At 33.3% G+C, this 144,179-nt stretch overlaps 3 long non-coding RNA genes across 4 annotated transcripts; 1 reads left to right on the top strand and 2 right to left on the bottom strand.

Annotated features, from left to right (window-relative positions):
- Nucleotides 1-73,832: 73,832 nt before the first annotated feature.
- LOC143059086 (uncharacterized) lies at nucleotides 73,833-78,626 on the bottom strand. The gene is made up of 2 exons (XR_012973380.1): nucleotides 78,497-78,626; nucleotides 73,833-74,376 (listed from the first exon to the last, which is right to left on the bottom strand). It is a non-coding gene; the product is annotated as an uncharacterized LOC143059086 (long non-coding RNA).
- Nucleotides 78,627-91,949: 13,323 nt separating this feature from the next.
- On the bottom strand, nucleotides 91,950-114,784 carry LOC143058320 (uncharacterized). 2 transcript variants are annotated; one of them, XR_012973002.1, is made up of 4 exons: nucleotides 114,657-114,784; nucleotides 108,985-109,110; nucleotides 107,891-107,968; nucleotides 91,950-92,357 (listed from the first exon to the last, which is right to left on the bottom strand). It is a non-coding gene; the product is annotated as an uncharacterized LOC143058320 (long non-coding RNA). The 2 variants fall into 2 exon arrangements; XR_012973003.1 differs by having other exon boundaries at nucleotides 91,975-92,357; nucleotides 114,587-114,784.
- Nucleotides 114,785-115,280: 496 nt separating this feature from the next.
- On the top strand, nucleotides 115,281-119,208 carry LOC143059742 (uncharacterized). The gene is made up of 3 exons (XR_012973588.1): nucleotides 115,281-116,122; nucleotides 117,825-117,893; nucleotides 118,639-119,208. It is a non-coding gene; the product is annotated as an uncharacterized LOC143059742 (long non-coding RNA).
- Nucleotides 119,209-144,179: the final 24,971 nt, after the last annotated feature.

Here is a 144,179-nt window from a genome sequence, read left to right as displayed (position 1 = left end):
CTAGTCATACGCAATCAACTATACAATACATACAGACATCATATCTTTGTAATAATTGTTCTATTGTATCTATCACACCTACATATATAATGACTACATCTAACACCCCAGTCATGCCCTCCTAGCACCCTAATCAGGCATTTGGGACATCCTAGTCATACGCAATTAACTATACAATATATACAGACATCATATCTTTGTAATAATTGTTCTATTGTATCTATCACACCTTCATTTATAATGTCTTCATCCAACACCCCAGTCATGCCCTTGTAACACCCTAGTCAGGCATTTGTGACATCCTAGTCATACACAATTAACTTTATAATACATACAGACATCATATCTTTGTAATAATTGTTCTATTGTATCTATCACACCTTCATTTATAATGTCTTCATCTAACACCCCAGTCATGCCCTTGTAACACCCTAGTCAGGCATTTGTGACATCATAGTCGTACACAATCAACTATATAATACATACAGACATCATATCTTTGTAATAATTGTTCTATTGTATCTATCACACCTACATATATAAGGTCTACATCTAACACCACAGTTATGTCTTCATAGCACCCTAGTCAGGCATTTGGGACATCCTAGTCATACGCATTCAACTATACAATACATAGAGACAGCATATCTTTGTTATAATTGTTCTATTGTATCTATCAAACCTTCATTTTTAATGTCTTCATCTAACACCCCAGTCATGCCCTTGTAACATGCTAGTCTGGCATTTGTGACATCCTAGTCGTACACAATCAACTTTATAATACATACAGACATCATATCTTTGTAATAATTGTTTTATTACATCTATCACACCTACATATATAAGGTCTACATCTAACACCCCAGTCATGCCCTCATAGCACCCTAGTCAGGCTATTGGGACATCCCAGTCATACACAATCAACTATGTAATACAAACAGACATCATATCTTTGTAATAATTGTTTTATTGTATCTATCACACCTTCATTTATAATGTCTTCAACTTACACCCCAGTCATGCCCTCATAGCACCCTAGTCAGGCTATTGGGACATCCTAGTCATACGCAATCAACTATACAAAACATACAGACATCATATCTTTGTAATAATTGTTCTATTGTATCTATCACACCTTCATTTATAATGTCTTCTTTTAACATCCCAGTCATGCCCTTGTAACACCCTAGTCAGGCATTTGGGACATCCTAGTCATACACAATCAACTATACAATACATACAGACATTATGTATTTGTAATAATTGTTCTATTGTATCTATCACACCTTTATCTATAATGTCTTCATCTACCACCCCAGTCATGCCCTTGTAACACCCTAGTCAGGCATTTGTGACATCATAGTCGTACACAATCAACTATATAATACACACAGACATCATATCTTTGTAATAATTGTTCTATTGTATCTATCACACCTACATATATAAGGTCTACATCTAACACCACAGTTATGTCCTCATAGCACCCTAGTCAGGCATTTGGGACATCCTAGTCATACGCATTCAACTATACAATACATAGAGACATCATATCTTTGTTATAATTGTTCTATTGTATCGATCACACCTTCATTTATAATGTCTTCATCTAACACCCCAGTCATGCCGTTGTAACATGCTAGTCTGGCATTTGTGACATCCTAGTCGTACACAATCAACTTTATAATACATACAGACATCATATCTTTGTAATAATTGTTCTATTGTATCTATCACACCTACATATATAAGTTCTACATCTAACACCCCAGTCATGCCCTCATAGCACCCTAGTCAGGCTATTGGGACATCCCAGTCATACACAATCAACTATATAATACAAACAGACATCATATCTTTGTAATAATTGTTTTATTGTATCTATCACACCTTCATTTATAATGTCTTCATCTTACACCCCAGTCTTGCCCTCATAGCACCCTAGTCAGGCTATTGGGACATCCTAGTCATACGCAATCAACTATACAATACATACAGACATCATATCTTTGTAATAATTGTTCTATTGTATCTATCACACCTTCATTTATAATGTCTTCATTTAACATCCCAGTCATGCCCTTGTAACACCCTAGTCAGGCATTTGTGACATCCTAGTCATACACAATCAACTATACAATACATACAGACATTATATATTTGTAATAATTGTTCTATTGTATCTATCACACCTTTATCTATAATGTCTTCATCTAACACCCCAGTCATGCCCTTGTAACACCCTAGTCAGGCATTTGTGACATCCAAGTCATACACAATCATCTATATAATACATACAGACATCATATCTTTGTAATAATTGTTCTATTGTATCTATCACACCTTCATTTTATTGTCTTCATCTAACACCCCAGTCATGCCCTTGTAACACCCTAGTCAGGCATTTGTGACATCCTAGTCATACACAATCAACTATACAATACATACAGACATTATATATTTGTAATAATTGTTCTATTGTATCTATCACACCTTTATCTATAATGTCTTCATCTAACACCCCAGTCATGCCCTTGTAACACCCTAGTCAGGCATTTGTGACATCCAAGTCATACACAATCATCTATATAATACATACAGACATCATATCTTTGTAATAATTGTTCTATTGTATCTATCACACCTTCATTTATAATGTCTTAATCTAACACCCCAGTCATGCCCTTGTAACACCCTAGTCAGGCATTTGTGACATCATAGTCGTACACAATCAACTATATAATACATACAGACATCATATCTTTGTAATAATTTTTCTTTTGTATCTATCACACCTACATATATAAGGTCTACATCTAACACCACAGTTATGTCCTCATAGCACCCTAGTCAGGCATTTGGGACATCCTAGTCATACGCATTCAACTATACAATACATAGAGACATCATATCTTTGTTATAATTGTTCTATTGTATCTATCAAACCTTCATTTATAATGTCTTCATCTAACACCCCAGTCATGCCCTTGTAACATGCTAGTCTGGCATTTGTGACATCCTAGTCGTACACAATCAACTTTATAATACATACAGACATCATATCTTTGTAATAATTGTTCTATTGTATCTATCACACCTACATATATAAGGTCTACATCTAACACCCCAGTCATGCCCTCATAGCACCCTAGTCAGGCTATTGGGACATCCCAGTCATACACAATCAACTATATAATACAAACAGACATCATATCTTTGTAATAATTGTTTTATTGTATCTATCACACCTTCATTTATAATGTCTTCATCTTACACCCCAGTCATGCCCTCATAGCACCCTAGTCAGGCTATTGGGACATCCTAGTCATACGCAATCAACTATACAATACATACAGACATCATATCTTTGTAATAATTGTTCTATTGTATCTATCACACCTACATATATAATGACTACATCTAACACCCCAGTCATGCCCTCGTAGCACCCTAATCAGGCATTTGGGACATCCTAGTCATACGCAATTAACTATACAATATATACAGACATCATATCTTTGTAATAATTGTTCTATTGTATCTATCACACCTTCATTTATAATGTCTTCATCCAACACCCCAGTCATGCCCTTGTAACACCCTAGTCAGGCATTTGTGACATCCTAGTCATACACAATTAACTTTATAATACATACAGACATCATATCTTTGTAATAATTGTTCTATTGTATCTATCACACCTACATATATAAGGTCTACATCTAACATCACAGTTATGTCTTCATAGCACCCTAGTCAGGCATTTGGGACATCCTAGTCATACGCATTCAACTATACAATACATAGAGACAGCATATCTTTGTTATAATTGTTCTATTGTATCTATCACACCTTCATTTATAATGTCTTCATCTAACACCCCAGTCATGCCCTTGTAACATGCTAGTCTGGCATTTGTGACATCCTAGTCGTACACAATCAACTTTATAATACATACAGACATCATATCTTTGTAATAATTGTTCTATTACATCTATCACACCTACATATATAAGGTCTACATCTAACACCCCAGTCATGCCCTCATAGCACCCTAGTCAGGCTATTGGGACATCCCAGTCATACACAATCAACTATATAATACAAACAGACATCATATCTTTGTAATAATTGTTTTATTGTATCTATCACACCTTCATTTATAATGTCTTCAACTTACACCCCAGTCATGCCCTCATAGCACCCTAGTCAGGCTATTGGGACATCCTAGTCATACGCAATCAACTATACAAAACATACAGACATCATATCTTTGTAATAATTGTTCTATTGTATCTATCACACCTTCATTTATAATGTCTTCTTTTAACATCCCAGTCATGCCCTTGTAACACTCTAGTCAGGCATTTGGGACATCCTAGTCATACACAATCAACTATACAATACATACAGACATTATGTATTTGTAATAATTGTTCTATTGTATCTATCACACCTTTATCTATAATGTCTTCATCTACCACCCCAGTCATGCCCTTGTAACACCCTAGTCAGGCATTTGTGACATCCAAGTCATACACAATCATCTATATAATACATACAGACATCATATCTTTGTAATAATTGTTCTATTGTATCTATCATACCTTCATTTATAATGTCTTCATCTAACACCCCAGTCATGCCCTTGTAACACCCTAGTCAGGCATTTGTGACATCATAGTCGTACACAATCAACTATATAATACACACAGACATCATATCTTTGTAATAATTGTTCTATTGTATCTATCACACCTACATATATAAGGTCTACATCTAACACCACAGTTATGTCCTCATAGCACCCTAGTCAGGCATTTGGGACATCCTAGTCATACGCATTCAACTATACAATACATAGAGACATCATATCTTTGTTATAATTGTTCTATTGTATCTATCACACCTTCATTTATAATGTCTCCATCTAACACCCCAGTCATGCCGTTGTAACATGCTAGTCTGGCATTTGTGACATCCTAGTCGTACACAATCAACTTTATAATACATACAGACATCATATCTTTGTAATAATTGTTCTATTGTATCTATCACACCTACATATATAAGTTCTACATCTAACACCCCAGTCATGCCCTCATAGCACCCTAGTCAGGCTATTGGGACATCCCAGTCATACACAATCAACTATATAATACAAACAGACATCATATCTTTGTAATAATTGTTTTATTGTATCTATCACACCTTCATTTATAATGTCTTCATCTTACACCCCAGTCTTGCCCTCATAGCACCCTAGTCAGGCTATTGGGACATCCTAGTCATACGCAATCAACTATACAATACATACAGACATCATATCTTTGTAATAATTGTTCTATTGTATCTATCACACCTTCATTTATAATGTCTTCATTTAACATCCCAGTCATGCCCTTGTAACACCCTAGTCAGGCATTTGTGACATCCTAGTCATACACAATCAACTATACAATACATACAGACATTATATATTTGTAATAATTGTTCTATTGTATCTATCACACCTTTATCTATAATGTCTTCATCTAACACCCCAGTCATGTCCTTGTAACACCCTAGTCAGGCATTTGTGACATCCAAGTCATACACAATCATCTATATAATTCATACAGACATCATATCTTTGTAATAATTGTTCTATTGTATCTATCACACCTTCATTTTATTGTCTTCATCTAACACCCCAGTCATGCCCTTGTAACACCCTAGTCAGGCATTTGTGACATCCTAGTCATACACAATCAACTATACAATACATACAGACATTATATATTTGTAATAATTGTTCTATTGTATCTATCACACCTTTATCTATAATGTCTTCATCTAACACCCCAGTCATGCCCTTGTAACACCCTAGTCAGGCATTTGTGACATCCAAGTCATACACAATCATCTATATAATACATACAGACATCATATCTTTGTAATAATTGTTCTATTGTATCTATCACACCTTCATTTATAATGTCTTAATCTAACACCCCAGTCATGCCCTTGTAACACCCTAATCAGGCATTTGTGACATCATAGTCGTACACAATCAACTATATAATACATACAGACATCATATCTTTGTAATAATTTTTCTTTTGTATCTATCACACCTACATATATAAGGTCTACATCTAACACCACAGTTATGTCCTCATAGCACCCTAGTCAGGCATTTGGGACATCCTAGTCATACTTTGTTATAATTGTTCTATTGTATCTATCAAACCTTCATTTATAATGTCTTCATCTAATACCCCAGTCATGCCCTTGTAACATGCTAGTCTGGCATTTGTGACATCCTAGTCGTACACAATCAACTTTATAATACATACAGACATCATATCTTTGTAATAATTGTTCTATTACATCTATCACACCTACATATATAAGGTCTACATCTAACACCCCAGTCATGCCCTCATAGCACCCTAGTCAGGCTATTGGGACATCCCAGTCATACACAATCAACTATATAATACAAACAGACATCATATCTTTGTAATAATTGTTTTATTGTATCTATCACACCTTCATTTATAATGTCTTCATCTTACACCCCAGTCATGCCCTCATAGCACCCTAGTCAGGCTATTGGGACATCCTAGTCATACGCAATCAACTATACAATACATACAGACATCATATCTTTGTAATAATTGTTCTATTATATCTATCACACCTTCATTTATAATGTCTACATTTAACATTCCAGTCATGCCCTTGTAACACCCTAGTCAGGCATTTGTGACATCCTAGTCATACACAATCAACTATACAATACATACAGACATTATATATTTGTAATAATTGTTCTATTGTATCTATCACACCTTTATCTATAATGTCTTCATCTAACACCCCAGTCATGCCCTTGTAACACCCTAGTCAGGCATTTGTGACATCCAAGTCATACACAATCATCTATATAATACATACAGACATCATATCTTTGTAATAATTGTTCTATTGTATCTATCACACCTTCATTTATAATGTCTTCATCTAACACCCAACTCATGCCCTTGTAACACCCTAGTGTGGCATTTGTGACATCCTAACCATAGACAATCAACTTTATAATACATGCAGACATCATATCTTTGTAATAATTGTTCTATTGTATCTATCACACCTACATGTATAAGGTCTACATCTAACACCCCAGTCATGCCCTCATAGCACCCTAGTTAGGCATTTGGGACATCTTAGTCATAGGCATTCAACTATTTAATACATAAAGAGACATCATATCTTTCTAATAATTGTTCTATTGTATCTATCACACCTTCATTTATAATGTCTTCATCTAACACCCCAGTCATGCCCTCATAGCACCCTAGTCAGACATTTGGGACATCCCAGTCATACACAATCAACTATATAATACATACAGACATCATATCTTTGTAATAATTGTTCTATTGTATCTATCACACCTTCATTTATAATGTCTTCATCCAACACCCCAGTCATGCCCTTATAACACCCTAATCAGGCATTTGTGATATCCTAATCATACACAATCAACTATACAATACATACAGACATCATATCTTTGTAATAATTGTTCTATTGTATCTATCACACCTTCATTTATAATGTCTTCATCCAACACCCCAGTCATGCCCTTGTAACACCCTAGTCAGGCATTTGTGACATCCTAATCATACACAATCAACTATATAATACATGCAGACATCATATCTTTTTTATAATTGTTCTATTGTATCTATCACACCTTCATTTATAATGTCTTCATCTAACACCCCAGTCATGCCCTCATAGCACCATAGTCAGGCATTTGGGACATCCCAGTCATACACAATCAACTATATAATACATACAGACATCATATCTTTGTTATAATTGTTCTATTGTATCTATCACACCTTCATTTATAATGTCTTCATCTAACACCCCAGTCATGCCCTTGTAACACCCTAGTCAGGCATTTGTGACATCCTAGTCGTACACAATCAACTTTATAATACATACAGACATCATATCTTTGTAAAAATTGTTATATTGTATCTATCACACCTACATATATAAGGTCTACATCTAACACATCATATCTTTGTAATAATTGTTCTATTGTATCTATCACACCTTCATTTATAATGTCTTCATCTAACACCCCAGTCATGCCCTTGTAACACCCTAGTCTGGCATTTGTGACATCCTAGTCATACACAATCAACTTTATAATACGTACAGACATGATATCTTGTAAAAATTGTTCTATTGTATCAATCACACCTTCATTTATAATGTCTTCATCTAACACCCCAGTCATGCCCTCATAGCACCCTAGTCAGGCATATGGGACATCCCAGTCATACACAATCAACTATATAATACATACAGACATCATATCTTTGTTATAATTGTTCTATTGTATCTATCACACCTTCATTTATAATGTCTTCATCCAACACCCCAGTCATGCCCTTATAACACCCTAATCAGGCATTTGTGACATCCTAATCATACACAATCAACTATATAATACATACAGACATCATATCTTTTTTATAATTGTTCTATTGTATCTATCACACCTTCATTTATAATGTCTTCATCTAACACCCCAGTCATGCCCTCATAGCACCCTAGTCAGGCATTTGGGACATCCCAGTCATACACAATCAACTATATAATACATACAGACATCATATCTTTGTTATAATTGTTCTATTGTATCTATCACACCTTCATTTATAATGTCTTCATCTAACACCCCAGTCATGCCCTTGTAACACCCTAGTCAGACATTTGTGACATCCTAGTCGTACACAATCAACTTTATAATACATACAGACATCATATCTTTGTAATAATTGTTCTATTGTATCTATCACACCTACATATATAAGGTCTACATCTAACACATCATATCTTTGTTATAATTGTTCTATTGTATCTATCACACCTTCATTTATAATGTCTTCATCTAACACCCCAGTCATGCCCTTGTAACACCCTAGTCTGGCATTTGTGACATCCTAGTCATACACAATCAACTTTATAATACGTACAGACATGATATCTTGTAATAATTGTTCTATTGTATCAATCACACCTTCATTTATAATGTCTTCATCTAACACCCCAGTCATGCCCTCATAGCTACCTAGTCAGGCATTTGGGACATCCCAGTCATACACAATCAACTTTATAATACGTACAGACATCATATCTTTGTTATAATTGTTCTATTGTATCTATCACACCTTCATTTATAATGTCTTCATCTAACACCCCAGTCATGCCCTTGTAACACCCTAGTCAGGCATTTGTGACATCCTAGTCGTACACAATCAACTTTATAATACATACAGACATCATATCTTTGTAAAAATTGTTATATTGTATCTATCACACCTACATATATAAGGTCTACATCTAACACATCATATCTTTGTAATAATTGTTCTATTGTATCTATCACACCTTCATTTATAATGTCTTCATCTAACACCCCAGTCATGCCCTTGTAACACCCTAGTCTGGCATTTGTGACATCCTAGTCATACACAATCAACTTTATAATACGTACAGACATGATATCTTGTAAAAATTGTTCTATTGTATCAATCACACCTTCATTTATAATGTCTTCATCTAACACCCCAGTCATGCCCTCATAGCACCCTAGTCAGGCATATGGGACATCCCAGTCATACACAATCAACTATATAATACATACAGACATCATATCTTTGTTATAATTGTTCTATTGTATCTATCACATCTTCATTTATAATGTCTTCATCCAACACCCCAGTCATGCCCTTATAACACCCTAATCAGGCATTTGTGACATCCTAATCATACACAATCAACTATATAATATATACAGACATCATATCTTTTTTATAATTGTTCTATTGTATCTATCACACCTTCATTTATAATGTCTTCATCTAACACCCCAGTCATGCCCTCATAGCACCCTAGTCAGGCATTAGGGACATCCCAGTCATACACAATCAACTATATAATACATACAGACATCATATCTTTGTAATAATTGTTCTATTGTATCTATCACACCTTCATTTATAATGTCTTCATCTAACACCCCAGTCATGCCCTTGTAACACCCTAGTCAGACATTTGTGACATCCTAGTCGTACACAATCAACTTTATAATACATACAGACATCATATCTTTGTAATAATTGTTCTATTGTATCTATCACACCTACATATATAAGGTCTACATCTAACACATCATATCTTTGTTATAATTGTTCTATTGTATCTATCACACCTTCATTTATAATGTCTTCATCTAACACCCCAGTCATGCCCTTGTAACACCCTAGTCTGGCATTTGTGACATCCTAGTGATACACAATCAACTTTATAATACGTACAGACATGATATCTTGTAATAATTGTTCTATTGTATCAATCACACCTTCATTTATAATGTCTTCATCTAACACCCCAGTCATGCCCTCATAGCACCCTAGTCAGGCATTTGGGACATCCCAGTCATACAGAATCAAGTATATAATACAAACAGACATCATATCTTTGTAATAATTGTTTTATTGTATCTATCACACCTTCATTTGTAATGTCTTCATCTTACACCCCAGTCATGCCCTCATAGCACCCTTGTCAGGCTATTGGGACATCCTAGTCATACGCAATCAACTATACAATACATACAGACATCATATCTTTGTAACAATTGTCATATTGTATCTATCACACCTTCATTTATAATGTCTTCATCTAACACCCCAGTCATGCCCTTGTAACACCCTAGTCTGGCATTTGTGACATCCTAGTCATACACAATCAACTTTATAATACGTACAGACATGATATCTTGTAATAATTCTTCTATTGTATCAATCACACCTTCATTTATAATGTCTTCATCTAACACCCCAGTCATGCCCTCATAGCACCCTAGTCAGGCATTTGGGACATCCCAGTCATACACAATCAACTATATAATACATACAGACATCATATCTTTGTTATAATTGTTCTATTGTATCTATCACACCTTCATTTATAATGTCTTCATCCAACACCCCAGTCATGCCCTTATAACACCCTAATCAGGCATTTGTGACATCCTAATCATACACAATCAACTATATAATACATACAGACATCATATCTTTTTGATAATTGTTCTATTGTATATAGCACACCTTCATTTATAATGTCTTCATCTAACACCCCAGTCATGCCCTCATAGCACCCTAGTCAGGCATTTGGGACATCCCAGTCATACACAATCAACTATATAATACATACAGACATCATATCTTTGTTATAATTGTTCTATTGTATCTATCACACCTTCATTTATAATGTCTTCATCTAACACCCCAGTCATGCCCTTGTAACACCCTAGTCAGGCATTTGTGACATCCTAGTCGTACACAATCAACTTTATAATACATACAGACATCATATCTTTGTAATAATTGTTCTATTGTATCTATCACACCTACATATATAAGGTCTACATCTAACACATCATATCTTTGTAATAATTGTTCTATTGTATCTATCACACCTTCATTTATAATGTCTTCATCTAACACCCCAGTCATGCCGTTGTAACACCCTAGTCTGGCATTTGTGACATCCTAGTCATACACAATCAACTTTATAATAGTACAGACATGATATCTTGTAATAATTGTTCTATTGTATCAATCACACCTTCATTTATAATGTCTTCATCTAACACCCCAGTCATGCCCTCATAGCACCCTAGTCAGGCATTTGGGACATCCCAGTCATACACAATCAACTATATAATACAAACATACATCATATATTTGTAATAATTGTTTTATTGTATCTATCACACCTTCATTTATAATGTCTTCATCTTACACCCCAGTCATGCCCTCATAGCACCCTAGTCAGGCTATTGGGACATCCTAGTCATACGCAATCAACTATACAATACATACAGACATCATATCTTTGTAATAATTGTTCTATTGTATCTATCACACCTTCATTTATACTGTCTTCATTTAACATCCCAGTCATGCCCTTGTAACACCCTAGTCAGGCATTTGTGACATCCTAGTCATACACAATCAACTATACAATACATACAGACATCATATCTTTGTAATAATTGTCATATTGTATCTATCACACCTTCATTTATAATGTCTTCATCTAACACCCCAGTCATGCCCTTGTAACACCCTAGTCAGGCATTTGTGACATCCTAGTTGTACACAATCAACTTTATAATACATACAGACATCATATCTTTGTAATAATTGTTGTATTGTATCTATCACACCTACATATATAATGTCTACATCTAACACATCATATCTTTGTAATAAATGCTCTATTGTATCTATCACACCTTTATATAATGTCCTATCTAACACCCATGTCATGCCCTTGTAACACCCTAGTCAGGAATTTATGACATCCTAGTCAAACACAATCAACTATATAATACATACAGACAACATATCTTTGTAATAATTGTTCTACTGTATCTATCAAACCTACATGTATAAGGTCTACATCTAACACCCCAATCATGCCCTCATAGCACCCTAGTCAGGCATTTGGGATATCCTAGTCATACACAATCAACTATACAATACATACAGACATCATATCTTTGTAATAATTGTTCTATTGTATCTATCACACCTTCATTTATAATTTTTCATCTAAAACCCCAGTCATGCCCTTGTAACATCCTAGTCTAGCATTTGTGACATTCTAGTCATACACAATCAACTTTATAATACATACAGACATCATATCTTTGTAATAATTGTAGACATAGACATAGTGTCAGAATCAATCTATCACAGTCAGATGATTTATCCTGTAACAATAATGATACTGTGACCTATAGACATGGCGTCAGAGTCAATATATCACAGTCATATGATTTATCATGTAACAATAATGATACTGTCACCTATAGACATGATGTCAGAGACAATCTATCACAGTCATATGATTTATCCTGTAACAATAATTATACTGTGACCTATAGACATAGTGTCAGAATCAATCTATCACAGTCCGATGATTTATCCGGTAACAATAATGATACCTTGACCAATAGAAATGGTGTCAGAGTAAATCTATCACAGTCAGATGATTTATCTTGTACCAATAATGGTACTTTGGCCAATTTACATAGTGTGAGAGTCAATCTATCACAGTCAGATGATTTATCCTGTAACAATAATGATACTGTGACCTATAGACATACTGTCAGAGTCAATCTATCACAGTCAGATGATTTATCCTGTAACAAAAATGGTGCTGTGGCCTATAGACTTTGTGTCAGAGTCAATCTATCACAGTCAGATGATTTATCCCGTAATAATAATGATACTGTGACCTATAGAAATGGTGTCAGAGTCAATCTATCACAGTCAGATGATTTATCCTGTAACAATAATGATACTGTGACCTATAGACAAAGTGTCAGAATCAATCTATTACAGTCCGATGATTTATCCTGTAACAATAATGATACCTTGACCAATAGAAATGGTGTCAGAGTAAATCTATCACAGTCAGATGATTTATCTTGTACCAATAATGGTACTTTGGCCAATATACATAGTGTGAGAGTCAATCTATCACAGTCAGATGATTTATCCTGTAACAATAATGATACTGTGACCTATAGACATACTGTCATAGTCAATATATCACAGTCAGATGATTTATCCTGTAACAATAAGGATACCGTGAGCTATAGACATAGTGTCAGAGTCAATCTATCACAGTCAGATGATTTATCCTGTAACAATAATGATACCTTGAACAAAAGAAAAGGCGTCAGAGTAAATATATCACAGTCAAATGATTTATCCTGTAACACCAGTGGTACTGTGGCCAATAGACATAGTGTCAGAGTCAATCTATTACAGTCAGATGATATCTCCTGTAACAATAATGATAATGTGACCTATAGACATGATGTCAGAGTTAATCTATCACAGTCATGTGATTTATCCTGTAACAATAATGATACTCTCACCTATAGACATGATGTCAGAGACAATCTATCACAGTCAGATGATTTATCCTGTAACAATAATGATACTATGACCAATAGAAATGGTGTCAGAGTAAATCTATCACAGTCAGATGATTTATCTTGTACCAATAATGGTACTTTGGCCAATATACATAGTGTCACAGTCAATCTATCACTGTCAGATGATTTATCCTGTAATAATAATGATACTGTGACCTATAGACATACCGTCAGAGTCAATCTGTCACAGTCAAATGATTTATCCTATAACAATAATGATACTTTGACATAAAGACATAGTGTCAGAAGCAATCTATCACAGTCAGATGATTTTTCCTGTAATAATAAGGATACTGTGGCCTAAAGACATAGTGTCAGAGTCAATGTATAACAGTCAGATGATTTATCCTGTAACAATAAGGATACTGTGACCTATAGACATAGTGTCAGAGTCAATCTATCACAGTCAGATGATTTATCCTGTAACAAAAATGGTACTGTGGCCTATAGACGTGGTGTCAGTGTCAATCTATCACAGTCAGATGATTTATCCCGTAATAATAATGATACTTTGACCTATAGACATAGTTTCAGAATCAATCTATCACAGTCAGATGATTTCTCTTGTAACAATAATGATACTGTGACCTATAGACATAGTGTCAGAGTCAATCTATCACAGTCCGATGATTTATCCTATAACAATAATGATACTGTGACCTATAGACATAGTGTCAGAATCAATCTATCACAGTCAGATGATTTATCTTGTAACAATAATGATACTGTGACCTATAGACATAGTGTCAGAGTCAATCTATCACAGTCCGATGATTTATCCTGTAACAATAAGGATACTGTGACCTATAGACATAGTGTCAGAGTCAATCTATCACAGTCAGATGATTTATCCCGTAATAATAATGATACTGTGACCTATAGACATGGTGTCAGAATCAATCTATCACAGTCCGATGATTTATCCTGTAACAATAATGATACCTTTACCAATAGAAATGGTGTCAGAGTAAATCTATCACAGTCAGATGATTTATCCTGTAACAAAAATGGTACTGTGGCCTATAGACGTAGTGTCAGAGTCAATCTATCACAGTCAGATGATTTATCCTGTAACAAAAATGGTGCTGTGGCCTATAGACGTGGTGTCAGTGTCAATCTATCACAGTCAGATGATTTATCCCGTAATAATAATGATACTTTGACCTATTGACATAGTGTCAGAATCAATCTATCACAGTCAGATGATTTTTCCTGTAACAATAATGATACTGTTACCTATAGGCATGGTGTCAGAGTCAATCTATCACAGTCAGATGATTTATCCTGTAACAATAATGATACCTTGACCAATAGAAATGGCGTCAGAGTAAATCTATCACAGTCAGATGATTTATCCTGTACCACTAATGGTACTGTGGCCAATAGACATTGTTTCAGAGTCAATCTATCACAGTCAGATGATTTATCCTGTAACAATAATGATACTGTCACCTATAGACATGATGTCAGAGTCAATCTATTACAGTCAGATGATTTATCCTGTAACAATAATGATACTGTGACCTATAGACATAGTGTCAGAATCAATCTATCACAGTCAGATGATTTATCTTGTAACAATAATGATACTGTGACCTATAGACATAGTGTCAGAGTCAATCTATCACAGTCCGATGATTTATCCTATAACAATAATGATACTGTGACCTATAGACATGGTGTCAGAGTCAATCTATCACAGTCAGATGATTTATCCTGTAACAATAATGATACCTTGACCAAAAGAAATGGCGTCAGAGTAAATATATCACAGTCAGATGATTTATCCCGTACCACTAGTGGTACTGTGGCCAATAGACATAGTGTCAGAGTCAATCTATCACAGTCAAATGATTTATCCTATAACAATAATGATACTTTGACATAAAGACATAGTGTCAGAAGCAATCTATCACAGTCAGATGATTTTTCCTGTAATAATAAGGATACTGTGGCCTAAAGACATAGTGTCAGAGTCAATGTATAACAGTCAGATGATTTATCCTGTAACAATAAGGATACTGTGACCTATAGACATAGTGTCAGAGTCAATCTATCACAGTCAGATGATTTATCCTGTAACAAAAATGGTACTGTGGCCTATAGACGTGATGTCAGTGTCAATCTATCACAGTCAGATGATTTATCCTGTAACAATAATGATACTGTGACCTATAAACATGGTGTCAGAGTTAATCTATCACAGTCAGATGATTGATCATGTAACAATAATGATACTGTCACCTACACACATGATGTCAGAGACAATCTATCACAGTCAGATGATTTATCATATAACATTAGTGATACTGTCATCTATAGACATAGTGTCAGAATCAATCTATCACAGTCCGATGATTTATCCTGTATCAATAATGATACCTTGACCAATAGAAATGATGTCAGAGTCAATCTATCACAGTCAGATGATTTATCCCGTAATAATAATGATACTGTGACCTATAGATATGCTGTCAGAGTCAATCTATCACAGTCAGATTATTTATCCCGTAACAATAATGATACTGTGACCTATATACATGGTGTCAGAGTCAATCTATCACAGTCAGATGATTTATCCTATAACAATAATGATACCTTGACCAAAAGAAATGGCGTCAGAGTAAATCTGTCACAGTCAGATGATTTATCCTGTACCACTAGTGGTACTGTGGCCAATAGACATAGTGTCAGAGTCAATCTATCACAGTCAGATGATTTATCCTGTAACGGTAATAATACTGTCACCTATAGACATGATGTCAGAGTCAATCTATCACATTCAGACGATTTATCCTGTAACAATGATGATAATGTGACCCATAGACATAGTGTCAGAATCAATCTATCACAGTCAGATGATTTATCCTGTAACAATAATGATACTTTGACCTATAGACATAGTGTCAGAGTCAATCTATCACATTCAGAGGATTTATCCTGTAACAAAAATGGTACTGTGGCCTATAGATATGGTGTCATAGTCAATCCATCACAATCAGATGATTTATCCTGTACCAAAAATGGCACTGTGGGCTATAGACGTGGTGTCAGAGTCAATCTATCACAGTCAGGTGATTTATCCTGTAGCAATAATAGTACTGTGGCCTATAGACATAGTGTCAGAGTCAATTTATCACAGTCAGTTGATTTATCCCGTAATAATAATGAAACTGTGACCTATAGACATGGGGTAAGAGTCAATCTATCACAGTCCGATGATTTATCCCGTAACAATAAGGATACTGTGACCTATAGACATGGTGTCAGAGTCAAACTATCACAGTCTGATGATTAATCCTGTAACAATAATGATACATTGAACAAAAGAAAAGGCGTCAGAGTAAATATATCACAGTCAGATGATTTATCCTGTACCACTAGTGGTACTGTGGCCAATAGACATAGTGTCAGAGTCAATCTACCACAGTCAGATGATATATCATGTAACAATAATGATACTGTGACCTATAGACATGGCGTCAGAGTCATTCTATCACACTCATATGATTTATCCTGTAACAAAAATGATACTGTGACCTATAGACATAGTGTCAGAATCAATCTATCACAGTCCGATAATTTATCCTGTAACAATAATGATACCTTGACCAATAGAAATGGTGTCAGAGTAAATCTGTTACAGTCAGATGATTGATTTTGTACCAATGATGGTACTTTGGCCAATATACATAGTGTCAGAGTCAATCTATCACAGTCAGATGATTTATCCTGTAGCATTAATGATACTGTGACCTATAGACATACTGTCAGAGTCAATCTATCACAGTCAGATGATTTCTCCTGTAACAATAAGGATACTGTGACCTATAGACATAGTGTCAGAATCAATCTATCAAAGTCAGATAACAAAAATGGTACTGTGGCCTTTAGACGTGGTGTCAGAGTCAATCTATCACAGTCAGATGATTTATCCCGTAATAATAATGATACTGTGACCTATAGACATGGTGTCAGAATCAATCTATCACAGTCCGATGAGTTATCCTGTAACAATAATGATACCTTGACCAATAGAAATGGTGTCAGAGTAAATCTATCACAGTCAGATGATTTATCCTGTAACAATAATGATACTGTGACCTATAGACATACTGTCATAGTCAATCTATCACAGTCAGATAATTTATCCTGTAACAATAATGATAATGTCACCTATAGACATAGGGTCAGAATCAATTTATCACAGTCAAATGATTTATCTTGTAACAATAATGATACTGTGACCTATAGACATAGTGTCAGAGTCAATCTATCACAGTCCGATGATTTATCCTATAACAATAATGATACTGTGACCTATAGACATGGTGTCAGAGTCAATCTATCACAGTCAGATGATTTATCCTGTAACAATAATGATACCTTGACCAAAGGAAATGGCGTCAGAGTAAATATATCACAGTCAGATGATTTATCCTGTACCACTAGTGGTACAGCGGCCAATAGACATAGTGTCAGAGTCAATCTATCACAGTCAGATGATATATCCTGTAACTAATAATGATACTGTGACCTATAGACATGGTGTCAGAGTTAATCTATCACAGTCAGATGATTTATCATGTAACAATAATGATACTGTCACCTACACACATGATGTCAGAGACAATCTATCACAGTCAGATGATTTATCCTATAACACTAATGATACTTTGACCAATAGAAATGGTGTCAGAGTCAATCTATCACAGTCAGATGATTTATCCCGTAATAATAATGATACTGTGACCTATAGACATGGTGTCAGAGTCAATCTATCACAGTCAGATTATTAATCCCGTAACAATAATGATACTGTGACCTATGTACATGGTGTCAGAGTCAATCTATCACAGTCAGATGATTTATCCTATAACAATAATGATACCTTGACCAATAAAAATGGCGTCAGAGTAAATCTGTCACAGTCAGATGATTTATCCTGTACCACTAGTGCTTCTGTGGCCAATAAACATAGTGTCAGAGTCAATCTATCACAGTCAGATGATTTATCTTGTAACGGTAATGATACTGTGACCTATAGACATGGTGTCATGGTCAATCTATCACAGTCAGATGATTTATCCTGTAACGGTAATGATACTGTCACCTATAGACATGATGTCAGAGTCAATCTATCACAGTCAGACGACTTATCCTGTAACAATGATGATAATGTGACCCATAGACATAGTGTCAGAATCAATCTATCACAGTCAGATGATTTATCCTGTAACAATAATGATACTTTGACCTATAGACATAGTATCAGAGTCAATCTATCACAGTCAGATGATTTATCCTGTAACAAAAATGGTACTGTGGCCTATAGATATGGTGTCATAGTCAATCCATCACAATCAAATGATTTATTCCGTAACAAAAATGGCACTGTGGCCTATAGACGTGGTGTCATAGTCAATCTATCACAGTCAGGTGATTTATCCTGTTGCAATAATGGTACTGTGGCCTATAGACATAGTGTCAAAGTCAATTTATCACATTCAGATGATTTATCCCGTAATAATAATGAAACTGTGACCTATAGACATGGTGTAAGAGTCAATCTATCACAGTCCGATGATTAATCCCGTAACAATAATGATACTGTGACCTATAGACATGGTGTCAGAGTCAATCTATCACAGTCAGATGATTTATCCTGTAACAATAATGATACCTTGACCAAAAGAAAAGGCGTCAGAGTAAATATATGACAGTCAGATGATTTATCCTGTACCACTAGTGGTACTGTGGCCAATAGACATAGTGTCAGAGTCAATCTATCACAGTCAGATGATATATCCTGTAACAATAATGATACTGTGACCTATAGACATGGCGTCAGAGTCAATCTATCACAATCATATGATTTATCCTGTAACAATAATGATACTGTCACCTATAGACATGATGTCAGAGACAATCCATCACAGTCAGATGATTTGTCCTGTAACAATAATGATACTGTGACCTATAGACATAGTGTCAGAATCAATCTATCACAGTCCGATGATTTATCCTGTAACAATAATGATACCTTGACCAATAGAAATGGTGTCAGAGTAAATCTATCACAGTCAGATGATTTATCCTGTAACAATAATGATACTGTGACCTATAGACATACTGTCATAGTCAATCTATCACAGTCAGATAATTTATCCTGTAACAATAATGATACTGTCACCTATAGACATAGGGTCAGAATCAATTTATCACAGTCAGATGATTTATCTTGTAACAATAATGATACTGTGACCTATAGACATGGTGTCAGAGTCAATCTATCACAGTCAGATGATTTATCCTGTAACAATAATTATACCTTGACAAAAGGAAATGGCGTCAGAGTAAATATATCACAGTCAGATGATTTATCCTGTACCACTAGTGGTACAGCGGCCAATAGACATAGTATCAGAGTCAATCTATCACAGTCAGATGATATATCCTGTAACAATAATGATACTGTGACCTATAGACATGGTGTCAGAGTTAATCTATCACAGTCAGATTATTTATCCTGTAACAATAATGATACTGTCACCTACACACATGATGTCAGAGACAATCTATCACAGTCAGATGATTTATCCTATAACACTAATGATACTTTGACCAATAGAAATGGTGTCAGAGTCAATCTATCACAGTCAGATGATTTATCCCGTAATAATAATGATACTGTGACCTATAGACATGGTGTCAGAGTCAATCTATCACTGTCAGATTATTAATCCCGTAACAATAATGATACTGTGACCTATATACATGGTGTCAGAGTCAATCTATCACAGTCAGATGATTTATCCTATAACAATAATGAAACCTTGACCAATACAAATGGCGTCAGAGTACATCTGTCACAGTCAGATGATTTATCCTGTACCACTAGTGCTTCTGTGGCCAATAAACATAGTGTCAGAGTCAATCTATCACAGTCAGATGATTTATCTTGTAACGGTAATGATACTGTGACCTATAGACATGGTGTCATGGTCAATCTATCACAGTGAGATGATTTATCCTGTAACGGTAATGATACTGTCACCTATAGACATGATGTCAGAGTCAATCTATCACAGTCAGACGATTTATCCTGTAACAATGATGATAATGTGAGCCATAGACATAGTGTCAGAATCAATCTATCACAGTCAGATGATTTATCCTGTAACAATAATGATACTTTGACCTATAGACATAGTATCAGAGTCAATCTATCACAGTCAGATGATTTATCCTGTAACAAAAATGGTACTGTGGCCTATAGATATGGTGTCATAGTCAATCCATCACAATCAAATGATTTATCCTGTTGCAATAATGGTACTGTGGCCTATAGACATAGTGTCAAAGTCAATCTATCACAGTCAGATGATTAATCCCGTAACAATAATGATACTGTGACCTATAGACATGGTGTCAGAGTCAATCTATCACAGTCAGATGATTTATCCTGTAACAAAAATGGTACTGTGGCCTATAGATATGGTGTCATAGTCAATCCATCACAATCAAATGATTTATTCCGTAACAAAAATGGCACTGTGGCCTATAGACGTGGTGTCATAGTCAATCTATCACAGTCAGGTGATTTATCCTGTTGCAATAATGGTACTGTGGCCTATAGACATAGTGTCAAAGTCAATTTATCACATTCAGATGATTTATCCCGTAATAATAATGAAACTGTGACCTATAGACATGGTGTAAGAGTCAATCTATCACAGTCCGATGATTAATCCCGTAACAATAATGATACTGTGACCTATAGACATGGTGTCAGAGTCAATCTATCACAGTCAGATGATTTATCCTGTAACAATAATGATACCTTGACCAAAAGAAAAGGCGTCAGAGTAAATATATCACAGTCAGATGATTTATCCTGTACCACTAGTGGTACTGTGGCCAATAGACATAGTGTCAGAGTCAATCTATCACAGTCAGATGATATATCCTGTAACAATAATGATACTGTGACCTATAGACATGGCGTCAGAGTCAATCTATCACAATCATATGATTTATCCTGTAACAATAATGATACTGTCACCTATAGACATGATGTCAGAGACAATCCATCACAGTCCGATGATTTATCCTGTAACAATAATGATACTGTGACCTATATACATGGTGTCAGAGTCAATCTATCACAGTCAGATGATTTATCCTGTAACAATAATGATACTGTGACCTATAGACATACTGTCATAGTCAATCTATCACAGTCAGATAATTTATCCTGTAACAATAATGATACTGTCACCTATAGACATAGGGTCAGAATCAATTTATCACAGTCAGATGATTTATCTTGTAACAATAATTATACTGTGACCTATAGACATGGTGTCAGAGTCAATCTATCACAGTCAGATGATTTATCCTGTAACAATAATTATACCTTGACCAAAGGAAATGGCGTCAGAGTAAATATATCACAGTCAGATGATTTATCCTGTACCACTAGTGGTACAGCGGCCAATAGACATAGTGTCAGAGTCAATCTATCACAGTCAGATGATATATCCTGTAACAATAATGATACTGTGACCTATAGACATGGTGTCAGAGTTAATCTATCACAGTCAGATGATTTATCCTGTAACAATAATGATACTGTCACCTACACACATGATGTCAGAGACAATCTATCACAGTCAGATGATTTATCCTATAACACTAATGATACTTTGACCAATAGAAATGGTGTCAGAGTCAATCTATCACAGTCAGATGATTTATCCCGTAATAATAATGATACTGTGACCTATAGACATGGTGTCAGAGTCAATCTATCACAGTCAGATTATTAATCCCGTAACAATAATGATACTGTGACCTATATACATGGTGTCAGAGTCAATCTATCACAGTCAGATGATTTATCCTATAACAATAACGATACCTTGACCAATACAAATGGCGTCAGAGTAAATCTGTCACAGTCAGATGATTTATCCTGTACCACTAGTGCTTCTGTGGCCAATAAACATAGTGTCAGAGTCAATCTACCACAGTCAGATGATTTATCTTGTAACGGTAATGATACTGTGACCTATAGACATGGTGTCATGGTCAATCTATCACAGTGAGATGATTTATCCTGTAACGGTAATGATACTGTCACCTATAGACATGATGTCAGAGTCAATCTATCACAGTCAGACGATTTATCCTGTAACAATGATGATAATGTGAGCCATAGACATAGTGTCAGAATCAATCTATCACAGTCAGATGATTTATCCTGTAACAATAATGATACTTTGACCTATAGACATAGTATCAGAGTCAATCTATCACAGTCAGATGATTTATCCTGTAACAAAAATGGTACTGTGGCCTATAGATATGGTGTCATAGTCAATCCATCACAATCAAATGATTTATCCTGTTGCAATAATGGTACTGTGGCCTATAGACATAGTGTCAAAGTCAATCTATCACAGTCAGATGATTAATCCCGTAACAATAATGATACTGTGACCTATAGACATGGTGTCAGAGTCAATCTATCACAGTCAGATGATTTAACCTGTAACAATAATGATACCTTGACCAAAAGAAAAGGCGTCAGAGTAAATATATCACAGTCAGATGATTTATCCTGTACCACTAGTGGTACTGTGGCCAATAGACAAAGTGTCAGAGTCAATCTATCACAGTCAGATGATATATCCTGTAACAATAATGATACTGTGACCTATAGACATGGCGTCACAGTCAATCTATCACAATCATATGATTTATCCTGTAACAATAATGATACTGTCACCTATAGACATGATGTCAGAGACAATCCATCACAGTCAGATGATTTGTCCTGTAACAATAATGATACTGTGACCTATAGACATAGTGTCAGAATCAATCTATCACAGTACTATGATTTATCCTGTTACAATAATGATACCTTGACCAATAGAAATGGTGGCAGAGTAAATCTATCACAGTCAGATGATTTATCTTGTACCAATAATGGTACTTTGGCCAATATACATAGTGTCAGAGTCAATGTATCACAGTCAGATGATTTATCCTGTAGCAATAATGAGACTGTGACCTATAGACATACTGTCAGAGTCAATCTATCACAGTCAGATGATTTATCCTGTACTAATAATGATACTGTGACCTAAAGACATAGTATCAGAATCAATTTATCACAGTCAGATGATTTACCCTGTAACAATAAGAATACTGTGACCTATAGACATAGTGTCAGAGTCAATCTATAACAGTCAGATGATTTATCTTGTAACAATAAGATACTTTGACCTATAGACATAGTGTCAGAAACCATCTATCACAGTCTGGTGATTTATCCTGTAGCAATAATGCTACTGTCGCCTATAGACATAGTGTCACAGTCAATTTATCACAGTCAGATGATTTATCGTGTATTAATAATGATACTGTGACCTATAAACATGGAGTAAGAGTCAATCTATCAGAGTCAGATGATTTATCCCGTAACAATAATGATACTGTGACATATAGAAATGGTGTCAGAATCAATCTATCACCGTCAGATTATTCATCCTGTAACAATAATGATACTTTGACTAATAGAAATGGTGTCAAAGTAAATCTATCACAGTCAGATGATTTATCTTGTACCAATAATGGTACTTTGGCCAATATACATAGTGTCAGAGTCAATCTATCACAGTCAGATGATTTATCCTGTAACAATAATGATACTGTGACCTATAGACATAGTGTCAAAATCAATCTATCACAGTCAGATTATTTATCCCGTAACAATAATAATACTGTGACCTATAGACATGGTGTCAGAGTCTATCACAGTCAGATGATTTATCCTGTAACAATAATGATACCTTGACCAATAGAAATGGCGTCAGAGTAAATCTGTCACAGTCAGATGATTTATCCTGTACCACTAGTGATACTGTGGCCAATAGACATAGTGTCAGAGTCAATCTATCACAGTCATATGATTTATCATGTAACAATAATGATACTGTCACCTATAGACATGATGTCAGAGACAATCTATCACAGTCATATGATTTATCCTGTAACAATAATTATACTGTGACCTATAGACATAGTGTCAGAATCAATCTATCACAGTCCGATGATTTATCCTGTAACAATAATGATACCTTGACCAATAGAAATGGTGTCAGAGTAAATCTATCACAGTCAGATGATTTATCTTGTACCAATAATGGTACTTTGGCCAATATACATAGTGTGAGAGTCAATCTATCACAGTCAGATGATTTATCCTGTAACAATAATGATACTGTGACCTATAGACATACTGTCAGAGTCAATATATCACAGTCAGATGATTTATCCTGTAACAATAAGGATACTGTGACCTATAGACATACTGTCAGAGTCAATCTATCACAGTCAGATGATTTATCCTGTAACAAAAATGGTACTGTGGCCTATAGACTTTGTGTCAGAGTCAATCTATCATAGTCAGATGATTTATCCCGTAATAATAATGATACTGTGACCTATAGAAATGGTGTCAGAGTCAATCTATCACAGTCAGATGATTTATCCTGTAACAATAATGATACTGTGACCTATAGACAAAGTGTCAGAATCAATCTATCACAGTCCGATGATTTATCCTGTAACAATAATGATACCTTGACCAATAGAAATGGTGTCAGAGTAAATCTATCACAGTCAGATGATTTATCTTGTACCAATAATGGTACTTTGGCAAATATACATAGTGTGAGAGTCAATCTATCACAGTCAGATGATTTATCCTGTAACAATAATGATACTGTGACCTATAGACATACTGTCATAGTCAATATATCACAGTCAGATGATTTATCCTGTAACAATAAGGATACCGTGACCTATAGACATAGTGTCAGAGTCAATCTATCACAGTCAGATGATTTATCCTGTAACAATAATGATACCTTGAACAAAAGAAAAGGCGTCAGAGTAAATATATCACAGTCAGATGATTTATCCTGTAACACCAGTGGTACTGTGGCCAATAGACATAGTGTCAGAGTCAATCTATTACAGTCAGATGATATCTCCTGTAACAATAATGATAATGTGACCTATAGACATGATGTCAGAGTTAATCTATCACAGTCATGTGATTTATCCTGTAACAATAATGATACTCTCACCTATAGACATGATGTCAGAGACAATCTATCACAGTCAGATGATTTATCCTGTAACAATAATGATACTATGACCAATAGAAATGGTGTCAGAGTAAATCTATCACAGTCAGATGATTTATCTTGTACCAATAATGGTACTTTGGCCAATATACATAGTGTCAGAGTCAATCTATCACTGTCAGATGATTTATCCTGTAATAATAATGATACTGTGACCTATAGACATACCGTCAGAGTCAATCTATCACAGTCAAATGATTTATCCTATAACAATAATGATACTTTGACATAAAGACATAGTGTCAGAAGCAATCTATCACAGTCAGATGATTTTTCCTGTAATAATAAGGATACTGTGGCCTAAAGACATAGTGTCAGAGTCAATGTATAACAGTCAGATGATTTATCCTGTAACAATAAGGATACTGTGACCTATAAACATAGTGTCAGAGTCAATCTATCACAGTCAGATGATTTATCCTGTAACAAAAATGGTACTGTGGCCTATAGACGTGGTGTCAGTGTCAATTTATCACAGTCAGATGATTTATCCCGTAATAATAATGATACTTTGACCTATAGACATAGTTTCAGAATCAATCTATCACAGTCAGATGATTTATCTTGTAACAATAATGATACAGTGACCTATAGACATAGTGTCAGAGTCAATCTATCACAGTCCGATGATTTATCCTATAACAATAATGATACTGTGACCTATAGACATAGTGTCAGAATCAATCTATCACAGTCAGATGATTTATCTTGTACCAATAATGATACTGTGACCTATAGACATAGTGTCAGAGTCAATCTATCACAGTCCGATGATTTATCCTGTAACAATAATGATACTTTGACCTATAGACATAGTGTCAGAGTCAATCTATCACAGTCAGATGATTTATCCTGTAACAAAAATGGTGCTGTGGCCTATAGACGTGGTGTCAGTGTCAATCTATCACAGTCAGATGATTTATCCCGTAATAATAATGATACTTTGACCTATTGACATAGTGTCAGAAACAATCTATCACAGTCAGATGATTTTTCCTGTATCAATAATGATACTGTTACCTATAGGCATGGTGTCAGAGTCAATCTATCACAGTCAGATGATTTATCCTGTAACAATAATGATACCTTGACCAATAGAAATGGCGTCAGAGTAAATCTATCACAGTCAGATGATTTATCCTGTACCACTAATGGTACTGTGGCCAATAGACATTGTGTCAGAGTCAATCTATCACAGTCAGATGATTTATCCTGTAACAATAATGATACTGTCACCTATAGACATGATGTCAGAGTCAATCTATTACAGTCAGATGATTTATCCTGTAACAATAATGATACTGTGACCTATAGATATAGTGTCAGAATCAATCTATCACAGTCAGATGATTTATCTTGTAACAATAATGATACTGTGACCTATAGACATAGTGTCAGAGTCAATCTATCACAGTCCGATGATTTATCCTATAACAATAATGATACTGTGACCTATAGACATGGTGTCAGAGTCAATCTATCACAGTCAGATGATTTATCCTGTAACAATAATGATACCTTGACCAAAAGAAATGGCGTCAGAGTAAATATATCACAGTCAGAAGATTTATCCTGTACCACTAGTGGTACTGTGGCCAATAGACATAGTGTCAGAGTCAATCTATCACAGTCAGATGATATATCCTGTAACAATAATGATACTGTGACCTATAAACATGGTGTCAGAGTTAATCTATCACAGTCAGATGATTTATCATGTAACAATAATGATACTGTCACCTACACACATGATGTCAGAGACAATCTATCACAGTCAGATGATTTATCATATAACATTAATGATACTGTCATCTATAGACATAGTGTCAGAATCAATCTATCACAGTCCGATGATTTATCCTGTAACAATAATGATACCTTGACCAATAGAAATGATGTCAGAGTCAATCTATCACAGTCAGATGATTTATCCCGTAATAATAATGATACTGTGACCTATAGATATGCTGTCAGAGTCAATCTATCACAGTCAGATTATTTATCCCGTAACAATAATGATACTGTGACCTATATACATGGTGTCAGAGTCAATCTATCACAGTCAGATGATTTATCCTATAACAATAATGATACCTTGACCAAAAGAAATGGCGTCAGAGTAAATCTGTCACAGTCAGATGATTTATCCTGTACCACTAGTGGTACTGTGGCCAATAGACATAGTGTCAGAGTCAATCTATCACAGTCAGATGATTTATCCTGTAACGGTAATAATACTGTCACCTATAGACATGATGTCAGAGTCAATCTATCACATTCAGACGATTTATCCTGTAACAATGATGATAATGTGACCCATAGACATAGTGTCAGAATCAGTCTATCACAGTCAGATGATTTATCCTGTAACAATAATGATACTTTGACCTATAGACATAGTGTCAGAGTCAATCTATCACATTCAGATGATTTATCCTGTAACAAAAATGGTACTGTGGCCTATAGATATGGTGTCATAGTCAATCCATCACAATCAGATGATTTATCCTGTACCAAAAATGGCACTGTGGGCTATAGACGTGGTGTCAGAGTCAATCTATCACAGTCAGGTGATTTATCCTGTAGCAATAATGGTACTGTGGCCTATAGACATAGTGTCAGAGTCAATTTATCACAGTCAGTTGATTTATCCCGTAATAATAATGAAACTGTGACCTATAGACATGGTGTAAGCGTCAATCTATCACAGTCCGATGATTTATCCCGTAACAATAAGGATACTGTGACCTATAGACATGGTGTCAGAGTCAAACTATCACAGTCTGATGATTAATCCTGTAACAATAATGATACATTGAACAAAAGAAAAGGCGTCAGAGTAAATATATCACAGTCAGATGATTTATCCTGTACCACTAGTGGTACTGTGGCCAATAGACATAGTGTCAGAGTCAATCTACCACAGTCAGATGATATATCATGTAACAATAATGATACTGTGACCTATAGACATGGCGTCAGAGTCATTCTATCACACTCATATGATTTATCCTGTAACAAAAATGATACTGTGACCTATAGACATAGTGTCAGAATCAATCTATCACAGTCCGATAATTTATCCTGTAACAATAATGATACCTTGACCAATAGAAATGGTGTCAGAGTACATCTGTTACAGTCAGATGATTGATTTTGTACCAATAATGGTACTTTGGCCAATATACATAGTGTCAGAGTCAATCTATCACAGTCAGATGATTTATCCTGTAACATTAATGATACTGTGACCTATAGACATACTGTCAGAGTCAATCTATCACAGTCAGATGATTTCTCCTGTAACAATAAGGATACTGTGACCTATAGACATAGTGTCAGAGTCAATCTATCAAAGTCAGATAACAAAAATGGTACTGTGGCCTTTAGACGTGGTGTCAGAGTCAATCTATCACAGTCAGATGATTTATCCCGTAATAATAATGATACTGTGACCTATAGACATGGTGTCAGATTCAATCTATCACAGTCCGATGATTTATCCTGTAACAATAATGATACCTTGACCAATAGAAATGGTGTCAGAGTAAATCTATCACAGTCAGATGATTTATCCTGTAACAAAAATGGTACTGTGGCCTATAGACGTAGTGTCAGAGTCAATCTATCACAGTCAGATGATTTATCCTGTAACAAAAATGGTGCTGTGGCCTATAGACGTGGTGTCAGTGTCAATCTATCACAGTCAGATGATTTATCCCGTAATAATAATGATACTTTGACCTATAGGCATGGTGTCAGAGTCAATCTATCACAGTCAGATGATTTATCCTGTAACAATAATGATACCTTGACCAATAGACATAGTGTCAGAGTCAATCTACCACAGTCAGATGATATATCATGTAACAATAATGATACTGTGACCTATAGACATGGCGTCAGAGTCATTCTATCACACTCATATGATTTATCCTGTAACAAAAATGATACTGTGACCTATAGACATGGTGTCAGAGTCAAACTATCACAGTCTGATGATTAATCCTGTAACAATAATGATACATTGAACAAAAGAAAAGGCGTCAGAGTAAATATATCACAGTCAGATGATTTATCCTGTACCACTAGTGGTACTGTGGCCAATAGACATAGTGTCAGAGTCAATCTACCACAGTCAGATGATATATCATGTAACAATAATGATACTGTGACCTATAGACATGGCGTCAGAGTCATTCTATCACACTCATATGATTTATCCTGTAACAAAAATGATACTGTGACCTATAGACATAGTGTCAGAATCAATCTATCACAGTCCGATAATTTATCCTGTAACAATAATGATACCTTGACCAATAGAAATGGTGTCAGAGTACATCTGTTACAGTCAGATGATTGATTTTGTACCAATAATGGTACTTTGGCCAATATACATAGTGTCAGAGTCAATCTATCACAGTCAGATGATTTATCCTGTAACATTAATGATACTGTGACCTATAGACATACTGTCAGAGTCAATCTATCACAGTCAGATGATTTCTCCTGTAACAATAAGGATACTGTGACCTATAGACATAGTGTCAGAGTCAATCTATCAAAGTAAGATAACAAAAATGGTACTGTGGCCTTTAGACGTGGTGTCAGAGTCAATCTATCACAGTCAGATGATTTATCCCGTAATAATAATGATACTGTGACCTATAGACATGGTGTCAGATTCAATCTATCACAGTCCGATGATTTATCCTGTAACAATAATGATACCTTGACCAATAGAAATGGTGTCAGAGTAAATCTATCACAGTCAGATGATTTATCCTGTAACAAAAATGGTACTGTGGCCTATAGACGTAGTGTCAGAGTCAATCTATCACAGTCAGATGATTTATCCTGTAACAAAAATGGTGCTGTGGCCTATAGACGTGGTGTCAGTGTCAATCTATCACAGTCAGATGATTTATCCCGTAATAATAATGATACTTTGACCTATTGACATAGTGTCAGAATCAATCTATCACAGTCAGATGATTTTTCCTGTAACAATAATGATACTGTTACCTATAGGCATGGTGTCAGAGTCAATCTATCACAGTCAGATGATTTATCCTGTAACAATAATGATACCTTGACCAATAGAAATGGCGTCAGAGTAAATCTATCACAGTCAGATGATTTATCCTGTACCACTAATGGTACTGTGGCCAATAGACATTGTGTCAGAGTCAATCTATCACAGTCAGATGATTTATCCTGTAACAATAATGATACTGTCACCTATAGACATGATGTCAGAGTCAATCTATTACAGTCAGATGATTTATCCTGTAACAATAATGATACTGTGACCTATAGACATAGTGTCAGAATCAATCTATCACAGTCAGATGATTTATCTTGTAACAATAATGATACTGTGACCTATAGACATAGTGTCAGAGTCAATCTATCACAGTCTGATGATTTATCCTATAACAATAATGATACTGTGACCTATAGACATGGTGTCAGAGTCAATCTATCACAGTCAGATGATTTATCCTGTAACAATAATGATACCTTGACCAAAAGAAATGGCGTCAGAGTAAATATATCACAGTCAGATGATTTATCCTGTACCACTAGTGGTACTGTGGCCAATAGACATAGTGTCAGAGTCAATCTATCACAGTCAGATGATATATCCTGTAACAATAATGATACTGTGACCTATAAACATGGTGTCAGAGTTAATCTATCACAGTCAGATGATTTATCATGTAACAATAATGATACTGTCACCTACACACATGATGTCAGAGACAATCTATCACAGTCAGATGATTTATTATATAACATTAATGATACTGTCATCTATAGACATAGTGTCAGAATCAATCTATCACAGTCCGATGATTTATCCTGTAACAATAATGATACCTTGACCAATAGAAATGATGTCAGAGTCAATCTATCACAGTCAGATGATTTATCCCGTAATAATAATGATACTGTGACCTATAGATATGCTATCAGAGTCAATCTATCACAGTCAGATTATTTATCCCGTAACAATAATGATACTGTGACCTATATACATGGTGTCAGAGTCAATCTATCACAATCAGATGATTTATCCTATAACAATAATGATACCTTGACCAAAAGAAATGGCGTCAGAGTAAATCTGTCACAGTCAGATGATTTATCCTGTACCACTAGTGGTACTGTGGCCAATAGACATAGTGTCAGAGTCAATCTATCACAGTCAGATGATTTATCCTGTAACGGTAATAATACTGTCACCTATAGACATGATGTCAGAGTCAATCTATCACATTCAGACGATTTATCCTGTAACAATGATGATAATGTGACCCATAGACATAGTGTCAGAATCAATCTATCACAGTCAGATGATTTATCCTGTAACAATAATGATACTTTGACCTATAGACATAGTGTCAGAGTCAATCTATCACATTCAGATGATTTATCCTGTAACAAAAATGGTACTGTGGCCTATAGATATGGTGTCATAGTCAATCCATCACAATCAGATGATTTATCCTGTACCAAAAATGGCACTGTGGGCTATAGACGTGGTGTCAGAGTCAATCTATCACAGTCAGGTGATTTATCCTGTAGCAATAATGGTACTGTGGCCTATAGACATAGTCAGAGTCAATTTATCACAGTCAGTTGATTTATCCCGTAATAATAATGAAACTGTGACCTATAGACATGGTGTAAGAGTCAATCTATCACAGTCCGATGATTGATCCCGTAACAATAAGGATACTGTGACCTATAGACATGGTGTCAGAGTCAAACTATCACAGTCTGATGATTAATCCTGTAACAATAATGATACATTGAACAAAAGAAAAGGCGTCAGAGTAAATATATCACAGTCAGATGATTTATCCTGTACTACTAGTGGTACTGTGGCCAATAGACATAGTGTCAGAGTCAATCTACCACAGTCAGATGATATATCATGTAACAATAATGATACTTTGACCTATAGACATGGCGTCAGAGTCATTCTATCACACTCATATGATTTATCCTGTAACAAAAATGATACTGTGACCTATAGACATAGTGTCAGAATCAATCTATCACAGTCCGATAATTTATCCTGTAACAATAATGATACCTTGACCAATAGAAATGGTGTCAGAGTAAATCTGTTACAGTCAGATGATTGATTTTGTACCAATAATGGTACTTTGGCCAATATACATAGTGTCAGAGTCAATCTATCACAGTCAGATGATTTATCCTGTAACATTAATGATACTGTGACCTATAGACATACTGTCAGAGTCAATCTATCACAGTCAGATGATTTATCCTGTAACAATAATGATACCTTGACCAAAAGAAATGGCGTCAGAGTAAATATATCACAGTCAGATGATTTATCCTGTACCACTAGTGGTACTGTGGCCAATAGACATAGTGTCAGAGTCAATCTATCACAGTCAGATGATATATCCTGTAACAATAATGATACTGTGACCTATAAACATGGTGTCAGAGTTAATCTATCACAGTCAGATGATTTATCATGTAACAATAATGATACTGTCACCTACACACATGATGTCAGAGACAATCTATCACAGTCAGATGATTTATCATATAACATTAATGATACTGTCATCTATAGACATAGTGTCAGAATCAATCTATCACAGTCCGATGATTTATCCTGTAACAATAATGATACCTTGACCAATAGAAATGATGTCAGAGTCAATCTATCACAGTCAGATGATTTATCTTGTAATAATAATGATACTGTGACCTATAGATATGCTGTCAGAGTCAATCTATCACAGTCAGATTATTTATCCCGTAACAATAATGATACTGTGACCTATATACATGGTGTCAGAGTCAATCTATCACAGTCAGATGATTTATCCTATAACAATAATGATACCTTGACCAAAAGAAATGGCGTCAGAGTAAATCTGTCACAGTCAGATGATTTATCATGTACCACTAGTGGTACTGTGGCCAATAGACATAGTGTCAGAGTCAATCTATCACAGTCAGATGATTTATCCTGTAACGGTAATAATACTGTCACCTATAGACATGATGTCAGAGTCAATCTATCACATTCAGACGATTTATCCTGTAACAATGATGATAATGTGACCCATAGACATAGTGTCAGAATCAATCTATCACAGTCAGATGATTTATCCTGTAACAATAATGATACTTTGACCTATAGACATAGTGTCAGAGTCAATCTATCACATTCAGATGATTTATCCTGTAACAAAAATGGTACTGTGGCCTATAGATATGGTGTCATAGTCAATCCATCACAATCAGATGATTTATCCTGTACCAAAAATGGCACTGTGGGCTATAGACGTGGTGTCAGAGTCAATCTATCACAGTCAGGTGATTTATCCTGTAGCAATAATAGTACTGTGGCCTATAGACATGGTGTAAGAGTCAATCTATCACAGTCCGATGATTTATCCCGTAACAATAAGGATACTGTGACCTATAGACATGGTGTCAGAGTCAAACTATCACAGTCTGATGATTAATCCTGTAACAATAATGATACATTGAACAAAAGAAAAGGCGTCAGAGTAAATATATCACAGTCAGATGATTTATCCTGTACCACTAGTGGTACTGTGGCCAATAGACATAGTGTCAGAGTCAATCTACCACAGTCAGATGATATATCATGTAACAATAATGATACTTTGACCTATAGACATGGCGTCAGAGTCATTCTATCACACTCATATGATTTATCCTGTAACAAAAATGATACTGTGACCTATAGACATAGTGTCAGAATCAATCTATGACAGTCCGATAATTTATTCTGTAACAATAATGATACCTTGACCAATAGAAATGGTGTCAGAGTAAATCTGTTACAGTCAGATGATTGATTTTGTACCAATAATGGTACTTTGGCCAATATACATAGTGTCAGAGTCAATCTATCACAGTCAGATGATTTATCCTGTAATATTAATGATACTGTGACCTATAGACATACTGTCAGAGTCAATCTATCACAGTCATATGATTTCTCCTGTAACAATAAGGATACTGTGACCTATAGACATAGTGTCAGAATCAATCTATCAAAGTCAGATAACAAAAATGGTACTGTGGCCTTTAGACGTGGTGTCAGAGTCAATCTATCACAGTCAGATGATTTATCCCGTAATAATAATGATACTGTGACCTATAGACATGGTGTCAGAATCAATCTATCACAGTCCGATGAGTTATCCTGTAACAATAATGATACCTTGACCAATAGAAATGGTGTCAGAGTAAATCTATCACAGTCTGATGATTTATCCTGTAACAATAATGATACTGTGACCTATAGACATACTGTCATAGTCAATCTATCACAGTCAGATAATTTATCCTGTAACAATAATGATACTGTCACCTATAGACATAGGGTCAGAATCAATTTATCACAGTCAGATGATTTATCTTGTAACAATAATGATACTGTGACCTATAGACATAGTGTCAGAGTCAATCTATCACAGTCCGATGATTTATCCTATAACAATAATGATACTGTGACCTATAGACATACTGTCATAGTCAATCTATCACAGTCAGATAATTTATCCTGTAACAATAATGATACTGTCACCTATAGACATAGGGTCAGAATCAATTTATCACAGTCAGATGATTTATCTTGTAACAATAATGATACTGTGACCTATAGACATAGTGTCAGAGTCAATCTATCACAGTCAGATGATTTATCCTGTAACAATAATGATACCTTGACCAAAGGAAATGGCGTCAGAGTAAATATATCACAGTCAGATGATTTATCCTGTACCACTAGTGGTACAGCGGCCAATAGACATAGTGTCAGAGTCAATCTATCACAGTCAGATGATATATCCTGTAACAATAATGATACTGTGAGCTATAGACATGGTGTCAGAGTTAATCTATCACAGTCAGATGATTTATCCTGTAATAATAATGATACTGTCACCTACACACATGATGTCAGAGACAATCTATCACAGTCAGATGATTTATCCTATAACACTAATGATACTTTGACCAATAGAAATGATGTCACAGTCAATCTATCACAGTCAGATGATTTATCCCGTAATAATAATGATACTGTGACCGATAGACATGGTGTCAGAGTCAATCTATCACAGTCAGATTATTAATCCCGTAACAATAATGATACTGTGACCTATATACATGGTGTCAGAGTCAATCTATCACAGTCAGATGATTTATCCTATAACAATAATGATACCTTGACCAATACAAATGGCGTCAGAGTAAATCTGTCACAGTCAGATGATTTATCCTGTACCACTAGTGCTTCTGTGGCCAATAAACATAGTGTCAGAGTCAATCTATCACAGTCAGATGATTTATCTTGTAACGGTAATGATACTGTGACCTATAGACATAATGTCATGATCAATCTATCACAGTCAGATGATTTATCCTGTAACGGTAATGGTACTGTGGCCTTTAGACGTGGTGTCAGAGTCAATCTATCACAGTCAGATGATTTATCCCGTAATAATAATGATACTGTGACCTATAGACATGGTGTCAGAATCAATCTATCACAGTCCGATGAGTTATCCTGTAACAATAATGATACCTTGACCAATAGAAATGGTGTCAGAGTAAATCTATCACAGTCAGATGATTTATCCTGTAACAATAATGATACTGTGACCTATAGACATACTGTCATAGTCAATCTATCACAGTCAGATAATTTATCCTGTAACAATAATGATACTGTCACCTATAGACATAGGGTCAGAATCAATTTATCACAGTCAGATGATTTATCTTGTAACAATAATGATACTGTGACCTATAGACATAGTGTCAGAGTCAATCTATCACAGTCCGATGATTTATCCTATAACAATAATGATACTGTGACCTATAGACATGGTGTCAGAGTCAATCTATCACAGTCAGATGATTTATCCTGTAACAATAATGATACCTTGACCAAAGGAAATGGCGTCAGAGTAAATATATCACAGTCAGATGATTTATCCTGTACCACTAGTGGTACAGCGGCCAATAGACATAGTGTCAGAGTCAATCTATCACAGTCAGATGATATATCCTGTAACAATAATGATACTGTGACCTATAGACATGGTGTCAGAGTTAATCTATCACAGTCAGATGATTTATCCTGTAACAATAATGATGCTGTCACCTACACACATGATGTCAGAGACAATCTATCACAGTCAGATGATTTATCCTATAACACTAATGATACTTTGACCAATAGAAATGGTGTCAGTGTCAATCTATCACAGTCAGATGATTTATCCCGTAATAATAATGATACTGTGACCTATAGACATGGTGTCAGAGTCAATCTATTACAGTCAGATTATTAATCCCGTAACAATAATGATACTGTGACCTATATACATGGTGTCAGAGTCAATCTATCACAGTCAGATGATTTTTTCCTATAACAATAATGATACCTTGACCAATACAAATGGCGTCAGAGTAAATCTGTCACAGTCAGATGATTTATCCTGTACCACTAGTGCTTCTGTGGCCAATAAACATAGTGTCAGAGTCAATCTATCACAGTCAGATAATTTATCTTGTAACGGTAATGATACTGTGACCTATAGACATGGTGTCATGGTCAATCTATCACAGTCAGATGATTTATCCTGTAACGGTAATGATACTGTCACCTATAGACATGATGTCAGAGTCAATCTATCACAGTCAGACGATTTATCCTGTAACAATGATGATAATGTGACCCATAGACATAGTGTCAGAATCAATCTATCACAGTCAGATGATTTATCCTGTAACAATAATGATACTTTGACCTATAGACATAGTATCAGAGTCAATCTATCACAGTCAGATGATTTATCCTGTAACAAAAATGGTACTGTGGCCTATAGATATGGTGTCATAGTCAATCCATCACAATCAAATGATTTATTCTGTAACAAAAATGGCACTGTGGCCTATAGACGTGGTGTCATAGTCAATCTATCACAGTCAGGTGATTTATCCTGTTGCAATAATGGTACTGTGGCCTATAGACATAGTGTCAAAGTCAATCTATCACATTCAGATGATTTATCCCGTAATAATAATGAAACTGTGACCTATAGACATGGTGTAAGAGTCAATCTATCACAGTCCGATGATTAATCCCGTAACAATAATGATACTGTGACCTATAGACATGGTGTCAGAGTCAATCTATCACAGTCAGATGATTTATCCTGTAACAATAATGATACCTTGACCAAAAGAATAGGCGTCAGAGTAAATATATCACAGTCAGATGATTTATCCTGTACCACTAGTGGTACTGTGGCCAATAGACATAGTGTCAGAGTCAATCTATCACAGTCAGATGATATATCCTGTAACAATAATGATACTGTGACCTATAGACATGGCGTCAGAGTCAATCTATCACAATCATATGATTTATCCTGTAACAATAATGATACTGTCACCTATAGACATGATGTCAGAGACAATCCATCACAGTCAGATGATTTGTCCTGTAACAATAATGATACTGTGACCTATAGACATAGTGTCAGAATCAATCTATCACAGTCCGATGATTTATCCTGTAACAATAATGATACCTTGACCAATAGAAATGGTGGCAGAGTAAATCTATCACAGTCAGATGATTTATCTTGTACCAATAATGATACTGTGACCTATAAACATGGAGTAAGAGTCAATCTATCACAGTCAGATGATTTATTATATAACATTAATGATACTGTCATCTATAGACATAGTGTCAGAATCAATCTATCACAGTCCGATGATTTATCCTGTAACAATAATGATACCTTGACCAATAGAAATGATGTCAGAGTCAATCCATCACAGTCAGATGATTTATCCCGTAATAATAATGATACTGTGACCTATAGATATGCTATCAGAGTCAATCTATCACAGTCAGATTATTTATCCCGTAACAATAATGATACTGTGACCTATATACATGGTGTCAGAGTCAATCTATCACAGTCAGATGATTTATCCTATAACAATAATGATACCTTGACCAAAAGAAATGGCGTCAGAGTAAATCTGTCACAGTCAGATGATTTATCCTGTACCACTAGTGGTACTGTGGCCAATAGACATAGTGTCAGAGTCAATCTATCACAGTCAGATGATTTATCCTGTAACGGTAATAATACTGTCACCTATAGACATGATGTCAGAGTCAATCTATCACATTCAGACGATTTATCCTGTAACAATGATGATAATGTGACCCATAGACATAGTGTCAGAATCAATCTATCACAGTCAGATGATTTATCCTGTAACAATAATGATACTTTGACCTATAGACATAGTGTCAGAGTCAATCTATCACAGTCCGATGATTTATCCTATAACAATAATGATACTGTGACCTTTAGACGTGGTGTCAGAGTCAATCTATCACAGTCAGATGATTTATCCCGTAATAATAATGATACTGTGACCTATAGACATGGTGTCAGATTCAATCTATCACAGTCTGATGATTTATCCTGTAACAATAATGATACCTTGACCAATAGAAATGGTGTCAGAGTAAATCTATCACAGTCAGATGATTTATCCTGTAACAAAAATGGCACTGTGGGCTATAGACGTGGTGTCAGAGTCAATCTATGACAGTCAGGTGATTTATCCTGTAGCAATAATGGTACTGTGGCCTATAGACATAGTCAGAGTCAATTTATCACAGTCAGTTGATTTATCCCGTAATAATAATGAAACTGTGACCTATAGACATGGTGTAAGAGTCAATCTATCACAGTCCGATGATTTATCCCGTAACAATAAGGATACTGTGACCTATAGACATGGTGTCAGAGTCAAACTATCACAGTCTGATGATTAATCCTGTAACAATAATGATACCTTGACCAATAGAAATGGTGTCAGAGTAAATCTATCACAGTCAGATGATTTATCCTGTAACAAAAATGGTACTGTGGCCTATAGACGTAGTGTCAGAGTCAATCTATCACAGTCAGATGATTTATCCTGTAACAAAAATGGTGCTGTGGCCTATAGACGTGGTGTCAGTGTCAATCTATCACAGTCAGATGATTTATCCCGTAATAATAATGATACTTTGACCTATTGACATAGTGTCAGAATCAATCTATCACAGTCAGATGATTTTTCCTGTAACAATAATGATACTGTTACCTATAGGCATGGTGTCAGAGTCAATCTATCACAGTCAGATGATTTATCCTGTAACAATAATGATACCTTGACCAATAGAAATGGCGTCAGAGTAAATCTATCACAGTCAGATGATTTATCCTGTACCACTAATGGTACTGTCGCCAATAGACATTGTGTCAGAGTCAATCTATCACAGTCAGATGATTTATCCTGTTACAATAATGATACTGTCACCTATAGACATGATGTCAGAGTCAATCTATTACAGTCAGATGATTTATCCTGTAACAATAATGATACTGTGACCTATAGACATAGTGTCAGAATCAATCTATCACAGTCAGATGATTTATCTTGTAACAATAATGATACTGTGACCTATAGACATAGTGTCAGAGTCAATCTATCACAGTCCGATGATTTATCCTATAACAATAATGATACTGTGACCTATAGACATGGTGTCAGAGTCAATCTATCACAGTCAGATGATTTATCCTGTAACAATAATGATACCTTGACCAAAAGAAATGGCGTCAGAGTAAATATATCACAGTCAGATGATTTATCCTGTACCACTAGTGGTACTGTGGCCAATAGACATAGTGTCAGAGTCAATCTATCACAGTCAGATGATATATCCTGTAACAATAATGATACTGTGACCTATAAACATGGTGTCAGAGTTAATCTATCACAGTCAGATGATTTATCATGTAACAATAATGATACTGTCACCTACACACATGATGTCAGAGACAATCTATCACAGTCAGATGAGTTATTATATAACATTAATGATACTGTCATCTATAGACATAGTGTCAGAATCAATCTATCACAGTCCGATGATTTATCCTGTAACAATAATGATACCTTGACCAATAGAAATGATGTCAGAGTCAATCTATCACAGTCAGATGATTTATCCCGTAATAATAATGATACTGTGACCTATAGATATGCTATCAGAGTCAATCTATCACAGTCAGATTATTTATCCCGTAACAATAATGATACTGTGACCTATATACATGGTGTCAGAGTCAATCTATCACAGTCAGATGATTTATCCTATAACAATAATGATACCTTGACCAAAAGAAATGGCGTCAGAGTAAATCTGTCACAGTCAGATGATTTATCCTGTACCACTAGTGGTACTGTGGCCAATAGACATAGTGTCAGAGTCAATCTATCACAGTCAGATGATTTATCCTGTAACGGTAATAATACTGTCACCTATAGACATGATGTCAGAGTCAATCTATCACATTCAGACGATTTATCCTGTAACAATGATGATAATGTGACCCATAGACATAGTGTCAGAATCAATCTATCACAGTCAGATGATTTATCCTGTAACAATAATGATACTTTGACCTATAGACATAGTGTCAGAGTCAATCTATCACATTCAGATGATTTATCCTGTAACAAAAATGGTACTGTGGCCTATAGATATGGTGTCATAGTCAATCCATCACAATCAGATGATTTATCCTGTACCAAAAATGGCACTGTGGGCTATAGACGTGGTGTCAGAGTCAATCTATCACAGTCAGGTGATTTATCCTGTAGCAATAATGGTACTGTGGCCTATAGACATAGTCAGAGTCAATTTATCACAGTCAGTTGATTTATCCCGTAATAATAATGAAACTGTGACCTATAGACATGGTGTAAGAGTCAATCTATCACAGTCCGATGATTTATCCCGTAACAATAAGGATACTGTGACCTATAGACATGGTGTCAGAGTCAAACTATCACAGTCTGATGATTAATCCTGTAACAATAATGATACATTGAACAAAAGAAAAGGCGTCAGAGTAAATATATCACAGTCAGATGATTTATCCTGTACTACTAGTGGTACTGTGGCCAATAGACATAGTGTCAGAGTCAATCTACCACAGTCAGATGATATATCATGTAACAATAATGATACTTTGACCTATAGACATGGCGTCAGAGTCATTCTATCACACTCATATGATTTATCCTGTAACAAAAATGATACTGTGACCTATAGACATAGTGTCAGAATCAATCTATCACAGTCCGATAATTTATCCTGTAACAATAATGATACCTTGACCAATAGAAATGGTGTCAGAGTAAATCTGTTACAGTCAGATGATTGATTTTGTACCAATAATGGTACTTTGGCCAATATACATAGTGTCAGAGTCAATCTATCACAGTCAGATGATTTATCCTGTAACATTAATGATACTGTGACCTATAGACATACTGTCAGAGTCAATCTATCACAGTCAGATGATTTATCCTGTAACAATAATGATACCTTGACCAAAAGAAATGGCGTCAGAGTAAATATATCACAGTCAGATGATTTATCCTGTACCACTAGTGGTACTGTGGCCAATAGACATAGTGTCAGAGTCAATCTATCACAGTCAGATGATATATCCTGTAACAATAATGATACTGTGACCTATAAACATGGTGTCAGAGTTAATCTATCACAGTCAGATGATTTATCATGTAACAATAATGATACTGTCACCTACACACATGATGTCAGAGACAATCTATCACAGTCAGATGATTTATCATATAACATTAATGATACTGTCATCTATAGACATAGTGTCAGAATCAATCTATCACAGTCCGATGATTTATCCTGTAACAATAATGATACCTTGACCAATAGAAATGATGTCAGAGTCAATCTATCACAGTCAGATGATTTATCCCGTAATAATAATGATACTGTGACCTATAGATATGCTGTCAGAGTCAATCTATCACAGTCAGATTATTTATCCCGTAACAATAATGATACTGTGACCTATATACATGGTGTCAGAGTCAATCTATCACAGTCAGATGATTTATCCTATAACAATAATGATACCTTGACCAAAAGAAATGGCGTCAGAGTAAATCTGTCACAGTCAGATGATTTATCATGTACCATTAGTGGTACTGTGGCCAATAGACATAGTGTCAGAGTCAATCTATCACAGTCAGATGATTTATCCTGTAACGGTAATAATACTGTCACCTATAGACATGATGTCAGAGTCAATCTATCACATTCAGACGATTTATCCTGTAACAATGATGATAATGTGACCCATAGACATAGTGTCAGAATCAATCTATCACAGTCAGATGATTTATCCTGTAACAATAATGATACTTTGACCTATAGACATAGTGTCAGAGTCAATCTATCACATTCAGATGATTTATCCTGTAACAAAAATGGTACTGTGGCCTATAGATATGGTGTCATAGTCAATCCATCACAATCAGATGATTAATCCTGTACCAAAAATGGCACTGTGGGCTATAGACGTGGTGTCAGAGTCAATCTATCACAGTCAGGTGATTTATCCTGTAGCAATAATGGTACTTTGGCCTATAGACATGGTGTAAGAGTCAATCACAGTCCGATGATTTATCCCGTAACAATAAGGATACTGTGACCTATAGACATGGTGTCAGAGTCAAACTATCACAGTCTGATGATTAATCCTGTAACAATAATGATACATTGAACAAAAGAAAAGGCGTCAGAGTAAATATATCACAGTCAGATGATTTATCCTGTACCACTAGTGGTACTGTGGCCAATAGACATAGTGTCGGAGTCAATCTACCACAGTCAGATGATATATCATGTAACAATAATGATACTTTGACCTATAGACATGGCGTCAGAGTCATTCTATCACACTCATATGATTTATCCTGTAACAAAAATGATACTGTGACCTATAGACATAGTGTCAGAATCAATCTATCACAGTCCGATAATTTATCCTGTAACAATAATGATACCTTGACCAATAGAAATGGTGTCAGAGTAAATCTGTTACAGTCAGATGATTTATCCTGTAACATTAATGATACTGTGACCTATAGACATACTGTCAGAGTCAATCTATCACAGTCATATGATTTCTCCTGTAACAATAAGGATACTGTGACCTATAGACATAGTGTCAGAATCAATCTATCAAAGTCAGATAACAAAAATGGTACTGTGGCCTTTAGACGTGGTGTCAGAGTCAATCTATCACAGTCAGATGATTTATCCCGTAATAATAATGATACTGTGACCTATAGACATGGTGTCAGAATCAATCTATCACAGTCCGATAAGTTATCCTGTAACAATAATGATACCTTGACCAATAGAAATGGTGTCAGAGTAAATCTATCACAGTCTGATGATTTATCCTGTAACAATAATGATACTGTGACCTATAGACATACTGTCATAGTCAATCTATCACAGTCAGATAATTTATCCTGTAACAATAATGATACTGTCACCTATAGACATAGGGTCAGAATCAATTTATCACAGTCAGATGATTTATCTTGTAACAATAATGATACTGTGACCTATAGACATAGTGTCAGAGTCAATCTATCACAGTCCGATGATTTATCCTATAACAATAATGATACTGTGACCTATAGACATGGTGTCAGAGTCAATCTATCACAGTCAGATGATTTATCCTGTAACAATAATGATACCTTGACCAAAGGAAATGGCGTCAGAGTAAATATATCACAGTCAGATGATTTATTCTGTACCACTAGTGGTACAGCGGCCAATAGACATAGTGTCAGAGTCAATCTATCACAGTCAAATGATATATCCTGTAACAATAATGATACTGTGAGCTATAGACATGGTGTCAGAGTTAATCTATCACAGTCAGATGATTTATCCTGTAATAATAATGATACTGTCACCTACACACATGATGTCAGAGACAATCTATCACAGTCAGATGATTTATCCTATAACACTAATGATACTTTGACCAATAGAAATGATGTCAGAGTCAATCTATCACAGTCAGATGATTTATCCCGTAATAATAATGATACTGTGACCGATAGACATGGTGTCAGAGTCAATCTATCACAGTCAGATTATTAATCCCGTAACAATAATGATACTGTGACCTATATACATGGTGTCAGAGTCAATCTATCACAGTCAGATGATTTATCCTATAACAATAATGATACCTTGACCAATACAAATGGCGTCAGAGTAAATCTGTCACAGTCAGATGATTTATCCTGTACCACTAGTGCTTCTGTGGCCAATAAACATAGTGTCAGAGTCAATCTATCACAGTCAGATGATTTATCTTGTAACGGTAATGATACTGTGACCTATAGACATGGTGTCATGGTCAATCTATCACAGTCAGATGATTTATCCTGTAACGGTAATGGTACAGTGGCCTTTAGACGTGGTGTCAGAGTCAATCTATCACAGTCAGATGATTTATCCCGTAATAATAATGATACTGTGACCTATAGACATGGTGTCAGAATCAATCTATCACAGTCCGATGAGTTATCCTGTAACAATAATGATACCTTGACAAATAGAAATGGTGTCAGAGTAAATCTATCACAGTCAGATGATTTATCCTGTAACAATAATGATACTGTGACCTATAGACATACTGTCATAGTCAATCTATCACAGTCAGATAATTTATCCTGTAACAATAATGATACTGTCACCTATAGACATAGGGTCAGAATCAATTTATCACAGTCAGATGATTTATCTTGTAACAATAATGATACTGTGACCTATAGACATAGTGTCAGAGTCAATCTATCACAGTCCGATGATTTATCCTATAACAATAATGATACTGTGACCTATAGACATGGTGTCAGAGTCAATCTATCACAGTCAGATGATTTATCCTGTAACAATAATGATACCTTGACCAAAGGAAATGGCTTCAGAGTAAATATATCACAGTCAGATGATTTATCCTGTACCACTAGTGGTACAGCGGCCAATAGACATAGTGTCAGAGTCAATCTATCACAGTCAGATGATATATCCTGTAACAATAATGATACTGTGACCTATAGACATGGTGTCAGAGTTAATCTATCACAGTCAGATGATTTATCCTGTAACAATAATGATACTGTCACCTACACACATGATGTCAGAGACAATCTATCACAGTCAGATGATTTATCCTATAACACTAATGATACTTTGACCAATAGAAATGGTGTCAGAGTCAATCTATCACAGTCAGATGATTTATCCCGTAATAATAATGATACTGTGACCTATAGACATGGTGTCAGAGTCAATCTATCACAGTCAGATTATCAATCCCGTAACAATAATGATACTGTGACCTATATACATGGTGTCAGAGTCAATCTATCACAGTCAGATGATTTTTTCCTATAACAATAATGATACCTTGACCAATACAAATGGCGTCAGAGTAAATCTGTCACAGTCAGATGATTTATCCTGTACCATTAGTGCTTCTGTGGCCAATAAACATAGTGTCAGAGTCAATCTATCACAGTCAGATAATTTATCTTGTAACGGTAATGATACTGTGACCTATAGACATGGTGTCATGGTCAATCTATCACAGTCAGATGATTTATCCTGTAACGGTAATGATACTGTCACCTATAGACATGATGTCAGAGTCAATCTATCACAGTCAGACGATTTATCCTGTAACAATGATGATAATGTGACCCATAGACATAGTGTCAGAATCAATCTATCACAGTCAGATGATTTATCCTGTAACAATAATGATACTTTGACCTATAGACATAGTATCAGAGTCAATCTATCACAGTCAGATGATTTATCCTGTAACAAAAATGGTACTGTGGCCTATAGATATGGTGTCATAGTCAATCCATCACAATCAAATGATTTATTCTGTAACAAAAATGGCACTGTGGCCTATAGACGTGGTGTCATAGTCAATCTATCACAGTCAGGTGATTTATCCTGTTGCAATAATGGTACTGTGGCCTATAGACATAGTGTCAAAGTCAATTTATCACATTCAGATGATTTATCCCGTAATAATAATGAAACTGTGACCTATAGACATGGTGTAAGAGTCAATCTATCACAGTCCGATGATTAATCCCGTAACAATAATGATACTGTGACCTATAGACATGGTGTCAGAGTCAATCTATCACAGTCAGATGATTTATCCTGTAACAATAATGATACCTTCACCAAAAGAAAAGGCGTCAGAGTAAATATATCACAGTCAGATGATTTATCCTGTACCACTAGTGGTACTGTGGCCAATAGACATAGTGTCAGAGTCAATCTATCACAGTCAGATGATATATCCTGTAACAATAATGATACTGTGACCTATAGACATGGCGTCAGAGTCAATCTATCACAATCATATGATTTATCCTGTAACAATAATGATACTGTCACCTATAGACATGATGTCAGAGACAATCCATCACAGTCAGATGATTTGTCCTGTAACAATAATGATACTGTGACCTATAGACATAGTGTCAGAATCAATCTATCACAGTCAGATGATTTATCTTGTAACAATAATGATACTGTGACCTATAGACATAGTGTCAGAATCAATCTATCACAGTCCGATGATTTATCCTAGAACAATAATGATACTGTGACCTATATACATGGTGTCAGAGTCAATCTATCACAGTCAGATGATTTATCCTGTTACAATAATGATACTCTGACCTATAGACATGATGTCAGAGTTAATCTATCACAGTGATATGATTTATCCCGTAACAATAATGATACCTTGACCAATAGAAATGGCGTCAGACTAAATCTATCACAGTCAGATGATTTATCCTGTAACAATAATGATACCTTGACCAATAGAAATGGTGGCAGAGTAAATCTATCACAGTCAGATGATTTATCTTGTACCAATAATGATACTGTGACCTATAAACATGGAGTAAGAGTCAATGTATCACAGTCAGATGATTTATCCCGTAACAATAATGATACTGTGACATATAGACATGGTGTCAGAATCAATCTATCACCGTCAGATTATTTATCCTGTAACAATAATGGTACTGTGACCTATAGAGATGGCGTCAGAGTCAATCTATCACAATCATATGATTTGTCCTGTAACAATAATGATACTGTCACCTATACACATGATGTCAGACACAATCCATCACAGTCAGATTATTTATCCCGTAACAATAATAATACTGTGACCTATAGACATGGTGTCAGAGTCTATCACAGTCAGATGATTTATCCTGTAACAATAATGATACTGTGACCTATAGAGATGGCGTCAGAGTCAATCTATCACAATCATATGATTTGTCCTGTAACAATAATGATACTGTCACCTATACACATGATGTCAGACACAATCCATCACAGTCAGATGATTTATCCTGTAACAATAATGATACTGTGACCTATAGACATAGTGTCAGAATCAATCTATCACAGTCCGATTATTTATCCTGTAACAATAATGATACCTTGACCGATAGAAATGGTGGCAGAGTAAATCTATCACAGTCAGATGATTTATCTTGTACCAATAATGATACTGTGACCTATAAACATGGAGTAAGAGTCAATGTATCACAGTCAGATGATTTATCCCGTAACAATAATGATACTGTGACATATAGACATGGTGTCAGAATCAATCTATCACCATCAGATTATTTATCCTGTAACAATAATGATACTTTGACCAATAGAAATGGTGTCAAAGTAAATCTATCACAGTCAGATGATTTATCTTGTACCAATAATGGTACTTTGGCCAATATACATAGTGTCAGAGTCAATCTATCACAGTCAGATGATTTATCCTGTAACAATAATGATACTGTGACCTATAGACATAGTGTCAGAATCAATCTATCACAGTCAGATTATTTATCCCGTAACAATAATAATACTGTGACCTATAGACATGGTGTCAGAGTCTATCACAGTCAGATGATTTATCCTGTAACAATAATGATACCTTGACCAATAGAAATGGCGTCAGAGTAAATCTGTCACAGTCAGATGATTTATCCTGTACCACTAGTGATACTGTGGCCAATAGACATAGTGTCAGAGTCAATCCATCACAGTCAGATGATTTATCCTGTAACAATAATGATTCTGTTACCTATAGACATGATGTCAGAGTCAATATATTACAGTCAGATGATTTATCCTGTAACAATAATGATACCTTGACCAATAGAAATGGTGGCAGAGTAAATCTATCACAGTCAGATGATTTATCTTGTACCAATAATGGTACTGTGACCTATAGAGATGGCGTCAGAGTCAATCTATCACAATCATATGATTTGTCCTGTAACAATAATGATACTGTCACCTATAGACATGATGTCAGACACAATCCATCACAGTCAGATGATTTATCCTGTAACAATAATGATACTGTGACCTATAGACATAGTGTCAGAATCAATCTATCACAGTCCGATGATTTATCCTGTAACAATAATGATACCTTGACCAATAGAAATGGTGGCAGAGTAAATCTATCACAGTCAGATGATTTATCTTGTACCAATAATGGTACTTTGGCCAATATACATAGTGTCAGAGTCAATGTATCACAGTCAGATGATTTATCCTGTAGCAATAATGATACTGTGACCTATAGACATACTGTCAGAGTCAATCTGTTACAGTCAGATGATTTATCCTGTATTAATAATGATACTGTGACCTAAAGACATAGTATCAGAATCAATTTATCACAGTCAGATGATTTACCCTGTAACAATAAGGATACTGTGACCTATAGACATAGTGTCAGAGTCAATCTATAACAGTCAGATGATTTATCTTGTAACAATAAGATACTTTGACCTATAGACATAGTGTCAGAAACCATCTATCACAGTCTGGTGATTTATCCTGTAGCAATAATGCTACTGTCGCCTATAGACATAGTGTCACAGTCAATTTATCACAGTCAGATGATTTATCCCGTATTAATAATGATACTGTGACCTATAAACATGGAGTAAGAGTCAATCTATCACAGTCAGATGATTTATCCCGTAACAATAATGATACTGTGACATATAGACATGGTGTCAGAATCAATCTATCACCGTCAGATTATTTATCCTGTAACAATAATGATACTTTGACCAATAGAAATGGTGTCAAAGTAAATCTATCGTAGTCAGATGATTTATCTTGTACCAATAATGGTAGTTTGGCCAATATACATAGTGTCAGAGTCAATCTATCACAGTCAGATGATTTATCCTGTAACAATAATGATACTGTGACCTATAGACATAGTGTCAGAATCAATCTATCACATTCAGATGATTTATCCTGTAACAATAAGGATACTGTGACCTATAGACATAGTGTCAGAATCAATCTATCACAGTCAGATGATTTATCCTGTAACAATAAGGATACTGTGACCTATAGACATAGTATCAGAGTCAATCTATAACAGTCAGATGATTTATCCTGTAACAAAAATGGAACTGTGGCCTATAGACATCGTGCCATATTCAATCTATCACAGTCAGATGATTTATCCTGTAACAAAATGGTACTGTGACCTATAGACGTGGTGTCAGAGTCAATCTATCACTGTCAGTTGATTTATCCCGTAATAATAATGATACTGTGACCTATAGACATGGTGTCAAAGTCAATCTATCACAGTCAGATTATTTATCCCGTAACAATAATAATTCTGTGACCTATAGACATGGTGTCAGAGTCTATCACAGTCAGATGATTTATCCTGTAACAATAATGATACCTTGACCAATAGAAATGGCGTCAGAGTAAATCTGTGATAGTCAGATGATTTATCCTGTACCACTAGTGATACTGTGGCCAATAGACATAGTGTCAGAGTCAATCCATCACAGTCAGATGATTTATCCTGTAACAATAATGATTCTGTTACCTATAGACATGATGTCAGAGTCAATCCATCACAGTCAGATGATTTATCCTGTAACAATAATGATACTGTGACCTATAGACATAGTGTCAGAATCAATCTATCACAGTCAGATGATTTATCTTGTAACAATAATGATACTGTGACCTATAGACATAGTGTCAGAATCAATCTATCACAGTCCGATGATTTATCCTAGAACAATAATGATACTGTGACCTATATACATGGTGTCAGAGTCAATCTATCACAGTCAGATGATTTATCCTGTAACAATAATGATATCTTGACCAAAAGAAATGGCGTCAGAGTAAACATATCATAGTCAGATGATTTATCCTGTACCACCAGTGCTACTGTGGCCAATAGACATAGTGTCAGAGTCAATCTATTACAGTCAGATGATATATCCTGTTACAATAATGATACTCTGACCTATAGACATGATGTCAGAGTTAATCTATCACAGTGATATGATTTATCCCGTAACAATAATGATACCTTGACCAATAGAAATGGCGTCAGACTAAATCTATCACAGTCAGATGATTTATCCTGTACCACTAGTGGTACTGTGGCCAATAGACATTGTGTCAGAGTCAATCTATCACAGTCAGATGATTTATCCTGTAACAATAATGATACTGTCACCTATAGACATGATGTCAGAGTCAATCTATCAAAGTCAGATGATTTATCTTGTAACAATAATGATACTGTGTCCTATAGACATGGTGTCAGAGTCAATCTATCACAGTCCGATGATTTATCCTATAACAATAATGATACTGTGACCAATAGACATGGTGTTAGAGTCAATCTATCACAGTCAGAAGATTTATCCTGTAGCAATAATGATCCCTTGACCAATAGAAATGGCGTCAGAGTAAATCTGTCACAGTCAGATGATTTATCCTGTACTAGCGGTACTTTGGCCAATAGACATAGTGTCAGAGTCAATCTATCACAGTCAGATGATTTATCCTGTAACAATAATTACATAATAATTAATTATGTAATAATTATGTCATAATGAAATTATCACAATTTGAAAGACTAATCTTTCTTCTTGCTTTTGGTACCTCGTTTATAAAATATAAAGAAGGATGGAATGAACTACATCAGTTTAAAGTTGTCTGATTGGGAATGACAAAAACTTTGTATTGTGCTACCTTAAGTTTTACAACATTAATAATTATATTAAAAGGTACATTTGTGTATAAATTTTAAACCTGGATCATGCAGTATGAGCAATGAAAACCTGTCCGCATCTCTGAACTATATCATGACTTTATTAAAACAGTACAGATTATATATTATTTCTTATTTTATTCAAAAATCTTGAATTTGTCGTCTGTTTATTTATCATTCTACATTAAAAATTCATAACGGATACAGTAAAAACGGTATTTCAGGATTCGCACATTATATACACTGAATCTGTAGTTATACTACATGTACTAAGTAGTTGTGATAATGTGTTTTGAGACAGTGAGGCAATTTTGTAAAATGTATTTAAAATTTTAATATTCAATTTTATTATTAGATTGTTGGTTCCGAGTATGACCTGCCAATTTTGAAGGAAGGTGACAGGTATGGTCACAGAGAGAAGAAACAGAGAAATAAGTTGTACACATGGGTGAAAAACCTTTGTGTGCAGCATAAGCATGGGAATGCTTATAAAGCAGGTACATGTATGTATAACTACATGAAATTAATAACACAGATTGATATACTGGGTTGTTGGTGGTCAAGTGGTTTAAGTAGTTTATCTACAGGGATAAATAGCTTGTCAACACTAACAATGACTGAGATTGTGAGATTATGTGGTGCATTTGACGGATATCTTTAAAATTGACAAGGATTACCATTTTTGCTGTTGAAGGTCAATACTCATTGATGGTTCTCTCCAGATAGTATGGCTTCTTCCACCAATAAAAAATGGCTACCGCAATATAGCTGAGAGTGCTTAAAGTTGAGTTCATCACCAACAAAGAAACAGATTGATTTGTGTATGATATTTAAAAACCAGTTTCTTTGCTGTATTCTTTGTTATTTGATGCAAAGTAAATACATGTATAATCTGCTTATCATGATCTATTATGTTAATATGAGGCAGGAGTTACCTGTAAAAGGGGATGAAGTGTGTATAAATTATTTTTGAACTTGATTAAGCATATTTTAACTTTTGTCTTTAGTGATTTTGTTAGTTATTTTTACCTGCATCACCAATGTTAAAAGAGGTCTAGTAACCCCTTGACTTTGCACATCATTCAGTTTGTCTGTACGTATGTACATCTGAATAACCTTCTGTAGAAAACTTTCTAACTTGTTTTGGCTTCTATAAAAGGAGGCAATTTTATATTTGGTCTGGAAATTGATAATGTTGATTTGTAGCATGTAAACAATTTTTAGAAGCTTTATGTGAACATGCTCAAGTGTGTGATACAATATTTCAGATTCTTCACTCATCTGAACTGCCTTTTTCAGAATGTATAATAATAATAAGAGAGGAGACCTGTTTCATGGTTTTTGTGTGTCTCTTTGGTTCCTTTTCTTCTAGATAAAATCAAGCAACTTGGCTCACTACTGTTAAAGGGGCATTTTGTGTGTATTTCAGTATAGACACCATCTGATTAACCATTGAGGTAACCTCCAAAGTCTGCCGACGGTCATATAACTTGATATAAATATAGATATAAATAGATAGCAAACCTGTGCAATTTGATTTTTTCTAGGTTTGTTTGATTTCATATTATAGATTAAAAATATATGTTAATCATCATTTTTGTCGAGCCTGCAACTTTTGTTGCAGAAAGCTCGACATAGGGATAGTGATCCGGCGGCGGCAGCGTTAGCTAACTTTTTAAAAGCTTTATATTTTAGAAGGTGGAAGACCTGGATGCTTCATACTTTGAATATAGATGCCTCATGTTACGAAGTTTCCGTCAGTTACATGTCAAATGTCCTTGACCTCATTGTCATGGTTCAGTGACCACTTGAAAAAAAAAGTTCAGATTTTTTGTAATGTTGAATTCTCTCTTATTATAAGTAATAGGATAATTATATTTGGTATGTGCGTACCTTGCAATGTCCTAATGCCTGTCAGACAGTTTTCACCTGACCTCCACCTCATTTCATGGATCAGTGAACAAGGTTAAATTTTGGTGGTCAAGTCCATATCTCAGATACTATAAGCAATAGGGCTAGTATATTTTTCGGTGTATGGAAGGACTGTAAGGTGCACTTGATTTTGTGTTTTGGTCTATTTTTCTTAAACTGTAAGTAATAGGTCAACTACATTTGTTTTACTAAAGCATTGTTAGCTGTACATGTCTGCTTGGCATGGTTCATCTGACCTTGACCGCATTTTCATGGTTCATTGGTCTTTGATTAGTTATCTTGGTTAATGTTAAGTTTATGTGACAGTTTTTAATAAAGCTTTATACTTAGGACTATCAACATAATATCAATGATAAGTAAAGAAGGCGAGACATTTCAGTGTATGCACTCTTGTTACCTGTATAAGAATGAGATTTTGTGGATCGAATCAGTCAATCAAATGATTTATCCTTGTTTCACATTTAATGTTGACATTCTTTTCCTTTTAATAACAAAACACACCTTATTCTTGCTTAACCAATCTCTAGATAAGGGGTTAAATTGAAGGTCACATGAATATGGATTAAATACAGTAAAATTATTCACTTGCAAGTTAATAATTCATCAGCAATCTTTCTTAGCATATTCTGACAAAATTGAACCAAACTGGCTGCTAAAAGCGAATTATTATTTCACTATTTCACTTTCATTAATGATTGAACCAAAAAAAATCATATTTCAATTTTTATACGCCCGTTTACGGGACATATTATGGTATACCGTTTGTCTGTCCGTCCCTCTGTCCGTCTGTCCATTCGTAGTCAACATGTCATACAATAACTCAAATACGCTTTAACCAATTTGCATGAAACTATGGTGAATTGTTTATATCTATTGACGTGAGCTCCCTTTTGATTTTCATAAATTTTAGATTTTACGTTTCCAAGTTATGGGGTGTTATTCATTAAAAAAGGGTGATTTTTCCAGTTTTCGGACAATAACTCAAAATTGCTTCAAGCAGTTTTCATGAAACTTTGTTAATATTACTTGTTTATATCTATTGACCTAAGCTTTTGGTTTTTTTTTTTAATTTTAGGTTTTATTTTTTTCGAATTGTGGGAATTTGTTCATTTAAAAAGGGGATTTTCCAATTTTCAGACAATATCTCAAAAATGCTTTGAGCTGTGAGTGAGTTTTTATGAATCTTTGAAAATTTATTTATATCTATTGACTTGAGCTCCCTTATTTATATAAAATTTAGATTTTGCGTTTCTGAGTTATGGGGTTTTATTTATTAGAAAAAGGGGGATTTTCCAGTTTTCAGAAAATAACTCAAAAGTGCTTTGAGCAGTTTTCTTGAAACTTTGGTGACTGGTTTATATCTGTTTGAATAACCTCCCTTTAGTATTTTAGTCATAATATGCACTCATGGCGCAGCTGTTTATTTTTATATCTAGTAGCTAATGCCCCTTTTATGTAGTATGCAAACTGAGGTTTGTTATTCACCCTTGTGATTATTTATTTTAGGATGAATAGGAAAAAATTCTGAAAACAAAATAATTTCTTGGTATTCTTTCTGTCATTTGCATGAACCCGTACACCAGATTGTGGATTCATTTATTTTCTTGGGTACCAATTTTCATGATGATTGAGAAACAATTGTATTTATTTTGATATTTGATTTTGTGATTTTGCAAAATTTTGTATACAAGTCTAAGATTTAAACTTTGTTGAACATTTAAAATAGTGATTTCCTTACATTACCCTGGAAATCAACTAAAGTTGGTACCCCACAAATGATAATGAATCCTGAGTATGCTTCTAACATGTTTAACCCCGCCACATTATTTATGTATGTGCCTGTCCCAAGTCAGGAGCCTGTAAATTCAGTGGTTGTTGTTTGTTAATGTGTTACATATTTGTTTTTCGTTCATTTTTTTTACATAAATAAGGCCATTAGTTTTCTCGTTTGAATTGTTTTACATTGTCTTATCGGGGCCTTTTATAGCTGACTAACCGGTATGGGCTTTGCTCATTGTTGAAGGCCGTAAGGTGACCTATAGTTGTTAATGTCTGTGTCATTTTGGTCTTTTGTGGATAGTTGTCTCATTGGGAATCATACCACATCTTCTTTTTTATATTGAATTTAAATCACACATCTCTTTATGCAGGTGTGAAAGTCATTAAAACGACTTGAAAACACTAAACACTGAAACTGAAATAAATTTCATTCCTTTTAAATGATAATTATTAGTAAATCTGTGTAACTGTGTTTATGACGATCATTGACTAAAAAAACTATAATTTAAACATGTTAAAGCTGTGAACAAAATTTCTTTGCCTCATTATTTGGGACTCATCAAGTACTATATAGTATGTAAATTAAAGTAATAAGTGAATAATTTTGTTATGATATTACATTCATGTTTCATATTAAATATTTTTAGGGTTTGAAAAGCAATGGCAACATTTTGCAGACCTGAACCCAACTTTGGTTGTGGAATACGTGCAGAAAAGGCCAGCTTTAATGGCATGTATAAAAAAAGGTATTTGAAAAAATTCTGTACTGTCTACCTTTAACCATACTTTAGATACGATTTGAAACATACAAATGCAAAATACATTTTTTTCTAGAAAAGATTTTATGTTGATGGCACAGTACTGTGTGAGTTTTCCTATGAGTTATTGTATTTTGTATCCACTTATTCGATTGCCTAGCTCAAATGGCCATGAATGAGCTATTGCCATCATTTTGCATCAGTAGTCTGTCCATAATAAAAGGACACGTGAGGTTTTGCCATCACCAAGATCACTAAGCGTCCATTATAAATTTTTCTCAAGATCGTTTCCTCAGAAACTATTTAACCAATTTAACCAATTTTTGAGTAAATGATTCAACAGTATTGGATATAAAGTTAATAATTTTGTCCTTGATTTTCAAAAAACATGGCTTCTATTATGGCAAAAAAGAAAACAGGGTTAATAACAGTTTTTATCTTGCATCTATAATAATATAAAGCAAGTCAAAATTATAAGCATATGCATCATGTGATCTATTTGCCAGAAATTTTCAGACCAATCAGACATCCCAATTTGGAGTTATTTCCTCTAAAATAATAAATCTTTACAAAATTTATTTGTTCTTGTCTCTCCATGACAGACTAAAAAGCAAGACATAGGTATGTGGTTTCTGATGTCGGTGGCAGCAGAAACTAAGGTGGCATCAACAATATATTAGTTTGTGATTAGGTCAGTTTATAGGGAACCACTAGTGCTAAGTCAATGATATTTGGTATGCAATTGAATTAGCATTGACACATTAAGATTACTTTGTCTTGCCCTCCCAGTCATGGTCTTTTGACTTTAAACATTTGCTTAGTTTACATGTATAAGTTTGTGATTATGTCAGTTTATGGGGAACCGCTAGTGGCAGATCAATGATATTTGGTATGCAGCTGTATTAGAAATGGCACATCTCATTTCCTTGGAGATTTTTTGGCCTCATCTCTAAGGTTATGGTCTATTGACTTTGAAAAGTTTACTTAGTTTACATGCATTAGTTTGTGATTAAGTCAGTTTATGGTGATTCATTAGTGGTAGGTAAATGAAATTTAATATGCAGTTGTATTAGCTTCAGCAAATCTCATTTCCATGAAATGAATGAATGATTCTAATTCTAAAAAAACTGAACTTCGTTAGAATACTCCCGTAACAAAAGTTGAAATGTTCAACTGAACATTCTTTTTTTTTATTTGGTGTTTCTATAGAATATTTTGGAACCTGAGGTTACATGGTTAGTACTACAGACAAAATTTCACATAACATTTCATTGCATATAAGAAAATAACCATCACTGGAAGTTAACCAATCAAATTTTCACCTTTTTTTCCTGTGTACATGCTTTAGTAACCTGACCTTGACCTCATTTTCATGGTTCAGTGGTTAAAATTAAGTTTTTGTGTTTTGGCCTGTCTTTCTGATACTGTCGTAAACTATATTTGATGTAAGGAAATATTTTATGATGTACATGTTAGTTTGGCATGCTTTATTTGACCTTGACCTCATTTTGTACAGTTCATTACTCAATGTTAAGTTTTTGTGTTTTGGACTGTTATTCTTAAACTATAAGCAATATGTCAACTTTGATGTATGGAATGATTGTAAGGTGTACATGTCTGATTGGAATGTGTCATCTGATATTGACCTCATTTTCACAGATCATTGGTCAATGTTAAGTTTTCCTGGTTATGTTTGTTTCTTAGATAGTATATGCCATAGGGCAACTATATTTGATCCATTGAATGATTGTAAGGTGACATGTCTGTATGGCAGGGTTCATCTGACCTTGACCTTGTTTCATTGGTCAATATGAAGTTTTCAAGGTTTGGTCTGTTTCTTGTATATTTACTGTAAGTAATAGGTCAAATATGATTGATATGTATGGAATGATTGTAAGGTGTAATGTATTTCTGGCTTGATTTATCTGAGTATGCCCTCATTTTCTTGGATCAAATTAAGTTTATATATGTGATACACGAAGTAAAACTTCATATTTAGGACTATCAACATAAAATCAATGCTCAGTAAAAACAGATGAGACATTTTAGCATGTGCACTCTTGGTAGTCTTAGGGGGAGGATTGGCACCTTTAAACTAATTTAACATCCAACATTCTGTTTGTACCTGTCCCTAGTCAGGAGCCTGTAATTCAGTGGTTGTCATTTGTTCCTGTGTAACATATTGTTGAAGGCCATACAGTGACCTATAGTTGTTAATTTCTGTGTTATTTGGTCTCTTGAGGAGAGTTGTCTCATTGTCAATCATAGCACATCTTCTCATTTTTATATTGACTACTGTGATCTATCTTGCTTTTTCATTTGTACTTAAAAAAAAACCTTTAGGACTTCTAACAGGGGGTAAAAATCACTATCATTTTATATTTTTGTTGTAGTGACCACGACAGAGACATTTCTACACAATAAAAACCAATTATACCAAGCATGTTTCATAAGATAGACCATCTAACATCATAGTACTATCTTTCTACACAATAAAAACCAATTATACCAAGCATGTTTCAATAGATAGACCATCTAAAATCATAGTACTATCTTACTACACCATAAAAACCAATTATACCAAGCATGTTTCAATAGATAGACAATCTAACAGCACAGTACTATCTTACTACACAATAAAAACCAATTATACCAAGCATGTTTCATTAGATAAACAATCTAACATCATAGTACTATCTTACTACACAATAAAAACCAATTATACCTAGCATGTTTCATTAGATAGACAATCTAACATCATAGTACTATCTTACTACACAATAAAAACCAATTATACCAAGCATGTTTCAATAGATAGACCATCTAACATCATAGTACTATCTTACTACACCATAAAAACCAATTATACCAAGCATGTTTCAATAGATAGACAATCTAACAGCACAGTACTATCTTACTAGACAATAAAACCAATTATACCAAGCATGTTTCATAAGATTAACAATCTAACATCATAGTACTATCTTACTACACAATAAAAACCAATTATACCAAGCATGTTTCATTAGATAGACCATCTAACATCATAGTACTATCTTTCTACACAATAAAAACCAATTATACCAAGCATGTTTCATTAGATACACCATCTAACATCATAGTACTATCTTTGTACGCAATAAAAACCAATTATACCAAGCATTTTTCATTAGATACACCATCTAACATCATAGTACTATCTTTCTACGCAATAAAAACCAATTATACCAAGCATGTTTCATTAGATAGACCATCTTACATCATAGTACTATCTTTCTACACAATAAAAACCAATTATACCAAGCATGTTTCATTAGATAGACCATCTAACATCATAGTACTATCTTTCTACACAATAAAAACCAATTATACCAAGCATGTTTCATAAAATAGAACATCTAACATCATAGTACTATCTTACTACACAATAAAAACCAATTATACCAAGCATGTTTCATTAAATAGACTATCTAACATCATAGTACTATCTTTCTACACAATAAACACCAATTCTACCAAGCATGTTTCAGTAAATAGACCATCTAACATCATAGTACTATCTTTCTACACAATAAAAACCAATTATACCAAGCATGTTTCATTAGATAGACCATCTAACATCATAGTACTATCTTACTACACAATAAAAACCATTTATACCAAGCATGTTTCATTAGATAGACCATCTAACATCATAGTACTATCTTTCTACACAATAAAAACCAATTATACCATGCATGTTTCATTAGATACACAATCTTACATCATAGTACTATCTTTCTACACAATAAAAACCAATTATACCAAGCATGTTTCATTAGATAGACCATCTAACATCATAGTACTATATTTCTACGCAATAAAAACCAATTATACCAAACATGTTTCATTAGATACACCATCTAACATCATAGTACTATCTTACTACACAATAAAAACCAATTATACCAAGCATGTTTCATTAGATACACCATCTAACATCATAGTACTATCTTTGTATGCAATAAAAACCAATTATACCAAGCATTTTTCATTAGATACACCATCTAACATCATAGTACTATCTTTCTACGCAATAAAAACCAATTATACCAAGCATGTTTCATTAGATAGACCATCTTACATCATAGTACTATCTTTCTACACAATAAAAACCAATTATACCAAGCATGTTTCATTAGATAGACCATCTAACATCATAGTACTATCTTTCTACACAATAAAAACCAATTATACCAAGCATGTTTCATAAAATAGACCATCTAACATCATAGTACTATCTTACTACACAATAAAAACCAATTATACCAAGCATGTTTCATTAAATAGACTATCTAACATCATAGTACTATCTTTCTACACAATAAAAACCAATTATACCAAGCATGTTTCAGTAAATAGACCATCTAACATCATAGTACTATCTTTCTACACAATAAAAACCAATTATACCAAGTATGTTTCATTAGATAGACCATCTAACATCATAGTACTATCTTACTACACAATAAAAACCATTTATACCAAGCATGTTTCAGTAAATAGACCATCTAACATCATAGTACTATCTTTCTACACAATAAAAACCAATTATACCAAGCATGTTTCATTAGATAGACCATCTAACATCATAGTACTATCTTACTACACAATAAAAACCAATTATACCAAGCATGTTTCAGTAAATAGACCATCTAACATCATAGTACTATCTTTCTACACAATAAAAACCAATTATACCAAGTATGTTTCATTAGATAGACCATCTAACATCATAGTACTATCTTACTACACAATAAAAACCATTTATACCAAGCATGTTTCATTAGATAGACCATCTAACATCATAGTACTATCTTTCTACACAATAAAAACCAATTATACCATGCATGTTTCATTAGATACACAATCTCACATCATAGTACTATCTTTCTACACAATAAAAACCAATTATACCAAGCATGTTTCATTAGATAGACCATCTAACATCATAGTACTATCTTTCTACGCAATAAAAACCAATTATACCCAGCATGTTTCATTAGATACACCATCTAACATCATAGTACTATCTTACTACACAATAAAAACCAATTATACCAAGCATGTTTCATTAGATACACCATCTAACATCATAGTACTATCTTTCTACACAATAAAAACCAATTATACCAAGCATCTTTCATTAGATAGACCATCTAACATCATAGTACTATCTTACTACACAATAAAAACCAATTATACCAAGCATGTTTCATAAGATAGACCATCTAACATCATAGTACTATCTTACTACACAATAAAAACCAATTATACAAAGCATGTTCCAATAGATAGACCATCTAACATCATAGTACTATCTTACTACACAAAAAAACCAATTATACCAAGCATGTTTCAAAAGATAGACCATCTAACATCATAGTACTATCTTTCTACACAATAAAAACAAATTATACCAAGCATGTTTGATTAGATAGACCATCTAACATCATAGTACTATCTTTCTACACAATAAAAACCAATTATACCAAGCATGTTTCATAAGATAGACCATCTAACATCATAGTACTATCTTTCTACACAATAAAAACCAATTATACCAAGCATATTTCATTAGATAGACCATCTAACATCATAGTACTATCTTTCTACACAATAAAAACCAATTATACCAAGCATGTTTCATTAGATAGACCATCTAACATCATAGTACTATCTTTTTACAAAATAAAAACCAATTATACCAAGCATGTTTCATTAGATAGACCATCTAACATCATAGTAGTATCTTATGTCGCAATAAAAACCAATTATACCAAGCATGTTTCATTAGATAGACCATCTAACATCATAGTTCTATCTTTCTACAAAATAAAAACCAATTATACCAAGCATGTTTCATTAGATAGACCATCTAACATGTTTCATTAGATAGACCATCTAACATCATAGTAGTATCTTATGTCGCAATAAAAACCAATTATACCAAGCATGTTTCATTAGATAGACCATCTAACATCATATTACTATCTTTCTACACAATAAAAACCAATTATACCAAGCATGTTTCATTAGTGAGACCATCTAACATCATAGTAATATCTTTCTACACAATAAAAACCAATTATACCAAGCATGTTTCATTAGATAGACCATCTAACATCATAGTACTATCTTTCTTCACAATAAAAACCAATTATACCAAGCATGTTTCATTAAATAGACCATCTACTATCATAGTACTATCTTTCTACACAATAAAAACCAATTATATCAAGCATGTTTCATTAGATAGACCATCTAACATCATAGTACTATCTTTCTACACAATAAAAACCAATTATACCAAGCATGTTTCATTAGATAGACCATCTAACATCATAGTACTATCTTTCTACACAATAAAAACCAGTTATACCAAGCATGTTTCATTAGATAGACCATCTAACATCATAGTACTATCTTTTTACACAATAAAAACCAATTATACCAAGCATGTTTCATTAGATAGACCATCTAACATTATAGTACTATCTTGCTACACAATAAAAACCAATTATACCAAGCATGTTTCGTTAGATAGACCATTTTACATCATAGTACTATCTTTTGTCGCAATAAAAACCAATTATACCAAGCATGTTTCATTAGATAGACCATATAACATCATAGTACTATCTTTTTACACAATAAAAACCAATTATACCAAGCATGTTTCATTAGATAGACCATCTAACATCATAGTATTATCTTTCTACATAATAAAAACCAATTATACCAATCAAGTTTCATTAGATAGACCATCTAACATCATAGTACTATCTTTCTACACAATAAAAACCAATTATACAAAGGACGTTTCAATAGATAGACCATCTAACATCATAGTACTATCTTTCTACACAATAAAAACAAATTATACCATGCATGTTTCATTAGATAGATTATCTAACATCATAGTACTATCTTTCTACACAATAAAAAACAATTATACCAAGCATTTTAAAAAAAATAGACCATTTAACATCATAGTATTATCTTTCTACACAATAAAAACCAATTATACCAAGTATGTTTCATTAGATAGACCATCTAACATCATAGTACTATCTTTTTACACAATAAAAACAGTTTATACAAAGCATGTTTAATTAGATAGACCATCTAACATCATAGTACTATCTTTCTACACAATAAAAACCAATTATACCAAGCATGTTTCATTAGATAGACCATCTAACATCATAGTACTATCTTTCTTCACAATAAAAACCAATTATACCAAGCATGTTTCATTAAATAGACCATCTACTATCATAGTACTATCTTTCTACACAATAAAAACCAATTATACCAAGCATGTTTCATTAGATAGACCATCTTACATGTTTCATTAGATAGACCATCTAACATCATAGTAGTATCTTATGTCGCAATAAAAACCAATTTTACCAAGCATGTTTCATTAGATAGACCATCTAACATCATATTACTATCTTTCTACACAATAAAAACCAATTATACCAAGCATGTTTCATTAGTGAGACCATCTAACATCATAGTAATATCTTTCTACACAATAAAAACCAATTATACCAAGCATGTTTCATTAGATAGACCATCTAACATCATAGTACTATCTTTCTTCACAATAAAAACCAATTATACCAAGCATGTTTCATTAAATAGACCATCTACTATCATAGTACTATCTTTCTACACAATAAAAACCAATTATATCAAGCATGTTTCATTAGATAGACAATCTAACATCATAGTACTATCTTATGTCGCAATAAAAACCAATTATACCAAGCATGTTTCATTAGATAGACCATCTAACATCATAGTACTATCTTTCTACAAAATAAAAACCAATTATACCAAGCATGTTTCATTAGATAGACCATCTAACATCATAGTACTATCTTTCTACACAATAAAAACCAATTATACCAAGCATGTTTCATTAGATAGACCATCTAACATCATAGTACTATCTTTCTACACAATAAAAACCAGTTATACCAAGCATGTTTCATTAGATAGACCATCTAACATCATAGTACTATCTTTTTACACAATAAAAACCAGTTATACCAAGCATGTTTCATTAGATAGATCATCTAACATCATAGTACTATCTTTCTACACAATAAAAACCAGTTATACCAAGCATGTTTCATTAGATAGACCATCTAACATCATAGTACTATCTTTTTACACAATAAAAACCAGTTATACCAAGCATGTTTCATTAGATAGACCATCTAACATCATAGTACTATCTTTTTACACAATAAAAACCAATTATACCAAGCATGTTTCGTTAGATAGACCATCTTACATCATAGTACTATCTTATGTCGCAATAAAAACCAATTATACCAAGCATGTTTCATTAGATAGACCATATAACATCATAGTACTATCTTTTTACACAATAAAAACCAATTATACCAAGCATGTTTCATTAGATAGACCATCTAACATCATAGTATTATCTTTCTACATAATAAAAACCAATTTTACCAATCAAGTTTCATTAGATAGACCATCTAACATCATAGTACTATCTTTCTACACAATAAAAACCAATTATACAAAGGACGTTTCAATAGATAGACCATCTAACATCATAGTACTATCTTTCTACACAATAAAAACAAATTATACCAAGCATGTTTCATTAGATAGATTATCTAACATCATAGTACTATCTTTCTACACAATAAAAAACAATTATACCAAGCATTTTAAAAAAAATAGACCATTTAACATCATAGTATTATCTTTCTACACAATAAAAACCAATTATACCAAGTATGTTTCATTAGATAGACCATCTAACATCATAGTACTATCTTTTTACACAATAAAAACAGATTATACAAAGCATGTTTAATTAGATAGACCATCTAACATCATAGTACTATCTTTCTACACAATAAAAACCAATTATACCAAGCATGTTTCATTAGTGAGACCATCTAACATCATAGTACTATCTTTCTACACAATAAAAACAAATTATACCAAGCATGTTTGATTAGATAGACCATCTAACATCATAGTACTATCTTTCTACACAATAAAAACCAATTATATCAAGCATGTTTCATAAGATAGACCATCTAACATCATAGTACTATCTTTATACAATTATATCAAGCATGTTTCATAAGATAGACCATCTAACATCATAGTACTATCTTTATACACAATAAAAACCAATTATACCAAGCATATTTCATTAGATAGACCATCTAACATCATAGTACTATCTTTCTACACAATAAAAACCAATTATACCAAGCATGTTTCATTAGATAGACCATCTAACATCATAGTACTATCTTTTTACAAAATAAAAACCAATTATACCAAGCATGTTTCATTAGATAGACCATCTAACATCATAGTAGTATCTTATGTCGCAATAAAAACCAATTATACCAAGCATGTTTCATTAGATAGACCATCTAACATCATAGTACTATCTTTCTACAAAATAAAAACCAATTATACCAAGCATGTTTCATTAGATAGACCATCTAACATCATATTACTATCTTTCTACACAATAAAAACCAATTATACCAAGCATGTTTCATTAGTGAGACCATCTAACATCATAGTACTATCTTTCTACACAATAAAAACCAATTATACCAAGCATGTTTCATGAGATAGACCATCTAACATCATAGTACTATCTTTCTTCACAATAAAAACCAATTATACCAAGCATGTTTCATTAAATAGACCATCTAACATCATAGTACTATCTTTCTACACAATAAAAACCAATTATATCAAGCATGTTTCATTAGATAGACAATCTAACATCATAGTACTATCTTATGTCGCAATAAAAACCAATTATACCAAGCATGTTTCATTAGATAGACCATCTAACATCATAGTACTATCTTTCTACAAAATAAAAACCAATTATACCAAGCATGTTTCCTTAGATAGACCATCTAACATAATAGTACTATCTTTCTACACAATAAAAACCAATTATACCAAGCATGCTTCAAAAGATAGACCAACTAACAAATTCAGTAATTTTTTCATTTGTAAAGGGGCATAACTCTAGAAAAGTAATAGTAACACCATCAAAATTTGAATTTCATCTGTATTTTGTTGCAATAAGAATTGTGTATAAGTTTTATAACGTTAGGTTGAGGGAAACTTTAAGTTTGAGAAAGAAAACGACGAAAAATTCAGCAATTTTTCAATATGTTAACAAGCATACATTTATTTTTGGCATTGCAGAAGTCATGTCTTCTTTGACTGTTCATGACGTTGAAATACTAAATCTCTGGGATTTGTTTTAGTTGATTTTAGTCTCTGATGCATGATTTTTTTTTTTAATTAATTGTTTTTGGCTTTTCAGTAACTAAGAGTACTCTCAAATCGTACTTTCTTGTTTATTTGACCTGTTGATACTATTTGTAATGCTCTTTAGTTATTTAATGTTTACTTATTCAGGGATGTAACTGGTCTATATACCAGCTTTGATAAGTGTTTGATAGTACTATACATTTTCTCTAGAAAGGTTAAAGTTATGCCACTAAAATTCAAACTTGATCCGTGTTTTGCGTAATAAGCATTGTGTATAAGTTTCAAACATTTGGTCGAGTCAAACTATAACATCCATAGCTAAGGCTGCGGCATAAAAATGTTGGTTATCCCCATTATTATTCAATCTATTGATAACTTACGTTACTATCCTTATAAATCTATCTATAATCAGCTTGCATGTTAAATAGTCTAGAGCTGTTCCATTGAATTCGTCTTCTTTTTCTGTTTCTTGAGGAAGTTAAATCAACCTGTTCAGTCACTATAAAGTGTTACAATTCATATTTAGACGCAACACATAAATAGTGACCAAAAAGGTACCGCAATCTCAGGATGAACGCTTAAATAAAAAAAAAATATGAACACACCTCTTATGTCTCACCCCGCAACATTCTGTATGTATGTTCCTGTCCCTAGTCAGGAGTCGGTCATTCAGTGGTTGTCCTTTGTTTATGTGTTACATATTTGTTTTTGATAGATTGGACTGTTAGATCTCTCGTTTGAATTGTTTTACAATGTCATTTCAGGGCCTTTTATAGCTGACTATACGGTATGGGCTTTGCTAATTGTTGATGGCCATACTGTGCCCTATAGTTGTTAACTTCTGTGTCATTTGATCTCTTGTGGAGAGTAGTCTCATTGGCAATCATACCACATCTTCTCTTTGACATAAAATATTTTAACCTTCGTTTTAAAAAACACATGTCCAAAACTGGAATATGATTTGATTGCGTTAAAGATCTGAACACAGACAGAACAACTAACATGACTAAATCCATATATTTTTGTTCAAACATAATTGATTTGAAGTCATACTCTCCTCGTACATACTTGAATTTAACACGAGATGGATTGTATGAATAAATGATATCATTATTTTGAAACTTTCGGATGCACAATTAAATTTCCTAATGGTGCACATGCGCAGAAGCGTAACCAATTTGATTAAGATTAACCCGAATAATCCAGTTGTTTCATTCGGATTATTCCAATTATTAATGTATCAAAGGCAATTATAACAACAATCAGTGAGAATTATTATTATGACCTATTAATGCTCCAAAACAAGCCATTAACTTTTAATTATTTTCATGTGTTTTCGTGAATTTCGAGAATTTATACCATTTAAATATCTGAAAAGGTTTATTTAACTTAAATACCCATAATATTAATATTTTAGTATTATGCGTCCTTGATAAAAGTAAGGAGAACGAACCCAGGGCCTTACTGCTGATTAATGTTGATGTTTGAGTTCTTTTATATACGTTATAATATGAATATACCCAATAATCTAGAAAACTTGCAATAAAAACATAATCAACCTAGTTGTTTTATACTCATCTAAAATAGATATTTTTCAAAGGTCTTTTTTATTTTTTTACCGTACACCTTTTACATTTATTGACATTATAATAAAAATCATAAAAATTTATGAATTACAATTAATATATATCTTTATTTTTATTTCTTATATACATGATAAATATATTTTTTATTGGGGCCGGATCAATTTTACATATGGGATGGATCGACGTTGGGCCGGATCGACTTGGGCCGGATCGACTTGGGCCGGATCTACGTGGGGCCAGATCGACCCAAAAGCTTATTCTTGCTGTGACACTTTCCTGTCGCAGAAAGGGATCAAGGCAAGAAATAAAATAGCCTTTCATGACTTCACAAAAATAACATATTTTATATTTTTCCAGCACCAGCAATAATTTTATCCCTCTATACAGGTATAAACACCATATAGAGGGTTTGTTCCCAACTGGATAAATAAAACTTAGATATGATGTCTTCTCCTTGTACATTTTTTGTACTTAGCTACAAAAGGACAGCAGGAGTCTACATGCCAGTTTGTAGAATTTGAAGCATTTTACGTTTTTGTGGTTTTATCATAGAGTATTGACCCTTTGACTGCCATGGCATTGAAAAACGTTTTACCTTTGACTGCTAAGAATCGGCCTGGCTTCGAACTTTATCAAACAGCGCCATGGCAACCCTGACAACAATTGACAACGTCACGCTATTCTGCATGGTACCTGTATATGATTGCTCGTGTGATGACACCACAGTGTGTCTGCTTCGTTCATTTATCACTCTCAAGTGTCGAATGTTTTTACTGTATTTGTGTTTTTTTTTATATTTGATCAGTCTTTTAATTGGTGTTAATTGCAATTTATTAGTATTTGTAAAAACTGATAGCCTCATTGACTTTAATGGTATTCAGAAAATCTGTGCCACATGGCCAATATTTTGGCCTTAAAGTTATTTCTCAAAAATGCCACGGCCCATTTTAAATCGTTTGTGTTGTATGAAATAAACCATAATTAGTTATGGTGACAACACCAGTGTTTAGTTTAAAATATTTAACGGTTTTACTTCGATTGACATCAGAAGAAGTGTGACGTCTTTTGCATCACTTTTAAATTCACGACAGGCTCCCGTTCTAGAAAAAACTCTATGTGTAATATGCTTTATTAAACTCAAATGTTCGGATTTGTGTATCAAATTCCATTGTCAAACTTTTGAAGAAGAAAAATAAAAACAATAAAAAAACTTCGGGCTTTGGAAAAGTTTTCTGATTTTGTTCTACATGCCTTTAGTTTGTATAATATCAAACATCGTCACAGCAAATAGGTATTTCGTCAATTTCGGTAAATGATAGAGCGAGAATATAAATTTATTTGTGAAAATTGCCACTGTGTGAAATTAAGTTCCTACAATTACAGACAGGCAAATTTTCTTTGTCTTGTTTTACTTTTTAGTTAATGATAAAATTGAAAATGGAAATGGGGAATATGTCAAAGAGACAAGAACCCGACCAAATATGTTAAAGGATGGCTTCTTAAAGTCAAGTGGCAAATAAATATGCATATATTAAGGACGTGAACATGCCACTTCTTCATTTACCAAGACCTAATTCTGATTTTTTGAAAAGAACATTTAAATATTCTGGTCTTATTACCTGGAATAATTTACCAAATAATATTAAAGAAATAGATATATTAGATACATTTATGACCAACTGTTCAAACTATTTTCTAACTGAACAGAATAAAGATGCATGAAACTAATGTATTTCTTTTTCTTCTTCTACTGAATGCATATGTGCTTATTTAACTGTATTATGTATTTTATATTGTATGTATTTTTGTACGTTTTTTATTTGTATAGATAGTTTTTGAAGATTAACATGTAATTGTTAAATGTGTTACCTTCGTTAAATAAAGAATTTTATTATTATTATGTAAACAATCGCCATATTGCTTTGTGACGTATTGGAATTTCCACAACAATATATATATTTTCGAATAACAGCCACTTTAACTCGCTTTGTAACTACGATGTACACCTTATCTACTAATATATATAAATAACGTCACATAATCTGTATATCTGTGTGGACCTAATCTACCATGTACCTATCTGATCACGTGACATGAATATTAATACACAAATTCTTGTTCAAATGTATAATTCCATAATATTTAAATAAACACAATTTCTTTTATGGTTGTGAAAATATTGAAGTTTCAAATATTAAACTCATGCAACACACATTATTTACATTTACCACAATTGATATTCTTTACAAAACAAAATCGAATAATACTGCATTCTTTTATACTAAATTAAATATCTGATATATAGATTCACTTACGTTTGCATGCAGTTTATTCACATTCGAGAGATATTTTCCTTTTCGTGTTTCAACACATCATCTCATTGTCAACTCATTGTCAACATTGATGTAAACAATCGCCATATTGCTTTGTGACGTATTGGAATTTCCACAATAATATATATATATATATTTCGATTCACAGCCACTTTAACTCGCTTTGTAACTACGATGTACACCTTATCTGCCAATATATTTAAATGACGTCACATAATCTGTATATCTGTGTGCACCTTATCTACTATCGTGCCTATCTTATCACGTGACATGAATATTAATACACAAATTCTTGTTCAGATTTTAGATTCCATAATATTTAAATAAACACAATTTCTTTTATGGTTGTGAAAATATTGAAATTTCAAATATTAAATTCATGCAACACACATTATTTATATTTACCACAATTGATATTCTTTATAAAACAAAATCGAATAATACTGCATTCTTTTATACTAAATTAAATATCTGATATATAGATTCACTTACGTTTGCATGCAGTTTATTCACATTCGAGAGATATTTTCCTTTTCGTGTTTCAACACATCATCTCATTGTCAACTCATTGTCAACATTGATGTAAACAATCGCCATATTGCTTTGTGACGTATTGGAATTTCCACAATAATATATATATATATTTCGATTCACAGCCACTTTAACTCGCTTTGTAACTACGATGTACACCTTATCTGCCAATATATTTAAATGACGTCACATAATCTGTATATCTGTGTGCACCTTATCTACTATCGTGCCTATCTTATCACGTGACATGAATATTAATACACAAATTCTTGTTCAGATTTTAGATTCCATAATATTTAAATAAACACAATTTCTTTTATGGTTGTGAAAATATTGAAATTTCAAATATTAAATTCATGCAACACACATTATTTATATTTACCACAATTGATATTCTTTATAAAACAAAATCGAATAATACTGCATTCTTTTATACTAAATTAAATATCTGATATATAGATTCACTTACGTTTGCATGCATTTTATTCACATTCGAGAGATATTTTCCTTTTCGTGTTTCAACACATCATCTCATTGTCAACTCATTGTCAACATTGATGTAAACAATCGCCATATTGCTTTGTGACGTATTGGAATTTCCACAATAATATATATATATATTTCGATTCACAGCCACTTTAACTCGTTTTGTAACTACGATGTACACCTTATCTACCAATATATTTAAATGACGTCACATAATCTGTATATCTGTGTGCATCTTATCTACTATATGTATGATAACTTTTTAATTTACAGTAATTTTTGGGCCGAATAAGGGCCTTATTGCTCCTACTCCTTTGATTGGTTAAGTTCCAGTGATGGTTATTTTCTTGTATGCAATCAAATGTTATGTTAAATTTTTTCTATAGTACTGGACAGGATAAAACTTTATTCATGCCAAGTATATCTTTATTTGTAACAAAGATAAATTCTGCACATTTTTTCTAAAAGTGCAAATTTAACAAAGACTATGGTCGAGTTGTTGTCGCTTTGACACATTCCCCATTTCCTTTTTCAATTTTAATAGGGAAAAATCAATGGTGGTATTACACCTAGAGCAAATCTGACATGTGTGGGTAATCTTCTTTCTATGAAACTACTGAGACACATTTAACCATACTTGACCATAATAATAAATATGTTTTTTCTTTAAAAAATTTGTAAGGGTTCCACGGAACCCAGTGTCTCGCCTACTTTTGCTGTTAATCGCAGACTCAACAAAAATGAGGAAAAACATCAATAAAAATTTCCCTCTCGATATTGTCTTTTGATTGAAAGAAGCTTCCAAGTTTGGTAAAAAAATCCAGGATAGTTTATGAATCTAATAAATGTTTTATAAACTTTAACTGCAGACTGTATGTAATGTTAACTGGAAGAAAAACTAAGTCCATTTATAAGTAAAATACGGAAAAAGTGATATTTTCTTTTACAAAATTTACTTCTGAATAATATCTTATGATCAGAAACAAGCTTTTGTCTAAGTTTGGTAGAAATCCAGGATAGTTTAAGAACATTATAAAAATTTTAAAAACTTAAACCACAGAGTGAATGTTTTGTTTCTGGCAAAAAAACTAAGTCCATTTATAAGTAAAATACGGGAAAGTGGAAATTTATTTTTACAAAATTTTCTTCTTGATACTATCTTATGATCATAAATAAGCTTCTGTCCAAGTTTGGTACAAATCAAGGATAGTTTATGAAAGTTATTAAAATTTGAAAAACTTTAACCACAGAGTGAATGTAATGTTTCCTCGCAGAAAAACTAAGTCCATTTATAAGTAAAATATGGAAAAGTGGAAATTTATTTTTACAAAATTTTCTTCTTGATACTATCTTATGATCATAAACAAGCTTCTGTCCAAGTTTGGTACAAATCAAGGATAGTTTATGAAAGTTATTAAAATTTTAAAAACTTTAACCACAGAGTGAATGTAATGTTTCCTCGCAGAAAAACTAAGTCCATTTATAAGTAAAATACGGAAAAAATGGAATTTTATTTTTACAAAATTTACTTCTGGATACTTTCTTATGATAAACAAGCTTTTGTCCAAATTTGGTAGAAATTCAGTATAGTTTAAGAAAGTTATTAAAATTTCAAAAACTTTAACCACAGAGTGAATATTTGTGGACGCCGCCGACGACGACGACGACGGAATGTAGGATCGCTTAGTCTCGCTTTTTCGACTAAAGTCGAAGGCTCGACAAAAATGTATCAGATGACCCCACCTTCCAACCCTCATGGCCCACATGAATAAAAATGGAACATAGGGGTAAAATGCAGATTTTTGTATATATCTCTGAAACTAAACCATTTGGAGCAAATCAGACAGGGGGCAGTTGATGGTTTTCTCAGAGCATGGGTCCTGTGTAATTTCGAGGAGAAGATTTTTTAAAAGTTAACGGACATTTAATATGGACGACAGACAACAAGTGCTGCCCATTGGACCAAGATCGTTTTTAACCCTTAAAGTACACCACTTACCATTTTGTGTACAACATCCCAGGAAATTAATAATATTTTCATGGCATCCTATTAATTTCATCACTTCCATTTCTTGCATTAAATCTGTCAATTCTCTATCGGTTGCATCCTCTAAAATATTTAAATAATATTGACAATTATTAATGGATAAAACCATTGGTCACATTCAAAGAATACTGTGGATTCATTCATTTTCATGGATTGCTTAAAACTTGCATAATCGTGGATATTTGATTTTGTAATTTTTTCCAATCTCTGTATTCAAAGTCTATTCAAAATATGTTATTCAATGAACATTTGAATTCAATGTTCACCTGTACCCACGAAAATTGGTATCAAACTAATGTTAATGAATCAAAAGTAATTTGTCCCAACCCAGGACTATATGTCCCCATTCAAAAACATTGATCAGGAACCCTCCCCTTGCAGTGGCATAGCTTGCATGTATGCTCAGATGCTCAAGCATCCACATCATTTTGACAAAACAAAAATAAAAAAAACAGTAGTTTAACTCGGAAGTATCAAAATGTAACAAGGCTGAGGATATGAGGATAACATCCAGTCATTTTCGAAGCAGTATGCCTGGTCTTTCATTTAGGATAATTTAGTTTGATACATGAATCGCAGAATAGTGTTTCAAGTTAACTTTTCTTCGTATAAATAGTCTATGTCATCAGCTAAGGCAAGCGGAGAGGACTGATACGCAGACCCATGGACATGTTTCATCTGAAATTGAACCTAGTGGAGGGATGGCTTCTCATTTGACTATAGTAACTAACAACTAAAACACCATATCCTGATATCGTTTCTTGCGACATTGTAAACGACGTGATAAAACAAATCAATTTGTAATAGATCGTGATAAGTCCTAGGCTTATGAATTCCCGTTTCTATTTAGGTTCAAATACTAATTTTATTTTTATTCAGTAAAGAACAAAGATCCAATATTCCCCGCCATGCACATTACATGTCATATTTTATCTATCAAAGGCCAAGGAACAAGGGAATAACTAAAAAAAACTTTTATTTCTTTTTCTTTTTTATTTTTAATATCTAAAAAGAAATAAAAGCTTCACAGCAAATGAAATGGGATTTCCATTACAATTTATATTTCAAAGGGACATTACTAGTTAAAAATATTTGATTACGAATTATTTTCAAAATTGTCAAAGACATTGCTTATGATATGAGTTTCACTTAATCTGACATGAATTGTACACATGAGAGTGCTAACAATACCGGACGATCGGACGCCCAGTATTTTTATGTCTCCTGCATGCGTTTAGCTCAGTAATAAAAAATCCAAGGTTGTAGACTCAAATTCCTGGAAAGAGAAGTCACTTCAGTTCCTATACTCAGAAGTTCCTAAATTATACAGAAGTGCCACTGTAATGGAGTCCGTTTAAACGGTTTTTGATATGTCAAATAGAAGATTGGGGGGGAAACTTTACATCAAATATTTATGAATTGAATTATGGTAGTTTCAAGAAAACAATAAAATTTGGTTAAAAATATAAATATATGAATTGGTGGGTATTTTGAATTTAAACAAAAATCTAACTAGTGTCGGATTCTGGGGGAGTACATGTGCTTAAATAAAAAATATTTTCTGCACAAAAAGGTCCAAAACATTTTTCGGCTCGCTCGACTCGGCAAAACATCCACATCATTTCAACCCTGGCTACGCCACTGCCTTGGATCCCCAATAGAACAAGCAGAGCTTGCATTGCTCACAAGTTTGTTTTTTTGCTTAAATCTTTCATCAATGACTGTTTTTGCTTTTCAATTTATATTTAATAATAAGAGGCTTACAAATGCCAATACAATGTTCATTGTATCTGTCATATTTTCATTAAAAGCAAATAAATGCATTTTACCCATTTGTTCCATTTTAACCAAAGTGTCTTTGTTTCTTGAAGTACAAGGAAATAAAATACAAATTTATACTAAATTCATTTGCGAAGATTTATAAAGTTAAAAAAAAAATAAAACAACTTGTGTAATTTTCCTTAAAGGTCAATAACTCCGTAACGGGTCAATTGACAATTTTTGTCATAAAAAACATTTTTGAAGATGTTACTTTGCTGAACATTTTTTGCTGTTTACAGTTTATCTTTATCTTTAATTAATTTCATACAAAAACTAAAAAAAATCCTTAAAATAACCAATTTAGTGGCAGGAACCCAACAATGGCAGCCATGTTTGTCGATGGATCAAAACTTCGAATACAATTTATAAGCAAGATACCAGATAATTAAGGAAATTTTTTTTGTTAAAGTTTGAAATCTTTGGCCCAGTAGTTTCAGAGAAGGTTTTTTGAAATAGTTAACAACAGATGATGATGGACGCCAAGTCATTAGTGATAACATAAGCTCAAATGGTTATAGCTAACAAGAATGTGTCCCCAGTACATGAATAGCCCATCCACACTATCATTTTCTATGTTCAGTGGACCTTGAAAATGGGGGAAAATTTCTAGTTTGGCATAAAAATTACAAAGATTATAAAATAGAAAACATGAGTCCTAAGTTTCAAGTTGATTGGACTTCAACTTCATCAAAAACTACCTCTACCAAAAACTTTAACCAATCCTTTAACCTGAAGCGGGACAGACAGACGGAAGGACAAACGGACGGAAGAACGAACCAATGGATGGACAGATGAACAAATGGACAGACAAAAGAACGAATGAATGGACGCACAGAACAGAAAACATAATGCACCAAAATGGGGCATAATAAATGGGACATTAAAATGGGTTTTAATCGATCCTACAAACTATCCATGTTTATGTAATAAGGAGTACTGTCTTTTGGTATGTATAACGAACACATTTACATTTATACCCTGTGTGTTATACATGACTACAAATATTTTCTTAGTTTTTTTTCAGGTCCAAAATTGGACCAAGAAATTTCCAATTGAAGTGAAAAGTAAGGATTTTTTTTGCTCAAACCTTGATTGTTTTTTATGTGTTATAATATTAATATTCTTGATTTGTCATGTTTTATTCAAATAAAATACATTTTATATCTTTGTTGTTACGTTTTTCGTGTAAATTTGTCAATATGTTTTGCAATCCGGAAATTTGCCAATTGTCTTAATATTGAAGACACAATAAAGCTTTTGTTATTGGTTAAATTAGCCAAAAGTTGTGTTCCTTGTTGTCATAACTTATTGTTTTGTATGTGTTCATCATAAAGAGTTGAAGAAAAGTGTATGAAAATTGAATAAACAACACTCATTTTGAAAAGATAAACCATATAATATATCAGGTGATCACAAGTCATGTTGGTCAGTCATGTGACATAATATTGTAAAGTGATGATTTATTCTATGAGAAGTATATTTTTATAAATACGTTTTTACTTTGTAACTTTTCAACTTTTAAACAACTGTTTAAAACCTTTCAAGAAATTATGATTGAAAACATGATTATCACATAATTGTAACCTGAACAAATTTAATTAGGAACAAGGTCAACCTGTCACTGATTTGTTTTGACATTCATTAGACCTGGGGTTGAAGTCATAAAACTTTGCTCAGTGCTCGGAGCACAAAAATCTTGCTCAAAACATAAAATCCAGCATTTTGATTGGTTTTTATTTGTTTAAGTACAAAAAACTGACTCAAATATTTATTACTTCAAGGCCTGTTGATTGAGGTGGGATAATCCAGATTAACAGCTAGAATCATCAAACAAAAAATAAAAGTATTGAGATTTTAACAATTCATTACAGCACTAATGACATTAATTGATTTGTAATTATTTTATTGTTTGAATCAGAACATTAATTGGATATTTATAATCTTGTCCTTTATACTCAAACAATTCATCCTTTTAACTGTGATTTTCAAAAAATTATCAAAGTTCAAAGCCCATAATTATAGCAAAAATGAGCCAAGCGGAACAAAACTGAAACTTAACAATTCCTAGTTGTGGAATTAGGGAATGACAGAATGATGGAATGACGGAATGACAGAATTACTGAATGACCGAATTACGGACATGGGTAAAACTATATGGCACCGACATCTTTGTTGCGGGCCATATTCGTTGCAGGGCCATAACAATACAAATTTTTCAATAAAGATAAAAAAGATGGAAAAAATTCAATTCTTATTTCCCAAAATTTTATGCTTGTCTAATAAAAAAAGAAAACCTAAGCATAAATCCAGTTTTCATTAATACTATTTGATTTTTGATCTAAAATATATAAGTAAATTTTACCCTTCAACATCTTGACTGCTATGGCAGTTGTTGGAGCTTTATTTAAACCAACAGTTTCTGCTTTAAAAACTTTACCAAATGCTCCTTCCCCAAGAGGTTCACCAAGTGATAACCTATAACAATAAATAAATTATTTCATCTCATATTCATTTAGAAATTGAGATACTGATTGATGTAACCATATATATATAACTAAATAAAATTCTAATAGTTGTACACATTTTCTTAGATATAAGAAGATATGGTATGAGTGCCAATGAGACAACTCTCCATCCAAATGACAATTTATAAAAGTAAACCATTATATGTCAATGTACGGCCTTAACACAGAGCCTTGGCTCACACTGAACAACAAGCTATAAAGGGCCCCAAAATTACTAGAGTAAAACCATTCAAACGGGAAAACCAACGTTCTAATCTATATAAAACCAGAGGCTCTAAAGAGCCTGTGTCGCTCACTTTTGTCTATGTGAATATTCAAGGACATGACAAAATTGTGTTTTGGTGATAACTAAGATTTATGAAAAATGGTTAAATATTGACTATAAAGGGCAATAACTCCTAAAGGGGTCAACTGACCATTTCGGTTATGTTGACTTATTTGTAAAACTTACTTTGCTGAACATTATTGCTGTTTAGTTTATCTCTATCTATTATAATCATGATAATATTCAAGATAATAACCAAAAACAGCAAAATTCAGGGGTAGCAACCCAACAAAAGGTTGTCCGATTCATCTAAAATTTTTAGGGCAGATAGATCTTGACCTGATAAACAATTTCACTCTATGTCAGATTTGTTCTAAATGCTTTGGTTTTTGAGTTATAAGCCAAAAGCTGCATTTTACCCCTATGTTCTATATTCAGCCCTGGCGGCCATCTTGGTTGGTTGGCCGGGTCACTGGACACAATTTTTAAACTAGATACCCTAATAATGTTTTGGCCATGTTTGGTTAAATTTGGCTCAGTAGTTTCAGAGGAGAAGATTTTTATAAAAGTTAACGACGATGGATGACGGACGCCAAGTGATGAGAAAAGCTCACTTGGACCTTCGGGCCAGGTGAGCTAAAAACAAGAAACGAGAAACACATATAAATTATATAAACAAACTACAACTACTGTACATCAGATTCCTGACTTAGGACAGGTGCAAACATTTGCAGTGATGGATTAAATGTTTTAATGGGTTAAACCATTTATTACTAATGATTTACAATTTTCAGTGTTTTTGAACAATTTTGTACCGAGACACATGTTTTTTTTTTATCTAGGTTATGTGAGAATGTTATATTTGCTCTTTTAAAAAATTACCAGAAAATCAAGTTTCTCACATTGTATTGCATGATCAGGCCTCTACAATAACATTTTTTTCAACTTGTCCAGGAGGACTTTGCATTATAAGTTGATTCAAGGAACAAAAGAAATTTAAAACAATAGAACAGAAGTTAGTTTTATATCTTTTTAAATATTTTTCAAAAATTATTAGTCAAGAAAAACTGAAACTAGTCATGTCACAGAACTTAGGATCTACTTTTTAACAATGCCAAGTCAAATCAGACTTGCATATGAGGCACCGTCTGATAGGCATGTCAATGTAAATTCATTGGATTTGTATCTTGTTTTTATTATAAAGTCGAATTTTTTGTCAGCTTTTTCCAGTTTTATCCATTTCATACAGTAAGTACAGAGTGAGTCATGGATGATATTACGACACTCATTCCAATTTATAATTGACTGGGGAAGATAATTAGGTCCTTTACTGAGGAATTATTTTAACTCTCCGTCTTGAAATATGTTAAGATCTCCTGTTATAACATGGGAAATTGGTCCATAAATGTATTTGGAATTACTGCAATTACATGAAGTAGGTGTATTTTCACTGATATTAAAATCTTTACACAATTGGCTATAATTTAACACAAATTTCCATGTAGATTTCTTGTAAATATAACAAATAAGAGGGAGCTCAGTTTTATCAAAATATCCAGGAATTTGTTCTTTAACAGAATGGTTGTTAAAAATACCAGCAATATTTACAAAATCAAAACCTTTATTGACATACTTTATTTTAATAAAATGTTTTTTATGATCTTCAGGACGATCAATTTTAGGAAACAGTTTAGAATAACAATATGCCATTATAATTTGAACAATTTCGTACTTAGGACTGCTATATGAAATTGTGTTGCAATCCTCTAAAATTTTATTTAACTTATTAATCGGTAATGAACAGAGCTTTGTTAACAGATAATGTCTGCTGTTGTTTCTTGAAATAGAAATTAGGTCCGAAATATTGGTGTGATTGGTCCGAAATTTTCTTTGATTGTGATTTTTTCTACGACCATGAGAATGTTTTTTTTTCGAACAGTTTTAGAAACAATATCCAAAATGTTAACAGTATCGGTTCTTGATATTTTTTAATCTAATTTAATTCAATTATTTTCCGTGATTGTACAAACTTTGAATGAGATTCACCAGGCTGCTTATTTACTTCTTCCAAAGGTTGAACTGCTAAATATTTGATAAGATGACTGTGCTTCTTAAGGTGTTGATAAATGATACTTTTGAATTTATTGGGTTATTTTCTTGAGTGCGTTTAGATAAATATCGACCAGTTTAACCTACGTACTGAATACCGCATCCTGGTTTGTTTCATGTGAGTAAATAAATAAGACTGTTTGTTTTTCAAGTTATATCAGTTTCAAATTTTAAAGAAAATGAGCGACCATTAAGTGTGGACCTTACCGTATTGTTGGTGGAAAGACAGGGACATGTTACTCATTTTTTGGCATGACACTTATCGATAGAAGGGTAACCACGATTTTTATTTTTAAAAATGTTAGCGATGGTAGTATTTTTAGATAGGCGATTTTGAAGATTGAGACGTGTAATTACCCTTTGAACGAGTTAAGTATTTAATATTTTTCCATTTCTAAGCTTCCTATTTGTTTTTTGTTTGTGAATTATATTAGAAAGGAGCAAAGACTGGTGTCCAGAATATGAACCAGCATACAATGAATTAAGTTATGAAAAAATGATAAATCTGTTCAGCTAAAGATGTCAAACCCTATCTGTATTAATTACCCAAAAAAGATAGGGTATATCAGGGTAGCGACTGACGTCTGACTAAATATTCTCGCTCGGACACACACTCCATAATCTAGTATATTATAAGAGCATATAAACCTGTTAAATTAAATTAATATTGATATAGCTTTTACTTGTCTGACCTTTTTATCCTCCAGTACAAGACAATCAGACAAGTGTTATTGTTGAGCCCTAATGATTCCAGTATATATATGAGAAAATGTTAAACCTTGGAAAAAAAGAGTTTTTGGAAAAACTTCTTGTTATATTTCATACTACAGTGGTTACAATATCTATTGAATTCATCTGAAAATTGATACAACCAATCAAATATCAGGTCATTATACAGCTTTTAACCAAAGAAACAATCTGGATGTCAGAAACAGTGAGCAATGCTATTTGTGGGTCGACAGATATAAGTTAAAATGTTGTCATGAGTCAATATATGTATAATATATGTATGATAACTTTCATGGAATGGTCAATGTTATGCTTTAACTTACTGTTGCCGTCTAAATTCCCAATGTTTGTCCAGAGGGAGATCATACTCTGACATCATGGTCAAATCAGATGACAAGCGTCTTCTTGGACCAGGTTCAATTCTGATTGAGGGTAAAACAAATGGTTGTGTACCATCATAAGATTTGTATGGATGGTAATTCTCATTCTGGAATTGATGCAAAACATTCTGATATGAAATTAAAATGTATACCTGTTTCAAATTTGTGTGCAAATCCATGTCATTTTTTTAATTATCATGATTTTGTAATAGAAATAAACATCATAAAAGTTTGAAGAGCACACAGACTATCGCTAATAATAAATGAAGCAAGTCCAGATGCAAAGCTGTTATAAATATTCAAATCTAAAATTGACAAAAACTTCCTTAAAACTAAATTAGATTCTGTCTAGATTGAATATCTCTATTTTCATAATCTAAACATTACTGATGAACATTTAATGAATCTCAATAATCTTCCTTTCTTAAGACTTACTTTGTAACTTTTACACCATATAAAGACAACTTCCTCATAAAACTTCATTTCCTAATTATAACCGAATAAGTCAAACATATTCTTTTTAGTGCACTTGTATTTGAACTTATCAGTAATAAAATATGTTTGAATATTGAAACTAGCCTGTGTCATGACAATTACTCTCTTGACATTTCTATATTTGCTGGACTGAACCCTCTTGTAACGTCTATAACATATAAATATCAGGAGTAACAGGAAGAGAACAACTACTGATGCGACACCACCGATAATGTAGATTACTATTTGCTCTTTATCGTTTGTTCCTCCTGACCTAATGTCTACTGCTTCTGCTTGTTCATCTGCAATTAAAGTATTTGTAATTAAAAAGTTTTCAAAAGATGAAATAATATGTTTGAAAGGAAATGGTAAATATGTGTCAGCTCAATAGCTGGCTTATCTACAATATTTATATCCAATTCAATCCTTTTTTCCTCCTCATCAAACTTTTAATTGTTAAAAGTCTTTATTTTAGGAATGATTGTAATATTTTTTTCTGTCTATGAAGGAATAATATCATTAAAAAAAATGTGGTGCACACTGAATAACCCACTACATAACAGAGGCGTAGCATCCTAATTTATATTGGTACGGCAGAAAATCATGATGGGTCGCGAAGCGACGCATCCTGCCTCGTAGAGGCGGTTATGCGGCAAGGGGTTCGGGGGCCGCTCAAGGCCCCCGAGAAAATTTTAATAAATAGTGCAAAATCCTGCATTCTGACGTCCTCCAGACACTTAAATTTGATTCTCTAAAACCCTAGTTTTATGGGTAACAATTTAAAGTATGACTCTTTTTTTTTTTTTGAAACTTGAATCCTGCATTCTGACAATCTCCTGACACTTAAATTTCGTTCCTAAAAAACTAGTTTTATGCGCAATTATTTTACTCTTTTGTGTTTAATTCAATTTCAAACTATAGAAAACAGAATTTGAAACATGAATCGTGTCGAAAAGGCAGCAATTAAACTTTATCCAAAACGTTGAAGGCCGTTGAACATCTTAACTAAAATAAATACACGCACTTTAACTTTGTGTTGGACACCTTGCCAGGCCTTGTCATGCTCCTACAATACTTGATTTTTTTTGACAGAAAAAAAAATGAGCACCATTCCGTATATGCATACCGGTTTTAGGAAATTATTAAACTAATTTTTTACTATCAAATCTTCGCTAAACGTATTCAGGAAGTAAAGAGAACTATGATCAGACCAAGTAAGGGTAAGACAAACTACGAATCTATAACACGGCGAAAAAATCTATTTTCATTGTGAAACTAGAAAATATGCAATTTGAAGCGGCATTGATAGTTACTGGCGGTACTAAGTTATCGTCCATAAACAAATTATACAACGAAACAGGATGGGAGTTACTATCAGAAAGACGTAAAAAACATGAAATGTTTCACAATAAGACCCCTGATTATTTAAGCGATATTATCCCTTAACAACTGTGTAATATTCATAACTATGACACAAGACGAACGAATGACACACAACATATAAAGTGTAGAACAGCATTTCTTATGTCAGTCATTCGATCCTGAAATGCTTTTCCGGACGATATTAGATTTGGTCCATCTAAGTTTACACTTCAGACTAGGACTTCTCTTGAACTGAATTTTAATGTGCATATTGTCATGCGTTTACTTTTCTACATTGGCTAGAGGTATAGGGGGAGGGTTGATATCTCACAAACATGTTTAACCCCGCAGCATTTTTGCGCCTGTCCCAAGTCAGGAGCCTCTGGCCTTTGTTAGTCTTGTATTATTTTTAATTTTTGTTTCTTGTGTACAATTTGGAAATTAGTATGGCGTTCATTATCACTGACCTAAATTTGTTTAGGGGCCAGCTGAAGGACGACTCCGGGTACGGGAATTTCTCGCTACATTGAAGACCTATTGGTGACCTTCTGCTGTTGCTTTTTTCTATGTTTGGGTTGTTGTCTCTTTGACACATTCCCCATTTCCATTCTCAATTTTAATAAGAGGAAAATCTACTTGTGTTTAAACAAGTTCAACAATTTTTAGTAGATTCAAAGCCATTTGGAATATATAGTATAAATTTTCATGGTTAGGACCGTAATTGGGTGAGACAGTCTTGACAAAGTCCTGGACACACACCACCCCGGTACATATCATACAGGAAAGATCAGAAGAAAAAAAAAATTATATGCAGTTATTTGCCTTTTTCTTACAGGGAGACCGATTAATATATTAAGGGAAATACTGATTCGAATCCCTTAGTATTAATGTATTTCTGTAATTATATGCATACGACATATATATATGTACATGTTTTTTTTTTATATAATATGTTTTGAGTAAAGGTATTTCAGGGGGAAAGGTATTAGTATTAAACGTATTTGTAAACCGTCGAAGATCCGACTTAGGGCTTCAGTGACTAAAACAAAAAAAATCACTGCGACTAGGACTGGTCTATCATTATGTACTTTATTTCTTAGAATCATGCAAAGGTTGGCACGTCTATACTATGTGACTGCTAGATTTATATCCACGGTGGCGGGATGTATAAGTACCGAGCCACGCCAAATAGATATTACCAACACATGACTATTAATAAAACAGTAAAAGTGTGTTACTGTATCATGTTGTTGAAGTTGGATTATATTCCGATCGTCTTGGTGCCTACAAGCAGAATGTGCATTTTAACAATGTGCAGATCCTTTATTTGTCTCTGTAGCGGATAGATCGGCACGCAATAAAATTGGGACAACTCGTTTATATTTTAGTCATTATTACTTAAACTTTAAGGTGCATGCATACAGAGTAACTGACAATATTTTTATTGCAAAAAAATGAAATAGCAAAAATACTGAACCCCGCCCAGGAACATTCAAAACGAAAATACCGTTATCAAATGGTAAAGTCAAGAGCTCAAACACATCAAACGAATGAATAACAACTTTCATATTCCTGACTTGGTACAGGTATTTTCTAAAGGAGAAAATTCTGGACTAAAACTGGTTTTATAGGTTGCTAAACTTGAATCTTGTATGCCAATCGCACAAAATTCCATGCTTGCTGCACAACGTTTGTTTCTCCATTTGAGAGTTCTAACTTTGATTCTTCCATGCCATTTGTGTTTAAACCAGAACAATTGTAGAAGGCAGTAACATGCTATTGATAGTACTATGACTGTTCATGACCATATGCATGATCAATTAAAATCTTTTGTAAGTAAACAATTCCGTACTTTGATTAATACAGGGCAATTACTCGTTATCGTATATACTACTTATACGAGTTTTCGAACTTTGCTTATGAATGTATACCGTATGTTGGTATGACTTCTACATGGACTTTTCTATCATTATTTTTTTTCTGTAATATCTTTTTTTTTTCCGTTGAAAACCCGTTTTTTTTTATATTTTATATATAAATTTTAGGTACGGCATGCCGTACCAACGAACATTATTGGTACGGCAAGTGCCGTACCTGCCGTACCGGCTGCTACGCCCCTGCATAAGTTACTCTAAAGTGTGTATCAAATTCAACATTTTTAACGATGAACGCCATGATTATTTTTGGTGTTAAAACTGCTTATTCTCCTTTTTTGTAAGTGTTCTATACTTTAAGCACCTGCATAGCCATTTTTACTTGATAGAAATATAAGATAAGGGGGTTTCAAATATTTATTTATTACATATATAAAGTTAAGATAAAGTGATCAGCCATCATATATAGTTGGTAAAAAGTATCTCTGCTTAAGCTACATAATGTCAACTTTGGTAACACTATTGAGCAGTGGCTTTCTGGTAGGTAGCTGTCTCAATATGTTTAATAAAGTCATTAGGGTCACCATAGTCAGCTTGGCAAGAAGTGTAGTAAGCATGATCTTGACCCAATGGCACTGGACTTGTACAATTTAAAATCAGATCTCCAGGCAGAGAAAATATGGCTAGATAATTGGTTGTTTTTAATTTGTTGCTAGGGTATTTGGTAATAACAGAGACATACATGTATAATACATTATATGTCTATGGGATAACATAGTTTGCATTTCATCAAATTATAAAAATTTAGAATTTTCAAAGACAAACATACTTATACTTAGGTATTCCATTGGTTTAGATAGAAAACAAGCCATAAATATCGTATTTGATTTCATTAAGACATTTGTCTTTGAGGTTCAGTACTATAACTGTTCAATGTTTTCAACAGCATCAAATTAAAGTCTTTTTTTTTACATCTTAATCCATTGTCAGTATTTCACTTTTAATCATCCAGACGTGTGTCTTAAACTAGCTAGTTGATGACCAGGTAATTGCCAATAATTTGTTATTGCTGTATATATAGTCTAATAATAAACACCTTCATTGATTACTCGAAGCTATTTACCTTACGACACAAAAACAAGAAAAAGAAATGGTGACCTTCTGTTTTTACAGACTTTTCCGATATCAATTTCGAGTTTCTCAAGAGTTTTACCCTGTCAGTTTTAATTCTGTAAACAAAAATGTTTACTGAAACTTTTTCGATGTTGACATTTTCAAAAGTTGTAGATTTCAAATTTTAATGGGAGGGATGGAAGAGGGTCTGAAAAACAAGAGATTTCGACTCCCATCGGAAGAATCACATGTATGACATACAAAATTTAATTATTACACAATACAAACTAGACTAAGTGAAATCCCTGGCCACACTTCACTCTGAAACTGTTTTATAGCAAAGTCAATGTTGGATTTCTTTGACAGACACAAATGATGCCCCTGCAGATGCAAAGTCTTATTTAAAAATACCTGTCTAACACTTTACCTTAAATATGACAAAGGTAAATTATATTATCACCCAAAAGAGCAAATATAAATAAGAATCAAAATCCTGACCCCATGCACAAAAAATGGAAAAACCACCAACTAAGTGAACACTTCCTAGCATAAAACTGTAGGACAATTATCTGTATGCGAGCTCCCCTTATGCAAGTATCTACTACAAAAAATGATTAAGAGCAAATATTAAACACCATAATGACATTTATGTGGTGAAAACAGATACTTTTGCAGTATAAGCTATTTATTTGTCTAGCAAATATGAATAATTGCATACAATTCACATTTTGTATCATAATCCTTCATGCTTAACAAATAAATTATATACATGTACATGTAATCTGGCATATTTGACTGTAAACACTGAATTTGACTGAGAATGTGTATGTATGCATTGAAAGAAGTGAGCTCCTTCTTTATACGACCGCAGAGGTTGAACCCTGAACGGTTGGGGCAAGTATGGACACAACATTCAAGCTGGATTCAGCTCTAAATTTGGATTGTGATTAAATAGTTGACACATCATAGGTTTCTGACACAGAATGAATGTGTTCTAATGAACTTAAAATTTTTGTTTTCTCTTAGAGCAATTCACTATGCTGTTGAATATTAAACCTCTCAAAAAAATGTTTGAAGAAATTTTCTTTTTTATTTATGAAATTTCAAATGAGAAAAATTGAACCCAATTTTTTTAATCACATCCCCCTTTCCCTTATTCCAAAACTAATCTCAATTAAAATTTCTAATGGAGTTTGCAACAATAACTACTCATTTAAATACATCATAAAATATTAAGATGTAAAAAAACTGCTTGTTATCACTGAATGGTAAAGATTATTTTAATTTATCAGTTGGTAGTAAAAAGTGAATATACATTGTATATTGTATATAACAAAGATTTAAGTTGATTCTGGACAAAGAAAGATAACTCCAATTAAAAAAAAAATCTTGCTATTGCACAATATTTTGCAATTAGATATTTCTTGCTTACTATTCTGGACAAAGAAAGATAACTCTAATCAAAAAAAAATTTGCTATTTCACAATATTGTGCAATTAGATATTTCTTGCCATTGCGCAATACTGTGCAATTGAAAAGACTTGCTATTGCACAATACTTAATATAATAATTTTAGTTCCTGATTTGGACCAACTTGAAAACTGGGCCCATAATAAAAAATCTAAGTACATTTTTGGATTCAGCATATCAAAGAACCCCAAGATTTCAATTTTTGTTAAAATCAGACTAAGTTTAATTTTGGACCCTTTGGACTTTAGTGCAGACCAATTTGAAAACAGGACCAAAAATGAAGAATCTACATACACAGTTAGATTTGGTATATCAAAGAACCCCATTTATTCAATTTTTGATGAAATCAAACAAAGTTTAATTTTGGACCCCGATTTGGACCAACTTGAAAACTGGGCCAATAATCAAGAATCTAAGTACATTTTTAGATTCAGCATATCAAAGAACCTAACTGATTCATTTTTTGTCAAAATCAAACTAAGTTTAATTTTGGACCCTTTGGACCTTAATGTAGACCAATTTGAAAACGGGACCAAAAGTTAAGAATCTACATACACAGTCATGACAGTTAGATTCGGCATATCAAAGAACCCCAATTATTCAATTTTGATGAAATCAAACAAAGTTTAATTTTGGACCCTTTGGGCCCCTTATTCTGTTGGGACCAAAACTCCCAAAATCAATACCAACTTCCTTTTATGGTCATAAACCTTGTGTTTAAATTTCATAGATTTCTATTTACTTATACTAACGTTATGGTGCGAAAACCAAGAAAAATGCTTATTTGGGTCCCTTTTTGGCCCCTAATTCCTAAACTGTTGGGACCTAAACTCCCAAAATCAATACCAACCTTCCTTTTGTAGTCATTAACATTGTGTTTAAATTTCATTGATTTCTATTTACTTAAACTAAAGTTATTGTGCGAAAACCAAGAATAATGCTTATTTGGGCCCTTTTTTGGCCCCTAATTCCTAAACAGGGGTTAATAAATTTTGTTATAGCTCACTAGCCCAGGGCTTATTGGTAGTAGGATTTTACTAGCCCTGTTGGAAGAACTACTAGCCCAACAAAACTGACCTGCTAGCCCTAGTATGCCTTACAAATTCAGAGTTTACTGCAATAACAATGAATTCTATAACCTGAACAATTTTAATCCATTGTACAGTAGATTTTTGCAAATTGGATACACAAAACTTGTGTTAGCAAAACATATCCCGTTAACAGATATATTCAATTAATTGATAATTGAATATTCTGTAATACACTAATGTAATGAGTTGACCAAATCCCAAGATAATACATTATTTACCACTGCTATGTAAGGATATATAAAAGGATTGGAGTTTTTTTTTATCAGATACATTATCACGTTTGTGTAAAAGAATTATCAGCTGGTAAATTATGTAATGCTCATATTAGTTTTCAGTTATAAAATTCTTTTTATTAAAATAAATTAAATGACCTCAAATATTTATGTGAATAAATATCCCCATCCATAGTTTTGGTCTTTATAATTGTTTTATAAATGTAGTACAGTAATATCCATATTAAAACGTTTATCACAGGTAGGCTAATTGTGGGCTATAAAAAGATCACAACCTGAGCACAGTCTCTAAACTGAAATCGTATTTTTTATAAATTTTTGTTTCTTTAAAAATCGAATTCATTTAAATCTCAATGAAGATTATCATGATTGATGAAATTTTATCTCATCAAGTTTAAGTTTTCTGAAGACTGTTAATGTTTAGGTCATGGTTCTGGAGGCTTCTTCGCAGTATGTAAACAAAATCAAAATAGCGTCCATAACATGTGCACGTTTCAAAAGTTAAATCTGACAAAAGACAGGTTTCTGCTGTGAAAAGGGATTCACATTTATATTGCAATAAATTTTACAGAAAGAGGTTGAATCAGGTTGCATAAGCAATGTACAATACCCCCTGTACTGACACATCGATATTGAAAGTACCGGATCCACCCAGAGTGATTTGTTCTATTTTAAAACTTGTACAAAATCAGTTCAAATTCAGGGAATCCCGGATGACGTTGTCGAATCTGATTGGCTAAAATAGAAAAGTGATGAAGGGATTTTCCCCTTTCTATTTTCGAAACGTCAAGATTTGTTTGTTACTAGTCCGTCGGGCATATTGGGTTAAAAGTGTTGGTTGCCCGAAGCCTAAACGCTGCAGCCCCGGTCGTCGGGCTAGTGGATTTTTTAACCCCTGCTAAACTGTTGAAACCAAAACTCCCAAAATCAATCCCAACCGTTTTTTTGTGGTCATAAATCTTGTGTCAAAATTTCATAGATTTCTATTAACTTAAACTAAAGTTATAGTGCGAAAACCAAGAAAATGCTTATTTGGGCCCTTTTTGGCCTCTAATTCCTAAAATGTTGGGACCAAAACTCCCAAAATCAATACCAACCTTCCTTTTGTGGTCATAAACCTTGTGTTAAAATTTCATAGATTTCCATTCACTTTTACTAAAGTTAGAGTGCGAAAACTAAAAGTATTCGGACGACGACGACGACGACGACGCCAACGTGATAGCAATATATGACGAAAAATTTTTCAAATTTTGCGGTCGTATAAAAATCTAAATTTTATGCATTTGAATAGTTATATACCTTTTATGGCAGGAATTTCATTGCAAACTCCATGATTATTAAAATCTGCTGAGGCTTGAGGTCCTTTAGGATATCCAGTTGTGATTGGTCTTAGTTGATTGTCTCTTCCAGACATGCATCTGATCCATGGTTTGATACAGTTAATTTTCTCTCCTGAATCTTCACAGAACGGAGCACACTGTAACATTTTCAACATCTCGAATCAGCTGACACTGCTCATGATCACATGCTGAGTATAATTCTAGCCTTTTTGGGTAACTGAGAAGTCAAGTAATGCAATGGTCTGCACGTCTACTCTGAGATGCACAATGTACATGACGTAGTTTAAAATCAATTTTAAGGCACTGCTTTGCTGCAGAAATCTTATTATTACAAAACTTGGGCTGTTCATTTGACATACATGTGGATCCCTTATTATGAAGCTCTTCAATCATCTCTTCAAGTCGTGTAAATGTGTCATTTTCATCTGTTGCAATATTGTCTAGACCTTGTAAACTTGTTCTTTTTGAAGCTGCATATGTTTGTAAGATTCTATACAAGGATGATTTTCTTAATGGAGTAAAGTCAGTATTTTCACAATAAGAAAGATATATATCATATATATATTAACCATCTGTGAAAGACATACTGTTCTGACTACATCTGGAATACTTAGACTTTTGCCACAGAGTCCAATTTCATATCTGGTGTTTCATACATTTAACTAACTGATTGAACAAAACAGGAGTCAGTTAAGAATGCCATAGAATGTTTTAATTTGACAGTGTTCATCCTTTTTCTGGGGTATTTTTCTTTGACCATGTCAACTAATCCTGTGGTTTCAATATCTAATATTTAGACTGATAATACATGTAGCTTGAAATGTTAGGTATGTATCTGTTTATATCTGACTTTGTGTATTTTTTGGACAGAACAGCCAGCAGTTGCTACTTTAATACATTGTTTTCAGTCTGTATGTTCATCTTAAATAATGTTAATATAAATCCTTCAGGTAATGAAGTTGTAATTCCAGAAGATAGTTTTGCTTTCTTTTAAATTCATCAGACTGGCCAGGTGCAATTCAAATATGTGTGATACAACTTCCTCAGTTTTTTTCGTGTATAGTATCTTTTGGTGCAGTCTGATGTACTATTCCAAGTTGTTTTAGTTGCAATTTTAAGGAACTCACAGTATTATTTGAGATCAGTGTCAAACAGTTATTAACATTACCAAGTTGATGATCAGTACATGTACTTCCCTGTGCCACAAAAATTCTGACGTCTGACTCCAATTTGATATCTGTGAATCTGTAATAGATCCCTGAAATAAAAGAATACAATTAACAGATATCTATGAACATGATACATTAATAATTCTTATAATAATATGATTTGCATATATCAATAAATACTTGAACGGGATTGGTCAATTTCATTATTCCCCCTTGGTTTACACTTCAATAAATATAAAAAAGAAGATGTGGTATGAATGCCAATGAGACAACTATCCACAAAAGACCAAAATGATACAGACATTAACAACTATAGGTCACTGTACGGCCTTCAACAATGATCAAAGCCTATACTGCATAGTCAGCTATAATAGGCCCCGATAAGACAATGTAAAACAATTCAAACGAGAAAATGATACATTAATAATTCTTATAATAATATGATTTGCATATATCAATAAATACTTGAACAGGATTGGTCAATTTCATTATTCCCCCTTGGTTTACACTCCAATAAATATAAAAAAGAAGATGTGGTATGAATGCCAATGAGACAACTATCCACAAAAGACCAAAATGACACAGACATTAACAACTATAGGTCACTGTACAGCCTTCAACAATAATCAAAGCCCATACCCCATAGTCAGCTATAATAGGCCCTGATAAGACAATGTAAAACAATTCAAACGAGAAAATGATACATTAATAATTCTTATAATAATATGATTTGCATATATCAATAAATACTTGAACAGGATTGGTCAATTTCATTATTCCCCCTTGGTTTACACTCCAATAAATACAAGAGGCTGTCACAATGACAGCAAACCGGATTTATTAATATTTATTTGTGTCCTGGCAATATCACAAGAACCATTACTGATGAATGGTGAAAGTGAAAATCGTCAATATCAAATTTGACCTCCGTTTTGTCATCAGTATCAACATCTTAAAATTTGAAAAGCTTAGATTGAATGGTTCATGAGTAAATGCAACAACGTGAATGGAAACGCCATTTCACAATCTTTCAAGAACCATAACTCCTGAACGGTAAAAGTCAAAATCGTCATTATTAAACTTGACCTCTAATTTGCCATCAGTAACAACATATAACAAGAGGCTGTCACAACGACAGCAAACCGGATTTATTTACATTTATTTGTGTCCTGGCAATATCACAAGAACCATTACTGATGAATGGTGAAAGTGAAAATCATCAATATCAAATTTGACCTCCATTTTGTCATCAGTATCAACATTTTGAAATAATAATATTTGAAAAGCTTAGATTGAATGGTTCATGAGTAAATGCAACAACGTGAATGGAAACGCCATTTTACAATCTTTCAAGAACCATAACTCCTGAACAGTAAAAGTCAAAATCGTCATTATGGAACTTGACCTCTATTTTGTCATCAGTAACAACATATTCAAATTTCAAAAGCTTTGGTTGAATGGTTCATGAGAAAATGCACGGACACGACGGGAAACACCATTTTTCAATCTTTCAAGAACCATAACTCCTGAACGGTAAAAGTCAAAATCGTCATTATTGAACTTGAACCCCATTTTGTCATCAGTAACAGCATATTAAGATTTCAGAAGCTTTGGTAGAACAGTTCATGCATAAATGCACGGACACGACTGGAAACTCCATTTTTCAATCTTTCAAGAACCATAACTCCTGAACGGTAAAAGTCAAAATCGTCATTATTGAACTTGAACTCCATTTTGTCATCAGTAACAGCATATTAAGATTTCAGAAGCTTTGGTAGAACAGTTCATGCATAAATGCACGGACACGACTGGAAACTCCATTTTTCAATCTTTCAAGAACCATAACTCCTGAACGGTAAAAGACAAAATCGCCATTATTTAACTTGACCTCCATATAGTTGTCAGTAATAACATATTAAAATTTTAAAAGCTTTGGTTGAACGGTTCATGAGTTAATGCACGGACAACATTTGATTGCCGCCTTTCAAGAACCATAACTCCTGAACGGTAAAAGAAAAAATCGCCATTATTGAACTTGACCTTCGTATAGTTGTCAGTAATAACATATTAAAATTTTAAAAGCTTTGGTTGAACGGTTCATGAGTTAATGCACGGACAACATTTGATTGCCGCCCGCCCGCCCGCCCGCCCGACCGCCCGACCGCCCGACCGCCCGGCCGCCCGGCCGCCCGCCGTACATCCCCAAATCAATAACCGACATTTTTGTCACAAAAATCCGGTTAAAAATTTCAAAAGCTTTGGTTGAATGGTTCATGAGAAAATGCACGGACACGACTGGAAACACCATTTTTCAATCTTTCAAGAACCATAACTCCTGAACGGTAAAAGTCAAAATCGTCATTATTGAACTTGACCTCTATTTTGTAATCAGTAACAACATATTAAAATTTGGGAAGCTTTGGTAAAACAGTTCATGCGTAAATGCACGAACACGACTGGAAACACCATTTTTCAATCTTTCAAGAACCATAACTCCTGAACGGTAAAAGTCAAAATCGTCATTATTAAACTTGACCTCCATTTTGTCATCAGTAACAACATATTAAAATTTGGGAAGCTTAGGTAGAACAGTTCATGCATAAATGCACGGACACGACTGGAAACTCCATTTTTCAATCTTTCAAGAACCATAACTCCTGAACGGTAAAAGTCAAAATCGCCATTATTGGACTTGATCTCCATTTTGTCATCAGTAACAACATATTAAAATTTGGAAAGCTTAGGAAGAACAGTTCATGCGTAAATGCAGGGACACGACTGGAAACTCCATTTTTCAATCTTTCAAGAACCATAACTCCTGAACGGTAAAAGTCAAAATCGCCATTATTGAACTTGACCTTCATTTAGTTGTCAGTAACAACATATTAAAATTTTAAAAGCTTTGGTTGAACGGTTCATGAGTTAATGCACGGACAACATTTGATTCCCGCCCGCCCGCCCGACCGACCGACCGCCCGCCCGCCCGCCGTACATCCCCAAATCAATAACCGACATTTTTGTCACAAAAATCCGGTTAATAAAAAAGAAGATGTGGTATGATTGCCAATGAGACAACTATCCACAAAAGACCAAAATGACACAGACATTAACAACTATAGGTCACTGTACGGCCTTCAACAATGATCAAAGCCCATACCCCATAGTCAGCTATAATAGGCCCTGATAAGACAATGTAAAACAATTCAAACGAGAAAACTAACGGTCTATTTATGTAAAACAAGAGGCTGTCATAACAACAGCAAACCAAATTTATTAACATTTATTTGTATCCTGCCAATATCACAAGAACCATAACTGATGAACGGTCAAAATGAAAATTGTCAATATCAAATTTGACCTCCATTTTGTCATCAGTATCGACATATTAAAATTTGAAAAGCTTAGGTTGAATGGTTCATGAGTAAATGCACGGACACAACTGGAAAAGCCATTTTTCAATCTTTCAAGAACCATAACTCCTGAACGGTAAAATTCAAAATCGTCATTATTGAACTTGACCTCCATTTTGTCATCAGTAACAACATATTAAAATTTGAGAAGCTTTGGTTGAACAGTTCATGTGTAAATGCACGGACACAACTGGAAATGCCATTTTTCAGTCTGTCAAGAACCATAACTCCTGAACGGCAAAAGTCAAAATCGTCATTATTGAACTTGACCTCCATTTTGTCATCAGTAACAACATATTAAAATTTGAAAAGCTTTGGTTGAACAGTTCATGGGTAAATGCACGGACACGACTGGAAAAGCCATTTTTCAATCTTTCAAGAACCATAACTCCTGAACGGTAAAAGTCAAAATCGTCATAATTAAACTTGACCTCCATTTTGTCATCAGTAACAACATATTAAAATTTGGGAAGCTTTGGTTGATAAGTTCATGCGTAAATGCACAGACACGACTGGAAAAGCCATTTTTCAATCTTTCAAGAACCATAACTCCTGAACGTTAAAGTCAAAATCATCATTATTGGACTTGACCTTCATTTTGTTGTCTGTAACAACATATTAAAATTTGAAAAGCTTTGGTTGAACGGTTCATGAGTAAATGCACGGACAATATTTAGTTGCTGCCCGGCCGCCCGCCCGACCGGTTGCCCGCTGTACATCCCCAAATCAATAACCGACATTTTTGTCACAAAAATCCGGTTAAAAATGAACGAACAACAAATATGTAACACATAAACAAACGTAAAACCACTGAATTACAGGCTCCTGATTTCATGTTTCTGAAACCACTTTCATAAACTTCAGTGATCTATTCATGCGCAATACACATGCATAAAAGGATCCCAGGATTTTCATCAAATTGAGATTGAAAAACAAATAAACATAACAGTAGACTTTTTTCTATTTAATGCACATATAACAGAAAAAAAACAAGAATGTGTCCATATATAGTACACGGATGCCCCACTCGCACTATCATTTTACATGTTCACTGGACAGTGAAATTGGGGTCAATACTTTAATTTGGCATTAAAATTGGAAAGATCATATCATAGTTAATATGTGTACTAAGTTTCAAGTTGATTGGACTTCAACTTCATCAAAAACTACCTTGACCAAAAACTTTTCTTTATTCATTTATAGTTACAGAATTAATTTTTTTCCTAGTGTGCCAAATAAAAATAGATATGTGCTTTCAGTTACCCAACAATAAGTCAAATGAATGAATGGTTCATTAAAGTGCAACCTGTATATATACAAAACTAAATATCTAGTACAAAAAATTAACTATTTTTTTATATTATATTAAGTAAAGATAAAGTACTAGTAGTAAAAGTAGCAAAAAAAATATCAATTTAAAAACTTGTTTCATGGCACTGAATGAATTAGTCCCTGTTATTTCTTATCTTTACATCAAAATGATACGTATTTTTAACAAAGTTATCTAACAAATAGTCTATTAATGCGTAGTTTACTCTAGGTATATTTTTTCTGTCTACCGTCCGTCTGTTGTCATTATCGTGAAAATGCGGATTTTTGTCATATCTGGTCCGGTTCCGATCCGTAGTTTACACAAAAATGTGCAATGGCGGCCGTAGAAAAATTTACGAAAATGAGTCCGAGAATAAACATTGTTTGACAAGAGATTGTGAATGAATAAGACGCTTTTAATGCATTAAATGAATTAAACATAATCTTAAGCCAATTAGGATCACTTTTTAAAGAAGTATCAAACTTATTTTAGCTCAAAACCAAAATTCTCGCTCTCGTATTACCGGAAGAGAAAGAAAGTATTTTTTGGAGACTCGAGTTGCACAAATAAACGACCTTTTAAAAAATAAAAAAATCGTTTTAATCTTTGAAATTTCATAATACAAAACATAGATTTCGAATTGTTTTTGTAATTGAATTTTTCCATGTCGAAATTGGTGATTGCAGACACGTGGCAAGTGTCAGCTTGGGATATTCGCATCCAAACAGTTATCACCCTGAGGGCAATTAACACCTGGCTATTCAATCTCTTAATTGCCTTTAGTGTCCGACTTAAAGGGATTACAATTAAAGGTGATTTAATTTTTATGATTATAATCGATAATAGATGAAAGTTCAAAATTGAGGACAAGTAAAATAGCATCTTCAAAATAATTATAGCGTCGCGGGAATTATTATAGCATCACGGTGAAAAAATATAGCGTCGTGGTACCGCGACACTAAAACGGCCTGGGGAGAACACTGTCACCCTGCTAAGCCGAACCATTTTCTTTGTAAAAGTTATCTCCCTATTCACTGTTTTTCATCTGTGTGCATCTCCTTCGTAACAAAAAAAGATATCGACAAAATTCTTTTTACAAATAGTTCGTTACATCCTCAGTAATTTTTGGCTTATTTGGATCGGAGCGATTCGATGAAATTTTTATGGAGTTATCTCCCTTAACAAAATAAATTTGTCGGTATGTTCATTTAATTCATAAACAGTTAACCGTATAACCCTGGAATGTTTTTATTTGAGTCCCCTAGGTCCTAACTTAGAAAATGAGGTCAAGGTCAAAGGTCAAGGTCAAGTTCTCAATTGTGACTTTTGCTTGTTTTTGCATTTTCTCCGACACTTTGAAATATACATACTAAAGAACAAGTGCAAAATGTAAGCTTTATTGTGATGAAGATATGCTACATTTAGTCTTATACAATTTAATGGCATCTTATAGGAGCTGTTGCCCCTCAAATGTCTTGATATGAGGTTATTTGATTATGACTTCAACTAAGTTCATTATAAAGGCATTTGACCTTGTACAAAAGATTAGGTGACAAATGACCTTGAAAAATGACTACCGGAAGTGACCTTGAGAAAACCGGAAGTAGCCTTTTTTGCAATTTTTCATCTCAAAGTACCCAGAATCAATATATTTTGTCATATAGATACATAAACTGATTACTGGAGACTAAACATGACTTCCAACAAACCGGAAGTGGCCAATTATTTCCCCTTCTACATACAATAGTATATAAAAACTATATATTTTTGGAATCAGTGTGAAATAAGCTATCATATGAGACCGGAAGTGACATTTATTTCACCGGAAGTAGCATATTATCTCCCTTTTATCACTCAAAAACATAATTAAACCATTATTTATCTCATCAGTATGAAGAAACTATCTTCTTATCAAAATTTCTTTGGTGTGGAAAGACTTTCAATTGTTCTCTGAACAATTGGTTTTTAATTGTATTTGTTCTGATTATTATTATTTTTTTTTTTTCCGCCACATTCTAAAATTTTTGTTTCACAATATGTCGCTTAGATATTTTGTATATTGTATCGTATAGTTTATACGGCTTTAAATCTCACCCTGCTAAGACGAACAATTTTCTTTGTAAGAGTTATCTCCCTATTCACTGTTTATCATTTGTGTGCATCTCCTTCGTAACAAAAAAAGATATCTACAAAATTCTTTTTCTTAATTGTTCGTTACATCCTTAGGAATATTTGGCTAATTTGGATCAAAGCAATTTGATGAAATTTTATAGGAGTTATCTACCTTTACAAAATAAATTTGTCGGAATGTATTTTTAACTTATAAACCATTAACCGTACGGAATGTTTTTATATATATGAGTCCCCTAGGTACTAACTTAGAAATTGAGGTCAAGGTTAAAGGTCAAGGTCAAGTTCTCATTTGTGACTTTTGCTTGTTTTTGCATTTTCTCTGTCACTTTGAAAGGTACATATAAAAGAACAAGTGCAAAATGTCTGCTTTATTGTAATGAAGATATGCTACATTTAGACTTATACAATTGAATGGCATCTTATAGGAGTTGGTGCCCCTGAAATGTCTTGATATGACGTTATTTCATTATAACTTCAACTAAGTTCATTATAAAGGCATTTGACCTTGTACAAAAGGTTAAATGACAAATGACCTTGAAAAATGACTACCGGAAGTGACCTTGGGAAAACCGGAAGTAGCTTTTTTTGCAATTTTTACATATAAAAGTACTCAGAATCCATATATTTCGTCATATAGATACATAAACTGATTACTGACGACTAAAAATGACTTCCAACAAACCGGAGTGGCTAATTATCTCCCATTCTACATACAATAGTATATAGAAACTATATATTTTTGGAATCAGTGTGAAAAAAGCTCTCATATGAGACCGGAAGTGACATTCATTTCACCGGAAGTAGCATATTATCTCCCTTATATCTCTCAAAAATATAATTAAACCATTATTAATTGCATCAGTATGAAGAAACTATCTTCTTATCAAAATTTCTTTGTTGTGGAAAGACTTTCAATTGTTTTAATTTTCTTTGGTTTTTCTTCTGACATCAGACTCAGACTTCTCTTGAACTGAATTTTAATGTGTGTATTGTTATGCGTTTACTTTTCTATATTGGCTAGAGGTATAGGGGGTGGGTTGAGAAAATTAAAATAATACAAGACTAACAAAAGCCAGAGGCTCCTGACTTGGGACAGGCGCAAAAACGCCTGCATTTTTGCGCCTGTCCCAAGTCAGGAGCCTCTGGCCTTTGTTAGTCTTGTATTATTTTAATTTTAGTTTCTTGTGTACAATTTGGAAATTAGTATGGCGTTCATTATCACTGCACTAGTATATATTTGTTTAGGGGCACTCTGAACGACGCCTCCGGGTGCGGGAATTTCTCGCTACATTGAAGACCTGTTGGTGACCTTCTGCTGTTGTTTTTACTTGTTGTGGTCTCTTTGACACATATCCCATTTCCATTCTCAATTTTATTTAAAAATGTATAACTGTATAAAATTAAGATTCATACACAATTCCGGGAAATTTCATGAATGATTTGGTGAATTTACGTCATGGCAATTTAGGCAAAACACAATGTCATACGATAGAAAACTTTCAAAGGGAAGATTATTTCGTTACTTGTACACTTCAAATTCAGTTTATATCTAGTTAAAATGAAGTTTTTGAGGTAAGTGCTATTTCTTTTTAAATCCTGTTGCATTTATCGGACATTTATGGTTTTTAGAAAGTAAAGATGGTGGCATACTCCTTAGTTACAATATTCCATTGTGCTTTTGGTGGTAAATATAGTAGTCATCAATTAAATGATGTTAATTAATAATCGCTTATGATTGCCTGAAGAATTATAAGGATTAAACATATTTTTTCTAGAGGTTATTGATGTGTAAACTGGGTCTCTTACTCACAAACAGGGTTTACGCTGGCAGTTGCCATTTTCGTATTTTGAAAAAATAATAATTGTGGTGAATAAATTCCATCATTTGCAAAAGAATTTAATCTTGTTTATTTGGTTTGTTTTGAGTTTCTCAGACTTTACCTGATCAGACAATACTCTGAATTGACCTTAAGCTTGTTAAAATTTTGACAAAAAATCAATAATCAGGTGATTGCATTTAAGATGGTACCTAACACAACAGGGAGATAACTCTGTAAAGTCATCTAAATGTTTTAATTACGTTGTGTTGTAAAAGGAATATTTAGCTTCTCAATGATCAAAATTGGTGTTTGTCAAACTGCTATATAACCAGTGTAATTCTTCTGACAAAACAGTTGGTTCAAAATTTTTGAAATTTTTATATTTTTGTTAAAGGGTCAAAGTACATACTTGACAAAATTTTATGAAAATTAAACGAGCCAAATTAATTTTAGTGAAAGTGTTGGGTACCACTTTTTAAAATAGCTATAAGCAACAAAGAACTAATCGATGAAGGTGTTAATTGTATTGTTTGACAAAATGATATGATTAAATGACATATACAATGTATGTCACATGTCACATAAAGGATTTTACCACTTTGCATCGCATGTGTTTAAAGCCAACTTTTGGCTCTGATATAGATAATTGATTTGAAATGGTCTTTTTTCATTAAAGTCGTTTTGGCGATGCATGTGTTTCAAGGATAGTTTTTACGTCTCAACTTTTTCATATTTTTACGTCAACTTTTTCATATCATTGGTTTGGAATAGAAAACTGTCCGGATGAAGGAATATATTCAACAGGTTGAGATCAACAACTCAAATGCATGTTAGACCTTCAATGTATTTTTTTTTTTTACTACAAATGTAATGAGGGATCCATTTAAAGTGATACAAAATTTGTTTTGTTTTAAAAAAAATAAGAAACCTTTCCTAAAGAGCTTTACATCTATCTGCAATTAAAAGGTCAGACATGTCCAGGAATTTATTTTCTTCCTGAAGTTGTATCTCTTCTTTAAAAGTGAAAGTAAGTGGACCCCTCTTTAAGGTAAGTTGTTTCAAATATAATGGATCCCCCCTTCCCTATAAGCTAAAAAAGCAAAGAGCTTATTTTAAACCAGATGCTCTGCATGGCGCAGCTTTATATGACCGCAGAGGTTGAACCCTGAACGGTTGGGGCAAGTATGGACACAACATTCAAGCTGGATTCAGCTCTAAATTTGGATTGTGATTAAATAGTTGACACAGCATAGGTTTCTGACACAGAATGAATGTGGTCTAATAAACTTAAAATTTGTTTTTTGCCTTTGAGCAATTCACTATGCTGTTGAATATAAATCCTCTCAAAAATATGTTTGAAGAAATTTTCTTTTTATTCATGAAATCTGAAATGAGAAAAATTGACCCCCCCCCCTTCCCCCCCAATTTTTTTTTCACATCTCCCTTTCCCTTATTCCAAAACTGATCTCAATCCAAATTTCTAATGGAGTTTGCAACAATAACTACTCATTTAAATACATCATAAAATATTAAAATGTAAAAAAAGTGCTTGTTATCACTGAATGGTAAAGATTGTTTTAATTTATCAGTTGGTAGTAAAAGTGAATATACATTGTATATTGTATAAAACAATGATTTAAGTTGATTCAACTACTATTCTGGACAAAGAAAGATAACTCCAATTGAAAATTTCTTGCTATTGCGCAATATTGTGCAATTAGATATTTCTTGCTATTGCGCAATACTGTGCAATTGAAAATACTTGCTATTGCACAATACTGTGCAATTGAAGATTTCTTGCTATTGCTGAATACTGTACGTGCAATTGAAAATTTCTTGCTATTGCACAATACTTAATATAATAATTTTGGATCCTGATTTGGACCAACTAGAAAACTGGGCCCATAATAAATCAAAGCACCAAAGGGTGCTATAGGCAGTTAATCAAAAAACCCAAAGGCAAACTTGGTAAAGGTCAGATGAATAGTGTCAATTATTTATCTCAGGCATTGTTCTCAGCTATTTCTAAAGTATCAAATAATGCTTGTACAGTAATGTTTATGTTATGCAATCGTACTACTTTCAAAAGTTATTTCCAATTTATATTTATAAAGATTCAATGTTTGAGATTATACACATACAGCTGTCCTATGTTAGGGGAGAGTTTTGTGCCAGTTAAGATGTTTAAGCCACCACATTCTGTATGCACCTGTCCATAGTGAGGACCCACTAATGCAGGGCTTTCCCATGAAATTGAAGTAGAAGGCTCAATTAAAATTATAGGCGGCTGTAACATGCGTTCAGCGAAGCCAGACGCGGCCCATCAAGCTATAAGCTTGGTGCCTTACGGCAGGGGGTCTGGGGTCCCTCAAGGCCACCAGAAGCTCTGGCATAAATAGAGCATGAAATCCTGCATTCTCGCAATCTCCTGGCACCTAATTTCATCTTTCATTTTTTATGTATGAAATTTAAGAAAGAAATAAAAATCTCAAAGAAACTTCATTTTTTTTATGTTATAGTTTTTTATTTTTATTACCTTATGCTTAAAATTCATTTACTTTTAAAGGAGTTTTATTTATATAATAATCCGGTTTGTTATAAATCTTGATCGATTTATTTTGCATAACTACATGAATTTGTAAACAAATGACCCCCCTCTTCTCTCTAGAGACTGTTACGTGTATTTAAATCATACAATTATTTCTCAAGCATTGACAGAAAATTGATATATCCTCTGATTTTTTATTTTTTTTTGTAAACTGTTCAATAAGTCTGATACATAAATCATTTGGAAATGTTATTTATTTGAGGTCGAGTCGACAATATTCTACTTTCGTTTTTGACCTTGATTCTCTGAACACCACGTGGACTTTGAAAAATGAACTTCAAAAGATACTGTTTTCCAGATTCTGAACAATCTACTACACTTTCTTTAATTTGACTGATATTATTCCATAACATAAGATTGTCATCCTATCTGATTGTCTTCACGTTTTAAAAGCCAAAAAAAAAGCCAACGAGTTAATGGCCATCGGAACGTCTCTATTGTTATCGTTTAATGACTACCGGAACCTCTCTCTTGTTATCTTTGAAAAGAAACGATGCATTCTGACTTTAAATAGACAACCAATCAGTGACCTGAATTCATGTGAACTATATTTAGCCCACGGAAAACACTGACTTTTCACCCTTGTTTATCGTGACCGCGACTTTGCGACAATACGTCTCTCGGCTGCCTGTAAACATTTGAAAAAAGATATTTTTTATCTTTTTGAATTATATTTTTGTCAGTGAAGTAGCCGGCACTTGAAGCCACCGAAAGCCCTAATCATCAGAATCCTCTCAATTTAAAAGGTACGTAAATTTCGTCTTCTATGTAATTTGAAATTGCCGCCAACTTATTACTAGACTACAGTACTGACGTATGTAATACGTATCGATGACAAACAATATTCCTACGACTTTTGCCATTTGGGAAATGTAAACGACTCATCTTTATAGATTTTCGGCGACCAAATATTTCATACAATTGTTCTTTGGCATCTTAGCCAACAGCACAGGGGATAATAAACTATAGAAGGATTTCTATCGAGCACTACTTCCTATGTGCATCTTCAAAACTTTTGGGAAAATCGACGACCATTTAACGTTTTTATGATAATATTTTTTATATTCCAGAATAAAAAGTATGACAAAAGTGTCCAATTAGTTATAAATAACATGATAGCCAGCCAGATAATAAAAGTGGCACATATTTCAGCATTTATTGGGTAGAACATAAATCTAGGGTGTTCGCATAAAGCAGCTTAACTGCTTAAAAATCTAAGTACATGTTTAGATTCAGCATATCAAAGAAGCCCAAGAATTCAATTTTTGTTAAAATCAAACAAAGTTTAATTTTGGACCCTGATTTGGACCAACTTGAAAACAGGGCCAATAATAAAAAATCTAAGTACATTTTTAGATTCAGCATATCAAGGTGTAATACCACCATTGATTTTCCCCTATTAGTCTTTGTTAAATTTGCACTTTTCAAAAAAATGTGCAGAATTTATCTTTGTTTCAAATAAAGAAATACTTGGCATGAGTAAAGTTTTATCCTGTCCAGTACTATAGAAAAAAATTCACATAACATTTAATTACATATAAGAAAATAACCATCATTGGAAGTTAATCAATCAAATGTCTCCCCTTATTTTATCTGTGTACAAGGTTTAGTCACCATGTAACCTCAAGATTACAAAATTTTCTATAGAAATCCAAAATAAAAAATAATGGTGTTTTGAAATACCCAAGACATATGTTTATGACACAGAAATGTTTTTACTGTAATAAAATGTAGGATTAATTACCTACAACTGTCAAATTCAAGGGAATATTTTTTTAGACCTACTTTCGTATACAACCGGATGTGACGTACCATGATTTGGTGGTATTACACCTAGAACCCCAAGGATTCAATTTTTGTTAAAATCAAACTAAGTTTAATTTTTGACCCTTTGGACCTTAATGTAGACCAATTTGAACACGGGACCAAAAATTAAGAATCTACATACACAGTAACATTTTTTGTAGATTCGGCATATCAAAGAACCCCAATTATTCAATTTTTGATGAAATCAAACAAAGTTTAATTTTGGACCCTTTGGACCCCTTATTCCTGAACTGTTGGGACCAAAACTCAATCCCAACCTTCCTTTCATGGTCATAAACCTTGTGTTTAAATTTCCTAAATTTCTATTAACTTATACTAAAGTTATGGTACGAAAACCAAGAAAAATGCTTATTTGGGCCCCTTTTTGGCCCCTAATTCCTAAACTGTTGGGATCTCAACTCCCAAAATCAATCCCAACCTTCCTTTTGTGTTGATAAACCGTGTGTTTAAATTTCAATGATTTCTATTTACTTATACTTAAGTTATTGTGCAAAAACCAAGAATAATGCTTATTTGGGCCCCTTTTTTTTACCCTAATTCCTTACAATTGGAACCAAAACACCCAAAATCAATCCCAACCTTCCTTTTGTGGTCATAAACTTTGTGTCAAAATATCATTGATTTCTATTCACTTAAACTAAAGTTATAGTGCGAAAACCTAGAAAATGCTTATTTGGGCCCTTTTTGGCCCCTAATTCCTAAACTGATGGGACCAAAACTTTCAAAATCAATCCCACCTTCCTTTTATGGTCATAAACCTTGTGTTTGAATTTCAAAGATTTCTATTTACTTAAACTAAAGTTTTAGTGCGAAAACCAAAAGTATTCGGACGACGACAACGACGCTGACCCCAACGTGATACCAATAAACGACCAAAAAATTTTCAATTTTTGCCATCGTATAAAAAGTAGTGTTTAGTGTTTCTTCATTACAATTTACAATGTAAACTAAAAGATGAGTTTGAGAATAATCATAGACAACAATAGGGCAAACTCCTTTTTGTTGGGGGAGGGGGGGAAGATAGAAAGAAGGGAAATTTCAAACAAACAGTATATTTATGATACTTGGCGAATAAAATAATAAAGTGGCGAAAAATATATTGTTCTGGCGAAAGAGGTGGCAAAATTAATGATTGACCCAGGGGAAACCCTGCTCACAAACTTGACATATATATACAAATCTGAATATTTAGTTTGTGAGTTAATCGCCCCAGTTTACACAGCCATTACAGCAATAACCTCTAGAAAAATGTGTTTAATCCTATAATGTTCATGATGTTTGCAAGTATTGAAGGTATATAAAACTCTATGTTTTAAATTTCTCAAATAAACCAATATTAAGGTATTATCTTAGGCTACATGAACATGCTAATTGTCATCATATTCATGATATTGGATGGCTGTGAGACTTACTGTATCTATCCTAAATTTCTAATCAACAATAATTTTATAAAAATTTAAATTATATAAAATTATATTAAAATTGGATCGTGATTAAATATTTGACACATCAAAAGTTCCTGACTTAAAGAATTTGATCAAAGAACTTAATATATGACATGTATGACATTACATTACCTTCTGTATTACCCAATATTCTAAATCTAAATACACATGGTTAGATTCAGCATATATCAGAAACCCCAAGAATTAAATTTTTGATAAAATCAAACAAAGCTTAATTTGAACATAAATTTGGACCAATTTGATACAAAGGCTCAAAATCAAAATCTAAATATAGCCAATATGATTAATTTTTATTGAAATCGAACGAAATTTAATTGGTCTCTGAAATTTAAGAAAATTTGAAAACTGGACACAAACACTAAAATATGGATACAAATTTCATTTTTTCTTCTTATTAAAATCAAACAAAGTTTAATTTTGGACCCTTTGGATCTAAATGTGAACTAATCTAAAGGCAATTATTATTAATTTCTTTGTCGTCATTGCTTGTGGAGAGTTGTCTCATTGGCAATCATACCACATCTTCTTTTTTTTATAATATTGGACTTTTTGGACTTTAATATGGATTAATTTAAATTGGTTCAAAAATAAAAAATCTTAATGCAGTTAGTATAAGCATATCGTAGTACCAGAATAATTAGTTTGTGGTGTAATCACACAGATTAATTTGGGATCCTTTGGACCTCAACATGCTCAATGTGGACCAATTTAAAAGTAAGGCCAAATTTTCAAAATTCAAATACATTACAGGAATCCAAATGGTCACCTCATGTACATTAGTTTTCAAAGAGGATCATCTATGGACCATTTCACAAGTGTTGTCCTGATTGGCTCAGAAATTCAGAGGATAAAGTTTTAAAGATTTTTTTTATCATGAATTACTTGTACTTCAATATATATGTACTTCTTATTGGCTATTCAGTTTGAGAGGAGAAGATTGAAAGATGTAATTTGAAGAACAGCAGATGTAAAAATGCCAGCTGCTACTCATCCAACAAGAGCTCACAAAGCAGTTGAAGTTATTATCCATCATTGTCCATAATTACCTTATCACTGGTTTGAGATGCATAAACATATTTTCTTTTCCTAGTATTGTAATGACTCTCTGGATCAAATTGATTTTCCTGCAAAAATTATGAAATTTTAACAAGAAGGCATGCAATGTCATATTACAAATACCAATTATCCCCCTTGTAGTTCCAATTTTCTGCTTACAGGCAGTACATGTACATTGTGTAGGTGTTTGATAGATCTGAAAAGTGCTCAGATATTACAAGTTATCACTGTGAAGCTCATACATAAAATAGTCAGTATAAGAAGTAGTTTCAGAGAAACATGTGACTGAAATTGAGTCACTGAATTTTTTAGGACCAACTGGCCAAGGACAAATGGAGTGACACAATATAGCTCCTACTTTTAGAGTTAACACAGTTCTATTTACAGATCATTACATAAAAAAAAATTTAAAAATCATTTGAAGTCCTTTTCATGCTTTTCGGGCAGATCATTACATATTATTTTTTTTTCAATTTCATTTTAAGTCCTTTTCGGCCAAGTTTTCATTTATGCCAATCAAGGTTACTTTTTTTTTTTAATTTTTGATCATTTCCAGATCATTGACAAATTAAAACATGAATATTTAATCAAAGCATGCAAAGTATTAACAAGAATGTGTCCATAGTACACGGATGTCCCACTCGCATTATCATTTTCTATGTTCAGTAGACCATGAAATTGGGGTCAAAACTCTAATTTGGCAATTAAATTAGAAAGATCATATCATAGGGAACATGTGTACTAAGTTTGAAGTTGATTGGACTTCAACTTCATCAAAAACTACCTTGACCAAAAACTTTAACCTGAACGAACAGACAGACAGACGGAAGGATGGACGGTCGGAAGGACAGACGCACAGACCAGAAAACATTATGCCCCTCTACTATCGTAGGTAGTAGACCATAAAAATGTAAGAACTTTACATTTTTGATATATTAGATTTTTTTCATGACTTACATGTACTGGACTAGACAATCATAATGAACTACATGTACATGTATAAAGTATACATTACATGTACATGTTTATAGCTACATGAACTAAGAACATTTTTTTTAAAAGTTTTGTTTGTACATGTACATACATCTATTAATGGCTCCGGTGGTACTTGTACAATGTAGCTGAGCTGGTTAATTCTCTTCCTCAGTCATACATGTAGCATTCTTTTGACTGCATCTCTTGTATATGTTGTAGCAGACTATACATAATCCTGTGCAAATTGAAGAAAAAAATCATATGTCATAAGCTGTCCATGTTACGCAAACATTTGAAAATCATAATAAACAATGATAAACTGCAGCTAATATTTTCCACCTGAAGTAGAAATTAAAAAAAAATATATCTATCATGTTCAGTTCATCAAAAAATGTTTTACCCATGTGCATATATACTACATACATGAACATGTATGTCTATGTGTATACATGTATATTGTCATGATTGTGTTCAATACTATAAAATTGTGATAGGAGTAAATCGGTAAAAAGATTGTGAACAGCTGGATTCATATTTATGATTAAAACAACATTAATAATAGTTTTTTTTTCACTATTATATTATGAAGAAAAAGCTACATTTGTAGTACAATTATTTATGGATCTCAGAAAGGCTGATCCTGAAGTCCCTTTCTTACAAGTGCAGTGTTATCCCCAGAAGATAGCATCCCATTTGGCGTAAAAAAAAATTAACTGTGTCATTTGTCGCGTCTCAGCGATGCTCTATTTCCATTGATTTCCTTTATGTTATACATGTATATGTTTATATTGTTCAATTCATTACTGAGAATACAATTAGACTAATCACTAATACCATGAATACAGTTGCTTCAGTTTGTTTTATTTATTCATTTATAGTTACAGAATTATTTTTTGCCTCTTGTGCCAAATAAAAATATATATATGTGGTTTCAGTTACTATAAGTCATGAACATGATGAAAGTAAAATGAATGAATGATTTATCATAGTGCAACTTGTATATATATACAATGATAAACATATAAATATCTAGTACAAAAAAGAAACCTTTTTTTTTTATATCAAAAGAGTAAAGAAAGTGTTATAAATAGCAAAAAAATCTCAATTTAAAAACTTTTTTCTTCATCATGTCTATGAAATTCATTGTTTCAAGGTACCCAATTGGGCCAATGATTTAGTTCCAGTTGTTTCTAATCTTTACATCAAAATGATATATATATTTTTGACAAAGTTTTCAGAAAAATAGTCTTTTTATGCGTAGTTCTCTATCGTGAAAATGCGGATTTTTGTCATATCTGGTCCGGTTCCGAACCGTAGTGTGCAATGGCAGCCAAATTTTTTTTTAACAAAAATGAGTCCAACAATAAACAAGAGATTGGGAATGAATGACGCTTTTAATGGATTAAATGGATTAAACGTAAACTAAAGCCAATTATGATCACTTTATGAAGAAGCATAAAATGTATTAAGCTCAAAATCAAATTGTTCGCTCTCAATAGAAAAGTAGTACCGGAAGAGACAGAAAGTATATTTTGGAAAGTTGTAAAAATAAACCAACAAACCTTTTTTTAAGAGAAAAATGGTTTCAATCTAAGATTTTCGTAATACAAAACGTAGATTTCAATAAATGCGACGAAAATATTCATGGGACTGACGGAAGGACAGACAGAGGTAAAACAGTATACCCCCCCTTTTTTAAAGCGGGGGTATAATAAGGAATGGGTTGTCCAGAAATTTTTCAGTATTTACGCAAGAAGAGTTAATTAAGGAAGAGGTTGTCTAGAGATATTCACTTAATTTTATTCACATTTTTTGGGGGTTGATGTAAATATTTTTTTCTCTCATATAAACTAAATGTGTATTTTTAATTATGTATAAGAGGTAATGGATATTTTTTATACATTTTTTAACCAGTTGAACATTTTGCAGGATTGTTGGTTTAAAGGGAAACTTCGCAAAAAAATCAAAAATTGATATTATGTCCATTCTGTATAAAAATGCTCAAATTTATAGATATTAAAGTTTTATTCCGCTAGATAAGAGATCACCATTGATTTTAAATTTTGAGTATCAATTGTCTGCATTCCGCTATTTTGTCATCTTCTCCGATAAAAAAATCATGATATGTCTATAAACCACAAAGATTTGAAGAAAGTAGAAATCTATTTACATATTTTTTCCAAGGGTTTATTTGGAAAAATGTAATATATACTCGTTGTCAATAGTAAAGGACAGATTGGAACATACCAGATATTGATTTAAAAAATGTACGCACTTGTTGTCGATTCGTTTATACGCCTGGATAGAAAGTTACGGAACTATAGCGTAATTTAAAATATATACATGTATACATTGAACATAAGAAAGGAACATACATTTTGTGTAAATTTGGGTAAAAGTTTTGTAAATAGACTAGTCAACGTATGCCAACGGTATGTAATCAACGAATTCGATAGACTTTTGTATACCAAAAGAAGAAGAAGAAGAAGAGAACCAATTTGATTTAAATACAGGTCGATATATAACTTGCTTTGGTTCATCAAAGTTATGAACATAGTAAAATCACAGATTTATATATCAAATAGATTGTTCTCGAATAAAGGAAGAAATTCGTCATCATCACAATTGTTCCGACATTCATGTAATATATATATGCAACTGGAGGTACACTGATAATCCCCAAGGGATGTGAATATTTTCTAGGAAAACTATTAAGTATTACGTACAGTTTCAAATCAATTTCGGGATTTATTTTCTTTCTTGATATTCAATGACAGCAACTTAAAGAATAAACTGCTTGTCCGCTTTAGGGGTATTCTTGCCAGTTGAACAGACTTATAATTACATTCAAAAATAGGGAAAGATGACATTAAATTCGTTGTCTGTTGTTTTTAAGTAAAAGTTAATTGAATCATCAAAGTTAATATCCTTTGGTCTTGAATGTATGTTAACTAATTAATGTGTTTTTATAGGCTAGCTCAAATCCTCATCCAAATAATATAATCTATATGTAATAATCCCTTCCTTCCACACAGAGATTTAATGCCAAGCAGTAGACATATAGGTACTAATTAAGTAATTAAATGAACAATAGATAACAATAATTAATCATAAATGTGAAAAGATGTGAAAACAAAAGTATTCGTACATATTATATTCCGCTTCGGTAGAGTTATCTTCAGATAGTTTCAGATATTAATTAATACATGGCTTTCAAAAGTCTAACTCGTACATTTTTTTGCCTAATTAAGACAATCAAAATGCTTTGGTTAAGCTATTTCTAATTTCTAAATTCCCCTTTTTTATGAGACATAAATCAAGGACAAGCGGTGTATATCATTTCATTCTGACACATGAATTAGGTTTCCACGGCGATCTATTTTTATTCGTCACCAACTTGAGTATGTACTTTAAATGTGTGTATTAAATGCTCCCTTGTTTTATAATCCACTGATCCGAAAAGACAGTCACACCTGGCAAGGTGTGCCCTAGAGGCGTGGTTAAATACTGAAGTGCAAATAACAATTTACCTTTCAACAAGCCATCTACGAGTATTGCCACAGAACCGTGAATACACACACAGTCATAGCAGAGGTAGTAAAAGGTCAATCAATAAGAGTACACCAACATATTGTCTTAACAGATTATTGTACGTTAATTTATTCACTTAATTAGTCCGAAAATGCATTAATTAAAAATAAATTTATAACTTTTTGTGTTGTCTACAAAAATAATTCAAATATATACGTTTTACATAGAAAATTTATCTCATTAATGTGTACAATTGCACGTGTGTGTTTTATCTTCTTATTATCAGATGGTTATTAGATAAAGCATAAGTCATTGGTGAGCTTACAATTACGTTAAAATATGATTAAAAGCCAAGACTTTTAATGATTGTATTTTAAATCCCAGCATGCAAAAACCAGGCGAAAACGTCACGACCTACAGGAAGTAGTTAATATTTTTTCATTAATTATTGCAGGGCTTCGTTGTTTCTTATGAAGTTTTTGAAGTAACTATGTTATTAATTACCTGAAAAGAAAAATTATCAAAACGTCAGTCATAGAATGTTGGGAAAACTTTAGATAATAAACTTTTGCATTCTAGCTGCTTGATGCGTTTTAATGCATGCTAAAATCTAGTCCAAATAATTGTAACCGGAGCTAGTTATCCTGTCTTGTTTTTCATGTAACTTCTGAATTATTTATTTGTAAATGTTGATGTCTTGTTTTAGTACGGTATGATTGTTCAATGAGATCAACCTAAATGATAAATTGGAATATTCAAACCACCAAAAACCAAAAAGGAACAACCAGAATTATTGACAATGACTAAAACAACCAAAATAATATGAACGGTGTCATGTTAATGACTAAACCTTTAAAACAGGGTATATCTAAGCTCTAGGTTCTGTTGTAGTTCGATCCTGAGTCTTTGACTCCTCTTGGTAGCTTATTTAAATAAAGACAATCAAGTTCACATAGTTTAATGATGTTATAACTACAAATCTACATGTCAGGATTTAATATAAATATACATCAAATCAACACTTCTATAAATTACAGTATAGTGAAAATTGGGCAAAGTTATCTCCCCTTTTCTAAAATAATATTGAAAAACCTTAATTTCCTACTTACTTAACACTTCTTATCTAAACTTGTTTTATAAAATAAACGGACTACTTAATTAAATGTGGGAAGGGAAAAACCAGACGTGGAAGCTTAACAGTTTTTAAAGTTTTGCCAAAGTTTTGTAATACAACAAGCCAAACATTGTAAGTCGTAACCAACGCATCAGCCAAGTTGCTAATAGTCGAAGACTAACGCTGGCTAGTAGAAAACAGTCCTAAATTAATAGGCACCTACCTTAAGAGTCTGTTACAGACAAGTGGCTCTTGCATAAAAAAGCAATGATATTAAGAATATGTGGGCCTTATATACTAGTTAAGTTCTAATTATAGAAACTATATCTAAATTTACAAACCCAATAAGAAATATCAACACATAAGTTAAACCAATGAAATTTACTTTTAAAAACTTGTTATGCCTCGATTTAGAAAAACGTACAGAGAAAGATCTCCGAACGCACCCAATTGAAAAATATAGAGAAATAATAATATTCGGAACTCCTCTAAATAAAAGCATGGCTAAATTCAAGGAAAATATAACAGTTTGGGATTTAAAAGTTACTTAATGACAAAATTATAAGGTAACATCAATATTTAAAGTTCAAGGAACGTTTCCTAAGTGTAAATACTATATTTTTCAATTAACCAGGTCGAAAGTCCCATGACATTGCACAATTTACGTTTTGAAACAAGGCTCCACGGCCACATAATTATGACGTCTGGCAAGGCTATTTTATTTTTTTTCTGGGACGACATCCTAAAATTAGGTGTCAAAGTTCCCCCCAAAATTTGCTCTCAAACTCCAGATGTAAAAAATGGCTTCGGCGTTATGACGTCGTAGGAAGGCGTCCCAGAAAAAAATTAAAATAGCCTTGCCAGACGTCATAATTATTTGGACTAGTTATCCAACCCCCATAGTCATGATAGTAGATCATGAATTTATACATTTTTAGAATTATTTATATTTATTTTATCAAATATTATAGGATGCCGAATTGACTTTAAATAGGTGCTGATTTGACTAGTTCCGATTTAACAAGGTGCCGATTTGACCAGGTGCCGATTTGACTTGAAGTTGTACCCATTATAAATTGCCTTCCGACAGAATTTCGGCTGTAAAATCTCGTCTCTGTCCACATTTCAGTCCTAACCTTTTGAAATGTGATGTAACATCCCCCTGGCAATCAAACAACTTTACTAAATGTGTGCCATGAAGATGTAAACATAAGACATAAATTGATAATGTTACAGCATCCATGTTGTATACAGCGCCATCTATAAATAGTTCTAAAGGGAGATAAGGTAAACTTCTTCTTCTTCCAAATTTTCACATCCTTTGTAGGACAACCACACCGTTACGGCGTGTAGAACAAAACCCACCACCATGAATGTAGGAATATAATATGTACACTATATATTGAATAATGATATCCTCCACTAATATATACAGGATCACTTTCTAGTTGCACAGAACGGGCAGATTTAATACTGCTGTTCCTCAATCCCAATCTTAACCAGCGCATACCAAATTTAAAGCACAGAGAACTTGAGAAAATACGTCGAGGAAAACGCACCAGAGAGGAAAACTGCACATTGGGACAATTCGTGCCAACAGGCCATAAGATTGAGGATTGAGGACGTATAGAAGAGGGACGAAAGATACCAAAGGGACAGTCAAACTCATAAATCTAAAACAAACTGACAACGCCATGGCTAAAAATGAAAAATACTAACAGACAAACAAAAGTATACATGACACAACATAGAAAACCAAGGATTTGTATAGTGAGAAGGATTGGAATCTCGCGAGCAGTTTGCATTGGCTGTATATAAAAAGCTGCGTATACGAGATTTTGACGAGATTAACCGTGATGCATCTCGTTTGTCGTTTTATGTCATCCATTAACAGTTAAATTCGTGTCGCATCAAGATTAAAGTCAGCCTATTGTAAGTATAATATATATATTTGCATGATAATGATACTTTTATATGGAATATTATGTCAGTTCAGATTAAGAAATCAATTAACATCGTTACAATACGCATTATTTACAGCTAAATTGACTATGCATATTCTCTCCTGGTCATCGCCATAATCCCGCCCAAAAAGGCTGTCCAAACCCCATCTTTGAGTTCAATCTCCTCCTTCAAAATGAGGAATTATGTGAAAAAACTTTAATAATATGAAATAAATGTGTTTGATACGTGAACAGTTCAAATGATATGGTGAAAAGTGCTTTGGTTGTTGCTATTTTGATGAATGTTTCAGGCCCACCTGTCCAAAATGGTTCCTCGTCAGTGCAAAGTAGGATGGGCTTAGATAAAATCAATAAAGTATTTCATTTAGTCGATTTCAGCTATGAAACGTAATTATTTCATTTAATTATAGTTTGTTTGGTGTTCTTTAAAAAAAAAAGGCATGTAAATTGATAACGTGTGCTATTATCATCGTTTTAAAATACCACTACGGTCACCAGATGCATCCAAATGTCGTCATTATGGGCGGGATCAAATTAACATAAATTAACTTCCTTGATCTCGAATTTTCTGAGAAAACGTGATGGAAATGTTTACATCTATACTTGCTTCTGTGTTTAATTGGATGTTAACAACAAAGGTATTGTATTTCTCAACAGAATTTTGTCTTTTAAAATGGCCTATTGTGCATACATGCATGTTCCCTAGAGGTCGGAGAGAAGCACTTGTAAGCAGTCATATAATTACCCTTTTTCATATTGCCTCTTTTAAAGTGACTTTTTGTGTTTACGATAACTATGGTGAAAATTGAATGTCCGTAAAAGAACTCTGAAATCAGAGACAGCTCCCAGTGGCGAATCCAGCCATTTGAAAAAGGGGGTTCCTAACCCAGGACAAGGGGGAAAAGGGGGGGGGGGTTCCAACTATATGTCCCCATTCAAATGCATTGATCGTCCCAAAAAATGGGGGAATCCAATCCCCGGAACCCTCTCCCTGGACCCAACACTGGCTCCTGTTCATGTTTTGTCTGTTGTTATTTACATTTTATATGACATTTTATACAAATCCTTGCTCTAACTCGAAATAAAATTATTCAAGAACATGTATATATTATATAATCAGAAAGAGACTACAACAAGGTATAATCCAGTGTCGAAATGATAAATGAAAGGTGCACATGTTTGTGCTGAAGCGCAGCTGGCATTTGAACACCTCCCTTTATTCCTTCATCTGTTCATTGAATAATCATTGATAATTGGAAAATGCCTCTATACCTATATTGAATAATTGGTAAATGCACGATCATCCGAACATCACAATCTACTATTTTCTACCAGTACAAGCTAGTGCTACGACTTAAACCTAGTCTAAAATATTCATCTTAAAAAAATCCAACGAGCCAAGGATTTGTCTCGCTATACAAATCCTTGGACGCGCCAAATAAATTAAGAATTTAAGAGACATAGAAAAACTGCTTTTATGGCTTGTTAGTCTGGCAAACATTTGTTAAGTCTGAAATTCATTATGGTGAAAAACTATACAAAATCACAAGCTGATGTAACAGAAAGGACAGTCTGCAAATTTTAAGTTTGTCTCAAGTTGCTGTTCAATTGTTATGTTTTGATTTACATGTTCAGTATGTACATGTTTTTGTATATATGTTAAGAGTTTGCATGTATGTATGTAAATAGATCCATCTGTTTACAAGTTTATAATTATAACTTTAATTGTCTGAATAAATTTAGAAACTACTTCGGGATAACCAAATGTGTAAATATATATATATTATATCAAACTTTCTGTAATGGTCATTTTTCTTATAAAAAGATTACTGTACAACTGTTGAAAAGATTGCATATGGTGTGATTTCTGTGAAAATATATAACTTGTACAAAAAAATAATATCAGGGCTCACTATTCAAAATGTTTACACGCGTGCTTTTATCCAATAATTTGACCCATGGTCAGTAGATTTCAAATGCAGTTAATAAACAGTCAAACATGTACATGTATTAAGGAAATCATGAATTATTATTTGTAATGCACACTAGCAAATCACAAGATATTGTCTTTTCTCAGTGAAAAAGGGGGAGGATCAACAAAACTTTTGAAAACAATATTGCTGCACCTTTTCAACTATTAAGCTAGTTAGCTAGCACTCGTTGCTGCTAATATAAAAGATTTAAATGAAGGTTGATAAGCCACAAGGGAGAAGCGTTTTTCTTTCTTTGCGATAAAACTTTCAAGAATTTGATTTTTGCTCTCTCAATAATACAAAAATGTACGTATGTATCTTAACCAAATAATAACACAGCCTGAGTAATTTTTTTGTCTTTTTTCAGTTCCAGACATATCATTACTTTTTAACCTGAGATGGCAAACTAGAGGTTTTAAAAAGTCCTGAATAACTGGTGAGCATTTTGTTTTATTTGGCAAGCTCTAAATTGTTTATTTATGGTATTCATGGTATTTATGCAAATCAAATTACAGTCGGTATGTTAAAAATATACTGATATGAAAACTGTTCCTATGGTCTTGGCATTAAATGAAAATGCTTGGTTACTGATCTTTTGGACTCCATATTTCAAGTTAAACCTTGCGGCAACTGTTCTTCATGTAACACTGCAAACTATAATTAGCATTATTTTGATGTGTCGTTAGTTAATGACGCCATATTACGTGTGATGCCACAATGTTTCCTTTAATCCTCATGCCGATATCTCACTGATAAAAGATTTTCACTGAAATACATGTAAAAAACATTTTTTCTCAAATAGAATTATGTGAAAGAACAAGTTTTGAAAATTTGCACTTCATTGCACTCTAATTATATGATTCAAATGACTTTTACAGTAGTTTATAGTGGTTTCTACAGTATAAAATACAAGGTGTCCACTGGCTAGAATAATTAAGTATTTTGGTGTTTTTTCTCTGTCAAAATGCACTTTTAGGCACCAGAAAATTTTATTGAATGCTTTAACAGGGTCTGTGTGTTGTAATTTAAGGTTACATTCAGATGTTTTGTCCTTCTTTTGACTAGTGAAGGTATACTGGAAGAAATTAATTATGCATACACTTTGTATTCAAAATAAATAAATATAGCGATAAAAGTGTCATTGCCTTATAGTGCTGAAACAACTTTATTTTTTTCTTCAGAAATGGACAAAAATACACAGATTTAATCAGAATGTCATACCAGAAGATCACATAAAAATATTTGGAAAAATCAGAACTATGGATTGCAATATGGGACAACATACCTAATGCGCCTCGAAATGAGGAACTCAAAAGTCATGTGTAAAGAAAAAATCTCTGTGTAGTGATATTGAACATGTTTCTATTTTTAACAAATGACTGAACTTAATTATTTGTGGTGATTAGGAAAGTAGAGGAACATAGAATAAATGTGTAAAAACTATGGAGCTATTGAATGTGTTCAAAGTATTAAATTTTCAAAGAACTTATTGAGTTATAAAGGGGATATTTTACCACAAGGAGTCGCATAACAAAAGGTTGTTCGGGGTTTGCTAATTGACGGAAAAAGTAATCTCACTTCTAACCCCGAAAATTTAACCACATATGTGAAAATGTCACAGCTTCGAAACGAGCTATCATACATATCCAAGTTTACGATATGGACTGAGCTACAGGAAAAAACGTTACCATTACCCCCTATGTAAAAATAATTAAAGATATTGAGCCATGTGCTAGGTTCAAGTACCACAATTGTTCTTATTTATTATCTTATATTGACAGAATATTGATGGTATGGTTGTCGTGGATACAAATAAATTCATTTTGTCTCATTTGTTGAAGACCTTATATTGTTCCTGTTTAATGTAGGCCGTATGAGATAAGTTTTGTAGTTGGATTGCAGCTAAATTTTCTTTCAGTTACTTTGGTTGTTGGGTTGCTGTCTTTAATATTGACATGTTTAGACCTCACATCTCCTTTAATGCATGTATAACATATTTTTAAAGGTCAAGTGAAATATTTTAGAGTGACAGTAGTAGTTGTAAAGCAGTGTTATGAAAGACAATACATAAAAAGACATTTACACATTTCACTTTTTTTAAATATTCATGTTCATACAACAGTTACATCAAGATCATGTGGAAACAATTTAAATAATTATATTTCATGTATGAACAGAACAAAACTAAATTTCACAGTGTCAACAGTTTAAAGATTTCTCCTTTAAGGCTTGTCTTAGACTGGATGAGGGTTGAGATTTTGCTTTCTTGGTCAGTTTATTACGTTCTATGCGAGTAACAGCAAAGCCACGGATGGTTAAAAACAAATGAATGATGTCTTCAGTTATAGCTGACACAATATCTGCAGTTTCACCTTGCATAAGAATGTCACAATAATGTTTTACCATAAACCCTTCCATCATAGTTTCTTTTAAAGGATCAATAAGAAGCGTACTAGCACTATATGAAGGTTCAACTGTTTTGCGAATAATTGTCTCTAATTCACGGATTAATAAGAACAGGGAATCTGATGGTTTCTGAAGGCCACCACGGTCTTGTGTCTTGTACCACTTGTCATATTGTTTCACAAAGTTAACACCTGAAGAATTGTCTGTAAATTTATTTATGACGGACAACTTCTTAGTAGAGTACCTGGTGTATCTCTTCTGTAGGGCACGAATGGTGTAACCAGCAATATAATAAAGAATGCTTTGGTCATTTTCTGTTAACTTTTCCTGATTTGATGTAGATTTCTGAACAGCTGTCATTGTCTGAACTTTAAAAATTTCACCAACAATATCTTCATGTACCATCTGTAGGAATAAGTTGGTACAGTTCAATGAATAAGATGGACAATGAGAGTGGAAAGTGTTTGCTAATTCTGGCTTAACTCTACTTATGTGTAAACGGCGAAACATTTGCTCTTTGTCACATGAGGAAGATATGTTGCTTGTAGTTTCAACAAATATCGGTTGAAAATATTTCAACAAAATGTCTTGCACTAATGCTGAATTGGTCACAAATTTGCATATGTCTGTTATGCTGTCATTGATGGTAAATGGATCATTAGCAATGTTGGACAAACTGGACTGCAAAGCTGTAGGGAATATTTCAGCAAATAAACTTTCATTTAAGGCGTCACGGACTGTGCTAGGTTACAAGGTAGTTTACTATCTGCATGTGTGCGATGGTCTGATGCTCTCAAATTCTGTCCATGTTGTTTCTGGACATGACCACGGAAGCCTGAAATTGTTTTCAGAGTCTTTTTGCAAACAGGGCAACTGTAGGAAGGTTTAATACATGTATCTGGTACAGGTTCAGACTTTTTCTTTTTGGCAATGTAACATTCTTCATCACTGTCACTGGGTTCTGGATCATACTCAGTATATTCACCTAACAAAAGATCAAGGTCAATATCTTGGTCCCAGGATAAAAAATCTGACATGGTTGTAACATTGAATAATAATTTGAACTGAAAGTTGATAACTAAATCGGCAATGGACATTTGAGCGCATTGACAGGACATTTGAGCGAAAAAAAAAAGGACGTTTGAGCGCCAAAGTATAGGACATTTGAGCGCCTAAATTTTAGGACATTTGAGCGAAAATAAGAATAAGCGTAGGACATTTGAGCGAAAACAAGTCTTGGATAGAGAATTGTCTTATTGGCAATCATACCACATTTTCTTACGAATATAGTTCATTAAATGAGGAGTTTACCAACAAAAAGATTAAAACATATTTTAATTGTAAAAAACAAAGCACTAAAAACAAAGCACAGTCATAAAACAGGAGTTTACCAACAAAAAGATTAAAACATCTTTTAATTGTAAACAAAGCACTAAAAACAAAGCACTGTCATAAAACATAAAACTCGGCAACGGCATTATTTACAAGTCTGTTCGGGCTTGGAACTTATATCCGGCACACTGCATAAACATTCAAGATTGGTTGGACACGTAAGAATAATTATACCAGTTTGTTCATCATTAAACTGCACAAAATTTTCAAATTTATTTGACTGAATATTAATCTTCTTTAATGATTGGTGTGTTTCCTCTCTAGATTTAGGAAGTGCAGGGTGAGATTTACGCCTCTTTCTATATATAGCCTTTGAAACGCTGCCAATGTCTTCAGACTTTAGATTTGCTTCATCCATGTTCTGTAACTCTGTACGGATAATTTTTGAAGGACGTTGAGCAATATCATCATCCGCTTTTCTTTTTGATCGTACCCGCAGCAAGTGACGTTCATTGTCACGATCACTGATATCATGGTTATGAGTATTTTTCTGTTGAATTATAACGGTTCCGGTACAATCCGTCCTCAGTCTTGCTTTGCAACCTTTTGCCTGAAAAATATTGAAAGGACAAATACAATTGAAGTGTTTAAATGCTTTTTCATTTGCTATTGCAAGACATAAAAATAAGATGTAGTATGAAATGAAATGAAATGAAATTCATAACATGTTTAGAATGGGAACACCACAGACATTTATGTGTTTAGCTTCTAAACATTTTCCTAAACATGTTTAGGCTCTAAGCACAATTTTTACAGTGTATTGTATGAATATTGTAAAGTGCCTAGAAAATCAACCTAACAATGTTATATAGGTTACAGTACGACCTTCAACATGGAGCCTTGATACCTAACCCTATATGTGGTAGCTTATATTCAAATGTGTTAAAAAATTAATCTAAAGGAGGTATAAGATAGACATATAATGATATAGATATAAATCAAAATTAAAAGAAGTTATGGAAGTTGAAGCGTAACAGACGAACAAGTAGTTTACATTAACATTAAATTTGTAAAAAAAGGTACTTACTGTACATCTCCAGGATATTTCTTCTCCTTTTAGTGTTTTGTCCACTCTATATCGGAAACTGTCACAAACAAGGCTTCTTTTTCCCTTATTAGTCTCGGTCAAAATAATATCCATTTTAACACGTACATGTATTATTAGTATTAAGATTTCAAGTGCCAAGGGACATTTCACTTAATAGATATATATATAAGAATTTTAGAACAAAGAAAATTTGCATAGCCAATGAATTATAGTAGAATTGATTGGTAAATAGAGATCAACTTAGGATTTCACTTACATAAACCAGCCAGAACCGGTCGAATTACTCGGGTGTGAAATAAAATAAAAAATATTTATAACTAAATCTTACTTTTTTTTCTTACTTTTAAAAAAAAATCTTAATTCGTGTAAAATTATCAGGGAAAATTTCGCTCAAATGTCCTGTCTGAAAACTCAGGTAAGGTTAATATCCCGGCGCTCAAATGTCCTATGAAGTCGGCGCTCAAATGACCCTATGTGCTTTTTTCTTTTTCGCTCAAATGTCCTATGCCCAAAATGGAAAGTTGATAACTAAATATTCCATTTTATAATATATCTAAGCTTGTTTTGATACTGAGATCAAAGACTTCATTTAATTGATCATCTTAATTTTTGTTAAATTAAATGTTATGTTTTGAGATTAAAGGTTGTAATTTATTTAATTATATATATTCTTCACTAATTAATCTAATCACCACAAAAATATATTTCAATTACAAACAGTTCCTTGCATAATTAATAAAAAACAAAGAACTATTTAAAAAAACAGAAAGTCAAACAACAAGCTGTGACAATCAAATTATTATTTCATCTACCTCTTTGAGTAAATGATTATTATGATGATAATAATGGACTATCAAAACTGCGGTCACATGAGGGGGAAAACTAAATATTTTTATCTTTTCCCGGCATGAATATCAAATTTACAAACTAAATTAATTTTTAATACGAAAATTGCACAGAAAGACTTTATAAACGCAAACTGTTCCTTTTGATCAAATTAGTTAATTATCACTTTGTAATTTAAGAGAAATAAGAATAATATTTAATATCGGTAAGTCTACACAAAATTAATATCGTAAATAGATCGTAAGATCGTAGCTTACCATGTGTATTTTCATAACGTTGTCAACCAAGCGATAAAACCGGATATTTACAATACAAGCGAGTATCATGGTATAAGTGGCGAGTTTATGACTTCTCACGATACGCGTGAACTAACGAGATACCGCGAGATTCCAATCCTTCTCACTATACAAATCCTTGAGAAAACTAAAGAAAAAACAACACGAACCCCACCAAAAACTAGGGGTGATCTCAGGTGCTCCGGAAGGGTAAGCAGATCCTGCTCCACATTTGGCACCCGTCGTGTTGCGTATGAGATAACAAATCCAGTAAATAGTCTAATTCGGTAGGTCACATAGCTTGAAGTATGCATTCTTAGTTGCGTTAAAAATTGTTAGGCTAGTTACCGGACATATATACAGGGGGGATTACAGTGGCGGATCCAGAACTTTTCATAAGGGGGCCCGTTGACTGACCTAAGGGGGGCTCCAGTCATGCGTCAGTGATTCCTTATATAAGCAACCAATTTTTCCCACACAAAAGGCGGGCGGGCCCCCAGGCCCCCCTGGATCCGCCTATGGGTTATATATGTTTACGTAGTAAAATAGTAAAAGATAAATGTTGTAAAATAAATTACTTCACTAACATTCACACGGGTAAAAAGAATAACAAGCTTGCAGCATTTAAATCTAAAAATAGTTCGCTTTTCACAATATAGACTAAGGATCTAAAAGCTAAAACACTTTGTCTTCTTTTCATCAGAGACTCTGTTTTCATTAACTAAAATCGAATAAAACGTTCATAGTGTCTACATACTTAATCCACGCATAGAATTTGTCGTTTTACATCATAACATCTAATAAAAAGGTTTTTAAGATTTCATCGTATCTAAATATTAGCACTTTGTGTGACGTTTACGATCTAGGCACGCACTGTATATGTAAAGCCAATTGTCATGTTTTTATTTACTTAGATCTAAAACTTAAAAACTTGTCTTCGTCTCAACTCGGCCGATTCCGTACCCTCATCTAGGAAGGAGCTAGAGTATCGGATTCTACCGAGGATTGTCGAATGCAAACCACCCTTCAGCTAATCAGAAAATGTTTTACGACTATTTTTCTGACTTACAGTGTTGTTTTTTTTTTTGGTTTTTTTTATAACCTTCTTCAGTTCAAATAATGATAACCTAGAATTTATTGTCGTTCTTTGCAAATCAAAGAACTGTGTTTTGTTTTTTTACAATTTTGGTATGGATACATACAGGATCATAAAGGAGGGGGAATAGGACCTTTATCGGGACTCCGGGATCGGGTGTTTTTAAACTCGGGATTTCGGGATTGACCCTTTCGGGATCCGGGAATCCTTTTTTTCGGATTTCGGGATGTCGGGATTTGCTTTATTTAAATTCGGGACCTCGGGATTTTTTTCAAGTCCGGGATTTCGGGATCAAGACCCCTCCTATCCCCCCTCATAAAGGGAAACTGATAATTTTTTGTATGATATATGCTCATGTTTTTCAGCGATGATCCTTTTGTGCTGGGTTTTATACTGAATAAAATTAGTTAGTTAGTTTCTATACTTTTTTTATTAAATGGCTATCCGCAATATGTTTAATAAGATCATTTAGTCTGAGTTGTTTGATTGAGTATCGAGAAAGAAAAAAAAAAAAATCTGATGTATGCAGCATAAACACGAAAATTTTGATAACTACATGGCAGAGGGAGGGGCAGGACTTTTTCGGGACGTCGGGATCGGGTGTTTTTAAGCTCGGGCCTGATTTCGGGATTGACCCTTTCGGGATCCAAGATTTATTTTTTCTAATTTCGGGATGTCGGGAATTAAATTTCTTTAAATTCGGGACCTCGATTATTTAGATAATTTTATAGAGGTTGTTTAGTGCTTTTCGGTAAAATCCTATTTATTACAGAAATGCAATCTAAAACAAAAACCAAAGGCATCTTTTTAAATAACAAGATACCCAAGTCGGAAGAATTAATATTTTAATTAATGATTAAAAAAAGGAAGCTGAAAGTATCTATTTAAGGTCTTTCATAACAGCGGTATTTGTTAAAGGGACTGAAACGATTAGACGCGTGCTCAAAATCAGCATGCATGATGAGTTGGTTACCGTTATGTGGTTAAAAGCTTGATAAGTGAAATGACAACTTTATTGCACCTACGCCTACGAAGGTCAATTCAGTTCAATGATGCACCGTCTAATAGTTCTCGCACTTATATCATTAGCAACGCAAAAGTAAATACATCAATTGAGTGAAACATTTATATGCAACAGTTTTATCAAACGGTGCGAAAAGATGCAATTTAGTATTATGATTTGTATTTTTATATGTTGAATTTATATGTAGTAGTTTTAGACAAAACCGATTAATAATCTGATTGAAAAAAATACCATTTACCTGAATGGTCTCAAATATTAGATAGTATCAGATAGTAGAGAAACAACAGTCATATCACATCCCATATATATGATAATAAGAGATGTTTCTGGAATTACGTATATCAAAATATTTAAGTTTAGTGCTTTTCGGTAAAATCCTATTTATTACAGAAATGCAATCTAAAACAAAAACCAAAGGCATCTATTTAAATAACAAGATACCCAAGTCGGAAGAATTAATATTTTAATTAATGATTAAAAAAAGGAAGCTGAAAGTATCTATTAAAGGTCTTTCATAACAGCGGTATTTGTTAAAGGGACTGAAACGATTAGACGCGTGCTCAAAATCAGCATGCATGATGAGTTGGTTACCGTTATGTGGTTAAAAGCTTGATAAGTGAAATGACAACTTTATTGCACCTACGCCTACGCAGGTCAATTCAGTTCAATGATGCACCGTCTAATAGTTCTCGCACTTATATCATTAGCAACGCCAAAGTAAATACATCAATTGAGTGAAACATTTATATGCAACAGTTTTATCAATAGGCGCGAAAAGATGTAATTTAGTATTATGATTTGTATTTTTTTTAAACTTTACATCAGTAAGATACAGTCCTGCATGATCTAAGCCGTGGAGATTTTTTTCTCAGTTATAAAAAGGCAAAATAAAGCTATTAATCTGTTATGGCATGCAGATAATAACATGCTAAAACAACAAGTTCTAAGGTTTTGGGATTTTCTAATAACCACTCAAAGATAGAAAAATATAGTACATGTTCTAGAAATGGGACAACTTTGACAGATTATCTATACACATACATTTAATGCATTAAAAAGAATGAAGGAAATTGAAAAGAAACTTCAGTTTTACATATAATATTAGGTTTACATGCATTTAATAATCTAACCATACTCATTTTTTTCTAATAACCTACAATGAGACTTAATTAATTAATTAACTTAATTAATTTTTGTTGTTTTGTTTTTTTCAATGTAATAATGTCAAACTGTAACCAACGCAAGAATGACGTTAAGATTTATACCGAAAACATGAATTTGGATGGTTTCGTTTTCCTGCGTTATGATATAATAGACCAAACATCAAAAACAATGTATGGATATAAGTTGTTTGCTTCACGTCCAATGGACAATATTTCATGATATTCAGGACGATACTAATTAACAAAAACACTCAGTTGTATTAGCATTAGCAAAACTCATATCCGTGATTCAAGATTCAAGATTCAAAGTTTTATTTAGAGTCGATATTCAATAAACTACATAACACAAGCTCTAGTGAGCTTTTCAAATCGACTTAATAACAAAATACAATACACACATACACAATACAATACACACATACAAAAGTCATGAAAAACAACACAATTTTAAACATATAATGCATAGTAAGATACCATAAATGACATATATAAGTTAAAAGCATATAGTACACTTAAAACATAGCACAAGTTAATAATAAGATTGCACAAATCATATAGTCACACAAAAAATAAAAGTAAAATAAAACAGGCATAAACACTATATGCATGCACTCCACTGGCATGAGCTATATTATGAATATTATATGAATGCATGGTCGACTTTGAAACTTTTGCTTATATATTATATATACTTTCTGATATAACGGGGCTTTCTGTGTGTGTATTTTAGAACTATGTCGTTATTTCGGATCTACGTGTCCGGGATCGTAATCCATGTTGCCCGTTACATAGGGAACTAGTTATTGTAAAGTTTCTCCGTAAGCTCACTTAGTACTGTCTATATAACGAAGTCCATTTAATGTTCACATGTTTAATCAGATATATATATAATCTTTATATAACAGTACATGTATAATAAATATTCTTAATCATAATTTCCAATTAACGTTCGTGCATACAACTTGGTACTTCAAGCTACTACTCTCATATCTCTGACCAATGCATATAAAAGTTTCTCACAAGATACAGCTATAAACACATGTTCTTAATTTAAGTCAGCAAAGGCATTGATTAATGGTCTTAGATTATTTGGATAAACTATTGCAGTTCAACTGTGCAACTAAAGTATCGTATAAAGTGTCACATTAAACAAGATGAAAGATCATTAAACTGATTAAGAACTGACCATCAAATCTTAGATGGAATTGATTACGCCACATCACTCCCCGCTAAACAAAATTCGTTTTCACTCGAATTAAAAAAATTCATACCAAAAATATTACACAAAGTAAAAAGATAAGGGGAGGAAATGTGAACATTAAAAAATAAAATTTTTCTTTTAACTAAAACTACTGAAAAAAATCTAAACTAATAATAATAAAAAAAATTAATGATAATTGCTATACCATGTAATTTATCAATTTACGTCGTGAATAGTTGTGGAAAACTTGTAAAAAGATTAATACTTTTAAAATCTAAATTTAACAATTATCCTTTCAACTTCAAACTCTTGATATTTATAACTACAAAAGAGGCACTAAACAAAAATCATAAAAATATATAACACAAGTTTGACAATTATTAATCTATTCAAATACATTATGGTAAGGTCTAATCGCGAATTTTGACCGTTAATCCAAGCGTAAACAAAATGATAAAATAATTAAAAGCATCAATTAAAATCAACTAATCATTATCTCTGGGCAATCCAATACAGAAAATCAGCATCTCATTAGCTGCAATTTTCACTTCTATGTGACCGTATCACCATAGAACTACCAACACTGTAAATCATCTTCACATGGACACTCCCGTGAACCTCCAACTAGTATAAGCAACCCTTCTCGGTTAACTTAACTACACCCAATACGCCCACTCTCGTAATAACAAGAGATTAAAAATTAGCTTAATCAAACATGTGTAAACAAAATAAAATGCCAAAAAAATATACAATAAAAAAACTAAACCTAGGCATAAAACATTCTGAATGGATAAAAACAGTTATGAAAACTTAAAGTTATTTACAAACATGAAAATATTGTCCACATGACTTCTTCGGTTTGAACGTGCGGAGCCACTTCTTCGAAATTCATCAGGAATTTGTCATTTATAACGGTTCTTTGCTGGTTTCGGATCGACGGATACGCCAGTCCACTCTGTTATTTACATTGTACATATATATACATTGTTACCAACACAAAAGTTTCGATATACACGTTACTGCTAGTCTGTTGTAATATCTCAGAGTCATCTCAGGTTTCTATTCATCAAAAATTCTCACAGGCGTTCTTCTAATGTTCTTCAAAGTTCGAGGATAATGCGTTTCCATAAAACCAAGGAAACAAAATGACTGACACAAAAGTTTCACAAATATTTACAGCAAGTCACTTACATTAATACGTATACAAAGTCATCCTAACTCAACTCTCCGTGGCATACATTTCCCACTTCAGTTATCCTATAGTTTCTCTTGAACGGAAGCCCAAATTGCTTCTGTTGTCAGCACACGCCATAACTTTGTAATTCGTCCAGATTTCAGGCACATCATAACTTCGATTACTGACATATTGACCACGGGTACCTCCACCAGATATAACGGGGCTTTCTGTGTGTGTATTTTAGAACTATGTCGTTATTTCGGATCTACGTGTCCGGGATCGTAATCCATGTTGCCCGTTACATAGGGAACTAGTTATTGTAAAGTTTCTCCGTAAGCTCACTTAGTACTGTCTATATAACGAAGTCCATTTAATGTTCACATGTTTAATCAGATATATATATAATCTTTATATAACAGTACATGTATAATAAATATTCTTAATCATAATTTCCAATTAACGTTCGTGCATACAACTTGGTACTTCAAGCTACTACTCTCATATCTCTGACCAATGCATATAAAAGTTTCTCACAAGATACAGCTATAAACACATGTTCTTAATTTAAGTCAGCAAAGGCATTGATTAATGGTCTTAGATTATTTGGATAAACTATTGCAGTTCAACTGTGCAACTAAAGTATCGTATAAAGTGTCACATTAAACAAGATGAAAGATCATTAAACTGATTAAGAACTGACCATCAAATCTTAGATGGAATTGATTACGCCACACTATGTTGAAGTTTGTGATGGAATGTCTGTCAATCAAAGATGGACCCATATAAAGCTGCTCAGTCTTAATATTTGGTATGCAGGTGTAATAATATTAGAACATCTCATTTCTTTGCCGCATAGTACATGGCCCAGCAGGGGCGGATCCAACCATTTTAAAAAGGGGGGTTCCTAACCCAGGACAAAGGGGGGGGGGGGTCCTAACCCAGGACAAAAAGGGGGGGGTTCCAATTAAATGTCCCCATTCAAATGCATTGATCGTCCAAAAAAAAGGGGGGTTCCAACCCCCGGAACCCCCCTCTGGATCCGCGCCTGCCCAGTCGCCACAGTCCGCATACTGTAAACCAACTTATTTTCGCGGATACTTTATTTCGCGTTTTACCCTTTCTTGACCACTTCGCGGCTATTAAATTTCGCGATTATCTGATTTACTTGATGAAGTTTATTAAGGAAAGATCAAAGATTGACATATTCGCGACGATTTATATTCGCGTTATTTTTCTACTCGCGAAAGTCGCGAAAATAAATCGCTCGCGAAAATAAGTTGGTTTACAGTAATGGACTGTTCACCGACTGGAACTTTTCTTCTATGGTACTGGCACGATTTAATTTATGATTATCATGATTATAGGTCCCTTATATTAATGATATATGGTACGCAATTGGATTAACATCGACATATCTTAATTCACTGAGATAATTTTACTCTACAATCAATGAAGTTTTTCACCAGTTATTTAATCGTGTAATCTTTCGGGGTTTCCTTTACAAAAAATGCTTAACTAGTATATTTATATATATAAATATAGGAAGATTTGGTATGATTGCCAATGAGACAAATCTCCACATGGTCAGAGAACAAATGCACAAGAATTATACAACTATTAGTTAACGTACGGTCTTCAAAAATGAGCAAAACCCAAACCACATATAGCAAGCTATGAAAGGCCTCAAATGACAAATATAAAACAACTAACGGCCTGACTTATGTACAACAACAGCGGAAAAATATTATGATATATAGCAATAAATGCAAGCATACAGATTTATACAGGCTACTAACTTGCTACATGCACATTTAGAATGACGCGGATTTAAACTAGTTTGCTGCCTCAAGAACTCCCTGATAACCTGGGACAGTGCATGGTGAACTAGTACATAGAACATAAGAACAAACTATAAAAAAAATCATTGAAAAGGGCTTAACTCATCAGATTGATCGAAAGCACAAAACAACTAACAGAACACATCCTGGACGTGCCAGGGATTTATTCAACCCCACAACAACAACAGACACATAACGTTACTCGCAGTTACTAACAGTTAGTTCAAAGTCAATAACAAATAATTAAAAAAATATCTAATACAGATCTTATCAAAACGGGAAGCTCTCTTTCTTAATTGTATTGAAAATAGGTTAAAGGTTCCCCATATTAAGTTTTTTCTGGTGCAATTGAATACCTATAAACTGGTATCAATATAAAAATGAATACATGGTATGATTGCCAATGAGACAACTCTCTACAGATATACATTAGGTCGCCACGTGCGTACGGGCTTCAAGAATGAGTAAAACCCATATCGTATAGTCAACTATAAAAGGCTTCAAAATGACAAATGAAAATAATGAAATATGTACTAAAACAATGAACGGAAAACAAATATGATATACAGCAACAAATGACAACCTCTGGTTTACAGGCTCCTAAGTCGGAACAGGCATATATATTTATATATATATACATAATGTGACAGGGTTAAATCATGTTAAAGGCGCCAAGCATTCATGACCTTGGAAAATGGTGTAACGATTGGAATATTCGATTAAAAAAAATTAAATAATTATAAATGAGCTTTCCAAAATTTTCTGTACTTGTAAAACGAAGATGTGGTACGATTACCGATGAGACAACTCTCCACAAGAGACAAAATGACACAGAAATTAACAGAACAGTATAATCAATGATCGAGATCTTCATTTCTACTTGTGAGAGAACGAAACGGATGCAATCAACTGAAAACCCAGATATCTTATCCTAATCAATTAATAAATCAATATGTCTACGCCATCTTTAGAATTTCACTCATTTCAAGTGTTTATTTCATCGCATGTTATTTAAAGCAAATGTCTAAACTTCTTGAGATAGCGGATAACTGCAAGCTATTTTCTTCTAACTAGAGTATTAATATAGAAAAACATGTATGAGAAATCTGACAAGGACAGAACAGCCCATCTCCGAACCGTAACCACCAACAGAAGTTTCATCTTTAAAGACATTTATGAAGCAACATAATAATGAGAAAATGTAGTAAAATTGCCAATGAAACAATTAGTACAGACGAGAGTCAGATTTTGAACTTTTGTTTAATTTTGTAGACTGGGTATTTCAAATCTTTTTATCTAAAAAAAACCGAAATGCCTTTAGTGGGAACTCTCGAGCTGAGACCTGCACTATTCAGGCTAGCTGGGACAATATACTTTGTTATTTAGTTTTGTCATTTTTGTGCATGGGATCGTTAAAGAGACTGTCAGTGGTTTAAAGCATTGCTTGTCAAAGACATAAAATTGAGAATGGAAATGGAGAATGTGTCAAATCGACAACAACCCGACCATAGAGCGGACAACAGTCGAAGGCCACCAATGGGTCTTCAATGTAGCGAGAAACTTCCACACACGGAGGTGTCATTTAGCCGGTCCCTTAACAAGATGTATACTAGTTCAGTGATAATGGACGTCATACTAAAATCCGAATTATACACAAGAAACTAATACTAAAAATCATAAAAGACTAACAGAGGCCAGAGGTCCCTGACTTGGGACAGGGGCAAATTGCGACGGGGTTAAACATGTTTTTAGAGATCTCAACCCTCCAAACATGCTCCTTTTGAATAGCGACTGCTCTCTTTATTCTCAGAATTACTCTTTTCTATTGGAAATAGATATTCTACATTATTAGGTGTCGACTTTAAGTAAGGAATGTAACCTTATCCTTGTAAATGTTATATATCTTCTCATTACTTATTGTTTTCCCTTAAGGTAGCTGACACAATATTAAGATAGTTTTGCTTTAAAATTATCTATTCCACTAGTTGTTCAAAATTTTTAGAGTTTGAGCTTTTTCATATCCAGCGGCACATATTACAGTGTAATCCGGATTCACTATTAAACGATTCGGGGAAATTTCTATTGTCAAATTCAATTTCAAATAATAATATTTATGTTTAACAAAACTATGATCTGTTTGTGAAACGTGAAGGATACATAATGATTGGTGTGTTCATTGTTGGACTTTAACGCCACTTTTATCATTATTCGCTATTTCATGGCATGTAGAGAAAAACTGGGACGCCTGGAGAGAGACACTGACCTTCGACATGGAATCTGTCCATCCTTGTCAACTACGAATGAAGTGAAACTAAGCACCAAGTGTTCAAACTCTGAAATAAGTAATGAAGCAGTATTTTTCGAATTCACTAATGAAAGAAAATTCAGTTTTCGTTTTATTTGAATTTTTCAAATTGGAGAAACAAAGAGGTTTTAAAAACGAACTGAAGAATAAAAAGGTAGCAAAATGCTAAGTTCTTTCAAAAATATTCTTTTATCGCTAAGAGGCTGGCTTGTCATGCCAAGAAATTGCCTCCGTTGAAATTTCAAACATCCAATAGAGCAAATTACATCGATGATTAATATTGACCTTATGGTATGGGCACAGGACGTTTGCGCTTTTTTACCTGTAAAACGATAGGACATTTGCGCTTCAAATACTATGGACATTTGCGCTTTATGTTTTGATTCACCTGTATTAAATTGATTGGACATTTGCGCTTTTTACCTTTGTATAAGTGAACTTGGATGTTCCAAATTTGCAGACTATCTGCAAAAATTATGTGACAATTGAATCACGATTTACTTAACTCATCCTGCTATGTTTATCTTGTTGAAGAGTATCATTGAACAACACTCAGTGAATTACATTTAGATTCATTATATTGACGATCAGGCATTCCAGTCAAGAACTGAGAAAGAAAAACTTGATTTTTGTATTTGAAATGTGGACAAAATACCAGTCAGAATAGATAACAAGAGCTACTTATTTTGACTCTTTAGGCTTCAGATATTAAGCGAAACATGAACTGTGATGACTGTTCGTGTTTTATGTGTTTTAAAATGTTAACTTTTAGCTGTATATAAACTTTTAAACATTTTAAAAAATATGACTTGTCGGTCCCAAGCCAGTATAAAAGAGGAAGGAAGTCATAAAAACAAATATTGCAAAAGCGCAAATGTCCTATGTAAAAGGCACAAATGTACATTTTTAAAAAGCGCAAATTTCCTATGATTTGAAGCGCAAGTGTCCAAAATTAAAAGCGCAAATGTCCTATGAAAAAGCGCAAACGTCCCGCGCCGTATGGTATATGGCCGTTTTCTAAGCGATACGTACATGCAGATCATACATTAAATTAATTTGTTTAGTAAAAACAAATCTTTAACTACTAATAGGTGCCGTAGGAGGTCCACAGAATTTTTAGCAAGGAATTCTTGGCTAGATCAGACAATTTAAGAACAGAAAGCATTGCACTGATGTATGTCCATTATTAATTTTTCAGTAGTCAAAATTCAATGTTAAGTGATGTATATTGAATAATGATATATAGTTTGTATTTCTGTTTCCTGAAAACCAAGACATATATATGATTCGGCGCGGGACGTTTGCGCTTTTTCATAGGACATTTGCGCTTATTTTTTTGGACACTTGCGCTTCAAATCATAGAACATTTGCGCTTTTTAAAAAAGGACATTTGCGCTGTTAACATAGGACATTTGCCCTTTTGCAATATTTGATTTTTATGACTATCATATCTTCCTCTTTAATACTGGCAGAATAATATTTTTTCTTTATGGTTAAAGGTTTAAAAAAATCATTTAATAGCACATTTCATAGCACATTCATTTCATAGCACATTGATATGTGTTTAAAAGTCTATATACACTGAGCTAAAGGTAAACATTCTAAAGACCTAAAAACACGTACAGTCATCACAGGTCCGTTTTCGCTTGATATATGAAGACCAAGGATTGGACAAATTTAGCTCTGTTTATCTGTTCAGACTGGCATTTCGCACACATTTCAAATATATATTCAATATTCTCTTTCCCAATTCTTGACAGGGATGCCTGTTCATCAATATAACGAATCTAATGTGATTCACATACTGTTGTTCAATGATGCTCTTTAAAAAGATAAAAATATCAGGATGAGTCGAGTAGAACTGTTCATTATAATGTACAGGGAATGATTCTGGACCATGTGTCGTACTAATGCCAAATATAAGTTAAATTTATTTACGCAATAATTACTTCTCTTTAAAATTACAGATAGACGACAATAGGTGCAAAAGCGCAAATGTCCGGTCAATTTAATACTGGTGAATCAAAATTTAAAGCGCAAATGTCCATAGTATCTGAAGCGCAAATGTCGTATCGTTTTACAGGTGAAAAAGCGCAAACGTCCTGTGCCCATATGATTAAGGTTATTTTTATTTATGTATTTGCTGTTATTTATCCCCTGATTATAAAACATGTCGATTGAGCCACAATGATTACTACATTGGTTACGGAGGACCTAAATACCAAAAACACGCAAGACAAGGAAGAAATGCCCAATTTTGATTATAATGGAATGGATATTTTAAGTAATGGAATGGATATTTCAAGTAATGGAATGGATATTTTAAGTAATGGAATGGACTACAACGACCCTTCAGTCACTAATTACAGATATACTTTATACCTTATTCGAAAGTTTATTTATTGAGGAACAAAAGGTACATAGTTAATGTGTTCCACAACGCATATTAGAGGAGTAACAATACCTACATATCGAAATACGCGTGAACATTAAGATATAGCTTATTTTAAATGATGAAATGAACTGCTGCGACATTTCATCCCTTAATTCAGGAAAACTTTATGTACCATTTGAGAGTTCATTGCTGTCGCAATGACCATTAGAAGGATTACAGAGGATCTAAATGACAAAAATACGCGTGAAAAGAAAGAATTTTGAATGATAGCATGGATATTTTGAATAATGACATGATCTGTTGTGACCCTTCATCCCCTAATTTCAGAAATACCTTTAACCTCATTCGAAAGCTTATTTATAGAGGAACTAAAAGTATATAGCTAAAATGTAATGCGGGGAGTAACGAAAGACAAAAAATCGAAATACATGTGAGCATTAAGAAATACAATTGTAGCTTATTTTAAATAATGAAATGGATGAATGCGCCCCATCAGCCCATAATTAAGGAAAACGTTGTAATCATTTGAAAGTTCATTGATAGAGAAACAAAAATGGTTTAGGTTATAAATAATATGTGCAGCAACGACCATTAAAGAGGTTGAGGACATAAATGCCAAGATAACAGTGAAGATTTAAAAATAGCCAATTTTGAATGATGGAATGGATTGCTGTGACCCTTCAACCCCTAATTACAGATATACATAATACCTCATTAGAAAGCCTATTAATAGCAGAACAAAATGTATGTAGTTAATATGTTCCGCAACGCATATTATAGGAGTAACGAAGGATCTTAATGTCAAAATATGCATAAACATTATGAAATATAGCTTTTTAATAATATAATGGACTGCTGCGACTCGTCAGTAACAATATCGTTATTTAGAGGCAGTAACTCAGGCCCTTATTAGCGAAAACTTTATAGACAAAGTGAAAGCTTATTGATAGAGAAACCACAATGACGTTTAATAGGGTTACAGGAGACCAAAATGCCAAAATACGCGTGAAAATAAAATAAAAATAGCCAATTTTAGATAATGGAATTGATTGCTTCGATAATTCAGATCCTAATTACAAATAAACATTTTACCTCATTCGAAAGCCTATTAAAGAGGAACAAAAGGTATATAGTTAATATGTTCCACAACGCATATTGGAGGAGAAATGAAGTACCAAAAAATCGAAATACGGGTGAACATTATAAAATAGCTTATTTTGAATCATGAAATGAACTTCTGCAACCCATAAGCCCTATAATTAAGGAAATTTGCAAGGTTATGAATAGAGGAACAAAATTTTTATTGATAATATGTGCCCCAATGACAATTAGAAGGGTTACGGAGGACCTAAATACCAAAATACGCGTGAAAATTAAGAAATAGACAATTTTGAAAATTGGAATGGATATTTTGAATAATGCAATGGCCTGCTGTGAACCTTCAGCCCCTAATTACATATGAACCTTCTATCTCATTCGAAAGCCTATTAATAGAGGAACAAAAGATATATAGTCAAAATGTTCTGCAATGCAAATCTGAGGAGTAACGAAGGACTTAAAAATCGAAATGGGGGTGGACATTATGGAAAAGCTTACTTTGAATAATGGAATGGACTGATGCGACCTGTCAGCCCCTTATGAAGGACAACTTTATACACCACGTGAAAGCTCATTGATAGAGAAACAAAATGTATCAATAATACGTCCCTCAATGACCATAAAAGAGGTAACGGAGGACTTAAATGCGTGAAAAGAAAGAAATTGCCAATTTTGAATAATTGAATGAATATTTTGAAATAATGACATGAACTACTGTGACCCTTCAGCCCTATAATTACAGAAATAACTTCAAGCTCATTCGAAAGCTTAGTCATAGAGGAACAAAAGGTATATAATATGTATATTGCTAATATGTTCTGCAACGCGGATGAGTAACGAAGTACCTAAAAATCGAAATACATGTGAACATTAAGAAGTACAAATGTAGCTTATTTTAAATAATGAAATGGACTGCTGAGACTGTCGGCCCCTAATTAAGGAAAACGTTATAACCATTTGAAAGTTCATTGATCGAGAAACAAAATGGTTTAGGTTATAAATAATATGTGCCGCAATGTCCATCAGAGAGATCGAGATTACGGAGGACATAAATGCCAAAATAACCGTGAAGATTAAGAAATAGCCAATTTTGAATGATGCAAGGGATTGCTGCGACCCTTCAACCCATACTTATATATTTACATGATACCTCATTCGAAAGCCTATCAATAGAAGAACAAAATATATGTAGTTAGTATGTTCCGCAACGCATATTAGAGGAGAAACGGAGGGTCTAACATGTCGAAAAATACATAATGCATATTATGTGTCATTTAAAACTCTTATGGACCGTTGTCTCATTAGAAATCATACCACATCTTCTTTTTTATATAAAAATTAAGACATAGTTCTTTTTAAGAAAAGAATGAATTGCTGTGACTCGTCAGTAATAAAACTTTATTTAGAGGCAGTAACTCAGTCCCTAAATAAGAAAAACTTTAAATACACCATGTGAAAGCTATTGATAGAAAACCCACAATTACGTTCAAGACGGTTACATAGGACCAAAATGCCAAAATACGCGTGAAAATTAAGAAATAGCCAATTTTGAACAATGGAATGGATATTTTGAATAATGGATTAGATTGCTGCAACACTTCAGCCCCCAAATACAAATATACCTTTTACCTCATTCGAAAGCCTATTAAAAGATGATCAATAAATATGTTCCGCAACGCATATTAGAGGAGTAATGAAGTACCTAAAAATCGAAATACGGGTAAAAATTATAAAATAGCTTATTTTGAATCATGAAATGAATTTCATAATTATTTTTTTTTTTCTAAATGAAAACCAAATATTTGTTTAGCCCCAACATTCATTTTTTCAAGGGGGTATAGTAATGTTTGCTCGGAACAAACATTTGTTTTCCAAATCGAAGGATAAAACGCCCTGGAACAAACTAACATATTCCCTTTTTTCAATATACATGGTTCCTTTTATAAATGAAAAGATGGTCGATGTTTAAAAATAGTTAAAAAAAGACTGTTGCAATTTAAAGTATCATATTAATAATTTTTTGATTCTTTTTTATATCTAATCCTTTATCGGTGAAGCAAAATACTTTAGAATGATGTCGAGCACTGTCAGATTAATTATAAATTGCAGCGGAAACTAGAGGATGGAATGTGTACTTGTGGTAGAGATGATAAAACAACGACCTTCCCTGTATCAAATATCCGTGAGAAATGCGTAATCAGCATGTTATGTATAATAGCTTACAGTTATATTTCCCGCTTCATTCGCCCTATCATCATTTAACAATTTTGGACACTATCTAAATAAACATGTTAGTTGGGTTAACACATGCTGATTTATAATGTATAGCTTACAGTTACATTTCCCGCTCCTTCTTAGTCTCAAAACAAACCAAAGTGTTTGTACATGTATCTGAGTATTAATTTGGAGAACAATTTCGTTTTGGTGTTAAATATATGGTTTTAATAAAAGACTTTGAACTGGGAAATATCATTATATAGAAAGATCTTCTGATCTGCACAATTATAATATAATTAAAACAAATAGATGCATGCATTTCTTATTTAGACATTTGTTTTAAGGTGACTTCTCACACACATGACCTTTTAGCATATTTATATCTCTTAGAGATCTGAATAATAGGTGGTGTGAGTATACATCGACGAGACAGCAATCTAACAACACAAAACTTTTGAGTTTTAACTATTTGTTTATTAACAAATGGTGTGATGAGTGAAAATGGTTTAAACTTGGACTATGGATTTTATATAACTACTTACTGTAGATTCAGAAATCATTGCGTGCATTTATTATTGCGATTTTGTCATTTTAGACTTAAATGCGATTTTTAACTTTTACGAATATTATTATTGCGTTTACAACTCTGTCGCAATTTTCGCAATAATTAAAAACCTCGCAATAATTTAAGAATTTACAGTAATATACCTGGCAGTCTTTAAAGAAATAAAGTAAAATACCACATATATAAGATCTTTAAACTTCATTATTTGCATTTGAAAAACTCAACTCTGTGTGTGTTTACGGCGCTTCACTATATATATATATATCTCGATAAGAGTGGGGGCACGGGCCTGAAAAACCCTTCAAATCCGTGAAAATTAAGAAATAGCCAATTTTGAATAATGAAATGGATATTTTGAATAATAAAATGGACTGCTGTGACCCTTTAGTCTATAATTATTAATATACCTTATACCTCATTCGAAAGCTTATTAAGAGAGGAACTAAAGTTATCAAGTCAATTTGATCCGCAACGCATATTAAGGGATGACATAGGAACTTAACATCGAAATACGCTTGAACATTAAGAAATAGTTATTTTGAATAAAGGAATGGACTGCTGCAAGCCTTTAGTCCCTAATCAAGGCAAAATTAATACACGACGTTAAAGCTTATTGATAGAGGAATAAATTCATAAAATTTAGAAAGGAAATGGGGAATGTGTCAAAGCGACAACAACCCGACCATAGAGCAGACAACAGCCGAAGTCCACCAATGAATCTTCAATGTAGCGAGAAACTCCCGTACCCGTAGACGTCCTTCAGCTGGCCCCTTAAAAATATGTATACTAGTACAATGATAATGGACGTCAAACTAAACTCCGAATTATACACAAGAAACTAAAATTAAAAAGCATATACAAGACTAATAAAGGCCAGAGGCTCCTGACTTGAGACAGGCGCAAAATTGATGCGGAATTAAACATGTTTGTGAGATCTCAACCCTCCCCCTATACCTCTAGCCAATGTAAAAAAAGTTAACGCATAACAATACGCACATCAAAATTCAGTTCAAGAGAAGTCCGAGTCCAATGTCAGAACATGAAACAAAAGAAAATAGATAAAATGACAATTATGATACATAAATAACAGCAGACTACTAGCAGTTAACTGACATGCCAGCTCCGGACCTCAATCAAACTGATTAAAAGATTATGTTTTCATCATATGAATATCAGGCATTAATGATATGTGCCGTAATGACCATTAGAGGGGTTACGGAGGACCTAATGTCCAAAATACGTGTGAAAATTAAGAAATAGCCAATCTTGAATAATGAAATGGATATTTTGAAAAATGGAATGGACTGGTGCGACCCTTTAATCCCTAATTATAGATATACATTATACTTCATTCGAAAGCTTATGAAGAGATGAACAAAAGGTATATAGTCGATATTTTCAGCAACGCATATTAGAGGAGTAACGAAGGGACTAAACATCGGAATACGCTTGAACATTAAGAAATAGCTTATTTTGAATAACGGAATGGACTGCTGCAAGCCGTTAGCCCCTTTTCAAGGAAAAATTAATGCAACAAATTAAAGCTTATTGATAGAGGAATAAAATGAGTATTAATGATATGTGCCGTAATGACCATTAGAGGAGTTACGGAGGACCTAATGTCCAAAATACGCGTGCAAATTAGGAAATAGCCAATCTTGAATTATGAAATGGATATTTTGAATAATGGAATGGACTTTACGAGACTTTAGTCCCTAATCATAAATATACATTATACTACATTCGAAAGCTTATTTAGAGATGAACAAAAGGTATATAGTCGATATGTTCAGCAACGCATATAAGAGGAGTAACGAAGGAATTAAACATCAAAATACGCTTGAACATTAAGAAATAGCTTATTTTGAATAACGGAATGGACTGCTGTAAGCCGTTAGCACCTTATTTTGGCAACATTAATACACGGAATTGAAGCCTATAGATAGAGGAATAAATTTAGTTTAAACGATATGTGCCGTACTGACCATTAGAGTGGTACGGAGTACCTAAATGCCAAAATACGCGTGAAAATGTAGAAATCGCCAATTTTGAATAATGAAATGGATATTTTGAATAATGGAATGGACTGTTGCGAGACTTTAGCCCCTAATTATAGAAATACCTTCAACCACAATTGAAAGCTTATTAAGAGAGAAACAAAATATATATAGTTGATAAGTTCCGCAACGCATATTAGAAGAGTAACGAAGGACCTAAACATCGAAATACGCTTGAACATAAAAAAATAGTTTATTTTGAATAATGGAAAGGACTGGTGCAAGTCATTAGCCCTTAATCAAGGCAAAATTAATACACGAAATTAAAGCTTATTGATAGAGGAATCAATTGATAAAATTTAGAAGGGAAATGGGAAATGTGTCAAAGCGACAACAACCCGACCATAGAGCAGACAACAGCCGAAATCCACCAATGGGTCTTCATTGGACTGGGAAACAACCTTACCCGTAGGCGTCCTCCAGCTGGCCTCTTTAAACATATGTATACTAGTACAGTGATAATGGACGTCATACAAAACTCCGAATTATACACAAGAAACTAAAATAAAAAATCATACAAGACTAACAAAGGCCAGAGGCACCTGACTTGAGACGGGCGCAAAATTGCGGCGGGGTTAAACATGTTTATGAAATCTCAAACCTCCCCCTATACCTCTAGCCAATGTAGAAAAGTTAACTCATAAAAATATGCACATTAAAATTCAGTTCAAGAGAAGTCCGAGTCCGATGTCAGAAGATGAAACAAAAGAAAATAAATAAAATGACAATAATACATAAATAACAGCAGACTACTAGCAGTTAACTTACATGCCAGCTCCGCACCTCAATTAAACTGATAAAAAGATTATGTTTTCATCATATAAATATCAGGCATTAATGATATGTGTCGTAATGACCATTAGAGGGGTTACGGAGGACCTAATGTCCAAAATACTCGTGAAAATTAAAAAATAGCCAATCTTGAATAATGAAATGGATATTTTGAATAATGGAATGGACTGGTGCGACCATTTAGTCCCTTTTTATAGATATACATTATACTTCATTCGAAAGCTTATTAAGAGATGAACAAAAGGTATATAGTCGATATTTTCAGCAACGCATTCTAGAGGAGTAACGAAGGAACTAAACATCGGAATACGCTTGAACATTAAGAAATAGCTTATTTTGAATAACGGTATGGACTGCTGAAAGCCGTTAGCCCCTAATCTTGGCAAAATTAATACACGGAATTAAAGCTTATTGATAGAGGAATTAATTTAGTTTAAAGATAGATAGATAGATAGTTTATTCTCATAAAACCATGCAAGTACAAAGGTTACAGAAAAGTTAAAAAAATAGTATACATAAAAATAAAAAATGCATTAAAAATGCATAAAATTCAAAATTTCGGATGAGATAACATATAAAAGAATATATATATATAGACTTGTATATATATAACGATATGTGCCGTACTGACCATTAGAGTGGTTACGGAGTACCTAAATGCCAAAATACGCGTGAAAATGTAGAAATAGCCAATTTTGAATAATGAAATGGATATTTTGAATAATGGAATGGACTGTTGCGAGACTTTAGCCCTTTATTATAGAAATACCTTCAATCACAATCGAAAGCTTATTAAGAGAGAAACAAAATATATATAGTTGATAAGTTCCGCAACGCATATTAGAAGAGTAACGAAGGACCTAAACATCGAAATACGCTTGAACATAAAAAAATAGTTTATTTTGAATAATGGAAAGGACTGGTGCAAGTCATTAGCCCTTAATCAAGGCAAAATTAATACACGAAATTAAAGCTTATTGATAGAGGAATCAATTGATAAAATTTAGAAGGGAAATGGGAAATGTGTCAAAGCGACAACAACCCGACCATAGAGCAGACAACAGCCGAAATCCACCAATGGGTCTTCATTGGAGCGAGAAACTCCCTTACCCGTAGGCGTCCTCCAGCTAGCCCCTTTAAACATATGTATACTAGTACAGTGATAATGGACGTCATACAAAACTCCGAATTATACACAAGAAACTAAGACAAAAATCATACAAGACTAACAAAGGCCAGAGGCTCCTGACTTGAGACAGGCGCAAAATTGCGGCGGGGTTAAACATGTTTATGAGATCTCAACCCTCCCCCTATACCTCTAGCCAATGTAGAAAAGTTAACGCATAAAAATACGCACATTAAAATTCAGTTCAAGAGAAGTCCGAGTCCGATGTCAGAAGATGAAACAAAAGAAAATAAATAAAATGACAATAATACATAAATAACAGCAGACTACTAGCAGTTAACTGACATGTCAGCTCCGCACCTCAATTAAACTGATAAAAAGATTATGTTTTCATCATATAAATATCAGGCATTAATGATATGTGTCGTAATGACCATTAGAGGGGTTACGGAGGACCTAATGTCCAAAATACGCGTGAAAATTAAGAAATAGCCAATCTTGAATAATGAAATGGATATTTTGAATAATGGAATGGACTGGTGCGACCATTTAGTCCCTACTTATAGATATACATTATACTTCATTCGAAAGCTTATTAAGAGATGAACAAAAGGTATATAGTCGATATTTTCAGCAACGCATATTAGAGGAGTAACGAAGGAACTAAACATCGAAATACGCTTGAACATGAAGAAATAGCT

Source organism: Mytilus galloprovincialis, chromosome 14 (genome assembly GCF_965363235.1).
Source record: "Mytilus galloprovincialis chromosome 14, xbMytGall1.hap1.1, whole genome shotgun sequence".
In the NCBI taxonomy this organism is placed as follows: Eukaryota; Metazoa; Mollusca; class Bivalvia; order Mytilida; family Mytilidae; genus Mytilus; species Mytilus galloprovincialis.
Note: the sequence above shows the minus strand (reverse complement) of the source record. Positions and strands in the feature narration are given on the sequence as shown.